The 112,963-nt window shown below is 35.3% G+C and overlaps 1 protein-coding gene across 1 annotated transcript; it reads right to left on the bottom strand.

Moving 5' to 3' along the window:
- Positions 1-13,307: 13,307 nt before the first annotated feature.
- SESTD1 (SEC14 and spectrin domain containing 1) lies at positions 13,308-110,642 on the bottom strand. Its single transcript, XM_045842967.1, has 18 exons — positions 110,373-110,642; positions 78,027-78,102; positions 75,195-75,303; positions 70,518-70,608; positions 66,872-66,985; positions 56,117-56,230; positions 54,895-54,989; positions 52,335-52,390; positions 49,729-49,940; positions 41,351-41,473; positions 34,859-35,053; positions 34,231-34,345; positions 32,703-32,862; positions 28,906-28,987; positions 28,070-28,192; positions 27,142-27,333; positions 24,776-24,897; positions 13,308-20,573 (listed from the first exon to the last, which is right to left on the bottom strand). The coding sequence occupies exons 2-18, from the start codon at positions 78,079-78,081 to the stop codon at positions 20,444-20,446; spliced, it is 2,088 nt and encodes a 695-aa protein (XP_045698923.1). The 5' UTR covers positions 78,082-78,102; positions 110,373-110,642; the 3' UTR covers positions 13,308-20,443.
- Positions 110,643-112,963: the final 2,321 nt, after the last annotated feature.

The following is a 112,963-nucleotide window of genomic DNA, read 5'->3' as shown; positions in this document are numbered from 1 at the left end:
CAAAATTGCTTGAAATATATTTTTAGATTAATCTACTTTTCTAAAACTTATTGCCTTTTGTCAAATAGAGTTTTTATGTAATAATCACATTTTCTCAGAGCCTCAGATTTCTTAGGGACATTTAAAAAATATTTCAACAAGCATTTACGAGCAGAAACCCACCATTTCAGAATTTCTTCCTGACTACTGTACTCCACTGAATAGCATTTTTGAACTCAGTTATCACAAATACAAAGAAGTAACACGCTTTGCTGTTACCTTTTAACGGCAGCAAGAATAACTTTTTGTTTAATTAAAGTTGAACACTACGCATATTTTTCTATAATGCAATAAAAGATAACATGGTACTTCAGATTTGGGTTTTATTCTCCCATTGCCTGTGCAGGGAAATTATAGACAGCTTTGAATGAGAGCCCAAGACGGGCATATTAATTCTGTTGCTAGAAACTCAGTGTGTCCCAAGTTGTCTGTGGTATTAAACGGCAGCTGTTGGATCCCTGTCAAGAACAGCTGAAAATAACACTGATGTGTGGGTTAGAGGTCAGATGCAAACACATCAGAGGTACTGACTCCGATGCTGCCGGAGCCATCAGAAGTTTCTGGGACAAAGCCAGAATGGAGGAGATAGCTAGAAAAGTTAAATGAGTCCGCTCACTGTTAAACCTTTAGCCCAATTGAAAAGCACATTCAGGTTCAGGGCCAATGTTCAGAAGACTGAGTCGGCACCACTGCTTTGTTTTGCTAAGGTTCATGATAACATTCTTGAGTCAAGGTGGGGGGAAGTGCGTTTACATATATTTCGGTATTCAGTGATTATTTTTGTTTTCCAGAGCATGTCATGGCAGCTCTGCAATTATGTAGCCAGCCCTGTCCGAGGGTCTGCTCTCAGCATCTGCCTGCTGCTCCAACAAGAGGAAACCAGTCCTGGACTCTATAAACTTTACCTGATGCCATGAAGGGAGCATTGGGAGCAAGCTCAGGAGACCAGATGCCTAGAGACCATGACCTGGAAAATATTGTAAATGGTATCACTTTATGGGAGGGATGGAGAACTTGCAGAGAACTAACCAAACCTGAGCTCTTTGTTGAGGTTGCCTCAACGTTGCTGGCAGCCTCCTTCTGCTTCAGCAAATCGTTGGTCCAAATAAACCAAAACAAACGGAATGAAACTAGTTTTTAGCTAATTGCTCTCAAGAAAAAACAAGAGTTGACAACTGTGTCACACCCAAAACTAAAATACTCAAAGAAACATTGCTTAAGTCATTGTGTACATTGCCAATCAGAAAAGCAAACAGCACCCCACACCCAAAACACACAGTGCACTTTCACCCAAAGTTAATCCTATTGTTAAAAACTCAGTAGGTATCACAAATTGCATTAAGGCCCTCAGGAAGCAAAGGGGAACTTTTGGCAGCAAGATGCAAAGACTATGCATGGCTACGAAAAGAGTGGTTACGTCCACAAAGCCCCACTTAAGATGCATGATTGTGTGAAGGGTGTGGAGGGCAGCATGGAATGTGTGGAATTGCAGGTCCGCACCAAGGAAAAAGGAGAAGAGAAATGAAGAGGAGAGAGAACATGGCTGAAAGTCTGATTAGTCCCAGTTAGTGGTGGAGAGGGCGAAGGTTAGCAGGTGGAGGGACTGAGCAAAAAGGAGAAAGGACTCACGGACATGGACAACAGTGTGGCAGTTGCTGGGGGGAGGGGCTATAAGGGGTCTAAATGGTAATGGAGAAAATATAATAAAGGTTTAAAAAAATTTAAAAAGAGCAATAAGAATTAAACATATTTAAGACTTTGTTAAAAAATTAATCCAGTTATTCACTAGGATAGTGTGTTTTTATGTTGATGACTTACCTTTCTGTCAACTAGATGAAGCATAAATTTAAGTGGTGACCAATTTTTTTAAAATTCAAGTTCTTGGCGTTAAAATCTTCAAAACATTTGAGTCACTTTTTGCCCTCCCCTTTCCTTGCTTTCTATTTTTTTTCCTCTTCAACTTTTTAGCCCTTCCCCTACAGGAGCCCTGCTGTTCAGACCTCTCCATCCACATCTAACCTTGGCCTGTGATCTTCGTCTGGCATAATATTTAATTATAAGCTGCATAATTGACTCTGGCAAGCAGTTTAGACAATAGTATAAAGTCTATTATACTAAAGAAATCAGTACACTGCAATTAAATGGCTTTTTTAAAAAGCTTTTTAAGTTAGTTTGTTTATATTCTGCCTCCCCCATCAACAACCAAAAAAAAAAAAAGTCCCAGAAAACAAAACAGAATACCTTATAGGCATTCTCATATCCTTTGAAGTTTATAGAGGATCTTGCAGAGGATATTAGGCCTTCTATGTTTATACCTCTGGGAAATGCCTGTTTTTATACCAGCTGAATTTTAGTGAAATGTCCTCCATGGGGAATCAAAAAGCTGTACATGGATTCTGTTGAGTTGCAAATAATACTTTTTCCCCCTCATTTTTGTTTATTGTGGTAAAATACACATAACAAAAAATTTACCATCTTAACTATTTTTAAGTGTATGATTCGGCAGTGTTAAATACATTCATAATGTTGTGCCATCATCACCATTCACCTCCATAACTCTTTCAATCTCGTAACACCAAAATTCTACACCTGCTAAAGCACTCTCCACCCCCTCCCGTGCCAAACCTCTGTCAGCCACCATTTCACTTTACATCTCTGTGATTTTGACTAGTCTAAGCATTTCATATAAGTGGAATCGTGAAGCATTTTGGTTTTGCAACTGGCTTATTTCACTTACTATAATGTCCTCAAGGTTCATTATATATATACAGTATGATATAATGTTGTAGCATACGAAGGGATAATTTTCTTCTGGAGGGCAGGTCCCTTACAGTGGGCTTCCCCCACTAGGTAAATATTCTAGGAACTCCCTGTATCATTGTACCGGCTGGCATGGTTGTGAGAGGCTGTGTTTGGCTTTAGTGAATTTTTTTAAAGACTTTCAGCATAACCACCCATTTCACGAAGGGTGATTTACAAGTGCACCTATGCACACAGAGTGCTCAGAAGTGTTTTGACTAAAAACAGCATAACCCCCATGCCCCATCCGCCCTATTCACCCGATCTCGCCCCATACAACTTTTTTCCTTTTGTTTCCCGGGATGAAAACAGTCCTCAAAGGGAAACATTTGCAGATGTGTAGGAGGTAAAACAAAAAAAGGCAGAAGCACTAAAAGGCATCAAAATTGATGAGTTCAAAACTGTTTTGAGCAGTGGGAAAAAAATGTCTCAATAGGTGTAGTGCATCAAATGGAGAGCACTTTGAAGGTGACTAAAGTTTAAACATGTAAGAATAAATACACAATATTTAACAAATAAATTCCAGATTTTGTGATCTTCCCTCATATGTCCAAATTTCCTTCTTTTTTAAGGCTGAATAACATTTCATTGTATATGAATGTAAGTGTGTATATATGTACATATATGTGTCTGTATATACTTTATCTTTGCAGATCATCTCACAGGGTTATTGTCGAAATTGAAAGAGTTGATTCACATGAAGTGCTTAGAAGAGGACCTGACATTTACCAACTGCTATATATGAAGTACAGTACTAGGTGCAAAATTTGTGCTTATAAATATTGGCTGACTTATTGAATCACATTAGTCATACAGCAAAGAAGATGGTTTTAATACAACTCATTCATTCAGTATTTGTTAATGTAATCAATAGCTATTGAGCATTTGCTACATACCAGGCACTTACACAATAGGAGTATACAGTGAGGGAAAGAGATGTCCCAACTCTTGAAAAGGTGACAATTTAAGTGAGAAAAGACACTATAAACAATAAAATAACTATCAAAATAAAAATCTACTGTGATAAAAACTAAGGAGAAAAATAGCTTTGTAGTTTAAGTGGATGGAAATACAAAAGGTTACATTTAGAATTTGCCAGAGAAATCAGGAAGCACTTTCAAGGTATTTCTATTGAAATACAGAGACTAACAGCAACGATAAACTGACAATGATTATAAACAACAACAAATAAATCACACAATATGGCAAAGGCAATGCATTAGGGGCTCTGAAGGCAGACTGCCTTAACCTCTTTGTGCCTCAGTTTCCTCATTTAAATTGTAGATAATGAGAATACCAGCATCATATAGGGTTGCTGGGAGGATTAAGTAAGATAATATTTGTAAAATACTTATAATAATAATGACTGACATATAAGTGGTATTGTGATAGTTAAATATTATTATTTCTAAGACGACAATACCTGTTAAGGGATTCCTAAGTCTAATAATAACTGCCACAAAACTTGAAATGAGTTTTAAAAATTAAGTTGAATGAAAACATGGGTGTGGCTTAGTGGACTGAGTACCAGCCTGCGAACCAAAGGGTTGCTGGTTTGATTCCCAGTCAGGGCACATGCCTGGGCTGCTGGCCGGGTCCCCAGTAGGGGGCACGCTAGAGGCAACCACACATTTAGGTTTCTCCCCATCTCTTTCTCCCTCCCTTCCCCTCTCTCTAAAAATAAATAAAAACTTTAAAAAAAAAAGGTAGGCTACCTGAATGAATGAAATATATTAGAAAGACATAAAATATGCATTACCAGAGAGGAAATAACCTCATTATAGTCAGATGGTAAAAACATTTCAGTGAGTCATCCTTTAATTCTAGAATATCATCTTTACCATTCACGTTAGCCCAGTCTTCCCTAACTCATTCTTTATATCATGTAATACTCCTCCTGGCACGCACCTCTTTGATATTAGTGAAGACATTCATTTGCTTTGAGGATTATTACCCTTGCAGATTACAAGCATTCTCACTTAATTGCCATCCATAAGTAAACTGAAGCTGCTAAAACAGCCCATTCTAGCCAACAACTAATTTCCATTCCAGGTATTTATTTGTTTATTCATCAAGTATGGTTAAATATCTACTAAGTGTCAGGCACAGTTCTAGATGCCAGGCACACATCAATAAACAAAACAAAGTTTATCTACTGATGAAGCTTGCTTTCTGGTAGGGGGGACATAATTGATCAGGAAATAAAAAGTACAAAAATAACTATGTCAGGATGGAGTGAGTGTTACCAAGAAGGCAGGTCAACAGAGAACATAACCAAGGGAAGGAGTCAGGACAGGTCTTCAGAACAGATGAGATTTGAGGAAAGATCAGGATTAAGGTGGAGAGCAAGACGTGCAGGGAAGAACATTCCAAGCGGCTGGGCACGCTTGTTATATTTTAGAAGCACTCAGGAGGTCGATGTGGCTGGAGCTCAGTGAGGATTGGGAGAAGAGGATACTGACAGAACAGGAGTCTCTGAGGTGGTGGTGGCTAGTTCATGTAGGGCCTTCTAGGGGCCCAATGCCCTGATTTGCTGGGACAACCATAGTTTATACCAGTTGTCCTGGCATAATTACTCTTAAGGCCCCTTTCACTCTCAAAATAGTCCCATTTGAATGGCAAATTAGGTGCTAACCCTGCACTTAAGCCAAGGTAAGGACTTTGGATTTTATTTTGAGTGAGATAGGTCACTATTGCAGGGTTGTCATCCAAGGAATGATATCATTTGACTTAACATCATAGGAAAAACTCTGTGGAGAGAGACTGTAGGAGTCAAGAGCGAAAGCAGGAGGTTGGATGAATTCCATAGCACACAAGCCATAAATGCCAACATAATGCTCTACTGGGATGTTTCTTTATGGCCACTTACATTTTATTTCAGAAGAGTAACGTATCCAAAATATCATGACTCCTTTTAACAGTTAATCTCATATATTTCCTTATAATTAAACATGTTTAATGACATGTAAATCCTTAGCCTCTCCATAAGACCTGGGGGCAGAATTAAAAAACAACTTTTATATCCAGCAAATTTCCCTTCTGTAAGTGGTAAGGAAAACAAAACAAAACAAAATTTGGGCAATTTCAAAGAATACTTGGTCAAAGGTCAAAGGTGGCAGTATTTATTATAATTTCAAGTAATGGTTTACCAAGAATAATGTGTTAAATGATATATTTGTTCAATTATTATCTATATTTTTTCTTGAAAATTCTCTATTTAGAGCAATGTACGATCTGGAAAACTGTCAAATGTATGTATAGATAAGTTAAAATAAATGGCAAACATGTGGCAATTACTGATTTGGGAAAAGTCCTTTCTGAATGGTACACACACACACACACACACACACACACACACTTCAAGCTGAAAAATGCTTTTTAAACAATCACTGGAAAGCTTTCATGTACAAAGTTTATTTTTAAATCTTTAACTCACAAGACCTCCTACCTGTGTTCAGCTATGTGCTTTTGCTCCAACGTTGTCGGCTTCTCCTGCTGATATAACTCCTCTTCATAGAACAAAGTGTCCTGAGAGTTACCCTCTAGAAGGTAAGGCCTTTAGATAAGATGACAGGAATCTTAGTCAACTTGACTTTGGAAAATTACATTTTCGTTGTCTTCCCTTAGTGTTGCTCAGCTCCAGCTGAGGCTGAGAACTTCCATCCCAGAGTAATCCCTGGGGAGGCCTCAGAGCAGCAGCAGTTCCAGCTGCTTGGAAGCCAGCAGTGACATTGACAGTGGGTTGTCACTTCTCCAAGCAGCTATAATTTTTGTCAAGGAAGAAAAATAATATAAAACTGAAGGACATAAAAATCAGATACCCGAGTTCGACAACATGGTATTATCCATGAATTTTAAGTTAAAAAAAGTTTGTTTAATGAGGTTTTATTAAGAAGCACAGAGACATAAATTACTCATGTGTATATATGTTTGTATAACATACAATGTGTGTAGATATATGTTACATACACATAACAACACTCCTTTAGGTCGGGTTATAATGGGCTTTCTCAGTTGCTTGGGGGGTAATGTTTCCTGACTTACAGTTTATTGGCATCGGTTCAGTGACAAAGCCATGTTTTAACAGAATTTGACTACAATTATATTTTTAAAAACTTAACTGAGTTCCCCCAAATTTACTGTATAGATGTTGATATCCACACCATCATTACAGGTGAGAACTCCTCTTCTGTGTTCACGCAGAAGCCCCCGGCTTTGGGAATCTTCGTTTTTGTTAATATTGTACATCACTCACCCAAGTCACAGAACCCACATGAAAGACAATGATTGCTGAGAATGTCCGGAAGGATAAAAGAAGTTACTAACACCTGCAGGAAAAAAGATATTCATATACTCAGGCTTTCGGAAAAACAGGAAACTAGATGAGAGAAACTCAGAAACCTGGAAATCAAACATGGAAACAAAAGTAGCAGATCATTTGCGCCCCACCCTACACAACTCACAGCACTGTAAGCAAATTGGTTTCCCAACACAAATACACTCTCATAGAGGACGAACTTCAAAAGCAAAATCTATTTATTTTATGTTTAGGTTCTGCTCTGGTATGTACCCTGCAATAAGCTACCATAGTCAGGATGAGCTGATAGCCTCGCCCCAATGTATGCTGAACACCTACTGTGCATAAGTCCTAATTTTCTTTGTCAGCACCATCCTCATCAAATCCCTTTCGAGTCATAAAATTTGTAACCACTTTACCTGGTAGGGCTCTCAACAACTTTGTACTCTAGTCAGGGGAGGACTATTATTTCTGTCATATGAGTTGGGCAATTGAGGCCGGAAAAATTAAGTGGTTCAAGTTCATGCAGTGAGTCATGAACCTGGCCACTTCCATATTGATCTCTTGCTCCAGTGCCTCAGGGAATAAGTTCTATCCTAATGTTAGATCAACATTTTTACAGATGTCTATACAATCTGTCACTCACTCAATTCACAGGGTTGGGCACTTCCTGGACAGAGTTCTCTGAATCAGAACCCCTAAAAGGTACCCGCACAATACAAAGCTCCATTGCTGTTCTCAGTTTTTCCCATGAGTAAACTAAGGGTAAAATACATATGAAGCACTTTAGCAAGGAGGTTTATAACAAAGGAAATATATCAAGCTTAAACATCCTGGAAATGAGAACCCTCTTGAAGAACTTCCAAATCAATGTGAGCAGTCATAATACAGAAGTTTTATACATGGATATAAATTAACATAATAAAACTGCTTTGGGTTTGTGTCATAATTCTTCCTATTTCTTGTTTTGGTTAAAATAAAATCACACTCACAAGGATTTATCATGTAAAAGAATGGAATTCAGTTCTGGTAACATTCACTGAGTGTCCAATCTTTTGGCATCTCTGGGCCACATTGGAAGAATCGTCTTGGACCTCACATTAAATACACAAACACTAACAAAAACTGATGAGCAAAAAAAGTTTTAAGTACATTTACAATTTTGCATTCAGCCACATTCATAGCCATCCCCGGTCACATGCAGCCTGCAAGTTGCAGGCTGGACACCGCTACATAGGATTGTTTAGTGATTTGTATAGCCATTTGTATGAATTATGCATTGACATTTATTTTTCCTATACTTTATACACAAAATGAAAGGATCTACTGTTCAAATAACTGTTAAAAATCTATTTTATGTACTTTTAACTTCTCAGGTTTCTAATTCTATTTTCCTAATTTCCCTATCCTTTACACAGGTAAATTTAAATATAAATAATTAAAATAAGATACACCATTCCCTTGGATTTTCACTTTCCACATGGCTCACTGGTATTTTTTTTTAATCTATGGGAAAAATAGCTATATTTAGCATTCATTTTGAAATTTAGCAGTGTATTGAATTTTCAATCTACCTTTACTTTCCATTTCATTGGATTGCCAATGGCATATCATGGACTAAACTGTGTTGTAATAATAGGTTTATAGTAACAGGCTGTATGAAATACATTTTTAAAGATGTTTTGGAAAAATATTTAAATTTCTATGGAGAATTTTGAGGATATTTTGAAATATCAAACTTTGGACTTAAAATATTAATACTCCCCTTGTTTTCAGCCTTATTGAGATACAATTGACATTGGCATACTGTGTAAATTTGAGGTGTATGTGTTGATTTGATACACATAAATCGTAAAATGATTACCAGTAGCATTAGCTAGCACCTCCATCACATCACACAATTATCATTTCTTTTCTGCAGTGAGAATATTTAAAATTTATACATAGAAACTTTCAAATGTATAATACAGAATTATTAACTATGTTACCATGCTGTGCATTAGATGCCCTCTAACAGGGTATTTGTACTCTTTGAGCAACATCTCCCCATTGCCCCAGTCTCCCAGCCCTGGTCACCACCATTGTATTGTTTCTGTAAGTTTGGCTCTTTTCAGATTCCACATAAAAGTGACATCATACAATACTTGTCTTTCTCTATCTATTTCACTTAGCAATAAACATGGGAGTTCAGGCATGTCTTGGAGATCCTTCTTTCTTTTCTTCTGAATATATACCTAGAACGTGAATGCCAGATCATTTGGTAGTTCTATTTTTAACTTATTTTTAAGGAAACTCCATATTGTTTTCCATAGTGGCTACAATTTATATTTGCACCAACAATGCATAAAAAGATTCTCTTTTCTCCATATCCTTACCAACTTACCTTTTGTCTTTCTGATAATAGCCAATCTGAGATGGTATCTCATTGTGGTTTTGATTTGCATTGCCCTCATGATTAGTGATGTTGAGCATCTTTTCATGTCCCTGTTAACTATTTGTATGTCTTCTTTGGAAAAAATGTTTATTCCGTTCCTCTATTTTTAATTGGATTATTTTTGTTATTGATATTTTTGTTGTCAGATATAATCTTTGAAAATATTTTCTCATTCTACAGGTTGCCTTTTTATTTTGTTTTTCCTTCTGATATACAGAAGCATTTTAGTTTGATGTAGTCTTACTTACTGATTTTTGCTTTTATTTCTTGTTCTTTTCGTGCTATATTCAAAAATTGTTGCCAAGACCATTTCAAGGAGCTTTCCCCCAAGTTTCTTCTAGGTTTTACAGTTTTAGGTTCTCTGCTTAAGTCTGTAGTCCATGGTGAGTTAATTTTTGTGAGTGGTGTAAAATAGGGATCCAATTTCACTTTTCTGCCTGTGGTCATCCAGTTTTCCCTAAATGCCATTTATTAAAGAGACTTCCCTTTCCCCACCAAGTCTTCTTAGCTTCCCTGCCATGTTTGGTTGACCATATATTTAGCTAGTTATATGTTCTCAACTATGTTCCATTGGTCTATGTGTATGACAGTACCATACTGTTTTGCTTACTATAGCTTTGTAGTACAGTTTGGTATCAGGAAGTGTTATGCCTCTGGCTTTGTCCTTTCTTAGGATTGTTTTGGCTCTTTAGGGTCTTTTGGCATCATACAAATTTTAGAATTTTTAAAACATTTTTGTAAAAAATGCCATTGGGATTTTGATAACACTGAATGTACAAATGGCTTTGGGTTGTATGACCATTTTAACAGTATTAATTCTTCCAATCTATGAACAGAAGACATCTTTCCATTTTTATGTCTTCAATTTCTTTCATCAGTCTTAGTCTTCACTGTACTGATCTTTTACCTCCTTGGTTAAACTTATTCCTGTTTTTATTGTTTTTAATGTTGTGAAATTGTTTTCCTTTTCAGGTATTCTGTTGGTTTTTAAAAACAACTCATTTTATAACTTCCAACTTTACTAAATTTGTTAATTAGTTTTAACAGTTTTGAGATCCTTAGGGTTTTCTACATATAAGATCATACAATCTACAAAGACAGACAATTTTACGTTTCTTTCTGATGTGGATACTTTTAATTCTTTATTTTAAAAGGATGAAGAAAATGATTGCTCTGGCTAGGGCTTCCAGTATGATGCTGAGTAAGACTGGTGAGAGTGGGCACTCTTGTCTTGTTCCTGACTTTAGAGGAAGAGCTTTCAATCATCGCTGAGTTTATGCTGAGGTATGTTCCTTCTACACCAAATTTGTTGCTTTTTTACCATTAAGAGAAGTTGTATTTTGTCAAATAATTTTTCTGCATATATAGATGGTATGATTTTACATATCATTTTATCAATATGGTGTACCCCATTTATTAGTTTGTGTAGGTTGGACTATCCTTGCATCCCAGAGGTAAATCCTGCTTGCTCATGATGTGATCCTCTCGCTGTTCTGTTGAAGTTGGTTTGGAAGGTGGATTTGGTCTTGGAAGGTTCTATCTCCGGGAGTTAATCTATTTCTTCTAGATTATCCACTTTGTTGGCAATAATTGTTTACAGTCATCTCTACAATCCTTTCTACTTTTGTGGTATGAGTTGTAGTGTATCCTTTTTCCTTTCTGATTTTTTTTCTTGGTCTAGCTAAAGGTTTGTCTCTTTTATCTTAAAAAAAAAGTTTAGTTTTGTTGACCGTTTCTATTGTCTTTCTGGTCTCTATTTCATTTATTTCTGCTCTGATCTTTGCTACTTCCTCCCTTAATTTGGGGCTTAGTTTTCCTTTTTCTAGTACCTTGAGGAAAATTAGGTAGTTTGAGATTTTTTCTTGGAGGCATTTATCACTATAAAGTTCCCTCTTAAAACTGCTTTTGCAGCATCCCATAGATTTTGGTGTGTTGTGTTTTCATTTTCATTATTTTTATGATGCTTTTTGATTTCCCTTTGATTTCTTTTTTGACTCATTGGTTGTTCAGGACATTCTTCTTCCTAAAGAAGAATCACTTTCTCAGTTGGTAGGTACATGGACAGAATGGGAGGGTAATTTGGCTGTGTCATCAATTACCCATAGATTATAGACAGATTTGGCTAAGTGGGGTCAAAGAGGCCAGGTCAAACAGGTGGTAGAACATGTAAATAAATTGCATGGGTAAATAGGAAATTTGAGTTATTATTGCAATGTGATACACCCTCGTCAATGGCATCCACAGACTGACTGGGCTTGAGTAAGTAACATGGTTAAAGCAGAGGGACATTTCAATCAAACCCAAGGATGGAATCAAACTCACTTCTTTAAAAACAAAACCTTAGGATCAAGGAACTGCAAGGAAGCTCTTTGGTTCAGAATGTACACTCAGGATATGAATAGTATTTTATTTAAAACCATTCCTCAGAATTCCGTCTCCTGACTACTTTTGGATTTGCAAATTTTGTAGATTAAAACAAACAGACCAGCTCATGGAGAATTGCAAGGCAGAGGTTTCTTTGAGCTCGCACACTCTGTTCTCTCCTGGTTTACTCTGCCAGAATATACACTACCTATCATGGGCCCCTTGCCTCAATACCATCCACTTCTTCACTTACCTGGTTGTTATGCAGTCCCCACATGGGGGCTGTGTCTTAATCTGTTAGGTGACACTGAATATTGCCCCTTCTAGATGAAGATGCGTTTAGAGTCTTGACATGAAGAGATGGGAGTGTTTACATTTAGAGTGTGAACTCTCAAAAAAAAAACTTGTGGTCTTGTTTACTCTCTCCTCTCTTACCATCATGCTTGCGTCACTTAAGGAAAAGCCCTCTAAATGGATGACAGGTAAAAGGCTTGCCAATTTCCAAATTCTGGAAGTTCTCAATTCCTTGTAGCCATTCTGAAGCTGCTATTAATAGCATAATATGATTAATTAGGTTGTTTTAAATATAGTCTAATATGCTTCCTACAACTCAAACTACACATTCACTTTCTAGGTCTTAAAAAAATAAAACTTCTTGGTAAGAACAAAAGAAATTCAACCACTGCCTACTAATTGAGAACCTAATAATTTCTGATAAAAGACAGAAAACTGTACTTGAACAATTAAAATAAAATAATATAAAATAAAAATTTTTTTTCTGATAATGTAGTTCTTAGTGAAAGCCCTGAAACTTGTATGCCAAGCCTGTGAGAAGGTGGGATAGAGGCTGTTGGAGAGGAAAGGAGAAGCCCAAGAGACAGAGTATTTAACCTGTTTTCTAGACTCCAGATTATTTCAGGATAATGAAGTTACATTTTAGCCCTGGCCGGTGTGGCTCAATGGATTGAATGACAGCCTTCAAACCAAAGTATCGTCCATTCGATTCCCAGTCAGAGCACATGTCTGGGTTGTGCGCTAAGTCCCCAGTAGGGGGTGCTCGAGAGGCAACCACACATTGATGTTTCTCTCCTTATCTCCCTTCCTTCCCCTCTCTCTAAAAGTAATAAAATCTTTTTTTTTGTTACATTTCACTTTTAATAAAAGATTTTAGAAAATTTTTGTTGGCACAAATTTAAAAAGTAATGTGACTAGATGCAGAATTCATCTGATTGTTATAGAGACTAGTATGACTTAATTCTCCCTAGGCTTCATGACTAATCTTTATTAACAGAAACTAAACTTAGTATCCAAAGTGATAACATATCAAATAAATACATATCAAAATCTGCTGCTATTAATTATAGTTTTAAACATTTTATTGCATTTACAATGTATAGAACATTATAAGGATTTACAGTAGAAGCCAAATATCCCAGCCCTTAGAAGTTGAATAAGAAAGACTGGATGAACCATACATAAATATCTTTGAACATGAGCATTGGAAACATAAACATTATTATAACTTTATAGGTTTATACAGGTTAACTGTTACATGTAATAGAACAGGCGAGAAGGGTAAAACAGTAAATAAGAAGTCATTAGGGTGTGAAATAACTATAGCTGGATGGTGCTCGATAAAAAGACAACAGTGAAAATATGATTTGTAAATCCTAAAATGCCCTACAAAAACATAGCTATCCTCTATGCACAACTGTGAGGTAGAATTCTTCCCAGCCAGTTTTCTGGTTTCTTTAACACCATTTGGGGGAATCCCCTGTCCAGATGGTTCTCACACTGCTGTACCTGGGACTGACTAGTAGTACACGTTTTTCATTACCTCTTCTGCCCCCATTAAACAGACAAAATCTTTTCTGTTAGATTATCAATCTTATTTTAACTACCGAAAATGGGTGGCAAAAGTTAGTAGCAGAAACAAATCAATGTGGTTTCTTCTAGCAAACATATCACCATGCTTGGGTAAGTGCTTTAATCCCTCAAAAAGGGAAACGAATGCTAAAATTTAAGGTATAGGAACCCCTTGAGGGCTGTTTTGGGCAGACAGGTATTTGCTTCCCTCAAATAATACCAACTGCCAACTGTGAACAATATTGATTCTATCCCAACCCCATTTCTAGTATTTCAAATATGGATCATAAAAAAAGTTTACCCCTTTCGACACATCCAAAAATATAGTGATAATCCAACACACATTACAACCACATTGGAAAAAGGTATGGTAGTTTCTTTTAAAACTACCCTATGACACAGAAATTCTAATCCTAGGTATTCACCCAAGAGGAACGAAGTCCTATGTTCACATTAGACTTAGGTTAACAATAATCATAGCAGCTTTATTTATAATTGCCAATACTGGAAACAGCCCAGGTATTCATAAATAAGAAAATGGATAAACTGCACTATAGTCATACAATAGAATACTGCACATCAACAAAAAGGAATGAACTACTAATACACCCAACAACCTGGATAAATCTCCAAAATGTACTAATTCCAGAATACTACATGCTGTGTGACTCTATTTACACAAAGATCTAGAACAGACAAATCTGATTTATGAATAGAAAAAAGAACAGTGGTTGCCTTTGGGGGTTGAGTGGGGACAAGGGCTGACTAGAAAGGGCCATGTGTGAATTTTCTGATAACATTTATTTTGATAGCACTGTATGCATTTGCCAAAACTCAGTGGATGCATACTTAAGATTTCTGCATTTCACTGTATGCTAACTTTATACAAAAAAAGCACAAGCAGGTATTGAACTCTAGTTAATGATGTGATATGCTTAAGTATTTAGTATGAAGTGTAGGATGTCTGCAATTTAAAATACATCAAAAAGTGATCTGAATTGATGAGTTGGATGAACAGATATGTGACAATGTAAGCACAGTTATTGGTAACTAGCACTGGATGGTGATTTTGAAAAAATGTTTATAATAAATAAATAAATTGTTGGTGGGAAAAATCTAGGGTGCAAGCTTACCAAATAATGTTGAGAATTTTATTATTGATCCTATGGCAATATAATCATCAAATTCATCTAATCTGTGTCAATTAAAAAACTTAAGAGCTTGTGAAAGGACATCACTGAGCGTGAAGTGAGTAGTTTTCAAATCTATGCTGGTTCAAAATCGTCAGTGATATTTCGATCCCTCACACCTTTACAAAATACAATACTGATCATACATTTTAAGCCCATCTGTTGGCTGTGTAGACTAACATAAGAGCTAAGTTGAAGATATAGTCTAAGGAGAAAAATCAAGCTTAGAAACTGTTTTTCCCATGATTTCTAAACTGCAAAAGAACAAGGGTGATTATCAGAAAAGATGTGTAGGTCCAAAACATGAGGTGAGGCTTGATCTTAGTGAACAGGCCCCTGTGTTCTGAATGAAAGGACATCTGAATCATCCTCCTGTCTCTGAGGGATACATTTGGGGACTCTATGGAGATGACATTTTACTTGTAAATACTTCTAACGTGACTCCGGGATTCACTAAGAATGGATTTAGACTTCAACAGACCTTTGTCAGAAACAGTTTTCCACAGGCTTGACTAAAAATCCCTTAACACTGCTCTTACCTCTTAGTTGGTAACTATTTTTAGCTATCTGCTAAGAATTTCTCTATCATTATCCATAAGCATTATATGTACTGCCCCAGAAGAGTTCTTTTAACAAAACTAATCTTGATTATTTAAAAAATTTACTCACTGCTCTCAAAACATTTAGTCATAGTTCTGACTTTGCTTTGATCTCCAAATCCTTCATGTTCTAGTATAGCCTTTGCCTTTTCTTGAAGCACACAGACTAGGCTTGTCAAGTTTCCAAGTTTGAATTAAAACATTAGCCATGCTATTCACCATCAGAGCTGTGAACTTTTTTCATTCTTAAACATGCTAATACCTTTATGCTACCTAATGGAGTAGCCCTAGTTCTATCCATCTCAATTACAGCATCAGTCTTTTTTGTTATGGTCACTGCTAAAGTTTATCAAGATTTCTGTTCTCTAACAGTTCTTCTCTATGGTTTCTCTTCATAACACTAAGGGTGGTCTCAAGTCATGTTTTTACCTAGTTGGATACTTTGTAAGTATCTTAACAGTTTTGTGTTCTTGTTGCTACAGATTGGTGCTGACTCACTAAGAACCACTACAAGCATGACCTCCTTTTACTTACTAATGAAATTGTGCCATGTCCTGCCAATCTCAAAGCAGGTGATACTCCTCACTTGTCTTCTATCTTGCTGCTCTATTATCCTGCCATAAAAAGAGTTAATCTGTCAGATTTAAAAGTCTTGTCATTTACTGGTGAGCTCACCAATTATACCCTTAGAATTTTCAGTACAGGATTCTGAACATAGGGGAGATGGAGCTTAGGGAGGTGAGCATTAACAATGTGCCATTCTCCCATCACCCCATGACTGTTGTCTGAGACAAGAACAAAATTAAGGAACACCTTGTTTGCTATTCTGAAAAGATAATTATAGTAATACCTTCCATTTTTGGATAACACCTTAGTTTTCAATACATTTTTAAATGATTGCATTTCATTCATGCTTGATATTTGATATGATGTCTCTAATTTACAGATCCAGAGAAACTGTTTAGTGGTTTTTACCAAGGTCAGTAAATGGCAAAGCCAAATACTGAAGTCAAGTAGTTAAACTCCAAACTCTTCCCATTCACTATAGTTGTTTTAGCTTTTATAATCTGTACTATTCTTGCTATCATTTATGCTTCTTAGCAAAATCTATACTTTTCAGTAGCATATACTAACATCAAATATCAGATGCTAACCCTGCACTTCATTTTGCCTTATCAGTGTATGCCTTATCTGTATTTTGCCTCAACAGAAGCTTTTTATTTTTAGAACTGATAAGTGGTTAAGTTTGCTAATTATGCTAACTGTGTGCAGCTATGTTGCAGCCTACCTTTTTAATCCTAGAGACATTTTCCTTTGAGGGTGTAAGCAAAGATACCTCAATCATGGAAATACTATCATTGATGATATTTACTGATGTTAGCCTCCTGCACCATTTTTAATAGGCTCATGATGTGGAGGATTTTAGCAACCATACTATGTTTAGTTTTTATTAATTTTTCTTTTACTATGGTCTTATGATGCAAAAGTACATAGTAATACTCACTGTGGCAAGGAACTTAGAATGTAGTAGAGAACTCTGAATTCTTTCTCCAAAAGTCGACTGACAGTACAGTGAGATAGGTTCAGCTAATCTCACAATCACACCACTGGTCACAATGGGTTTAAATCATATAAGTATGGTTTGCTCGGCACTATCAGAACATTGATTGTCATGTTCCTATCAAGCAGTATGCCACCAACTATAATAATAAACCAAATAGCACATTTGTCAACTGATGGGGCAATGAAACAAACAACAAACACATTAATACTAGGTAACACTGGGAAGTACTGGCCAATTTAAATGCCTATAAAGTAAGAGAAGTATCCAATCTTCCTCATAGCAAGGAATCTTAGGCCTGAAATCAACATCCTAGCTGGCGGGCCCAGCAGTTTCCTTATCACAAATGTCCCCCTAGCAGAGTAAGGTCATCAACCATGAGGACTGGGAATAAAGCCAATTTTATCTGAGATGAAGTTATCATCTTAACATTTTAATGCTGCTGGGTTAGACATGTGTCAATAAATGCCCAAACTGCAGATACTGAATTTACATAAGAGCAAATAAATACATAAGGAAAAAAAAGTCCCCCAAACCAAACAAAGAAACCACAACAAAACTAGCCCAATTAACACTTCAATAATTCCCTGAGATGGGCTAAAGTAATGTGGAAAGTTGTGGCATATATTAATTAGAAATGATGGTTCTTTCTCCAGTTTCCAGTCAATGTTTTTATTATGCACAAAAAACTTGTAATATCAAACAGATTGCAGTTACCTCCTTCATATGTGCTCTAACTGAACTATGAAAAAAATCACATTAGGGAATTGCTGGGTTTTCATTCATAACTGTATGTGTATATACAGATTTACATACAGAAAGTAGCAGCAAATTTACAAATGAAGAGGAACAATATTTACGTTAAAAGCATATTTTAGCTTCATCTGAAATACTCAAATTACAAATAACATTTCTAGATGTTGTCTTATTTTCTTTTGCTGTAAGCAGGATAGCTTAAGGCATATAAAAATTAACTAATTTGATAAGCAGGTGAGTTGATGATAGAACTAAGAGTCTCATTACTTATAACCAATCTTTTATTAGCAAAATCTTAATAAAAGCATTTTAACTACTGTGAAATTCAGTAGAAGAAATAGTTATTGAGTACAACTGAGTAAATTAGCTAATATCGAAGTATCTAAAATACCAAATGACTTCTTTCTGAGCAGATTCACTTGTAACTCAGTCCTAACTTTAGAAAATATGCTCAAACCACACACCAGACTACAATACGAGGGATTATTATTAATGCCTATAAAGACCATTCGCATATGGGGGAATTGAGCAACTACTATGCATGAGCAAAAGTCTAGGAACACAAGTCCCACAGGATTACTTCCTTCAAAAGAGCTTATGATGTAGCAGGTGAACACAAACAACTGTAGCATGTGGTTAGCACCATCAGGAAGACTAAAGTGAAGAATCATAAAAGTTTACACTCACAGAAGTTAAGCCCTAAAAGACTGAGGATTATCAAATATAGAAAGAACTTCCTGGCTGTTCTCAGAAGCAGTGGTAGCACAAGACAAGAAGGAGCATTTGAAATGTTGCCCCCAGATTTTCTGGCATATCTGACTAGAAAAAAAGGCTGCACCTATAACCAAAATTGCTCCAAGAAAGGAAGATAAAAATATAAATAACTTCATCTAGGTTGAAAGGACACTGAGATAAAACAGAAACCCTACAGATGGTATTACGAAGACAGAATCTGAGAGAGCGCATTTGTAGATATATGTTAAATAGTGATGTGACTGTACTCACAGTTATGGCAGAGGATAGTGTCTTCAAGGGAGGAGACATTGTCTGGGAAAGGTTGCTCAATGGTGTAAATGTTGCAGAGACAGAGGAGGATAAGAATGCAGACAGAACAGTCATTCAGTGCACTAACTGGGAGCCCATTTAGAGCAGCTTCAGTACAATGCTGTGTAGAACCAGACTGCAAGTTGCTGAGCAGTGAGCAATGAGGATGCAGAGGCAACGGATATGGATTTCTCCACGAAATCTGGCAGTGTGAAGAAGGCTAGAGGAACCAGCAGGTTCAGAGGGAGCTTTTTTCATTGGAGGATACACGAGCATTTTTGAAGAAGAAAAGGAACTAGCATACAATTCTTTGCATAATTTTATACTGATCACAGACTAAAAAATCATTTTTAATCTTTTTCAAAAACATCTTCTGAAATAAAAATTTACACAAAATTATATACATTTACCATTTAAACTTTATATAAACTTAAAAGCACTAGCATTTTATAAATTTTATTACTAAAAGTTGCAGTTTTTGTATTAGACTACTTCAGAATTTTGCTTCTAGTCTATCATGAGAAAGTTAACAATTGCTACTTTAGTTTCAGAAAGATAACTGTGATTTAAAGGATCACACGTAAGTAATTATGCGACTTCTTCCCCAGCCCTCCTCCTCCAAAGTATCTGGAGGGTAGTTAATAATTTGGATAATATTTTTCAAGTAGAGAAAAATTTGAAATAATATTCCATTATTTGTAAGTTTTTAAAGATCTAAATTGTTCTTCACAATTCGTTTTTTTCATGACAAAACATGCTTATTATATATACATGCTTACATACAAACTTTCTGGCTAAAACACATGCAACCAACTTGAAAAAACAAATATTAAACCATCCTCACAATCCTAAGAATGCCCTTTTTAATAAGGTACTCATGTTTGGAAATAGGATATAACCACCAAATTAAATAAGATGCTTAAAAGAAGCCTTTTATTAAGCACAAACAACTTTTAATACATTATCAGTACAAATAGAAAAATGTCTTTTAATGAGTATGATTATGTCAAAGAGCCGAAGGTTTTCTTCATACTGACATGATAAAAATAATCAATTTTGAAGAATAATTACAAAGTAAAATTTTGAGGACACCACTGTTTACTTATAATCATTTATAGCCTAAATTTGCTGTATCACCTGGGGAGGAAGGGCAACCATTTTTATATAGAGAATTCCCAAACTCTTATTAGCACCATTTAAAGCTTATTATCAGTTAACAAACTGACAGGTCAGGTAAAGCTTTAAAGGAAGTTTTCAGTGCAATGTTTACAGTTCCTTCTTTTAAGATACTTGGAGTCTACAGTCTCGAAGCATGTTAAATAATTATGCCTTGGTAGTTGCAAGGTGTTAACATGTGGAGAGAAATGTGTAATGAAAAGAAAAGAGGCTTATCTTGACTGTGAAATGTATCTTAATGTATTGTGGCTAATGCTATAGTATGCTGACGACATGCGGGATTATTATGAACGCAGATCTCTGGGAAGCTGGTAGCTATTAGCTCTCTGTGGCCATCATTTCAGGATGTCTCAGCTGCTGCCTTTTGAGACCAACAAGTTTCATCCTGTCTCTGATATGTTCTGCAGTAGAAGCCATGTCACTTGGACTCCCAAAATATTGTTCAGTTCTAAAAAGTCAAAACAGAAAAACCCCATTCAGATTAACACAAATCCACTGACCACATCAAATGCAAATTAAGAAGCAAAAATTACTATAAAAATTATATCTGTGATATAGCAATAGTTCTTTTGTAGACCATACTGTTTATCTTTGAGTAGTAATGCAGTACAAGATACATTTTTTAAAATGGTATAAATTATTGTAAGATCTTGGGAAAAACATATTAGTGACATAGATGTCATATCATGCGTAGTCAGAATAATCTCAATAAACCAACAATACAACCAAGCTATGCAACAATAAACAAAACAACGCAACATTGGAGATATTTTGTTTTTCTATTTTGGGTCCATAGCATACACAAAGTCTGTATGTCTACTTCTGTGCTAAGAGCTATCTACACTAATTGTCTAATACAGTTTGGCAAGTAAAATATCTATTTAATGGTAAGGCATCATTTGGAACATTAATAGATAAAATAATTTAATTTTATCCTACTTACAGAGATACTGTATTCAGACTCACAAAATCTTTTAGAGGTAGAAGAGTTCCCAAAAATTACCTGGTCATGCTCTTCATTTTTTAGACCAGAAAGCTAAGGTATAGAAAATTAAGTAACTTAACTAAGATGACACAGTGGAAAAACTGAGATTTGAATCTGGATCTTCAAGTAGTGAATCCAGAAAGACCATCCATTTTAAAAATACTTTTCTAGGAGAATAGTACTGAAGATAAATCTGAATAATTTTACTATCAAACTTTATGTGACACAGATTATCATACAAAATGGAATAACAATTCCAAAGGTTAAAGGTGGTGGTTGTGAAATTTGAATATATAATATTAACTTTTTTTAATCTTAAAAGGATGAGGAAATGACACACACACTATTGGTAGAACACAGGAGGGCAAGCTCAAGCAAAAACACCAGGGAAAGATACTCCCAGGCTGACCTGAGCAGGAAGGGAGACGGACAACTGTCTGGGAAACATGGAAATTAGGGGTTTGGGGGGTGGTGGTTTGCAATGCAACAACCAGAAGCAGCATATTAATATTGTTACTAGCTACATTTATACATTTTAAGATTTATTCTCTTGTATACATTGCAGATGTGTAACATGACTTCAGGTCATGTATTTCTGATTGTTCAAGTTTAGGTATGACTAGAGATTATCTACATATTAGACTATAAATAACACCAATATTCTTTCAAAGGGGGAACAGTGTACCTTTTCTTTTTAAAATATATTTTATTGATTATACTATTACAGATGTCCCATTTTCCCCCTTTAATTCCCCTCTATCTTGCACCCCACCCCTGCATTTACCCCCCACCCTTAGTTCATGTCCATGGGTTGTACATATTAAGTACTTTGGCTTCTACATTTCCTATACTATTCTTAACCTCCCTCTATTTTCTACCTACCATTTATCCTACTTATTCCCTGTACCTTTTCCCCCATTCCCCCAACCTACTCCCTGATGATAAACCCCCAAGTGATCTCCATTTCTCTGATTCTGTTCCTGTATTAGTTGTTGGCTTAGTTTGTTTTTGTTTTTTTAGATTCAGTTGTTGATAGTTGTGAGTTTGTTGTCATTTCACTGTCCATATTTTGATCTTTTTCTTAGATAAGTCCTTTTAACATTTCATATAATAAGGGCTTGGTGATGATGAACTCCTCCAACTTGACCTTATCTGGGTAGCACTTTATCTACCCTTCCATTCTAAATGATAGCTTTGCTGGATGGAGTCATCTTGGGTGTTGGTCCTTGCCTTTCATGACTTGGAATACTTCTTTCCAGTCCTTTCTTGCCTGTAAGGTTTCTTTTGAGAAATTAGCTCATAGTCTAATGGGAACTCCTTTGTAAGTAACTGTCTCCTTTTCTCTTTCTGCTTTTAAGATTCTCTCCTTATCTTTAATCTTAGGTAATGTAATTATGATGTGTGCTTCCTTGGGTCCAACTTCTTTGGGACTCTCTGAGCTTCCTGGACTTCCTGGAAGTCTATTTCCTTTGCAAGATTAGGAAAGTTTTCCTTCATTATTTCAAATAAATTTTCAATTTGTTCTTCTCCTTCTGGCACCCCTATGATTCATTCAGATGTTGGAACCTTCAAAGTTGTCCTAGAGGTTCCTAAGCCTCTCCTCATTTGTTTTTGAATTGTTTCTTCATTCTGTTCTAGTTGAGTGTTTATTTTTCCTTCTGTTCCAAATTGTTGATCCTGGTTTCCTTCCTGTCACTGTTGGTTCCTTGTACCTTTTCCTTTATTTTACTTTTCTGATTTTTACTTTTTCCTCTATTTTGCAACCATACTCAACCATTTCTGTAAGCAACCTAATTACCAGGGTTTTAAAGTCTGCATCTGATAGGCTGGCTATCTCTTTATCACTTAGTTGTATTTTTTCTGGAGCTTTGATCTGATCTTTCATTTGGGCCATATTTTTTGTCTTGGTGTGCCTGTTACATAGTAAGGGGAGGGACCTTAGGTATTCACGGGAGGCAGGGGGCAACCCATGTTGCTGCATTGTGGAGCCGTACGTGGGGGAGGGGTCCAAGAGGGAACAGCGCTGCTTGCTCAGCTCTTGGTCAGCTTTTGGTCACTTCCTCCACTACCCACAAGCAAATGTGGCCCTTCTGATGCTGATTCCCAGTGGGTGGGTTAGTGTATGGTCTAGGACCCTGTGGGTCTCTCCAGTGAACTCTCCTGTGAGGCTGGAAGTTTCTCTCACCACTGCAACACCCACAGGTTTTTTCAGTCAGAGGTTTGAGGCTTTAAATCCCAGTGCTAGAACCCTGGGTTGTGCAGTCTGTCTTGCTCCCTTGTTGTTCCTCCTGGTTTATCCAAATGCAAATGTGGGACCACCTGCTCTGCCAGCTGCCAGCTTGCCCAACCTGGTCCTCCAGCTGCTGCCTTGCCATGTGTCCTTTCCACTCTGGCTTCCCATCGCTGCCCCTCCTACCAGTCTCCATGAATGCTTCTTCTTTAACTCCTTGGTTGTTGGACTTCCATACAGTTCGATTTTCTGTCAGTTCTGGTTGTTTTTTGTTTTTAAATATGTTGTCCTTCTTCTGGTTGTGTGAGGAGGCAAAGTGTATCTACCTACGCCTCTATCTTGGTTGCAAGTCCTACCTTCTCAATTTCAATTCCAAACAATCATTCAATGTTCACGACATAGCAGTAGTTGCACTATGTGTCATATTTATTTTAAGTAGTTTATATCGATTTACCTCACATAATTACCCTGATCCTATAACCTGAGGAGGTATGAATCTTATTTTTAGATGAGAAAATTGAGGCACAGGAAAGGTTAAGTGGTTCCACATAAGTGGTTTATCTGTAGCGGTGCCGAGATTTTAACCCAAGACATCCGGTTAGAAGCCACAATTCTAATTGTTACACTATACTAAAATATAAGGATAGATATATTCAATAGTTTGTTTTCCCTATTGTGTGAATTAAATAGCCTCTGAATTACCTCTAAATCTCTTTCACTAAGAAGGTCTAGACCTTGGGGATAAAGCTCCTTCTGACTCATTTACTGGCCCATTTATTATTTGCATGAGTTTCATATTTTTATCATTGACTATCTGAAATAAAAAGAAACATGGGAATCAGAATCCCATCATTTTACAAATGGAGAAACTGGGACTCCACACAGCACAGTGAAAGCAGATGGGTTTGGAGCCGGAAAGACCTGACATTGTATCCTAATTCCACTTAGAGGCTGTGAAATCCTGGGCACCTTATTTAATATTTCTGAGCCTTAGTTTCTCCATCTGTAAATAAGAAATAATCATACTGGCCTCATACTATTTGGCCAAAAGTAATAAAGGTGATGTTATCTTGGTGCTAGAAACATACTGAGCTCACTACACATGAGTCCCCACACCTTCCTTGAATGATGCCCGAAGTCACTCTACTCCCTATCATCATTTAGCCAAGGCTAGAGCCCCAGATGTCAACCTAGTCAATGATCTTTCTTCTACAACAAGCTCTCAAGAAGCAACACAGTTGCAAGTTGAGAGCAAGTATCATGTGCTACTGCTGCTAAGAGCTGAGTTTGGGTTTCTTTTCATTTTAAACCAGTTCATTGTAAGAACTGAACATGTGGACCAAAGCTAACTGACTTGGCTTTTTAAACAAACAGATTTTCCTCTCTTCATGATTTCACCGGTAAAAAAACATAATTATAAGACCATGCACCATACCCATCAGGATAAACTACAGGAACAGTTAATCTATCCAAAAGTGATTTCCCAACTGCTTCAATTTCATCAAATTGCTCCTCGTCATTAATAGCTTCAGGTTCTTCTGGACAGTCTTGCAAAATCTGCAACAAAACAGCACCATCAAGAGACAGAGAAAGGAAATAAAGCTCATGTAAATTTAGGAGATTGAAGGTGCTTATATTTTGTTTCATTTTAGCATTTTCATGTGCACTATTGTACCTGATTGATTTATTATCGGCAAAACTGGCTCAAGAAAGTCTGACAAAATGAAATATATAATCCCTACTAATATATAGTTGGAATATAAAAAGGTCTATAGTGATTTCCAAGAAAAAAAAAAACTAGATAATTATTTGGAAAGAAAGCTCATACTGTACTTAAGAAATATTGTTTTACTCATCAAGTAACTATTTATTGAACACTTATATATGTTTATTTAGTGCTAAGGATATAAATGAGGTATAGATTTTGACCTCCAGGTATTTATATAAATACAAAACAACATATACTCCAAGTATAAGCACATAGCTGATATGATGATCTAGTTACACACTTCATATTTATTTTAAAAATTCATCTGCTGACTTAAGTGATATAAACTGATATGATTATAATTAAAATATAGGGAAGTTCTACAGCCCTTGATATTATTTTCTTTTCCCTTAACTATTACCATTTAAATTAAACTACCAAAACAACAACAACAACAAACAAACAAACCCTTGCAAAATTTGGAGAAGGGGAAAAAAAAGTACTTATTTTTGCAACTTCTTTTTTACAATATACTTTACTGAATCCAATCATTTATTTCAGTATTACTCACTGAGAACATTTTTATGTTCTAAAATTCTAGATTCAATTTAAATATTTTCCCAATCATACTATACATTTGTTTATAGTTGTTATATTCACCCTTACTGGTATAAAACCAAACACAGTCAAGAAGAAAATAAAATCTGATAGTAGAAGGTTTTATTATAGGTTCGCACAGCAAAATAACCTTAAGTTTACTGTAAGCATGATAAAGGCCATTGAGTAGAAAGAATAGAAATGTTAATCTATTAAAAAACTACCGACCATGTATATTCTTGCATGACTTCTTAAAGCAGTCTAGATTTTAAGATGTCCTTGCTGACACCTTTAAAAAGCAGTATCCTAAAAAGTTTTCAGTAATATGAGAAATAGGGCCAGTGGTCACCGTTGGACAGGAGGGACAAGCAGCAGAAGCAGTGTGTCGAAAGGGACTGGGGGCGCCTCTGCAATGCCTGTAATGTTCTGTGGTTTGAATAGTGCACTAATTACAAACATGGGTTCATGTTGTTAAAAGTAATTGAGCAAAACATTTATGATCTCTACACTATATTAATATTATACACGTCAATAAAAAGTTTTCATTAGAATAATCAGTAGATGAACAAGTTCACCCATTTTGCATATTTTTATTTATTATCATTAAGCCCATTTTAAACTAAAACACTGACCTGTGGAGTTCAGTGACCACCTCAGAAAGAGTTTCTTACAAACACTGCCCAGCAAATGTAGTTCATAAAACAAACATAAACTGCTTAATTCCTGAGGATTCTGACATCTTTTCTGTTCTACAGATGAGGCTATCACATTTAAAACTGAGGTTTCTCATATCTTAAGTTATACTAAATAGGTCTTACATATAAACTTTTATTTTAAGAGAGAGAGCAAAACAAAGTTAACTACATAAAAAGCTCCTTTTCAGAATGGAAATGTAAAGCTCAGGTGCTATAAATTTTCACTGTGCTGAGTTAAAAAAAAAGTTCTATTGAAAATTGCCCAGGAACACTGCATATTCATTTCTGGTTTTTGAGAATAAATAATTCATTAAATAATAAATTTTAGAATTACTCTTTAAATGATAACATATGAGAAAAGGTTTTAATTCTGATTCTTATCCTCGTTTCAGTTACACAGACTATTTTAAACAGTAAAAAATTTAAAAGTGTCCTTTTAAATAACGTATGACAATTCATAGCAGTTATCACAGCAGAGTTTCCTTCCCTGGAATAATGACTAATATGGGAGTCATGACATCCTAAAGAATGAACAGCACATTCTGGGCAGTAGGTCTGGTGAGGAGAGAAGCACTGTAGACAGGGGACTACTGAATAGTTTTGAATTTCTCCAACCGTGGTACTCCACCACTGGTATCAATTACTAAGAGAATTTTATTTGAACCCTCTAAGACAATATGCCTAAACACACTTTAAACAACATAAAATAAATTTCTTTTAAAAAATCACATAATTGTTAAAATTAACATATTTTAAACATACACAATACTATAGTGACCACATTTTTTTAAAAAAGCAAACCTTTTCGGCATTTGAATGAAATGCAACAGCCATTTCCAGTCTATGTACTCTCTCTTCAGATGCTATTGTAAATTGTTTCCATACTCTGTTCAGTCGAGGAAGTGTGTCCCCAGATGATCGAGAAGTGCAGCGCAGAGACTGGCACAACACAACTGTGGCCTGTAGCAACTGTCTTCCATAGTCATAAGTACTCTAAAAAAATAAACAAACATGAAATTGTAATAAAAGAATTCTGAAAAGAGGGATGGCAAATTGTGCAGGAGGACTCTGGCTGGAATTAAGTGACACTACTGGATATCAATACCCAATGACTCTACTGGCACTTATTACCTCAAATTGTCAGCATGCACAAATAATGAAGGGGAAGCAATAGTTTAGTTAGTTTCCAGTAAGTTTCTTTCTTATTCTGTTTTCCCCATCCCAGTCTGCTCAATTCCATGGGTCAAAAGGAGTGTCTGTTCTGTCATTAATTGAGACAAGTGGGTGAAAACAGGCACTTTATATTCCATATAGGAAACCACAACAACTGTTACACTGTGAACTCAGTTATTATGGAAATTAAGATACTTTCCACAACAACAAAAAAACCTGTGTTGTTATGTTAATGCTGATGAGATGCAGAAACTAGGGTTTCTGATTTACTAATATTAACATATTTTATGTTAACTTTCAATAGTGGTTATAGTGCCTAAAAACAATGCTGTAAATATGTAATATAAATCATACAGAACCTGTGTTCAGGAAAAATAAACCCTCTCAAGTTTATGCAGGCTAGTTTTGATGCACCAGCTGACATTCTTAGTTCCGTGATATTTCTGGAATAACATAACTAACCTTCTTGGACTTGGAGGGTTAAGTTACATTATAATCATGCAGAAAGCTATTCAAATACTGAGCTTGTAGAAAAGGAAGGTAATCAGTTCTGCACCTGTGCAACATCAACAAATTTTCTATGCTTTTCCAGTAAAACTTTCGTTTCCTGAGCATCATCGCCCAATCTGATGTGGGTCTTAAGCAGAGCATCCAAAAGTTCACTTAGCCATTCTACTGCCTAAATGAAAAGAAACAACAGTGAACCTGGAGTCATAAGTCTCTACTTATTATATCAAAACATCATATTTATTAAAAAAGCACACCATGTGATTAATCTATTAGTTATAACTTAAGTTTTCTAATAGCTTATTTCAATCAATGACAAGCTATAGGAATTAATGATCTTACCTCCTCAATATTTTTAAAAATCTAAAGATAAGACCTATTAAAGAGAAGTACTCTTTTAAAATTATTATCACATGATTTACTTTAATAGATCATATGCTTATGTAATCTAGATCTTACTGAATCTCATTACAGATTTATGCTACCATTTAAAGTCATAAATTTCCTCTATATCAACCTGAAATGATGGCCTCTTATGCTAATTTCAAAAAGACTCAAATTGTTCACCTAGTTGAAAAACACCCTTGAGGGTTTAAAAAGCAATGTACTATCTGGCCCTTATCCTGGGATATAACTGATAACAAGTCAACAGTAATAAACAGTAAATAACCCCAATTTCTAGCTCATTAGAGGATTTCATGAAGGAGGTAAATCTAATGAGACCAGTAAGATAACCGGGAATACAGAACTTTTATTATTTCAACAGTATAAACTAGAATCTGACTTAATGTTACTTTCTTAGGACCATGAAACATATACTTTATTTATAGTTAGGTGAAATCAATCTTCTAATAAAATCAACTATATAACACTCTGGGTCCTTACCTGGGCAGCATCTTCTTCACATTTGAACAACTGCACCATCTGAAGCATCTTTAACCTTCGTACATCTACCATGTCTTCACATCTAAGAAACACAAACATAAATTTAGAACAGCATTTCAGATTTGTAACATCATTATCTGGCACACACATTCTATAGTATATTGAAATATTTAGTCCAACACTATGGAGACTAACTATTTTGTATTGATTTGTAATAATTTTAAGGATATCTATATCTATGTCACATCAAAACTTTAAAATACCTGAATGGTGCTGAATCCCAAACCCTTTTGAGAACAACATGGATCCTGCAAAGTACTGAAGCAAAGCATAAACGCAAGTAGTACACTAAAACCCAAAGATCTGCCTTGTCAGTTACTATTAAACCAGCTTCAAAGATAAAAGCATGAAGCTTCTCAAATACTAATTTAGAAGATGATGTTCAAGGAAATAAAAAAATTAGCACTTTCATTACATTGCATTACTAAGAATATTTAACTTTGAATAAAAGAAACACAAAAACTCCACCTATGTCCATAAGAAGGAAAAAACTATTGCTCTCTGTGTGTACAGAAATACAATATAGAGTATTTTTAAATTTACTATGGTCCGTCTGAATAACATGCAGACTAAACTTTAAAGGTGACTCAACTTAGCTCTGATTCATTCCCTTCATTCCCATGCAATTCTATTATGCACTTTAGGTGGGAAGTAGAAATCTCACTGCAATTCCCAATACAAACAACAACTTAACCAGAAGGCACTGGGCTCCACTATAACTGATGTTCTTAAAACTTAACAATACAGACATCATTGTCACAAGGCTATTTTTATAAGGATGTCCTCAATAAAATCCCATAGCATATTGTTAAAATGAAACTTGGTTAAAGTAATTCTACAAAGGACTGAAGGCTGGTGATGATAAAAATTATTTCTAAAATATGAAGCTAAAAAACAATGTAAGGCAGTTTAATGATAAAGATGATATCCATGTATTCAACTTGTCATGTATTGAGCAATGTGCTTGGAAAAAAACGACACGGTCTCTAAGATGGTCCCATTTTGGGAGATGGAGGTTTAAATAAACAATGTGATGTTAATGTAGAGCTGTATAAAGGATTTATGGGAGTAGGGAGGAACAAGTGACTAACTTGTCTTAGAAATCTAAAAAGGCTTCCAAGGATAAGTATCCTGGAGTCTTGAAGAAAAGAAGAAACCCACTAGGCAGAAAATGAGGAAGGAAGCAGTCTAAGTCATGAATGCATCAAACAGCATGATGCATTCAGAAAAATGAAAACAATTATATGGTTTTGGGGTAAGTTAAGGAGATGGGGCCACAGGATTGGATTACAGTTTCCTACACTATTTCAAGGAGACAGAACTTCATCTGAGAAAACAGGAAGTCACTGAGAAAGGTTCTATACAAAGAAACTGTGTAATTAGATATACTCTTGTGTATAACAGAATAGAGAGGAGCAAGATGAGATACAGAAATACTGAACAAAGAAATGTTCAGGATAACAAAAGAGCAAAACTTTTGACATTTGAGATACTTGTAGAGATGAGAAGAGTAAAGGTTTTAGGATAAATCCCAAGTTGGGTAGCTGCTGGTAACTTTCCTGGACAGAAAATTAGAGGAGAAGAGCAAGTTTTGGGGGAGAATGATTCCAATCTGGACATACTGATTTGATGAGTGTCTGGGGCATCCAGATGGAGATACTCAGTAGGCAAGTGGAATTATGGGCCTAAGCACAGGAGAGGGGTTTGTGTCAGAGCCATAATTACTCAATTGTGATCATATTAAAGAAAGTCATTAAAGCAGTGAGACTGTCTAGGGAGAATACATAAACTGAGAAGAAAATCTGGCTTCAGAACAAACCATAGCAGCAGTGACATCAGCTAGAGGACAAAGAAACAGTAGAAACTGAGAAGAAACAGAGCACCAGAAGGAGTGCCATGAGGGTGTTTTTGAAGAAGACATGATTGTCAAGGAGTTTCGAGAAGGAGAAAATTCAGTTGTGTCTAAGACGATTCAGAGTGGTCAAACAAAGTCAGGACTAAAAGTACCCCTGGATTTTGAGCAATCAAGTGCTTATTATATGTGGCAATTACAAAGTCATTGGAGACATCAGCAAGAGCAAATTCAGTGAAATGGTGAGTATAGAAGTCAGATTGAGGAGCGTAGGAAAGTAAATAGAAGTGAGGAAGTAGTATGAGTGTAGGTAAGACCTTCAAAAGTCTTAACTGTCAAGAATGAAAGCCCTAGGGCTAGAAGAAAAAGAGAATTGAAGGGGAACATATGTGCATGTGTGTAATTGTTTATTTTTTTTTTAAATAGGATTTTAGCATTTAAATGAGAGACAGGGATCAGAGTAGAGAATGAGAATTAATGGAATGAGGAGACATGAAGGTATATGAAAGGACTGACTGTGATAAGAGCAGAGCTACATCACCTTTTGTGATGAGAATGAATAGTGAAAGGGATACATTTGCAGATATGAGGGTAGAAGGAATTTCTGCTTATTTTCTCTGTGATGTAGGGGGAAAGTTTCTGTAGGTTTTATAAATGACTTTAAAATTTCTAAGTGTACAAAAAACCTCATACAAGTATGCTAGATTGTGTATACATGCATAGATTAATCCATCACTTCACAATACAGCCAGCCCTCTGTATCTGTGGGTTCCACATCCACAGATTCAACCAACTGTAGATTGAAACTGTTTGGAAAAAAGTTATGTAGTTCCTGATGTGTACCTGTAGTAAATATTATAGTTATTTATTAGGAATGAAGAAACTATTTCAGTGTCCTCACTCAGTGGTTTTCATGGAGTCTTCTTAAATAGAAAAGCATTTATCATTTTTTGACAGATTCAGAAAAAAACAGAGAATGAGTGTAGAGTTTAACAATGAAAATATTCACAAAAATATTTTACGTTGTTGCTGATGCATACTATGTAGTTAGGCCTGTGGCAGATGCACCTGTACTGAACATGTACAGACTTTTTTTTCTTATTATTTGCCAGTAATAGAGTATAACAACTATTTACATAGCATTTACATTGTATTAGGTATTACAGGTAACCTAGAGATCATTTAAAGTATATAGGAGAAGATACATAGGTTATACGCAAATATAATACCATTTTATATAAGGGATCTGAGAATCTGTGAATTTTCATATCTGCGGGGTCCTGGAACCAATCCTCACTGGATGCAGAGGGACAGCCATAGTTTGCAGTTGCTATTGCAAATTGAGTTTTCAAAGAATCCTTCAAATTCCTAGTTCTTCAATCAAATGAAACCAAACATCATTTTATCCTTACCCATCTTTTCCATCATCTTACTCTAATAAACATCAGTCTCTACTCTAATCCTTCTACAGCAAATATGAGAACAATGGATGTCTGACAATTTGTTAGTAAGAAGTTTCGATGAAGGAACAGATCAATGTAGGTGACAGATAGCACCAACTAAACCAAATGAAAATTGAAAAACAAAGTTCTCCAGAGGGTTTTCTTAAAGGACAAAAGAATCACACTGGGGATAGGAACGCAAAGTACTTGAGTGTAACTGAAATTCTCACTATTGAGTAAAAGGGAAAAGGTACCCATTCTCTAACTGAACTGTCATAATTTGTTAGTACAATTATACACAGTAATTATTACATTCACCAAAAACTTACTACATGTCTACTATATAACAGGTAAAAACTTTTAGTTTGAATAAAAAAATATAGATTATATCATTTTTCAATATTATTGTCTTAGCAAAAATAGAATTAACAGTCAAACTTTGCCTTTGTTTCCTAAGCTGCATATCTTCCATCACTCCTTGAATGTGATCCACATTTTCTTTATTTTCAATGGTTACATCCTTTCCATAGGCCCAGGATGCCTGATTGGAGATCTGATCCAGCAGACCTTGACCTTTTTCACGCAAACCTTGCAATCCTACATCTAAAACAAAAGTTATTACATTTAATCTCTTAAACAACAGAAGTGTTTTCCCTCTAACTAAGCCTGTTAGCAGATAACTGTACTTGGATTCTATTAAACTATCTTGGAATGGAGTCCTCTAAACATTTTGAGTAACAAAACCTCTTCAAATGTGACTCAAACCAGTGTTCCTCCTTCCAATGCCAAATTCTCCTTAAAGAGAATTTCAAAGGGGTAAATTTCCACAGATAATAATAGTTTTTAAAACTGAGGGCAGGAGAAAAGTGTGAGAATTTTTATTTTAACGAGTAAGAGTTTTCCATTTTTTCTCTTATGCTTTTATAAAGTCCAATTTTTAGGAGAACAAGGTAAATATTTAGTTCCAAGAAAGATATAAGTTACAAGACTTCACATCACTCAAGCAACATTAAAGGATGCTGAATATTTTGAGTATAAGCAATATCAAACTTATATCCAATGAGAAGCAACACTTAGAATATATTAGCAATACTGCAAGTTAGAGAAATAAACAGGAATTTGTTTTCTTTTCCCAAGAAAAATTGTGGCTCAAGAAAACTTCTGACATTTTCAAATACACTTCACTTGGCATATTAAATACTAAATATGTATATCAAGCATGTCATCTGCTAAAATAACAAAAACTCTAAGCACAGAAAACACCAATATAAACATGATTTTTCAAAACCTTTTCAATAATTAATTAATCTAGTCCAAACACATATTACCGCTTTCTATTAAACCTCTGCCTTAGGTTTCTGCTGCTTCTCCTGTATTTGCCTTTGCCCTTCTCTTCCACTCAATCCACCCCTACTTCCCACTTTTAACATCCACTGTCTACCTCTCCAGGAATGACCTAGGGAAAGTCACTGTATTTACCACTCTACTAAATGTTAAAGGCCTTGATGTCAAGTGAGAGAATTGGACCATTCTCCCCTTAGAGAGTAGGTAATCTTGGCAATATTTCCAGTTTGGAGAAACAAATGAACAGAACCAAACCAACTACTTTTTCACAAGGTTAGGATATAGCAACAAAAATCATTGCATAAAACACAGTTTTGGGCATACAGTGTTTACCACAAAACACTTCACAGCTAATCACAGTTTATGCATGCACTACAAATAACTGTTCCTACTATATGCAAGACATAGCACCTGTAGACATAGCTGGGTAAATAAGAAAGGCTAAAGGTCCAATGAATGAAGAGGGACTAACCAATTATGCCCTTCAAGGGAAAAAAACTTTTTTATACTAATTTTTCCTGTGTTTCCTGTAAATAATGATGAGTTCAATATACATGACTTGTCTAACCATGGTTAATATTTTTTTAAAAGAACCTCTATGTTTCAGCATTTTTAAAATCTGCTTACCAACACTTTTCAGCTTCTCTTCAAGCAGTTTTAAAGTTTGCTGAATCGATGCTCCATCAGCTGGTGCTACATCTACGCACAACATCCCTAATAAGCCATCCAACTGCTGAGACAACTAAAGCAGAGGGACACCAAAGAGATAACCCTGATGTAATCAGCATCTAAAATGTTTAATGATTAATGAGGTTTATCTCTAATGAGGTTATCACAATTATACTTGAAAAAGACTATGCTGTTAAAAGACAAGAACGGATAATTAGAATACATGTTATCTGAAAGACAGAGCACAAAGATGCATGCACCAGAAAGGCAAAGAAATACATTCAGGTCAGTAGTATAAAAGTTATGAAACTTCCATTTTATTCTGTTATAAAGCATAAACACTGAGAAACCATCAAAATAAAATATCTACTAGTTGGGACACTACGTAGACAAAAAAGGGTTAGTTGCATGCAGATTGACTTAAGATTTTTTTGAAAAATCAAAGATTTTATTTCATTTCCCCCTCTGGTACATTATTTTATTGTTCCAAAAAATAATTAGGAGACATGCAAATCTGCAAAAATTATGTGCAGATAAGTGTTCAGATAATTTCAAGAAAAGAAAAGCAATCAGAGAAGACACTTACATCTTGGGCAACCCCATGAAATTCAAGAGCTGCTTGTAAGAGGTTTTGCCTAAATTCTAGCTGACTGGCCTGTCGATAACAAACATCACTAAGTTGTTGCTGCAGGGATTTCAGTTCCACAAGATCTTCCTCATCCCCAGCATTTAAGAGTGCTGCAATTTGCTGATTAAGCTCCACATACACTGCAAACCATTCCTATAATAGAGACATCACAATGAAGTAAATTAAAAATAAAATTATCTTTATTATTTGCTGGAGAACTACATTATATTTCCTAATTTCTCCATATACACTAAGTAACATACAAAAGAATTTTCTTAGGCAAAATTATTTAATTGAGATGAACAGTCTCTAACCCCCAACCCCTTCCATTGCAATCCTTGGAACTCATTCCTGCCAAGAGCAAAATCTCCTATAGCCTCATCCTGGCCTCTAAATGTTCCCTTCTCTTGCTTTATGTTGAACCTGTCCACTTTTAGAGAAAGCAGTTAGTCCTGTGCTGTTTTTGTTTTCATAGCTGGCATACCCCAAGCCTTCAGATAAGGGGATGGCTGCCTCAGTTCATGTAACTATTTCCCAGATCATTTCTCCAAAAAACACATCTCACTTAAGTGCATGCAGTCAGATTACGGTACACCTTCCCCACCTTTCCTGTTCCATGCTATCATCCAGGGAGTTGAGCAAGGTCATTCATTGCCTTCCTCTCAGCATCAGCCTTCTTACTGACTTCCACCATGTAGACACCTACTCAACACTGAACTCTCAGTTCCTTGATTCCTTCCCCTGTCTCCAACTATCCTGTCCTCATCTGACCTCAGCTACTCATGGAGCCTACCAATTCATTCACCTCAGCATCTTTTACTGCCCAGCACTCAGAAGCCCTCTGTGCTCAATTCTATCTTTGATCAGAGGGCTCTCCTCCCTTCCAACAAATTTACCTGTCAAACCTCAGTTCTATTTTTTTTGCCTACTATCTCTATACAAATAGGTAAATATGGCTACTCATGGTTATCCTCTAAAAATTACTACTAGCCCTGACCATCATGGCTCAGTTGGTTGAGAATCAATTCACAAACCAAAAGGTCACCGGTTTGATTCCTAGGCAGGGCTCATGCCTGGGTTGCAGGCCCAGTCCCTGGTTGGAGTACGTAAGGCATTGACGTTTCTCTCTCACATCAATGTTTCTCTCCCTCTCCTTATCCTTCCCTTCCCTTCTCTCTAAAAATAAATAAAATCATTTTTAAAAGTTACCATTAAATAGGCCTTTAGCAATCCTATTATGTTTCTCTAGTCAATTCACTTTTCCATTCTCATTATTTTTTTTAACTCCTTAAATCTCCAACTTTCTTTTCACCTCGTTACTCTCAAACAGAAATCTAACTTCTTAACTCACTAGGAATCAATCAGATGAGTCTCTCATCTCACCAACAAATCTATAACCTTCCCTGCTTCTGTAACCTTATGCTTTGCCCTCCCTACTGTAATAACAAATGAACGGTCCCAGCTTCTAAGGGCCAACCACTTTGCTTGTGTGTTATATGCTATCCTCTGTTGCCTATACAAAGGCTTTGCTCTTGCTATTCTCTTCTCTCTCTTTCCCATCAAGTCTCCTTTTTCAATTACATTATTTCCATTAGCATACAAATATAAGTATCTTATATTAAAATAAAACATACCCTTAAGATATGTGTTTTACTGTACATAAATTAAACCTCCATAGAAACCCCTACAAATTTCCATTAAAGGAGTTCTCTATACTCATTCTTTCATTTCCTATTTTCTAACTGTGCTTCCCACTCTTGTGAAATCACTTTTGTTGAATTCTGAGACTTATCTGACTGGACTCCTCAGCTGCATTTGACAAACATGACCAATGCCTCCTCCTTAAAATGCCTTTTTCTCTTGTTTCCTCAGACACACAGGTCCTTTTGGCCTCCCTGCTGGCTCTCCTTCCTTTTCTTGCTCTCTAAATTTAGGAGTGACCCACAGTTCAGGTTTCCAAGGCTTTCTGTGACATTTAAGTCCCAATACTCTTTGGGATTGGATGATTTCATCTAGCCCCATGCCATTAAATAACATATATAGGCTTATAATTCCCAAATTAATATCCTCAATCTAGACACTGATTACCCAACTGGCTACTAGTCATCTTCATTCAGATAACTCTCAGATATCTAAAATTTAACCTGTCCCCAAAGATACTGATTTTCAAGCCCCCCAACCTGCTCTCCCAGGTTTCACCACCTTAATAATAGTTGCTAAGGCCAAACCTCTGGTTATTCTTAAAAGAGCAAGTCTTGCTGGCTTAACCCATGAATCCGACAACTTCTCATGACTTCAACTGCCTTCATTCTATTAGTCTCCTTTCTTCCTATTTTGTTGTTAGTCCCTACTCCCTATTCTGCACATGATAGCCAGTGATATTTTAAAAAACATTAATCAATTCTCGGCTAATACATTTATTTTTAGTTTCATTTAATTATGCTTTTAGAAAGAATCTAAAACTTAGTACTTGGCTGTTTTTAATACAAAATGGTATGTTAAAAGTTTCTCTAAATTCTACTCCTATTAACCAATCAATATGCTAGAAATTTGTTGTCATAATTTCATAAAACCTGAACAATTCCAATACATGTTTTAAAGTGTTGACTTCTGTTTACAAAGAAAAAAGAAAGCTTTTAATAAAATATTAGAATATCTTAAACAGCATAAATTAATATACTTATCCTACATCAACCTATTCTCAAGGTGACAATATAGTGCCATCTATTGGTTAAAATAGTGCAATTTTCTTTTTGTAAACCTTTTAGAATAAAAAATTTCTAATCTGTTCAAAAGTGGAAAGAACAGCACAGTTGACCCTTCAACAACATAGGTTTGAAGTGCATGGGTCCATTTACACATGCATTTTTTTTCAATAAGTACTGTAAATGTATTTTCTCTTATTATTTTCTTTTCTCTGGCTTATTTTATTGTAATACAGTACATACTACACATACAAAAGGTATGCTAATCAACCGTTTATGTTATTGGTAAGGCTTCCAGTCAACAATCAGCTACTGGTACATTTTAGGGGAGTCAAAGTTATATGTGGATTTTTGACAGTGAGGAATGGGAGGAGGGTTTTGTGCCCCCAATTCCCTCATTTTTCATGGGTGAACTGTACAATGAAACCCCTTGCACCATCCATCTTCAGTAATCATCAATTCAGGGCCAATCCTGTTTCATCAGTGCCATCCAATCTGTGCCACCTCCTAATTCTGAAACAAATTCCAGGTATTATCTCATTTAAAGAAATGAGATCCATAATAAACTATCATTGCTTCTTTTCTTTGGCACCATGTCTATGAATGCAGATGTCAAGGTATGCAAATATGTCCTCAAGTACTAAGGGTAGAAGAACAGAAAAAATGCTGCATCTTAAGCAAGACCATGAAATACAGGTTTCTCTGAGAGAGGAGGAGGCATGGAGGAAGGGATAGAGATGGCAAGGGGAGAGGGATATCTCACCTAATATCAAGAGACTGGTGTTTCAACCTTAGTCTAACTACCCACCATCAAAAAACGAACTCTCCCAATTTCTTCATGTATAAAATAAGGTGGTTGGTATTAGAATAATGTATAAGATTCTTTTCAATTCAAAAGTTCTGAAATTTATTATTGATTTACATTAGCAGTAAATGTAAGCACATGGAGAGGGTCACCCGTAATTTGTTTCCTTAAATTGATTTTAAAACCTTATAAATATAATAAAAAATAAAAAAACAAGCACCTACAGAGGAATCTGTATACCATTTGCACTTTCATTCAATTATATGCAATGTAAAAATGTACTCTTCAATATATATTTTTTGTGTATATAATTCTACTTCTTTTGTGAACTTCTTTATAATATAATCTAATTTGTAACTGCATTTATTCCTCTGGCAGCTTTTAAAAATATAAAATACAGATAAATCCTGTCTTTAGGATCCTCATGTGTCATATTTCTGTATTTAAAGAACTTCTGGATAATTTCATAACTTTAGCTCCTAGATGAAGTCTAGAATGTACTACAGCAAATAATATTTTCAAGAACTAAAAAGGGTCTGGCTGGCGTAGCTCAGTGGCCTGAGCGCGGGCTGCGAACCAAAGTGTCACAGGTTCGATTCCCAGTCAGGGCACATGCCTGGGTTGCAGGCCATGGCCCCCAGCAATCGCACATTGATGTTTCTCTCTCTCTCTTTCTCCCTCCCTCCCCTCTCTAAAAATAAATAAATAAAATCTTAAAAAAATGTAGACTTGCTTAAAAAATAAAAAAGAACTAAAAAGGAGGACAAACCATAGAATATATTTAATGCTGCAGTAACATGTTCCAGAACAATCCACAGGGCTCAAATAAATCACAATCTATGTCAAAAATATCAACAGAATTAAGTTATTTAAAATGTACCAAGAGAATTAAAAGACTGTAACCTCAGGAACAGAAGTTATAAATTAAATACAAATTTTTCAATATTTTCTAAGCATAAAAGAAAAAAACCATTATACTAGAACCTATGAAATATGGAAAATATGTAGATTTTTCAATCACAGAACTTCATTTTTAAATCTCTTACAAGGACTAATTAGGGAAAATGCAAAAACAATATATTTAGTAAATATACAGTAAAGACTTTAATAAATATGTATTTACTGAATTATTTAGTAAATATATATATTTGCTCTGCATATACATATATATGTATACATATACATATATATACATGCATGTGTGTATATAGAGAGAGCAAATATATAGTAAATATTTAGTAAATACTATCCAAATCTTGTGATACCACCTACTTACATATTCCCTCAGCTACATTATAATTCCTGTAGGGTACAGTTTGTATTTTATCTGCAAGATAGCTAATCATTAAAGTTGATTTGGGAAATACTATAAAGAAAATAATATAAGGAAACCAAACACAGTGCTATATATTTAAAAGGAAAATAATTAGATCAGATATTGTTAACATGCATCTCTAATAAAGAGCAAATGATTCTTGGTCAACAATTCAAATTTATTCTTGAGAAAAGCATAGTCAATATTTATTTTTTAATCTCATTTAGTTAAATATACATTTACTAATACCATCCCCATCTTTTTATTACCACTTCAACTAGGAAAGTTGAAGGGGAAAGAATTAGAGAAATACAATGTTCAGATGACCCTTAAATCTTATCTGGGCCCAGAGTTTAACATTACTATTGATAAATTATTTATACTGTTCTCCATTGTTGTGCATTTAGATCCTGAGGATCAAGATGCCTATTACATTCACCCTTGAACATGTCCTCCTCCCCCTCAGTTAATACATAAATCCAATCAGTGTATATTCTGATCACTTAGAGTTGCATCTGAAGGTGGACTGACTTCTTTTACTACCTATTTGTGAAGAAAGGTTTTATTCCTCATATTATATGTAAGGCTGAATACTGTAAGGGTATGTCTGTAAATTAATAGATATTTTAAGACAGGTAATCTAAGAGAAAGAAATGAATTTGAGTTTTATTTTTCCAATTTTCTAGTCAAGCTATTTAAAATTACCATAAAAATATGACTTGGAAGAGAAAAGGAGGTAACTGATTTGCAAATTGGATAATCACTTTCTCAATAATGAAGAGTTAACTCTAACACAGCATAAACTTAGCATGTATCAGTTTCCTCCATGTCACAAGATGTTAAATTTCTTTGTATTGTTGTTCAAGTACAGTTAGATGTTAAATTTTAAACCCTCTTGAACAATTATTATCTATAATCTGCCTATGGAATAATTTATTTCTTAATTTCATAACTGTGATTTCATATCTCCCCCACAGTTACTAATGTAAACCCTCAAATACATAAAGTAAAAACACATATGCTGCATCCTATGTACTCACTCTCCATCAGTTATGATTAATGTAACAATTCTACAATTAACTGTTAGGCATTTAATTGTACTATATACCCCCCAAAAGTAGCGACAGGTTTCCCTCTGATGACTTAAGAATCACAGTTTCTGTCTCAAGGACTACACATGAAAGTTCTATTTTTGTACTATCACTCTTTCTTCTATCACTACAGTTTTTAATATTTCATATGAATTGTATATATACATATATGTTATTTAACTGTATTGGAGATGAAATCAAAGCCAAATTTCAATGAATATGTACCTAGTGGTCAAAATGTACTGTATTTTGCCATATATAATGCATGCTTTTTTGCCCAAATTTTTGAGGGAAAAATAAGGATGAGCATTATAGATGGGCAGTGCTAATTCCCATGTGAAATGTGAATTACTACTAAAATGTAGGTACAGATTATACACAGCAAAACACAGGTACTTTATGGCCTCTCAACGTTAAACATACTATATGCTTATGTGCTTATACCAAAGTTTATAGCAACTTAGCATTACACACGCTATTAATTATGCACATTAAGAATAGCATTATAACTTGCAGAGGAAAAAAAGCCCTCACACTGTGCTGGCTCTCGATCTCTTCGTGCTTCTGCTGTAGGGCCTGGGAAGCCCGAATAGAATCTCCAATCCCCCACTGGGCTCTTAGCTGTTCTGACCCAGGTCCTTCGAGCCAGTTCACAACCTATAAGTAGAAGTTGAGATGAAATTTTAAAATAAGCAAAGCTTTTCAAACTTACATTCTAATCGGTTTTCCCTCCCAAAGGTCAAGTATTTTTCACTTAAATTTTTAAAATTCCATTGCATAGGCAGTAAATAGTTATTTTAGAACTATACAGCTATAACAGGACAACTTATCCAAAACCTAAATTTGAAGGAATGTATGCTCCAAAACCTCGGGCTTTCAGCTATCTGATCATCTGCCACAAAAAAAGGGGATTAAAAGTTAACTTATGATAAGATAAAAAAACTATATGATTTAGAGTTAGAACTGACATCTGTCAAATTTCTTATCTAACCCTTAGGAAACCTCTGAATTTTTAGAAAGATTAAGTGATGTGCCCAAGGTAACATAATCCATTATTGAAAAACCAGGCCTGAAAGTCATGTGTCTGTCCTGTCAATACTCTTCCCAAGGCACTGATAAAAGTGAATGAATTAACTAACATAAAATTAGAATACTATTTTTCTTACTTTGAAAAGAAAATTAAAAACCAGCTAGTAGTAGAATTATGCTACTAGTAGTATTTTACTAGTAGTGGAATTATACTACTGCAATACACTCTAGGCATCTTAAGATCAACAAAACATTCAGACCCACAAGGTTATTTGAAGTCCCAATGACACCAATCTACTCAGAAGGATATAGGGTGAGGACTAGTTTCCCAGAACAGCAGCACTGGGTAATTCTCTTCTGCTGAGCCGCTGAAGCAGTCCAACAGTTCAGGTGTAAGGAGATGAGATCCATAAGTACAGGTATGGGATCAAAACCTCCTATCCCCCACCACAGTGGTCATGCTTGTTATAAAGTCAATGAATCTGCCCAAAGTTAAGCCTTTCATCAAGTATTAATAGTTTTCCCAATCCAGATCCAGAATATTTTTTACTATAAACAGTGTTGCCTAGTAACATAACTGACATTCCAAATTTTTATCAGGTTTTCAGGAGAACCAAGCTAGATACTTAAGCAAAGATCAAATTTCCATGAAGAAGGAAAAAAGGTCTTTATTAACTCTTTATCCACAAACATGTATTCTCTGAATCCAATAGATACAATGAAGTACTTTTAACAGAAAAAATAATTTTATTAAGATATACCTGTTACTAAATTAGAATAAGGAATTCAACAACTGATGTATGGTTATGCTCCCAAGAAGTGAATGAGGGTGTCTCTGAAGCATAATATTATATAACCAGGTGATAAATAGGCTTAGCTTAGAGGTTTATAACAGAATATCACAGACCCATAATGCATTTCTGTTACTACCAGGTTAAAGTACATTGATTTTGAAATCTAACAGCTCATGTAATTTTTTAAATAATTATATAAGTGATACACTATAGAAAAAATCATATATATATCTCTTTCCATTAATTTTTATATGCATAATGTTTTCATATGTTGCTCCAGATCTGAATGCCACAGCCAATTCTCATAGAATACAAGTAATTTCTAGCCTGTGTTTTTCACTTAACACTGAACTATACTATAATGATTTTCCATGTGGCTACAATATAATTCTCAATGCTTACAAATCTTTTTTAAGAAGGCTTAGTTCTTTGCCTCCTGCTTGCCTGCCTGCCTGCTTTTTTCCTTTCCTCCCTCCCTCCCTCCCTCCTTCCTTCACATCTGTCCAACCAAGCAACCTATCTACCCTTATTAAGAGCTAAGTAATATACTACCTCAAATAACGAGTATACCTGATTTCAAGACTCTAATTCTCTATTGTTGAGCATGTAGAATGTTCCCAATTTCCACCAATTCTAAGTAATTCCATATGAATATAATATATAACATTTTATATTTAGCATTATATATAGTATTTTATAGTTATATATAGTATTTCTTCTAATTCTATATTGTTCTCATTACTATGTAATACAAATATGAATCCAGAATCAGATGTAAAATGCCTTTTAATTATTTTCAACAATATAATCAATTATTTCACTAAAACTGTCTAAAGTCTAAAAATAAGAGCGGGATAAAAATATCTCAAAAATATTTAACTTTAACAATGTATTATACATTTTTTTAATTGAAGACATTATTTACACACTTAAACTTTGCTTTTAGAATATGATACAAATAAAAGCAGGTACCATAAGTTATGATAACTGGGGAAAAACAATTCATTGACATGTAATTTTCAAGGAGCCATAAATAAAGTAAAGGCTTCTTGGTGCAAAAATTCCAGTTCCATAGTCAAGTGCACATATAGCTTTAATGTATGCTAAAAGTCATTTCCCTTAGGATGCAACATCAGTAAATGTATGCAATAATAAAAATGTATCTAATAAAAATGTATCTAATAAAAATGATGCAAATTGAGATTGATGCCCTAGTAAACAAATTTATTTAAATGCATTAATGATAATGGTATACCAAACCAGGTTATACAACTTAATTTCAATCAGGACATCTTGCTCAGTCAATCTTAATATTAACTTACTGCAAAAGCAGTTCCATGCTTAATCTGTATTAGTGTAACTTCTCAAATGGTTACATTTATATGCAAAGTATAACCCTGAAGATGTGTTCTTAAAATCTACCATGATAAATTATCTGCAAAGGCCAAAAATGCATGTGACTATCCACCATTCTTTCGTGACCAGGTAATTTCTAAAGAATGCGAGAGTATTTGGAAGTATATGAAGTCACATCAACCAGAAGGGCATGTCAAACATCTGACCCAGTGAAAGAGTATGAGGAAATGGGCACATAACCTCCAGCTGTATACTTATGCAACTCCTATTTTGCCTCTGTGTTTCCTTTCTACAAACAAGAAAAAGCACATGAATGATTCCAGAAATAACATTTGCAATGCTGGCAATAATTACTGCCACAATAAATAAGAAGAATCACCAGAGCATTTTTCAGGGAAGTAGCATTATCTCCTACCCAGAAGTATGTGAAGTCTAATTTTTAAATGTAGCAGCAGCAGCCCTGGCCACATAGCTCAGTTGGTTGGGGCAACGTCTCAATATGCTAAGCTTGTGGGTTCAATCCCCAGCCAGGGTAATACAAGAATCAACCAATGAATGCATAAATAAGTGAACAACAAATCGATGTTTCTCTCTCTCCCACCACTTTCCCCTCTCTGTTTCTAAAATTAATAAATAAAATGAATGAATGAATGAAAGAATGAAGTAAGCAGCAACAGCATGGAGAATGGAGAACCCCTGCACACCACACGAAGTCTGATGCTACCATTTGAACTGTGGGAAATAAGTGACTGATAACTATAATGGATATTACTTATCATATAGTTTGCTTATTTGAGATATTGATTTCTCTTTACATTTTCAGGGATAAGTCAGTGAAAAAAGAAATTTAGAAAAATTCAATTTTTGCTAATTTAACCTAAGCAGAGACAGTCAACTTTATGATTATTTTCATATAACCAAAAAACTTTATTCCATTTTCCTCAAATCTACAAGACTGAAGACATTACAGTTTATGCTCTCTGTGTACTGACATGATCAATATATGTTATCACATAGCTAAATTTAAGTAATCATTTGGCAAGGAAAATAGATCTTTCTCTAAAATGTGAGAGAGTATAGGACCATTAGAGGATAAATATTAATGTTCTAACCAATTTGCAAGTAATGCTCATAAAGAAAACTAAATAGTAATGAAGTTTGTTTTTAACAATAATCTCGTTACCATCATCACCACCATTATAAATATTCTTATCATCTCCCTTCTCTATTTCTTCTTTATCCACTTGAGCTGGCCCATCATTTCAGTAACACATTTGGCAATACATTAATTAACTCCTTTGTCCCTTTGTCTTTTTATCATACCCACTGATCCCAGGTAGCAAAACACAAATGCTGGATGAATATCATCTTTGTGCTGCATCTCAACAGCCAGCCACAAATTGGTAGGGTTGTATGACAAGCCAGAAGGGTTCCACCATAAATTCAGAATCAATCTACTTAAAACTACAACTATATTTCTGTGCTAATTTCACTCTTCCAATCTCCACAAAGAAAATCTAGAATCATCTCCACCTCATCTACACCTCTACTCCTCTCTTCAGTAACACCCTACTACCCTGCCTCTAAACCGACACCACCAAGCAGATGACCTTTGTTTCTTACTTTGCAAAAAAAAGAACACATCACACAAGAACTCCATCTTCCTGATGTTTGACTTACACACAGAAGAAGCACCTCTGTATTCATCCTACCCACCTTTCCTTCTGTTACAAAAGCAGAGTTCTCCCTCTTTCATTCTAAAGCTAATCTCTTCAACTGTGCTTTGAAGTCCATCCACTTCCACCTTGTCAGGAACTTGATAGTATTAATTACTCTTTCTCTTTTGTATATTGAACCCCTCCCTCCAAATAGATACATCCCACTAAGCTTTAAAGCTCTTCAAGTCTTTCTTATTGTTGTTATTATTATTACTATTAAAAAACAAAAACACTACACTTGACACCTTTTGTGGGATGAATTGTGCCCCCCCACCTGCCCCACCAATTCTAATCCTCAGTACTTCAGAATGTAATCATATTTATTTGAAGATAGGGTCTTGAAAGAGGCAATTCAATTAAAATGAGGTTGTTAGAGTGGCCCTATTCAAATGGTCAGTGTCCTTAAAAGGAGAGGCAATTTGGATACAGGTAGAAAGGGAAGGTGATGTGAAGACCCAGGAAGAAGATGTGCACAGAAAAGACAAGATCCTTCCCTCACTGTCCTCAGAAGGAATCACCCCTGCCAACACCTAGATCTTTGACTTTTAGCCTCCAGGCTGAGAGAAAATATTTCTGTTGTCTAAGGCCCTAGCACTTTGTTACAGCAGCCCTAGTAAACTAATACAACCCCTCTTCTACCACTTCTAGGCACTAGTCAATTGCTCATCTTTCCTTCAAAGACAAAATTCTCAGAGTCAACTGTACTCAGCATCTCCTTCATCACAACTTGCTCATTCCTGATTCCTGAATTCATGCCTATGTGCTTCTGGCCCTGCCTCTCATGTTTTGGGTTCACCAATGATCTCAATCTTGTATATTCTAATGGACTTGCTGAGTCTTACTCAATCTTTCAGCAGCATATGACAAGGTTCTCAACTCCTTTCCTGAAATGCTTTCTTCTTTTGGCTTCCTGGACGCAGAACTTTGTGTTTTTCTCCATCTCTGGCCAGTCCTTCATTGCCTGCTTTTCAAGAATATGCTCTTCTACTTTACCATTACATGGAAGAGTTTCTGAAAGTTCAGTTAACAGGCTCACTCTCACCTACTCTCAGCTCTTTCCTTGGGCAATTCTCATCCTTTCAAAGCCTTTGATTTCCATTCATATACAAATGACAATGTCACCAGCCCGGACTTCCCTGATTTCTGGACTTGTTTAGGACTACCCTTCTACATCTTAACTTAGATGTCTCCAAGTCACCTCAAATTCAACATATCTAAACCTAAATTCTTGATTCTCCACACTCTTTTCCACTTACACTTAAACCCAAACACCATTTAGTGTTTTATAATTGTATACCACCACCATCCATCAAATCTCGCAAGCCATAAAAATGACTCACCTCTGATATCTTCTTTCTCACCCTTAGTCCCAGCAGTCTCCCTTCTGGGAACTTGAGTGGTTACAATTTTACAACAGTTTAATCATGCACCATAAAGGTGGGAACTTTGTCTATTTTACTCACCATTATATTCCACCTAGCACAATGTCACAACTGACATACACATTCATATTTGAATGAGTGAGCAAATAATAGATATTAATAGAAAAGTCACTATGTGCCAAACACTAACCACTTTATAAAAATTATCTTCTTTAATCCTTGTGAAAGCCCTATTAAGTAGGTATTATTATTGCTGTTATTGTTATCCTCAGTTTACTGAGAAGGAAGCTATGGCATCAAGATGTTACAGTTCATTCCCCAGGTCAAACAATTTGAAAATGATAGGAAAGGGTGAACCCAGATTATCTGGGTGACTTGACACCACTATGCTATTCCATCATTATGGTTTTCAAAGATACCCCCTTAATCTGCTGCTTTACTTATCCATGGTCATCAGTGGTTGAACAATTAAAATGAAAAATTCCAGAAATAAGCAATTCGTAAGTTTAAATTGCATGTTGTTTTGGGTAGTGTGATAAAATCTTCCATTGCCCCTCCCAGGATGTGAATCATCCCTCTGTCCAATATATCCACATTATATGTGCTATCTGCCCATTAGTCACTTAGCCTTCTCAGTTATCAGACTGTCATGGTACTGCAGTGCTGCGTCCAAGTACAGCAATGCTTATCTTACTTAATAGTGGCCACAAAGTGTGAGAGTAGTGATGCTGGCTATTAGGATAGGCTAAAAAGAAGCCATAAAGTGTTTCCTCTAAGTGAAAAGTTATGTAAATATGTAAAAAAAAACAGTATATTTAGGTCTTTGTACTATTCATGATTTCAGGCATTTGGGGGGGTCTTGAAACATATCCTTTACAGAAAAGGGGGACTATTGTACTCTTCAACTACTTGGCTAAGCTTATCTGGATTTAATACAGGCTGTCTTTAACTTGTGAATACACTGTATTTAAAAAGTTACATATAATTAATGCTCAGAAATCTTTAGTTTGGTTACCATGAGATAAAACTTAAATCCCTTTGCCTGGAAATCAAGATCTTCCATAATCTAGCTCCTGCTTCATTTCAAGCCTTTGTCCTTGTGACATCCTGATGATCTGGTCAGGCATCAGCAAACTAGAGGCCAAAAATGGCCTACCACTGGTTTTGTAAACAAAATTTTATTGGAGCACAGCCACACATATTCATTTACAGAATGTCTGTGCACTACCATGGCAGATTAAATAGCCATAACTTCAAGAAAAACTGTATGATTCACAAATCCTAAACATTTACTATTTGGTCTTTTACAGAAAAAGTATGCCAACAACAGAAGCAGACTTGTTGACTAGATCTAGTTCAACTGAAGTAAATACAATTGTTGCCATTAATCAAGTCCTGGGTTCTTTCAACAAACCTTTCAAAAGTGGACTTATGATCCCTGTTTTACTAATAATAAAAGGAAGGGAGGGAAAAAAGGAGAGGAAGGGGAAACAAGGAAGTTAGATGGAGGTTCAGGTGGCTAAATAATGTAACCATTACGACAGAGCAAATATATGGAAGAATTAGGATTCAGAACATGTTTTTGGTCTATGATGCTCTATGACGCAAAGGCCAACAATTTCCCATGGTGCCTTACTGATTCCTTTTTTTTCAATAGAGTCTGGGATTTCATGTTGCTATTATTTATTCATGCTGTTCCTTATCCTCCACAAAATGCTAATTCTTTTAAATCGAAAAAAGGTGCCTGGTGAAATCACATATGCTTGGAGTACAAGCTCAAGTACTACCTCTTCCAGTAGATTTCCCTAGATTACCTGCAACCAGGGGAATAAGTGCTCCTATAAATGCCCATAGAACTTCAGGCATAACCTCCCGATACTTAAGGTTCTCCCTTCCTTAAATTTAATGATAGCAAAAGCCAAGTCTACCTTTATATCCTCTATAATACCTAGCACACTGTCTTCTACATAATAAGCACTTAATAATTATCTAATGAATAAATAAATCTAATAAAAACATATCTAATCTGGATTTTAAGTAAAATATATTAAGGTTTATCTCTTAATAATGTAGCACAAAAATTCAGAACATAGTCTAAATAAGAAAAATGTCTTGGCACTGATTTTTAGTATAAAGGTAGCTAAAAATTTATAAATATTAAGCACATTGAAAGCCTTCTATCAGTTTCATATAATAAAATTTAATATTATAATTACTTATATTACAGTTTATCACTTTGCTAGGATAGAAAAACTCAATGTTCAAATTAACAAAAAAATAACAAATTATTAGAAATAAATGATCAACAATAAAATGTTATTTATTGCAAGAATACAGAGATCACAGATGTTTCCAACAACTAGGTTTTTTCTGAAGTTCATTCTAATAGCGTGAGTTGAATGCTCAATGTCATTATTCTAGAAAGAACATAACCTTCATGCAAATACTATTTGTAAAACTACACATAATTAAAAATAGTTTAGAGTCTAGTTTGATATATCTAAGGTTCTCTATAAATAAGGTTTACATAAATAAGGCTTGGCATAAAATCAGTCACAGAGTAAAAGTTATTTTTTAAAAAACCCAACATTTATAATTGAAAAGAGTTAAATATATTCAAATCAGATACCTACCTGCATCACCTTCTGTTGAATTTCTTCTAACTGTGTACGCTTACTACGTTGCCTACAAACTTCCTGGTAACGGGTATATTGCTCTCGCAGTGAATCTAATAATTTCATAACCTGTGGTTGTGCAAGTAGTTCATCATCCATAGGAGACCATGACACCCCTCCATCTGAGCCATTAAATCGACGCTGCTGTAATTCGGATAATAATTCATGCCCTTTAAGAATAAAAGATACTCATAATCAGTATCCATAAACAAATACAATTCTTCTCTATTCCAGTTTCTTATTTTTAGACCCTACCTACCTGTATGTCTACCTACCTACTAAGTACTGAAATATAGTTTTAAAACTTATATAAAAATAAGGAGAAAACTGCATATATGCATATATATATATGTACACATATACAATATGGTATACTTATGTGTTATTTAATATATCATAAATACATACACTAAATATGCTATACTATATAGTAAATGTATATGGTACATATACATTTTATCTATATCTATCACATTCTTCTTATTGGTGGATTCACTGCTCAGGAAAATGTGCCAACCAGTCCTCTTCCCTGCAGAGCACAATTACACTCTGGAATTTGTCTGATAGTAAAAATCAATCTTAGTAATATGTTATATGATTTCAGTATTAATTCATAGTTTTAATTATAGCTCCTTAAAAAAAGATGGTGTAGCAAATGTTTGATTAAAGGTAGAAAGTCTTTATTACTGGTACAAAATAAATAATCTCTACAACATATTACTTTGAATCAAGAGAGGCCAAAGAACTGCATCCAATGTTATTCCATTACAGCAAACTAATAATAGAATATCCACCCATTCCTGAGAAATTAGAATTGCAGAATGTGTAACATCTAAAGCTGTAAGTACATTAACAATTTTAAAAATAAACTAATTAACAAATTTTTTTCAATTATTATTCAGGTATCAAAAATACAGATACCTAAATTCTTTTGTCTTCATCTTTATTCAAGAAAATGTCCTAAATTTAAATGGCTCGTAATACAGGGAGGGGCAAAGGAAAGTTTACAGTTGTTCATATGGAAAATACAATAAGTAATAATACAAGAATAACTTTGTGTTTCATGGATTCACAACTGTAAACCTACTTCTGCCCCACCCTGTATTTTCACTCATAGCCGTCTACTGTACCTTCTAAACACTCAAGAGATTACAATTACTTCTTTGTTCTCTAAAAGAAATTAAGACATATTGTACTAAAAAAGCTTAGGATGACTGAATCAATTCAACAAAATACTCAGAATTTGTCTTTTCATTACATTTTATAATGGGAAGAACAACTATTTTAAAGACTTATGCAGGTCTAGTCTATTTATGTATGTAAACACATAGTTATATACCTATATTCCAGCCCAAATATCTCTAGTAGTGGTTTCACAGATTCTAGCAGAAAACAATAAAATTTTGTAAAGTAACAATACCTTAATTTAACTTATAATGCACTTTCTAATAATAGCTCATAATTCTAATTTTGCTGGTACCAGGCACTGTTCTAAATACTTTACATATGTTAATTCATTTATATTTAGCTCAACCCAGTAAGTGTAGATAGTTATCATCCCAATTTTAAGATGGGAAACTGAGACTTGAGAAAGTTAAGTGACTCATTATGCAGGTAATACAAGTACAATAATACTAGAGTTGGGACTTCAGCAGTCTGCTTTCAAAGTATAGCCTCTGAAATCATTATGTATTGCTAATTCTCTAATGGAAACAGAATCCAAAAGGAAAACATTAAGGGTAAGTTGTCCAAAGAGAAAAATAAATGTACTCTTATCTTAATGGGTTTTATGAATTCAGACATATACTACACGCCATGCAGCAGCGAAGACACACTATGTGCAAGGCGCTAAGTATTTTTACAAAGGCGACTATAAAACAGTACAGCCAGTGGCTTTGGATTTAGGCCTGTTTTTAGTGCTATGTGAGAAGTTTAATAGTTACTTGATCTTGACTAAGTATTTTAATATCTCTAAGCCTTGGCTTCCTCAAGTACAAAATAAAGAAAATAATTCTAATAATCTCAAGGGGTGTTAGGAGAATATAAAAATACCAAAAAAAAAAACCATCCCAATGTTGGAATGTAGTAAGTATTCAATAATCTTCTTAGCAATCCAACAGAATAAAAATTTTTATCACTATTTTACAGATAAGAAAATAAATCCAAATATTTCAAGGAAGGGCTAATTTAGCAATTTATCACTATTAATATGTTTAATGTTGTAAATTGACATTTGATTAAACCAAAAAGCAGTTTGAAATTTTTTTCTTTGAGTTTCTACCACATAATACAGAGTAATTCATCACTAAGCACTGTCAATAGGCTCTCCAACATTAAGCAAGAGGAGATATAACAAGACCAGTGTTACCACAGGCTAATTGATATAAACACAATTTAAGTTCTTACAGCATCTCATGATGCTGTAACAAAATGACTGAACAAACTGATGTTACTCAAGGACCTACTGTACATGCTCAACCAATATTTATTTCATGAACTGATCAATACAGGGTTGGTTTACTGGATTGCGATTATTACTAATCAGTACGTTTTTCTCATCTTACCTGTCTGAAGAACTGTTTCAGGATCAACTGATGGAAGGAAGTTTAAATCCACAGACCTGGCAAGCACCAAAACAGTAATTTTTAAAAGCTATTATTTCTATCCATATAACTTAAGAAAATCCTTTATATATACACATTAAAACAGGTACATGCAAGTATGAAAATCTGAGGTATACTGTTCTATCATGTGAATTTAATTTTTTAAATTATATATTATATTATTTATTTATTTATATTGTTGTTCGAGTACAGTTGCCTCCATTTCCCTGCCACCACTTTCCCCTGCCCCACCCACCCTAAAATCCTACCCTCAATCCCTCCCCCCTGCCTTTGGCTTTGCCCATGGGTCCTTTATACATGTTCCTTGACTACCCTTTCCCCTCTTTCACCTGTTACTCCCCCTCCCTGACCTCTGGTTACTGTCAGTTTGCTCTTTATTTTAATTTCTCTGGTTATATTTTGCTTGCGTGTTTGTTTTGTTGATTATGTTCCATCTATAGGTGAGATCACATGACATTTGTCTTTCACTGAATTTCTCTCTTAAACATTAGGAAGCCCATTAGAAATAATTAAATACTTGTACCCCTCAAAAAATACCTATGTGATAAATCACAAAATATACTACTTGGAAAAACACAGTTTATTATTATTAATTATAATATTATTTCAAATACATAAAAAAAATCCATTTTAGTAGCTTGTATTGGATATTTGTTTCAAAATAAAGTTTGTAACTTTATAACCCAGAAATGTTAACATTAAAAATGTACGCAGTCACCAGCTAATCAAAAGTTTGTCTACAGCAACCTTTGAGAGCTATAAATAGTCATATTTATGTGTCCCGAGCAACTGTACTCTCTTCCTCCCTGTACTAATTATGCTTCATGTGTGTTAGACTTTGACTTACCATCTACCCTTCTTTCCTTCATCTCTATTCTCTAAATCTGTTTAATAAAGACCGTAGTCCAAGACCTTGCTGCTGTAATTGAGAAGTCTTGCTCTAAACCTTTCACTTTCATCTATTGATCTAGGCCTTCAGGTCTTATATAGGCTAGATCCTTCCTCATGGCTGCCATAAAGATGATGAAAATTTGCAACAACAGGGACTTTACCATCTGATGGTTTAGAGACTAAGAAACAACACTTGAGTTCCTTTAGGAGGGTCTGACGAATATAATACTTTACTTAATACTTCAAATAGTCATGGGAACCAACATATACCAAAAGAATTTCCAAAACACTGAACAAGATATTATTAGATAGAAAAAAAGGGGTGCCACTGGAATGTAAACACAAGAAATTCTAAGAAAGCAATTAAACAGGTTTCTTTACTGCACTCCTTTCTCAGCATTAAACCCTAAGACCATAAGCTCATTTTCTCTAGGCACCCTTTTAATACGTCTTTCTTGAGGAACAGGACTTTCAGGAACATCAAACTTCCTCTGCTGGGCTACTCAAGAAAGCAAGAAGTTCAGCTAATTTTTATCAAGTAATTTGTGTAAGATTTTCACTTCCTAAGCCACATCATGTAAGTGTATGCAATCTCTATACACACACACTCACATATTTACATAATTGTAAAGTTTTTACATTTCACATTTTTATAATGCATCTACAGGATAATAATGTTCCTAAGTGTTTAACTTTAATGAGATTTACATTCAAACCATTTGTTTCTGTATATTTACTTTCTTTTAATCAAGATTTGATGTTATACAATGACCTTCTTATACCCGTCTTATTTTCTCAGTTGATTGGTACATGGAGTAAAAAGATAAATTTTATCAAAGTTCCATTGCATTTGTAAGGCCAGATTCAAAAGAGACAGACAAGGATGAATACTGATTCTTTAAGATTTCCTATTAAAAAATTACTGTTCTAGTGACCATTTTGTTATTGAGAGACCAGAAAGAGTTAATTTGTGTCCTAAAGTGCTTTTTACCTGGGGAGAGGGACTTGGCCTACCAACAGGAAAATAGAAACTGTTAAGGTTATAAAGTTCAACAGAAACTTGTTAAAGTGATTTACCTAGGTAGCTACATTTAGATAACACAATTGAACGATTACTTCATCTAGTGTCATAAAACACTGAATCCCCCAAGCTAAACTCAAGAATATATTTCACAAGAACAGGGGAGTTCTACAAGCCAGGCATTTAGGTGCTAAGGTATTTAAGTAAGGTTATATGAATTTTACTTGAAGCTGCAACTTATCCCATATTCTTTTCAAGCAAAGTAATACTATTAAAAGGTAGAAAATGGTTTCATTTTTAAAACATGTCCTTTCAGATGAATATTTTACACAGTGTCAGAAAAAGATAAAGTTATTACTAATCATCAAATTAAGTCTCTTGTAAAAAAAACTTTGCTTCAAATGAGTAAATTTTATATGTAAAGCAAATTCTCAAAATTAAAAAATATAATTCAAATTTTGTATATATCTATTTTTACTGGAGACTTATTTACCTTAGTTCTTTTAGCTTGCATTAACAATAGAGGTATCTTTTATCAGATTAATTACAGCTTTGCAAGGGTATAACTGCATGACTCCGGCCACCTACCTTTCTTTCTCTTGATTTCCTTTATCACTTCCATTGTTAATCAAAGCAAGTTCATCTAATAATGATGTAGATTCCTTTGTAAACTTCTCAAAAACCTACAATATGAAATTTTATCAACATATTAAGAATAATCTTAAAAGTTAATATGTACAAAAGGATTTTCAGTTAAGAGCAACAGAGTTAACGAAGCAGGATTCCCTTTCCCTCTCTGGATGTCACTTGGCACCATTCAACCATCAGAGCGCAACAGTGTAGAGGAGACACTCAACCACTTCCTAAAACAAGTAGTTTCAATGGATAAGAAATTTTTAGAATTTACATATATTATGAAATTATTTTTATTCCTCAATCAACAAGTTTATTTTTATTCCTGTGTTTCCTTAAAAAACACCTGCACCAAAAACAGTTTTAACTACATAAATAGTATCTAGAAAAGTTTTAACCCTCACTTTCAGTTATAGAACATTTCTTTATGTCATTTATTTTATTCTATTACCAATCCATATGGTTACATGTAATGGTTAAATAATTTTAAATACAAGCATATAGCATAAAAATAAATTAGTTGTGATTTTAATGGGAGTTGTCAGAATGTTTCCAAAAAGGGATTTGGGCAAGTCTGGTTAAAATAAAGTAGACATTCATTTGTCTGATGACATTGCTCAAATATGGTGGAAACAGAATTGGTTTCCCATTCTGAAATATCTAAAAGTTCATTATTCTTCAATAAAACTAGCATATAATCCAAACTGAGTTAATATGAAATTTGTTTTTTTTTAGTCCCCAGCAGTTTCCTTAAATAATGCTGTCTTACACAGATTTCAGAAGACTGACAAAGACACATTTTCAGAAATGTAAACCATAACCTGCCAAACTGCTCTCCAATTCAAATTGATGTTTCAATATTTTCTCTGAGAATACTGTATCAACTAGATTACCTTCCAGGAAATTATGCTACTCTCTTATTCTACTTAAAAGATTTATAACTTTGACTAATACTGCTACTAATGACAACATAACAGCTAACACTTATAATCTGACTCCAGAGTATTTGCCTTCAAGCACTATACTAGTATGTGGTATATACTGTATTTCTTCATTTTTATAAAGAGGAAAACAATCTATGTTTTAGTTAATTACATTTTAGTCGATTAAAAAGATAAAGGCCAAAATATATCTTATTTACATGTAATAACATTTTATCTCACTGTAATATACCAACCAGCCTCTTATTTAACCAGTCCATGTGATCATAGGTAAGACTTCCACCAAAATCTTCTGTTAACTGACAAGGTTCTATATAACGAGTCAATTTATTGGCAGACACTAAAATAACCTATAAAAGTAAAAAGAAAAACAAGAAAAGAAACATTTAGTAAGCCACTTTTTATGTCTATAAAAGTGATGAGAAGGTAAAATTATGTTGAATTATGTATCGTTTCCACCATGATATATAATTTATTTAATTAATACATTTAATATCAATTCAATAAATTGTGGTTACTGCTAATAATATGCTATCATTAACTGTTTATAATAAATACCACATTAAAAAAACACAAACACTAAATAGTAGCTCGGTTGAGGCATTCTCACAGTTTCATCAACATTAATAATTTCTTGGTAATAAAATTCCTTTAATAAAGAACAAACTGACAGTGACCAGAGGGGATGGGGGAGGAGGATAATGGGGAAAAGAAGGGGAAAGGGCAAGAAACATGAATACAGAACTCAAGGGCACAGACAATGGGGAAGGACTGACTGTGGGAGTGGCAGGGGGTGGGAGGCAGGGGAGAGCAATGGGGAAAAAGGCAGGACAACTATAACTGAATAACAATAATAAAATAAAAGAATCATAAAGCATTTACTCTTAAAATCTGAATACTTTTACTAACATATTTTATGATGCATCTATGTTATTGTACTTACTGCTTTTTTATTGATAATTAATCAATATGTCATTGTAAGAATAAAGCATAATTTGTTTTAAAAATTCCTTTAATATATTTAGCAAAGAATTTCAATATGGCCTAAAAATTAGCCACTAAAATGATAAGCACAAATGAATAAATCTGGCAATCAAAAAAAATTTGCAGTTTATTGTGCTTTTGCATTACACTCTGTAATAAGGAAGTAACAAGTCTATCATTTTATTGTAATTTGTGAAAAGCTCCTAAGAAAGAGAAGTCAAGTCAAGGAACTTGTATAAAGGACCCATGGGCAAAGACAACCTGGGGTGGGTGGGGAGGGGAGGACTGAACGTGGAAGGTGGGGTTTGGTAGGGCAGGGGAAGGTAATGGGGGAAAAATGGGCAAAACTGTAATTGAACAACAATAAAAAAATAAAATAAATTATATAAAGTTTCTCTAACATTCCTTTGATTATATATTAACAAAATATGTCCTGTAATAATAGAACAAAACTTGGGATATACTAATAATTTAATTTGATAATCAGAACTAAAAAGTAGGGAGGTCAAAGAATTCATAATTTTGAAACTTCCATATTAAAATGATAATCTTTTTACTCTAAACTTTAAAAGATTTCAAATATAAATTATAGAACCACCTAAGAGACCACTGTAGAGTTAAATAAATTTTCAATGAAGATATATATAAGGCTAGGGAGTTAATTTATAATATTGTTTACTTTTTTATGTTCTTAATTTTTATAATAAAAATATTTAAAATAAATAACTATAAATCTTTTTAAAAAATCTTCCCAGAAAGAAAATACCAGGCCCAAACAGTTTGCGAGTTTTAAAAACCAAAGAAGAAATTTTAAGTATCTGAAGTCTTTTATTAACTAATTATATTGTAAGAGTTTGTATATATATAATGGGGCGAGATACTCTAGACCTCAAATCAGTTTCAATTCTGGCTCTGCTCCTTACTAGCCCTGAGCTCTCTAGAAAGTCCTGTAAAAGCCTTGGAGCCTCAGTTACCTGCTCTAGTAAAATCAGCACATTTGTCCTAATGATCTATACACTACTGTGCTTAGCTTCATGGTCTAAGAAGCTTCATTAAAAAAAATTGAGTAACATCATTTCAATCTTTAATACATGTTTTCAGATATAAAGGGCACACCCTCAACTCATTTTGAGACTAAAATAACAGATATCCAAGGACAATTCGAGAAAACACTAGGATTTACAAATACTTTTGTTAGTTTACATCAAGTGTTAGCAAGACTGTAGTGTAGCAGAAACTTTTTTTTCATCCTCACTCAAGGACATGTTTTCATTTTAAAGAGAGAGGAAATGGGGAAGGAAGGAAAGGGGAGGGAGACAGAATTGAGAGCGTGCGCATGAGAGGGGAGGGGGGAGAATAGAAGATACTTGAGAGAGAGACATTGATCAGTTGCCTTCTGTTCTATCCCAACCAGGGACTGAACCCACAACCTACATGTGTGCCCTGACTGGAAATCGAACCCACAACCTTTGGTGTATACTCCAATCAACTGAGCCACCCAACCAGGGCCCAGCACAAATTCTTATACACCTCGAGTGGATATATAAATTAAAATGCCTTTTAAAAAACAATTTGGCCTTATCTTGAAATTTGAAACATTTGTATGACCTACGCCAGGACAATCTGCAAACAAAATCTTAATACATGTTTATCAGGAGACATACACAAGAGATGTTTCTAAAGCATCATTTATAATATTGAAAGAATGGAAACAACCCAAATATCCATCAATAGAGTAAGTATATTGTTTTTAGTCACACAATGGATTAACATTTAGCAGTGAGAATGAATCAACTGCAAGAATATTCATGAGTCTTAAATAATAACGAGTGAGAAAAAGCAAGTCAGTGAAGACTAAAATTATACCATTTTTATAAAACTAAAAAAATAATAAAACTAAGTATATTATTTTAGAATACTATTCCTAAGTAATAACTCTATAGATATAGATATAAAAGAATAAAAGATAAACACCCTCTATTTCCTTTTAAAGATTTTGTCTTTCACATTTAAGTTTCTAATACACAATCAGAGAGACTACATAAACAGAGGATGAGTAAATACAAATAATTTAGGTGGTAAGGGATGCGGGACAGGTGAATGGGATCAGAGAGGGACACGCAAGATTACTTCAAGTTATAGATATTTGGGTTCTTAGGTTAGGTGGTGGGTATTCAAGTGTATTATTATTATTATTATTATTATTATTATTATTATTATTATTAAGCTTCTTACACATTTTTTAAAGAATATGTACCAAGTACCAAACTAAAAAACTAAAAACAGAAAAGAATCAGGAGAAGAATGAAATAACATATAGGAGAAACACACTGAGACCTCAAGCTCAGAGTGAGGAAAGGGTTCCTCTTCTGAGGCAGCAAGCATGGAGGTCAGAGGGAGAACAAAGGGAAATCTGGAGGCGGTAAGGACAGGGAAGCAGAGAGTTCATATGATTCTTTTTTTTTCCTATTTGAAAAATAAAAGAAGTAAGATACAGAACATCAGATTACATTTTTGGTTAGTCTAATAACAGCAAACTGTATAAGCCGGTCTATACTAGATGACAATTTAATGTTATCTCTAGACAGGAGTGTCAAACTCATTTTCACCAGGGGCCACATCAGCCTCACGGTTGCCTTCAAAGGGCCAAATGTAATTTTAGGACTGTATAAATGTAACTACTCCTTAACTAGGGGCAAGGAGCTCGGCGCTGCCACTGGGTAGAAACAAGGTGCCAGGTGGAATAAAACAAGGTGGAGGGCAGGTTTCAGTGGAAGGCCTTGTGTTTGCCACCTGGGCTCTAGTATGAAGACTTCAGTATATTTTACTGTTTTCCTGTTTAAATAATAGTGAGAGCTAATTTAAAATAACCATTAGAACAAAAGAATACAGAAAATGGTTTTCTTAGTGAAAAACTTGTCACAGACAGCTTTATTTTATCCTCTAGCTCCAATGCAGCTTCTTGAGTTCTTAAAGACAGACATGATGTTAAACATTAAACAGTAAGTAGAATTAAGCCACAGAGCCATTTAAGCTGCCACCAATTCCTTTTGGGATCAAGGCAGATACTTCTACATTAAAAGATTAAACACAATCAGATCCTAGAGAGGGGCTTTTCCTTTCTCTAAAAATGTCTAGCAATCTATCAACTAGATATACTATCAAAGAAAGTAAGAGACACGTATTTATTCTATGAGGAAATAAACCACTTGCTGAATTGACCATCAATTCACATCTCAAAAGATAACATTTTCAAAGCACTCTCTCCCGAAAAAAATGACTGAATAGAAAACACAATGAATGTACAACATAGTAAGTGGTCTTTCTGCTCTTGAATTGTACCTTATTTGGCACAATATTCTAATTAAAATGCTGTAATAATATCTCTTGAAAAATCCCTCTATTATGTCCCTCATATTATAACTTAAGTTTTAATAATGTGCTATTAATTTGTTCGATAATCATTTACTGGAAGTTATGTGTTCTAATGCTGGGAATATAAAAATAAATAAGGTTCTTCAAAGGAAATAAGCTTTCTATTTCTGCAATAATCCAGAGACAGCTGCCTACTGCTTTCATTAAAAGTAGATTGAAGTTTTCTGGTTTGTTTCTAGAGTCTTTGTTGAAAATACTCTAACTGAATGTACATATTGTTGCCCCTTTGGTCATAATAGCTCAGAGGGCCAAAGGCTTTGCTAGAATACTCCCAACTGTTTCCAAATTCCTTTTCTGGGTTAAACACCATTATATTATAATGAAAGGATTCCAAGTTTATGCCCCAGCTCTGCCGCAAATTCACTGACCTTAACAGAAGTCAACCTAAAGGAATTCACTCCTGGCTTATTTACCCAATCTGCCAAAGAGAGTAGCTACCCTAAATTATCAATGATGTCTTTTAAAGCTCTGAGAGGACATAATTCTGATGAGCTGCCATTCCGTACATTTAATCTGGGCCATTCTCTCTAATATATGACCTGTCTTGCCCAGTGAAGAACACTTGTCATTTTCCACCCAGTCTGGTTAATCTTATTAAACACACACCCCTTTCTAAATTTTGTAGTTCCTAAATACATAAAATCATTGGTAACAGATTTCAAGTTTAATAAATCAAAGGGAAAATCTGCATACTCAGTTATATGTGGCAAAAGTTTATTTGAATCTCTCTTATAAGCTTTTTCCTAAAATTAAATCATATGTAAATAGTACAGATTCACTTTTATGACATAAAATATATTTGAGAATATAATAGAAAAGAAAAAAAAAGATCACTTTGTCAAGTCCTTTCAAAGGAACAAATACCATGAAACTATTTTAAGAGTAAGCCCTACACAAATATTAGTTTTTCCTTTATTTTATTTATATTAGAGAGGTTAAGGCAAGACAAAGAGCACATACCATTTTTCAACAAGTTTGAAAAGAAAGATGATATTATATTGTATTTAATCAAAACATCTGTGAAGGTTTTCTTTCATCTGAAATCAGACTTACAGAAAAGGCTGACTTGTCTCTCCCATGTGTCACTGGAACACGTGTCTTTTCCTAATGACATATTCCCAAAGAACTGCACTTTTACTCTCCAGGCACTCAGATGTTCTACTTTTTAATTTTACTTATGCTAAGACTGTGTGTGCAAGATTTGGAATAAAAATGAGTCTGAGTGCCTGGTACATATTCATGTGTGTGTATATCTGTTTGTTTGCTTGTTTCTGTTTGTTGGAGAATGTTTTTCTAAGGGAAAATAACTTTCTGCAAAAACTGGAAAGAACAGACAGAGGAACGTTAGGGCAGTCTTGGTCCTGGCTCTAACATTAGAATGGCCTCAGAAAAAGAACAGGATCAGATGCAGTAATAAAAAGAGGTAAGAGAACAAAACCATTCAGAATGGTGGCTGGTTATCATTACCAGTAAATAATACTTTTGCTCTCATGAATGACAATAAAGAATGAGAAGGTGGAGATCCTTTCGATTATGAGTCTCCCAATCTGAGGAAAAGACTACTGCCAGGACTGCTTCAAATGTATCATCTTATCAGACTATAGAGACTATTACCTACCCAGCAAAATCTATCAAAACCACAAGGTAAAATGCTGAATAACAGAAAGTACCTGAATATCTGAGTTGCTGAAAAGGAAACTAAATAGGTAGGCAGCTATTTTGGAGGCAGGAAGGACACCTGAAAAAATATTCAGATAAGCAATGACAGAATAATATTTAATGGCTAATGAAAAACATTAGAGAAATTAATAGAAGTTCATCAAGAAGAAAAAAGTTTAGGAAGGGTGATGGGCAAGAAAATCATGTGGGAAGAGGCCAATAAATTAATGAGTGGGTGTTTATCTGATGAACATGTGGACAGTTGGTAATAAATCTTTGTTATGGATTAATTCTTTAAGGTAAAACATACTTGTTGATTAGAGGAACACCAGTACTCATAACAAAGTTATACTTTCAAGATCCCAAACAATCCCAAACAACAAGGAAAATAACTTTAAACAAGCATCTATGTTGAATTTAATTTTACATATAACTCTAAGTATCATTTAATGGCTGGTGCTAAACTGTCCCTTGAAGTTGAATGTGTTTGGTAGTATATTAACCAGCATTTGAAATTACTCTCATTTCATTAAAACATTTGGCTTTTAATTAGTGCCTAGTGCTTATTTACTTGGGAAAATATTATCGCTGAATCTCTTCGATGCTCAACAGAAAGTATGTTGACAAAAGAAGGTTTAACACTTGAGTTTTAAGACATCAATCTATAACAATAAATCAAGACAAGTAGGAATTCTATTCTATTTTACCCTTAAAGAGTCAAGGTATTACATCCAATTAATTCATAAAGCATGAGACCCAACTGGGCATTTCTGAGCAGATGCCTGTGCTTAAGCAGGACGTGACGGGCTCCTCACAAAAGGGATCTTCTCCCTTACTCAGTGTTCTGAGCCACTTCTTCCTGTTCACTTTGCATTCTCCTGGAGCAACATTTCCTGCCTGGCCCTGGCAAGAACAGCTGTCCTCCCTGTCTGAAGTACTCACCATGGCAACATTCAGACCTCCAGCTTTCAGCTTTTACTTTCTTCCCTCACTATACTTCTGTTTCTCTTCCTTGGGATGTGTTTCCCATTCAATTATCAGAATAAAAACTTTCTTCATGTAATCCAGCAGCCCGGCTGCCTTCCCTTACATGCTGGCATATACCCTTCTACTATGTCTACATTGGAGTCAACGATGACAAAAGCTGCAACAACAAAGTGAAAAACCTGGCTTCTGCTTAGCAAGTAAAAAGGTGGAAAGAGCATTGCTCCAACCCTTATAACAACAACAAAATAGAGCACAATAATTGAAAAATCACACATTTCCTTGGATCCATTAGAGAGTTAAGTTCACAGGAAAACCAATTAACCTGAAATCTAAGGGAAGACCTGTGCCTTCAAGGACAGATGGAGCTGGAGCACTTTTTTACCTGGGGAAAGTGCCAGACATGATACAAGCCTGGAAAGAATTCAGCTAAAATTTTTAATGACTTGCTGAAGGCCAAATGCGGACTAATGTCAAAGTTACAGACATCCTGAGGGGTACAGACACAACAAGAACTCAAACTCACTTGCAGGCTCTTCTCCACAGACTTCCCAGGGACTCAAGAGAAAGAGTATAGGCCTTCTTTCTCTTGGAAAGAAGGAAGGAAAAAGCAGCTACTAGAGGAAAGGCATGAAGTTGATGCACAGCCTAGATTCTTCAGCTCTTATCTCTCCAAAAGAACAAAAACCTTCAGGAGTGAGGTAAAGATGGTAACCTGCAATGACCTGAAGGCACAAGGAAAGCCCCACTGCAGCTGGAGGAAGGAAAAAGAAGCCTCTATCCTAATGCGGGCAGGAATACACGTATACCATGAGCCCAGATTACGGTAGGCCTCCTGAAGTTGGAGAAAAGGCAACATCACTTAGAGGGCCCTGCCCCCTGGACTCACCATCACGGAGCCTGTCTAAGACTGAGGCTTAATCAGAACAACAGAGGATGTCTCTCTAGTGTCAGCAGTGCAAGGAGGGACCTTCTCTGAGGCACATGGGTGGAAAGGAAAAACCAAGAGCTGAGGGTAGAACACTAAGAGTGGGCAAAAGTAGTTTCACAGTTGTTAGTATGGCAAACAATACAATAATTAATAAATAATATAAGAATAAACTCTGTTTCATGGACTCACAACTGTAAACCTATGTTTACTCTACCCTGTCTTATAAAAACAAACCCCTCTAGCAAACCAGCCCACATCTTCAACACAAAGTAGCCAGAGGGACTTGAAGCCTATGATGCACTGAGAAAAATAATAGCAACAATAAAAGCCAAAGCCAACTCAACTCCTGACTAAACTAATCCACCCACCAGCCATTCCCCTGCCCCACTAAAAGGCCTTGTGTGAATGACAAGAGGTACCCATGTGCAGCACAAATACAGCTGACCTCAGTCTCTACTGTCCTAACCAAGATGTCCAACATACAACAAAAAATAACAAGGCACACAAAAAGCAAGAAAGGAAACAACCCACTTTCAAGAAACAAAGCAAACAACATAACCAGAATAAAACAGACACAGATATCAGAAATATCAGGTAGGCAGTTTAAGATTATTATAATATATGCTAAAGGTTCTCATGGAAAAACTGCAGAACAAATGGGGAATTTCAGCAGAGATAGAAACTACAAGAAAGAATCAAATAGAAATTTTAGAAAACAAAAACATGGTAACAGAAATGAAATGAGTTTATGCTTCAACAAACTCAACACAGCCGAGGAAACAGTGAACTACAAAATGGATTAATAGAAAATATCCCAAATAAAACATACACACGCACAGAAAACATCAAACAGAACACCAATCTGAACAACATCTTTGTAGTTATAGATCACTCCACCCACAACAGCAAAATGCACATTCCTGTCACATGCATGAGGAAATCAGGACAGACCATACACTGAATCAAAAAACAAACTTAAAAAATTAACAATAACCGAAGTCATGAAATATATGTTATCAGATAAAATCTTTCCATAACTATTACCTCAGATGTATCATAGATCTAAATGTAAAACCTAAAAATGTAAGAGAAATCTTTGTGATCTCAGGTTCAGCAAAACATTCTCAGCTATGACATAAAAAGCCTTATTCATAAAAAAATTTTTTTTAAAAGCTGGACTTCATCAAAGTTAAGATACTAAAAGGCAAACAACAGACTGAGATAGAATATTTGCAAATTACGCATCTTATGACAGACCTCTATCCAAATACATAAAGAACTCTCAAATTTTAATAACAAAAAAACAAAGACCTTACTTATTTTTTAAAAATGGGCAAAAAGTTGAAGAGACGCCACCAACAAAGGTACATGGATGGCAAATAAACACTTGAAAATATACTTACATCATTAGTTGTTAAAGAAATGCAAGTTAAAACCAAAATGATACACCTCTACACCCTCACTAGAATAACCATCATTTCAACAAACAAATAAAAAAAATGACTATCAACAAGAATGGGAATTTCATACTTTGCTGGTGGGAATGCAAAATTATACAGCTGGTTTGAAATTCCACTTTGGAAGTGTTTTATAAAGTTAAACATACTAATCATATGGTCCAGCAATCCCATTCCTAGATATTTTACCAATCAAAATAAAAACTTCACACAAAAGCCTATACACAAATGTTTATAGTGACTTTATTTGTGATCACTAAGAACTGAACACAACTCAGAATATCCCTCACCTGGGAATGGATAAACAAATTGTCACAGCACACAAAGGAATACTGTAACTCAATAATAAGAAAGAACTACCAATGCAAGCAACAACTGGATGAATCTCAAATACAAATGCATATGTAAAAAAAGTCAGATTTAAAATGCTACATACTATTATCATTCCACTTATATGACATTCTAGAAAAGGTAAAACTATAGCGACAGAAAACAGATCAGTGGTTGTATTATAAGGAACTGGAGATGGAAGAACTGACTACAAAGGAGCATAATGGAATTTTTAGAGTGATATTTCCTGATTCCTTGATTGTGATGGTGATTATGCACCTGTTGGTGCTTGTCAGACCTCGCAGAACTGTACAATAAAATGGATGAACTTTACTGCATGTAACTTATAACTTAAAGAAAAAAAATTACTCATTTTAACACAGTTCAAGCTATCTCACTTAAGAATTAACTAAGCTTTCTTAAATCTTTCCAAGACACCTTAGTGACCTTTCCTCCAGACCAAAAACACATTGACATTGACTTTATTGAAAATAAAAATGACATAGTATAGCAAGGTCCAATATGAGTCTTAATTGTCTGAGTCTTCTACACATTCCAAGCCTTTATATTCTATAGGGTAATGGTTTGGTGCCCTGCAATACTTCCACATTTTATTTAACCAATGTATAATTTAGTATGCATCAACTCTCCGACTAGGAAGTTGGGATTAACAGGCTGTGGAAGGGAAATATGAAGATTTGTTTGAATTTGTATTCCACCTTAGGACTTTTTTCCTGATCTATAATAAGATATACTTTCAAGCAAGGAAAGTGAGAGGGAGAGAGAAATGTCAGTAGGAAAGAACAGACAATGGTGTGCATGTACCCAAACCAAATACTAAAAAATAATTCACATATCATATAAAATCTCCTGACTTTAATCCCAAATGTCTAGGGTTTCCCAGTATTACTTAAATGTCCTTGTGGTAATGCAATAAATTTTTTTAATACAGTTTCTACTTATTCAAAGTAGTTAACAGAAAGCAATATAAATGAAAACAAGAAAGCATCTGTGGTCTCTGACAAAGAACCATACATAATTCACTCAAGTATCTGGATGCTGACTATATACTTACTAATCATTGCTTAGGCACTGATTAAGCATTACTTAAGCACTGCTTAGAATACAAAGCTGAATAAACAATACAATCCCAGCAAAATGCTAATTTTAAAGTATAACACACTTCTGTTTTTTTAATAGACTATATTTACCTCAAAGCCAAGTCTATCCTTTTCTTTCCAAAAACAAAAATGTGTTACTTTTTTATCCCAGAATTCATCTGGTTTCACCACACAAACAAGGGACACCTCAGCTGGAACAACATTCTATAAAAATATAGAAAAATAATTATAAGTTACACATGTAAAATGAATAGTTTATTAAAGTTATAAATTATTAGAAACTCATGATTAAGCTCACTATTTAAGAGGACTTTGGAGAAGAATTAAAATAATAAAATAGGAGAAATGCTCTAAACCTCAACATATATGACAATAAAGAAATACTTGAAAGACAAGCTGATTTAGAAAGGATTACAAGTAAACAGTAATATACACAGTACATGTGAATTACTTTTGTGTTTTACTGAATCTCTTGAACAGGAATATATACAGATTAAAGTGCAAGACAACTTTTAGTTAAAAAATTATTAAATCTATGACACGAAAATTTTTTTCTAACTCAATTATCTTTGAAAAATTCTTCAAACAACATAAAATCAGTTTTTTCACAAGATAAGTTTCTTATAGGCCATTATACAAAGAAGCCAAAATTGTGTATGATTATTAACTTGAGGAAGAGGACAAAGCTAATCCTTGACAATTTCACATTTACTAGATATGGCTATTCATTATTACCTAAAAATGGAAATTAACATTTATTGAGTTAATAAGTATTCCATGTATATTTTACCAGCAAGCCCCTTAGAATCTACCTTTAAAATACATCTGAAATTTGCCCATTTCTAATATCTCAAACTAGTCAGCCTTTGAAATATCCTGTAGCAGGCATCCCTGCTTTATGTTTCCTCATGCTCAGAAAAAAACCCAAACCCCTTACCAAGGCCTAGAAGGCTCTACAAGCTCAGGGCTGCACTGACTCTCAGATCTCACCTCACACCTTTCCCCTCTGGCCTCACTCCTCTACCACAGTGATGCTGACCTTCCTGCTCCTGGAATGTAATAAGTTTGTTTCCACCTTAGGACTCTTTCCTTGATGTTTCTTCTGTCTGGAATGTTCTTTGCCCTGCAGTAGGAATCCTCCTTCAGCTCATCTGAAGATTCTACTCAAATATTCCCTCTTCAGAGACTTTCCCTGACCACCCTATCTAAAGTAGCACCATCTGACTCAGTCTCTTTTTTACCACTGTATTTTTCTTCCTAGTATTTACCACTATCTGATGCTTCATTCTCTAGTAATTTGCCCAACTGCTCACTGTCTAACTCCTCTAGTAGAACACAAGTTTCTTAATGGCAGGTAATGTATCTATCATGGCACTCGTATGTGCCTGCCATATTCGAGACAATACAGACTTATTAATAAATGAATTCACATTAACAAATGGATATCATCCTCCCAATTGTACGGAAGAAAATTTGCGCTTCAGAGAACTGACGTAACTTATCTAAAATAAGAGTTAAGTGATGGCGCTGTAATGGTAACTAGGCCTGTCTGACTTAAAGTTCCATCACACCATTTCAAATGTTCTAGACCAGGATCAGTAAGTTCTTTCTGAAGATCCAGATAAAAAGTGTTTTAGGCTTCACAGGCTATACAATCTCTGTTACAACTATTTCTATTCTGCCCTCATAGTGTAAAACAAGCCATAAGCAATAATGTAAACAAATGGTGTGGCTGAATTCCAATAAAACTTTATTTACAAACTCTAGGGACGAATTGCTGTTCTAGACTATAAATGGCATAACTTAATAACAATGCCTAATTATATAATTACAATAATAATATTTTTATCAATTAGTGAAAAACAGAAGACCTTTTTATTTAAATATGTCATTGGACACATCACAAATCTAGTGTCCCCCTGCAATGTCTGGGCTGTGAATAGGTAAAAGAAATTCAGAATGAAATCAAAACTTTTATTAAAGGGAATGGAAAGTTTAGGGTAGATTAAGGCTTATTCATATACTGACTTGTAAAAGATTATTACTTCAAAATCATTAAATATTAAAGCTGCGAGAAAGAAGGGAAACCAAGCCACCCATCTGAGAGAATATTAGTTATGGGCAGAGCCAGTACTAAGTTGTGGGCATCTAAACACCAGTACCTTCTGCAATGAAAGCAATCACTTTGTATGCAGAAACTGTCTGACTAGGAGTAAACGGCAAACCACTGCAATTTCTCAAAATGTTAACTATTAATAAATCCAAAAGTTGTTAAAATACCTATCAGGAAAGGAATAACAAGAGGGGACTAAATCATCCATTGACTATTTTCCAAAACTGCCAATGATCAAAGTTCAATTCAAATTCAAGCAGCAAGTCCCAGCTCATCTGTGACACAGCTGAATGGCAGGAGGAAAGGAAGAACACAGGTCATAATTAATGGATTTCGCACTCACTAGTTATTTTAACAACTTTTACAGAAAAGAGTTAATCTTCTGGGTTTGGAATATAAAAGTTCTAGGATCATATTTGATGGAATTAAGTTATTATGGGACACTAATCTGTGCTCCATTAAAAACTGATCCTCACTGGGGAGGCTATGTCCTCTTCACCCCAAGAAGTGATTCTCAAACATGAAGGTTCAGGCCAAACAGTTAAGGTCATGGGGACCACCTCAGATACATCACCTGGTACATATAAACTCTGTAAAGGATAAAGCTAAGACCACACTAAGTTGCCACCATGGCTCTTTCCCATTTTCACTACAAGAACCTCACTGAGTTATTTAAAATCCTTGAGCCTCAGTTTGCTTTTGGGGATAATAGAACCTGCTTTCCCAAGGTTGTAAGGATAAAATAAAATAAGATAATTCATATAGCAAGTTTAGTACAATATTTGAACCCTATTAAGCTATCACTTAATTTCTAATTCATTTAAAATTCTTGATCTTTCTTTCAGAATCAGTGATATTTACCTAACTGAATGTTCATTATCCCATGTAATTGCCAACTTTTATTTCCCCGTAACTGGTCTGCCATCAACTCCCTTCAGTGTTTAGCTTCATTTTTGAGCTATCACTAAGTCAGTGTCCCTGCCAGGAATGCTCTTTTCACTTTCGTTCATTTAAACTATACCAGCTCTTTTGTTTCACTCATTTAATCTTTACTTTAATTGTAGCTGTTTATTAAATGCTAATTGGTGAGCTTTCTAGAATCCCTGAAGACACAGCTGTTACATAAATTTCCTCTGGATTAGAAATAAGTAAGACCACCTTGAATCCTGGTGCTTTGTGGAGGAAAGGGAATGACTCAAAACCACCCAGGAAGCTTTTCCAGAATAGACTTACCCAGCAAACTCCCTACCTGTACTATCAGAATGGGGTCAAGTGGGTTTAATGCAGATAGTACAGCCTGGAAAAAGCTCCCAGGTGAGTCTGATAACATCTGCCCTCATACTTTTAGCCCCACTGGCCTACTTGCTTAAATAACTTAAAAATCATGTCATTTTTGATTCTTTATAAACCTTTTAGAACAGGGCTGAAATTTATTTTAGTACTCAAAGTGAAACCTACAAGATTGAATTTAATATATCAACCCAATAGTTAGCTGAGCATTTCAGAGTTTAGTCACTGCTGAGAAGCTTAGGCACAGTCCTATAAATGAAATGCATTTGCTATTATCACCTTATTTGTAGTTGTAAAATAAAACCATTTCCTGATAGTCAAAAATGAAATTACCTGTAGCATTAAGACTACTGTTTTCACCACATTCCATTGTGATTTTCTGCCATCCACAATCACGGTAAATCCTCTAGCCTTACACTTTTCACTGAAATGAAACAGAACTACAAAATATTAAAATAAGCTTCATGTTATTCTTCATAATCCTAAATGAAGTTCACATTTTAATTGTATATGGGACAGATTTAATCTCACTTGGTTTGGTTTACACTGGCAATACAGACTATCCTTTTGAGTTTTCTCAAGCAATTTATTTTTCTCATTTCAGGATATATTGACAATTTACAAGCTAATTTGGCAAGAAAAGTACTTTAAAAGCAAGGAAAGTCACTTTCTTAAAAAGAGAATGTATCAATGGAACATCCAGATGGTCTCACTGCTCTCTCAATTTCTTCATCTATAAAATGGGATCACAGTGAGGTAGGTAACTAATGAATGCCAAGCACACATGTACTTCCTGTCTCTTCTTCCTGCCAGAAGTATAAGGTTTGCAAAGTGATAGTGTAAAACAGGTAGAAAATAAAGTAAGCTGTAACTAAACCATTGGAAATGGACTTTTTTGTGTTCTTTTGGAGAAAGGTTTTACTCACCTTTCATCCACCTCTGCTCTCACTTTTGCACTCTCAGTCACTTGACCAGCAAAATATTATCTTGTGTGTTGGATAATGTGTTACTGCTATATATTATATTCAATTATTCAAGTATTTACTAACAATTCCCAGAAAACTACCCTAATAAAATGCAACTATATGAAAAAACTCCATCATAAAACCAAAACCACATAGCTTTATTATTATTGTTGTTTTACTTGTAAAAACAACTTGATGCAGGGATCTCAACTGCTCTCCTTCCAATACAGTGGGAGAACTATAGCTCTACTTCACAGAGCAAGGATTTGTTAATGAAAACTCTCAAAGTTCTCCCAGTCGTGTACATTGTAGGTAAGGTAAACAGCAGACCCTTTCCTGAGATTTAAATCCCACAGTCTAGGGGATTTTACTAATCCTTCCTTACCTCCTCAAAGAATTCACACTAGCCTCAAGAGGATTCTTGGAGAAGTGACATTCAATTCTATCAAGAAACAATAAGATCACAAGAATGAGGATGATAATGCTAAAGATTTGTAAGAACAGGTGTGCCTATAGGCAAGGAAAGAAACGCGTTCAAAAAAAATGAAAGAAGTGTTCAAGAGGTGAGACAAATTGAATCATGTCTATAGAAAAGTCTTGCACACTAGTGTTCACAGCAGCATAATTCAAAACAGCCAAAACCAGAAACAACCCAAATGTCCATCAACCGATAAATAGAAAACAAAATGTGGTAATCCATACAATACAATATTATTCAACCACGGTATGAAAGAAATGAAGTGCTGATACATACTATAACATACATAAACCTTGAAAATATTGTGCTAAGTGAAAACCCAGACACAAAAGCCCACATATGATGTGTCCATTTAAATGAAATGTCCAGAATGGGCAAATCCATAGAGACAGAAAGCAGAATAGTGGCTGCCAAATGCTGGAAGGAGGGAGAAAAGTAGAGTGACTGCTAATGGGTATGGGGTTTCTTTTTAGGCTGATGAAAATATCTGGAATTAAACAGTGATGGTCACACAACTTTGTGAATATACTGGAAACCGTTTAATTGCACACTTTTAAAGGGTATGCAAATTTTATGGTATCCAAATTATAGTTCAATAATTATATATCTCAGGTATTAAAATGTTCTATTTTTGGATTTTGCACTACAAAATACAGGACCCATTAAGCATTGTTGGGTGGGGGAGGAACTGTGGCAATATAATGATCACTTTTGGATTAGCAACAATACATAAAAGACTTGCTGGGGGAAGAAAATCTGACATCTAATGGCTGGCTGTGGGATCGGTTAAGGAGAAAACTCCAGGAGTGCCCCACCAACAAGACGTTTCGGGAGACCACTAAGGCTAGGGAGGACAAAAGCCCAAGACAGACCAGCTAGATAGGGTAGGTGGCTGTTGAGTGGTCTTCAAAGAAGTGGAGGCAAGTCAGGGACTTCCACTGCATTGTGGGAATTTGTTAAGAGGGAGACAAGACACAGAGCCCCCCAGTGGAGGGCATTCCCTAGTTGGGACTAGGGCTAAGAAAAGTGTGTCACTCCCATAATTTGGTATTTTCTTGTCACTGGCATGGGTATGTCTCAGATACAGGTTATATAACCATTCTATTACAGAAGTTTTACACAATGCATATATTTCAAAGCACACTGCAAATTAATCTGTACATTAAGACAAAGAAAGTAATGAAGCTTGCAAATACTGAATACTATCTGCAATGATCCTAAGGGTATGAAATTCTCCAAATTTATCTTTCAGAGCACATAAGAATACCCTTAATCATAATTTTCTTACATTTTACTAAAATGATGAAAATACACACAATCCAAAGACACTATCTGAAAATTGCAAGACCAAGTGATCTTTCAACTACTTGAAAGGGATAGTTGTTGTGTTTTTTTTAACTTCATTCCTTTAAGTCGATGACAGTTTAAACTATTTTTAACAACATACTTAACTTAGAAGTATGTTATGTCCTTTATAAAGGGCATGTTCAAGGAGCTAAAGTGCTATAATAAAAAATTCCTATATTACCATTAACATGTTTATAGTAGTATTTTAAGAACAATAACCAAAAAATCTATTAAAACCCTGCCTCCCTGTTCCTACCCTGGTAAGAGCCTTTCAAAGGTTAGGGGACTGAGTTAAACAGATAGTAAGAGAGAGGAGTCTCCTTAACAAGCTCACTAACTTTGACTAGTTGCCAATGGATCTCCTGGGTTCAGTATTCTATAGCTCTTCATTAATTTCTCTGATGAAAACAAAAGGCTCTTCTCCTCCACTCATAAAGCTCTGCTTACACTTACATAGTGCCATTAATTTCACTTATGCTTTCATTATAATTATCACATTTACAATTTATCTTCATTAGATAACATGCTCTCAAAAAGCAAGAATATTATCTTATTGATATTTTGGCAGCTTCTAGCACAGTGCTTTAAATACAGAGGGCCTTTAAAAATGTTAAATGATTCAATCAAATCATTCCTCAGGCAGAAAGCAACACCTTTCCTTCTCATTCAAAAATGAAGTCCCTGCTATGGCCTACAAGGTCCTCTACAATCTGACTCCAACCTCTCTCTCTACTTGCTCTCCCAGAACTCTGTCCTTCTCTCAAACTGCTCCAGCCACACCAGTTTCCTTACTGATCCCACAACACAGTGAGCCTTCTCCCATCTCAGGGCCTTTGCACTTACTGTTCCCTTTGTCTTAAATGCTGTTCCTTAATGCTCTTTTTCCAAGATTTTATTTATTTTTTAAAGAGAAGGCAAGGGAGGGAGAAGGAAACATCAATGTGAAAGAAAAATCAGGCTTTCGTATGTATCCCAACAGGGGACTGGGTCAGCAACCCAGGATTGTGCCCTAACCAGGAATCAAAATGGTGACCTTTTGCTTTGAGGAACAACAACTGAGACACACCAGTTAGGGCTCTTAATGCTCTTTCATCAGACATCTGTAGGGCCTTTTTCTGACTTCAATCACATCTGGTAAAATATTATCATTTTGTAAAATACTGACTCACACACATCCCTCTCTTAACTCTTGTTTTCATAATATTTGTGAACATCCAATATATTCTGTATTTATTTGTAATATTCGTTTGACCATTAAGAAATAAGGCTGGGTCTGCTTTATTCACCCATTTCCTCAGCACCTAGAACAATAAGGATCTCATTCTAAGATCTCATGTATTTACTGACTAACTATAAAGACTATGACCTAAATGTCTGTGTAATTTTTGGCAAGTCATTAAATCTCTGTGTTCTTATGTTTCTTCTGTAACACAAAATGAGTTTTTCTATAACTATGAAGAACCAATTTAAAATCCAAATCTGATTTTTTTTTAATTTTAATTTAAAACTTGAGAAAAATGGAAAGGTAACTTCTGTACATGTCAGATCTCTACAGAATTAAGAATAATCTGGAGACATTTTCAAAATTCTGATGCCTGGGAGTCCATCTCCAGACATTCTGATCCAATTGTTTTGGGGAGGCCTCACCAGACTTCAGCCCCCAAATATTACAACATGGGAGAGGAAGTTAGGGAGGAAACTTTTTGTTTTTGTTGAAGTGAGAGACAGACTCGAGCAAATAGGTAAGTTTAAGTTTTGTCAAGAAATATAAAAATTAAAAATCCAAGGATCTTTGGATTAAAATTTTTTGCATTTTTTAAACTAAAAATGTTTTAAACTTCTAATAGCCTTCACTCAATATATTAACACCTACAGATTCAGATCTGTATAGTGAAATAGCTAACTAAATAAAAGATGCTTTCTATTCAACACATTTCTCTAAATTTTCTCAAGTTGTATGATAAATACTCAATCTTCATGTTCCTTAAAAGTTGACAATACATACATTTTGGAAATCTGGATATTATTCAGTGCATCAAGAGCATAAAATGAGTATTTTAATCTGCTGCGGTATCATAAATTATTGATTCTAGTATTTTTAATTATAACTTCACTGTTAATAAAAGCAAATAAGATAGCAAAGTATGCTTCAACAAGAGCAGGGATCACAAGTAGGTAAATGACATATTGAGATGTAAGACAAGACACCTTTAGAGTCACCTTGGAATGCTGAGTAGATAGTCTAAGGTGACACTCAGCTCATCCATGTTTGTTTGTTCCAAGCATAACGGAATTGTCAGAATGAGGCCGCTCCGTCTGTCCTTTCCTCCTATCAAAGAAAAAAAAGTAAATTGAACATGTAATAGATTTTAAAGCACTAATCAAATAATATATGTTGGGATCCAATGTTACTAAAACAATTACAAGTTTAGACACAAGTAAAAATGATCTAATGGCTATTTCTTTTATCTACTGTAAATGTTTAGAGTATTTTAACAAAATTATATAAAATTTAGAAAAAATAAAAAGGTAAAATTCACCCATGAAATCTCCACTTAAACATAGCAATTATCATTTTGTTTATTTTTCTTCTATTTAGTCTGCTTAGTAATATAATCAACATATCAAGCATCTACTGTGTGCCTAGCACCATAAGCATTTACAAGTAAAATTAATTTCCAATCAACCTAAAAAAACCTTTAAGCCATAAGAAATAACAATATGAAATATGACAGTTTATTTGGTAGGCTGTGTTGTAGAAAATATATATATAATATTATAAAAATGATTGAGAAAATTAAGTTGTGATAAATGCAGAATATTTCCTACAAAATTTAAGACTTAAAAATATAATTAGAATTTACAAACCAAGTCAAAAGAGCACTCTGTAACAAGGAATGACAAGAGTTAACTTTCAAAGGTCAGTGAGGAATTCTTTGTTCATGAGGCAATAAAAGGAAAGAAAGCCCTGCCCAGCTGAGAAGGGTATAAAGGACCTGGACATAGAAGCCCAGAAAGCCAGGCAGTGGAACTTACATTTCATGTACATTCAATTCCTCTTCAATTTTCCAGAAGCATTAAAATGTAACCAATACTTTTATACACACATAGCTTGTTTGAAAGTACCTACATGGCTGACTTTTCACACTGAAGCCCATCTTCTGACCCAGCTTACACCTGTGGCAATTTTAGAAGCCTAAAAACCAGGAGACACTAAAGGAAACAATTCTATACAATCTAAAAGGTGTGAGGTGAAAAAATGACTCCTATGAGTCATATGAACATAATTCATGATGTACCAGCCACACATGATCTCCTTTTATTAGGTTAAGTATATAAATTACTGATATTCAACAACTTTATTCAACCTCAATAAATGGCAATTTCAAATGGTGCAACTTAATAATGAAGTGACTTTCAACTGCATATGATTTGTTTAGAATGTTTTTTTTAAAATAAATTGTTCCCATAGTTTTTGAATTCCCTGAATGATTTTGTTGGCCTGAAAAGTTTTCTCTATTATTAAAAAAGTTTGAAAATTAAGTATTAATTTAATGGTTAAAATAATTAACGGCCAACAGAAAAGGTCAAGAGGAGGTGAGCTAAGAGATGTTTCATTTGCTCCTCAAAAAATGCTGAGTTCTATCCCTGCATTAAACCAAATCCAAAAAAAAAAAGTTATCCTATCTGGAATGTAGCTTTCTGACCCACTATGAATTGTCTTCAGAGGGCAAGTATAACACTAAGAGCTCCATTTGACTTCATGCCCTCAGCTTTCATTAACAGACAGTGAAATAATCACTGGTATAAACATAAAATAGGACAGAAGCCAAGAGGAAAAAGACTTTCAAAATAGGTAATGTCAACAGAATCAAATGCTGCCCAGAGACAAGTGTCACAAGGAAACAAAAATGTCAGTGATAAAGATTATGAAAGAATAATAATAACCACTTTTGGCAACAGTGTGAGCAAACAGGTATTTTGAAACAATGTTGTTAGAGGGCAATCTGACAAAACCTTACACAAATTTAAATGTAAATTTTCCTTAACACATCTGCTTATAGAAATACATACTACTGAACCTGTACAAAATGCACAAACTATGAATAAAAATGTCTCTTACAACACCATTCATATCAGAAAAGAATGGAGAAAATATAAGTGTCAATTAGTAAAGGAAGGAGTTTCTTTATACCAAGAAAATACATGTTAAATAAGGAAACAGCAATACTAGTGGACACTATCTTATTTGTCCTACATACTACACTAGAAAAACATGCCAATTTACAGAGAGATATGACATGCTTTGAAAAAAATCAGCAGCCTTAATATTAAGAAAATTCTGATAGGATCTAAAGAGACTAAGAAAGGAAAAATGAGGTAATATCCAAATAACGATAAACAGGTGCGCCACTGTACCTATTTTAATCTAAAGCATGTACTATTTACTTGGTGATCCAAAATTCCAGAAAATCACAACACTCAACGTACCACACCACTGCTCTCACACTGATAAAATATCTCACAGCTCCTCTCTAACCCTTCTTAGCTGATAGAGACTCTGGGGTAATATATGAAGGTAAAATCAAGCCTGCAACACAGTGAAAACCATGTAACTGATATTTCATAACTCTTCTGGCACACTGAAACTTTCTCACAGGAAGATGGAAGACAAAAGATAGGATGCAGGGTACCATAAAAACGAATTACTCTATATTTCAGAAACAATTATTTAGATGTTGTTCAGTCAATTATTCTTAAACTGTATCGATTATTTCATTTTCATGTAAGAAGTCAGACATCATAACATCTCCCTTGTAGAGGTCATTTTAACCAAATTACAGGACAGAATAAAAACTGGCCAGCCAAGAAACAACAGTGACAAGCTGGCTCACACAGCTCCATTCTCATTAAAAGATGTCTCAGAAATACCTTTGAAACAAAACCTTCATAGAAAAATGAAGTGCATTTCTGTCAAACTTATTCCAAAAAAGAAGAGAGTTTAAACAAGTTTATACAACAAACACTTGCAATTTTAAGAAGAAAACATACCTGAAAGGAAGGCTAGTTTTTTCTTCAGAATGGGTAATATTACTGAAGCCTCCATTTTCCTCCAGTGGACTCGCTTCTGAAAACACAAAAAGTTAAATGTCAACCACAAGATGATAACTGCTCCATGAAATACATACTTATGATATCTTATACCAGAACTTCCAAATCTCAGCATTACATGTATTTTGAGTTGGATTATTTACTCTTTTTTATAAGGAGCTGTCCTGTGCATTGTATAACACTTAGCAGCACTCAGTGAGCTCTATTCACTAAAATACCATGAGTAATCCCCATTCCCAGTCAGTACAACCAAAATGTCTCCAGAATTGTCAAGCATCCTCTGGCAGGCAAAGTCACAGCCAGCTGATAATCACTGGCTTCACTGTTTTTCAGAGCAATACTCTTGGCCAGAACAGTGCCTGGGTACATCTCAGGAACTCAATAGACTAAACTGTGGATAAAACAAAATGGATCAATTAAACAGGCAATCATCTCTCTACTGGTCTCCTTATTAACTGTACAGCTTAATTCCAAAAACCTGATTCAGTTCCACCAAAAATGGCTTTCTTGGATTTCTTGTTTTTATATCTCCAAATTATATTGTACTACATCTTTTCCTCATTTTAACCTCAAGATATTTCTTAATGCACTATTTCAATTTTTGCCCCCACTGTTGACTATATCCACCATCCCTCCACATTTTCTATCTTTTAATTCTCCAGGGGAAAATATGATTAGCCCACTTGATCTTTTTGTACCACACCATAATTCAAAATTCTTGGTTTGGTTTTCTGGTGTCCACTTGGCCACAGCCAGGAGTAATGTCTAATACAAAGTGGGACTATCCAAACAGCAAGGGTTGAGGGACAAGACAATTTCCCTTAAAAGGGAGCTTTCACATGGCAGGCATCTGAAGGCTTGGCCAGCCCTATACACTAACAAAAAAAGGATTTCAAGGAGAACAGAACCTTTAAAACAAAACAAGAAAATCAAATGTTCAATTATATTATCCACCTATATTTAGTTTCATGTCTGAGAGAGTAATCTGCCTCATATTTCATCCCTCCTTCCTCTGTTACACCTCACACCCATCCACCATCATAATGTATAGTAATAGTTCCTTGGAGTACACCATGAAATTATACTATATTTAATGAAACCATACTCTTTTTAAAACAGCCTGTTTTTTAAGTTGAGATATAACTGACATATAATATTACATTAACATCTGTATATAATGAGAAGTGATCACTACAGTAAGTCTACCTAACATCTGTCACCATATGTAGCCACAAAAGTTTATTTTCTTGCGAGAAGACACTTTAGGCTTACTCTCTTAGCAACTTTCAAATATGCAACAGAGTATTATTAACTATAGTCACCAGAAAGCCTACTCTCTTGAAAATAATTTTCTAGGAGAGTAGAAAATATGACTCTTCTATATGAAAGCATATTACTTATTTGGCAAATCCTTACCATGAACCTACTCCCATTTTAGGCACTGTGCTATTGAGCACTGAGCGAGAGCTAAAACCTAAAGTCACAGCCCTGCCCTGGGTTGGCTGAGGGAGGGGTAGAAGGGGGGAAGTAGTCTTTAAGAAAATCCCACATATTAAGAAAAAAAATGTAGCCAATATTTTTCAGATAATAAGCAAGACTACTTAAACACATACATTATTTTATAGCTTTTGTGTACATAATCTTTTGTAAAATGACCACCATTTGCACCTGTATACAAAGAACACACTGTCAAACTAAATCCAATATATTCTTAGTTTTATCCTTAAATATTTGTTTGCAATTTATTCATTCATTTTTGTTCTACAGCAGCACAAGCTAACATAAAATTAGTAGGAAGTATAAGAGAAAAGCTCATATTTTACGTTAATCTAAAAGCAGTAACACTTCATGTTTCCAGATCAGTATCTTGATATGAGGAGTCTGAAATTCAGCTCTACAAGAGCCAGACAGCTCTATTTCCTAACTATGGTCCATTCTCCTGTGATTTGAAAGATTTAAAATGATGGTAATAATGATTATGAAAATTAACATTTACTATGCGTTTTACAAGGTATGCATTATGCTAAGTGATTTATTTGTATTAATTTATTAAACCTTACAACATTTCTATAAGGTAAGTATTATTATTATCCCCATTTTACAGAGGAGTTAACTGGACTTAGAAAGGCTAAACATTGCCTAACATCTCACAGCTAGTAAATGGGGAAGTTAGGATTTACATCCAAGCCATCTGGTTCCAGTAACAATGTTCTCACATCGCACTATCAGCTTCCCAAAAGAACAGCTCAGAAAATATTCAGTGACATTTGAGTAACTGAGCAAGATGGAGCTCTAGACTATATGCAAAATTAAAATATCTAGAAAATACATATACGTATGTGCCACTGCTTTGATTCATGCTAAGGCACCAGCACCTCTGCCCACCATTTCTTTTGTATCATCAATGCAAAAGTCAACACAGTGAAAGGGGCAAATAATGCCAAAGAATTACCATTAAACTAGTTTGACCTCACAGACCAGTGAAAACTAGAAACAGGCGAACTGCTGATCCAGGCTGTCAGTGAGATACTCACTGACAAAGGAATTTCAACCTTGAGGCCGTAATGTAGATAGATACAGGAACAACTTAGTTATAGGAATAGAACTGGCTTCCTAACAAGAGTTTTCCTATGGTATGAACACAGACAAATTTTCAACTGCCTTTGATTCCTTCTTATTTTCTGAGCCTATTTCTCCATCTGTCTCATCAGTCCTGTGAATTATACAACATCTTTCCAATAAATCCCCCTTCTCTGCTTAAGTTAACAAGAGTCCAGTTCTCTCATAGAGAAACTTGATTGGTATAGGAAACAAAACTGTAATTTATAGTTTAGTAGATCACATCTGCAGTTATTTTAATGCTTCTTTTTAAAAAATAATTAGTTGCCATTTATTCTGAATAAAATGTTCATCAACACACTGAAATTTTAAGATGACCACTATTTGCACCTGTATATAAAGAACACACTGTCAAACTAACCCAATTAACACATAAAACCCAATTAACCAGCACCTAAGAAAAAAGAACAATTCCTAAGATTCCACAAAGCATAAGAAATGGCAACTGTGCCCTGATCAGTGTGGTTCAGTTGGTTGGGTGTCATTCTGCAAAGCTAAAGGCCACAGGTTAGATTCCTAGTCAGGGCACATGCTTGGGTTCAGTCCCCAGTCAGTCAGCGTGCGTTTGGGAGGCAACCAATAGATGTTTCTCTCTCACATCCATGTTTCTTTCCCTCGCTTTCTCTCTCCTTTCCCCTATTATCTAACAATAAATAAATAAAATCTTAAAAAAAAAGACAGCTGCAGAGTTCTGTGTTATCCAAGCTTTACAAAGTCAGGTTATTGATTTTTTTGTCAGGAAGTGCCACATTTTTTCACTATTGTGATCACCATACACTCAGAGCAAAAGAAAAAAAAAAGATGTTTTCAGTCTTCAGAAAAAAACCAGCAAATTATGATATCCAGAAAATGTTTTACATTATATCTCTGTCTCCTGAGAAAGAGACACTTTATCCAAACTCTTCACTACTTTACAGAACTACCTCAGGATGGCAAAATACTAAATTTTAAAAAATTCAACAGCTTTTTAAAGGACATCCTGAAAGTAATGACAAACTAACTTAAAATAATGAGGAATAATAGGTGTTTGAGTATGGAAGCCAAGATCAAATGAACTGATGGATAAATTATGAACAGTCAAGAGATGGAAGCTATACTGTTTATTCTTTATACCTCCCCTAGCTTCTTGAGTCTCTTTTCTATCAATCTCTTTCACTGTTATTATAAAATAGTTGGTAATGAACCACAGTGATTACTGTACCACTAGTTCTAATTAAATTTAGTTTTTCAAAAGTTATTTGCTTTAGATTGTTTGGCACAGTCATAAAAAAAAACAAAAAATAAATTTGCCTATCTTTGGTTATCTTATCACATTGTATGCAGGAAACGTATTTATACGTTTTACGTTGACTGGTAGTAGAGCGCGAGACAAAAACTACCCGCAAACAATGCGTTATGTAATGTACAAAACACACACACACACACACACACAATCAAAAATCTTGCAAACTATTAACTACCCACTACCATCACCACAATAAAATGTTAACATGCTCTTCTCCAATGGAATAGGTACAGGTCATTATTTCTCACAAGAAGTTGTTTATTCAATCTTAAATACATTTGAGTGGCATATATTCACAAACAAGAAATGAAGCCAATGACATTTATCTGATATGAATTAATGAACAGTGGCAAGGAAAACCTATTTTTTAAAAAATTGCCAAGTAAAGCAGGCTAAGAAATTGGAAAATTAAAAAATTCACAACATGCTTAACAAAAACATGTCTTATTTCATATATGGTAATTTAAAATGACTTAAGTCACAATTTATTGACTATAAAAGACAGAAAGCCAGAGTTTGTAGTAGATGAGGTACCTTGGAGACTGGTGAATATAAAGAAAAATGTGCAATTATACTGCATGTTACCTTCAACAAAAACAAAACACATCAAAGTAAATTAATATCATTTCTAGGTGAAAAATAAACCCTATGCAAAACAGCCCTTTTACAGTTAGTGATAATGAATTCGGAGAACTAGAAATACAAGACAAAGTTTTAACCGATATCTGTATTCCTCTTCTTCGAACATCCTTCCAAGATTTTGCAGAGTTAAAAAGAGGAAAACTGGGGCAACCAAGTAGTTAAATGGTATCTGTCTCCCCAAGAGCAGAGACCAAACCTTATTTATTTTTGTATTTATTCACTCATTCACTCACTTGTTTAACAAACTGAGTTATATTGAGTAGGTACATTTATTAAGTACCTACTAGACTAAGGCAAGGTTAGGTACAGACATACCTGGTACTGAAAAAATATCTGATAAATGGATAAATGAATGAACAAATAAACAAACATATGAAACAAAAAGCAAAACACCCTAGGAATCCTAACACTATCATAACTACCTGGATGTCATTGCCTTATGACTCAATCATTGCATCACATACGATTTTCCTTAAAAGTAGCTCCTGGCTTCTTTCTACTGGGACAGCCTCTCACAAGACTCAGCAGCTACATAAACTGTCAGATGCTTGAGAAAAGCAAGCCCTTGCATGGATGGTGAGAAGACGGACATCAATGGGTACTACCAATAAGCAGCCAGTAGAGGGCAACAGAGAATATGATGAGCAGCAGAGAATGTGTTGAGCAGCAGGAAAACAGGATTGCAAGCCTTTTAATCAAGATTGGGCAAATTACAATTCATAAGAGACTGTAACTGATAATATGAGTGGGTGCACTGGAACTCCTCTCTCAGCAAGTATAAATCAACCAGTTTATTTGGAAAATTTAGTTAGGTTCTTCAAAGAGCATTTTAACAACCAGTGAAAACCCATTAGGATAGCCTAAGGCTAACTACATCATCTCTATTAAGTGTATATCTTGTAAACTCATAATGGCAATGAACAAAATCAGAATGTGGGCTCCTCAGCCTTGCATTTCCAGAAAAAAACATTGTCCTTAGATTCACATTAGAAATACTCTCAACTGTTTTTATGAAGAGCAACCTTAGAGATTAAAATAAATGAACACACACTCAATACAGCATTTGGTAGTACCTAAGTGGGTTCATTACTCCACATGTTCATATATATACAATTATACCAAAAAATAAAACATTCTTCAACTTCAGGATAATACATCTATAAAGCAGATTAACAGTTAAAAATTTATGTGAGTTGTTATTGCTGGTTTTACAATATTGACAGTTCTAAATGAAAGATCAACAATTCTTTTGGACAGATTTTAAATGAAAATGATGAAACAAGGTTAACTTTCACCACAGTACAGGAATATCCAACACTAATTCCTCCAAATAAAATTCAACGCTAAAATATTACTGTATTAATACAAATTTTATGAATGGATCAGGACTTAGTTTATTCAATGAGAATGGATGAGAGGGAAGAAGGCAATTGAAAGAGACTTTTAGCTTTCTATGAAACTATCAAGGATTTACCTTGAAAGAAAATTCTACATTAAGAAGTCCAATAGAACATTAAGTCTTATACTGTATTTAAACTTCGAAAATTCCAAAGTCTTATGGTAATGACAAACCACCACTTAAAAACCCTTTTCAAAAACTACATATACTGTGGTTTTTCTTCAGATCGTATAAATCTTTCCCCTTTTACAAAAACTACAAAATAAGCATCTATTCCTATACCACTCTGCTTGCCCTGGCTCTTGTCAACAGGAGCCACTGAACACTGCTGTTTACAAAGTCAGAAGGTGGGGGAAGTCAGTTTCTTTTAAGAACTTCCTCACTCCTCTGGCTATTCTACCAGACCCTTGGGGATACAAACCTCCATTTTTGAAGATCCAGCTTCAAAAATTCCTTAATTGTATATTTCAAACCTTTGGCTCTTGTTATGTGTATTTATTGATAAATCCTCAGAAATTTGGCTGCTTCACCAAAATTGGGGCAGCAAAAGGAAAAAGGAATACTGCTTTAGAGAAGGGAATCAAGCTTGTGGAATTCCAGGAAGGTAAAGATACTTGTAATATCCTCAGCTGTAGAGGATGGCTAGAACTTCATTTGCTGCTAGAGCTCTCTGCAATGAGCTTTCTACCCATAGGGCTTCTTCACCTGAGTCTTGCACTGAGTTCCAAGAAGCCTGGACCACTTCCTTCTCAAGGGCAATGGTTGTGTCCACTGAGATAAACTGGTTGGGTAAGTCTCCTTTCATCAACAGAGGAGGAAGCAAATCCAGCCACAGTAACTTCATAAGCCCATGATTTCCAGATCTCAACCCCTCTTAACCTGCTGTAGGTGTGTCCTACCCTCCTCTTCATCTCAAAATTTCTCTGGGACATCACCAAACTTTCCTCTCCTGACCTTTATCCTGGGAAAACAAAAGTATTCTTCCTCTATCCTTAGCAAAGACATATATGCCTTTTATTGAGATGATCTCAGACTAAGCCCAATATTCCAGACATATAATATAGTCTAATGGATCTGAATATAGGTTCAGATGTATTATGGAGTTCCTAATATTGGGCTGGCCAAAAAGTTCGTTTAGTTTTTCCCATACAACAGCTCTAGTAGTGCTTAGTTGTCTTTAACTTCAAAACAATTTTGTTAGATTGTATTGTAACAGCTGTCATACCAGCATGCATTAAAAAAAAAAACTTAACAAAACTGGTGAATTTTTGTGCAGCCATTTTAATATTGAAGATGGAAGAAAATAAGCTATATTGTCGGTGTATTATACTTTATTATGTCAAGAAAGGTAAAAACACAACTGAAACATAAAAAAAAGATTTGTGCAGTGTATGGAGAAGGTGCTATGACTGATCAAATGTTTTCAAAAGTGGCTTGTGAAGCTTCTTGGTACTACTGACATTTTGGCCAAATAATGGGGATCTCTTATGCATTAGATGATGTTTAGTAGTACCCCTTTAATAGAGGCCACTTGTGGCCTCTACCCACAAGAAGCCAATAGCGGGAGACAACTAACGTACTCAAAATATCCAACTCAACGAAGTTACTGGTGAAAATAAAAAATGCGTCTTTTATTTTATGGAAAAAACTAAACAGACTTTTTGGCCAGCCCAATACAAATAATTGGCACACAAACTGATTTTTGGTATCTAATTGTTTATATGTTGTATATCACACATATACAAAAGAGCTCTTTTATTCAAATAAAATAAAATACATGTAACATGAATTGAAATTTTGGCACTAGTAAGTTTTTTAGTATATATGATGTAAATATTTGGTATACAGTGAAGACTACACTAGGGGAAGAAAAAAAAAGTACCACAAGTTTTTTTTAATATTTAACTAAAAAGATGAAAAATTGTTCAAGAAGTAGAAATTATATTATTTGCCAGGCAGAAAGAAGCCAGTGGAACATGTGAATTATTTTCCATCAGACTAAAAGTCCTATTAAAAAATGTATATTGTACATTTTTTACATAAAACTACAAAAATACTGAACATATTGTAAACCTTTTCATTTATTTAGTAACTTAAATGTCATTTCACTATTGCATGGAACAAAGTAATACAAGATACATATGGAAACTATTTATAGAATGATCACCTCTTTTTTAGTTGTTTTTTTAGAAAGAGAAGGGGGAAGGCAAGGAGAAAGAGAGGGAGCAAAACATCAACTGGTTGCCTTCTGTATACTCCCCAACTGGGGACCAGACCAAACTGGGAATCAACCAGCGACCTTTCACTCTGCAGGACAAAGCCCAAACAACTGAGCCAAGGCATGATAACCTCTTTTTTTAATCCCTCATAAGAACTGTTAACAATACTAGCTATGTTTCACAAGCAAAGACTTCCCCCACTGAAAACCCCTATAGGATTCTGTTCCAAAGAGTTGTCCCCCTGAAAGGCAGTTTAGTGCAGTGGTAAACATAATGGCCTCCAAGCCAGGGTATGCCCCGAAGCAGGACATTACTGGCAAGGTGGTTTGGGCAATTCATTTCATTTTGGGGGGGAATGACCACTGAACTTAATTTGGAGGACTAAAGATTAGGTGAGCTAATGTATAGTGTTTAATATACTCCAGGATAGTAAGCACTAGATAAGTGGTACCTATTATTACTAGCTAAATGTTTCTTCCACCACTAATTACTGGTTTAATACCAATATTCTCCACTGAGGCCACAACCAAAGCGTTCCCAATAAGGCCTTCTTGGTCTAAAACACTAAAATGGTTACAGCTTTATTAGTAGTAATTTAACATATCCTGGCATATTTTTATGTTCCAAGAATGTAATTTTATCCTCAGAACATACGATTCTATTAATCCCTATTTTTTCCTGATGATAAAACTGAGGTACAGAGAAGTTAATTAAGCAATTTGTCCAAGGCCATACACAAAACAACAGATTTATAAGTCACAGACTTAAAACCTAGAGAGCATCTACTCAAACTTTTTCATTTTATTGATAAGGAAACTGTCTTAGTCCATTTGGGCTGCTATAACAAAAATACCTTTGAATGGGTGGCTTATAAGTAAAATAAATTTATTTCTCACATTTCTGGGGGCTGGGAAGTCCAAGAACAAGATTCAATGTCTAGCGATTCAATGTCTGAGCTGAGAGCCCACTTCCTGATCCACAGAAGGCCATCTTTTCCCTCACATGGCATAAGGGGCAAAGGAGCATTCTGGGGTCTCTTTCATTACAGCACTAATCAACTCCCAAGGCCCCGCCTCCAAATACCATCACATTGGGGAACAGTTTTCAACACAAACATTCAATCTAAAACAGAAACTGAAATCTAGAGATACGGACTTATACTCCTAAGTAAAAGGGTAACAACCTGAAACCTGGGCTCCTGAACCTCTTCACAATGCTTCTCTTCACTATATTACCATATTTTGCCATGTACAATGTGTACTTTTTTGTCCAAATTTTTTAGGGAAAAATAAGTATGTGCATTACACATGGGTATAACGATTACATACCTTGGGCATAATAATCCCATTTACAGTGCCCACAAAACGTGGGTGCGCATTATACAGTGACACACGGTATGCTGTGACACAATAAAGTCAAAATTAAAAACATATGAATAAAAAAACATATGAATAGCAGAGAACCATTATTTTATACATTAATAATTTTTTAAATGGAAAATTATACCCACAAAAACGAATACAAAAATGTTCATTGCAGTGTTATTCACAACATTAACTTAAGACATGGATACAACCCTGTCAATGTCTGTCAATTCTGAATGGATAAACCAATTTGGTACATTAATATAATGGAATACTATTTGGCAAGTAAAAAAAGGAATGATAATGGTACAAATGTGGATGAACCTTAAAACATTAGGCTAAGTGAAATAAGCCAGATACCAAAGGTCACATGTTATATGATTCCATTTACATGAAATATCCAAAATAGGCAAATCCACAGAGAGAGAAAGTAAATTAGTGATCGCTTAGGACTGAGGGTGGGTATGGGGATTGACTGGTAATGGACACAAGAATTCTTTTCAGAGGTGATGGAAATGTAAAATAAAATTGTGATCTTCTGTAAATCTACTAAAAATCACTGCATTGTACACTTCAAATGGGTGAATCTTATCGCCTGTAAATTTTACCTCAGTAAAGCTGTCAAAAATAATTTTAAAAATAAACAGAACTTCCCATTTTGTAAATCAAAAAATCTGGATAAAATGGTGTGTACTTTAAGTATTAAAAACTAAAAACTAAAAATATGAAAGCAGTATGTTCCAGAAAATCTTTAAAATGAATTGCATATGCTGATTAATTTATCCCCCAATTTCCACTATAATTAAAGCACATCACTATAAGAGAACTTCAGCTGCAAAGACAAATTTCTTTCACTCTGGATGAGGTAAAACAATAAAGGATTAAATTGATTAAATATAATAGGGAAGAAAGGAGAATATAAGCAACATTGTTGATAGCGTTTTTTTTTTGTTCACAGATGCCCAAACTCTCTATTATTCTAAATAAATTGGTACTAGAAAGGCAACTTAGATTTGCTTTTTGTTTTTAACCTATAGGGAGGTTTATAAACAAATCTTTTAGGGTATCTCCAAGTTTTTACTCCAACACATAAAGACATCCAAAATTTTATTAAAGGTATTGCTTTTCAGCAATATTATGTTTTAAAACAAATCAAATTTGCTTCTGAGAAAAGTATAAAATGTGCCTTTGAATTTAAAAAAATACTAAGACTGTTCTACATTCCCTAAAAACCAGAGCTTAGAGAATCACTGTATGTAAATCACTTTGGAAACATCACATATACTATAGTAAAAGTGGAATCTCAAATTAGTTATGTTTATTTCTTTAAACCACCAAATAAAAACAACAATGACTAACATGACTGAGAATGTTCTGTGCACAAAGCAGTATCCTATTCCTTTATGTGCATTGTTTCATTTATAACTCACAACAATCCCATGAGGTTAAAATTATTGTTGGCATTTAACAGCTGAGGAAACAGGCTTAGTGAGATGAAGAGAGGTTAACCTGCTCAAGGTCAAGCAGCTCCTGAGTAGCAAAGCTGGCATATAAACCTAAGGCTGAGTCCAAGACTTTAATTATATTACTCCTCATGCTCCTGTTTGATGGAGTAACCTTTATTATAATGAGTAATCAAGGTCTTTAAAATCTCTCGAATAGAACTGTTCACTTTTTAGATATAACATCATTAGGTTATGCTTGTTAAAGAGTATGTTATATTTTAGTGACATATACTTTTACATTCACAAATGAAATACATCTGGTATTGTCACTGAAGAGGACAGGGAATATACATCCAATAGTATTGGCCATGTGTTGATACCTGTTGAAAGTTTATGACATGTAAACAGTGGTTTGCTTTAGTGTTCTCTCTGTTTTTGTGTTTGAAAATATCCATGATAAAATTAAGATTATTAGATCTTTAAACAGAACAATACTGTAAAAGAAGAGGCTATAATCCTTTTTTTGTACCTAGCAATATTTTTTATTTCAAAATCAAGAGAGAATAGACCATACATAACTTTAAAATATTCACATACTCACTATCATATTCTAAAGTTCTTTATAAAGAGAGATCTGGGTATTTAGTCCCTATGTAAGCCCGCAGAGGAGGGAAAGCTAAAAAGAGGTAGGCATGTAGGCAGAATCCCTGTCCTTGCTGTGTGCTGGCACTGGAGACTTTTGTTTCCTCTTCAGGACTTTCTCACTTTGTGAACAGACTCATTTTCTCAGCAGTCACCTTCGCATTCTCTAACACTATCACCATCCTCTACTCTTTAAGTACTAAATAACCAAGGCAAGCAAAAGTTTATGCCCACAATTATGCGTTCACTGTGATGTGTGGCTGGTAAGAAGACCAGGCATCCCTTAAATGAAGAATCAATTAAGTATATTGTTTGACCCAGAAAAGAGAACAAAGGCCCAAATGTTTTGCATGTAACACACATTAACACTTAAGAGAATGTTCCAAATTTAAAGACAATTTCTTTTACCTATATAGCCAACAGATCCAAAAAAAAGTTATTTCTGAAATTAATGTAGGTATTGGCTCAGTCCTTTAAACTTGTCTGTTTCGCTAGAACAATGCCTGGCACATGACCAATGCACAGTAAATATTCGTTGAATAAACTTTCTTATGATCCTGTCAACTTTTTAATTTAGGTGCCACTGGGCAAAATGATTAGGAGGCAGTAGAAAAAGGGAAAAACAAACTTAGATAATTTTAAACTTGACAAAGCACTATGAATACAGCATGCATTACTCTGAACAGAATATTAAATTACATAGTTCAAGGACCTTTACTGTAACATCTTGGGACCTGGCCCATCAGGATCATGAATGAAGAGAGGCACTTCATAAAGCCTTCTTTATACTGAGCCAACTCCAACTTTTGCCTTTTAGAATGGTTTATTTAAATTTACTATATTTATAGTCTAAATGAGTTTGCATTATCTATTATTTCAACACGAAAAAAGTCACTACTTAGCATGATCATTTTTCCATTTTCTGAAACTTCAACCTCATTTTTATTACAGTACTCACCATCACCCTCTCCTCCACCTCACTTTTTCACTTTAATATCTATAAACAGTTCCTAATTATTTTTTCAGTATTTAGATACCTCCTGACTCTAGCACTCATATCTTACTTGTCAGATTATCCTATTCTATAGAACCCACAAAAGAACCACAGAGGACACTCTAGGATTCCCCTCAACAGTCAAAAATAAGTTATCGCAGCAAGTATTTCTAATAATTGAGACAATATCATTTCTGTCACCAACTAATACTATATTCTAGAAGTAAGACTTGTCAACAGAAATTAGAAAAATTATTTTTGTAGTAACATGCAACATACAAAGTCAATTTTTTAATAAAAAACTATAGTGCTTATTTACACAAAAATAATTTAAGTTTAAAAGGACTTTATCTAGCAGTGCTGCCTCAGGAACACAGGTGGCAAACACAAGGCCCTCCACTTTGTTTTATCCGCTGAGCTCTTGCTTAACAGTTAAGGAGTAGTTACATTTATACAGTCCTAGAATTACATTCAGCCCTCTGAAGGCAACTGTGAGGCTGATGTGAGGCTGATGTGCGGGTCCTTGCCCCCCGCCCCGTGAAAATGAGGTTGACACCCCTGCTCTAGAACAAAACATACCAGTTAGGTAGGAGGACCAAAGTAACACTTCCTGTTTTTAATGACTTCTGTTTGTGGAGCCCCTGAAAACCTTAAGCAGGTTGCTTTGCCTCTCACCCTAGTTTCAATGCCTTAAGAGGGCCCTGGTGCCATTCTGTGTAGGGAAATATGCCAGAATTCTTACATTAAATCCCCCTTTTAGTTAAGCCCATTACATTGGCCTCAATGCTTAAAATTAAAGGAACCAGACTTAAGACAATCACTCTTCCTGAACCCCTTCCTTATTATAATCCCTCCATCTCCCAGGAATCTATGTTGGTATCTATCAACCACTGAGGCAAACTGAGAGGCACACAACCCTTTCTCCCTCCCCCTCAAGAGGAAATAAAGCCGTCCAACAGCCCTGGCTGGCGTAGCTCAGTGGATTGAGCATGGGCTGGGAACCAAAGTGTCCCAGGTTCGATTCCCAGCCAGCGTACATCCCTGGGTTGCAGGCCATAACCCCCAGCAACTGCACATTGATGTTCCTCTCTTCCTCTCTCCCTCTCCCTCCCTCCCTCCCTCCCTCCCTCCCTCCCTCCCTCCCTCTCTCTCTCTCTCTCTCTCTCTCTCTCTCTCCCCCTCCCTTCCCTCTCTAAAAAGAAATAAATAAAATCTTAAAAAAAAAAAAAGACGTCCAACAATCAATACTACAGGGGCAGAGGAGGGGACTCTTAAATCAGTATTCTCTTAAGACCTCTTAAAATATCAGCCCTGCTCACAAAAATGCAGAAGCATGAGCAATCTGCATCTATGTAAAATTATAAAAAATGAAGTCAGAACAAAAAAAAGAAAGCCAAAATCGTTAATGTAAGATTACAAACTGAATTTTATCTCTTTAAGTAGGCATTTGGGATATTAAGAAAAAACAACATTCTGGAACAGAAATTTAAAACCTAAATACAGAACGGATCAAAGCAAAGAGAAATAAATGAAAGAAGAGGTGAATGAACTCAGGTAAAAAATAGAAGAAAAAGACAAAATCATATCAGAATTGAAAACTAAATTACAATGTGAACAATAAATTCAAATAAAAAAGTAAGAGATATTTAAAGAAAGAGTAAAGGAAGAGTCCCCAACCCCAGGCCCATGGCCTGTTAAGAACTGGGCTACAAGTGAAGCTCACCTGAGCTCTACCTCCATGCCCAACCCCATCCCACCCACCCACCCACCCGTGCCAAAAAGATTGGGGGCTGCTGCAGTAAAAGAACAAAGAGAATGGAAATGAGATAGTAAAGTAAAAATAGAAAAGTTTTATAAAGTAAAGATAAACAAAGAAAATATATGCATAACCGGAATCCCTGAAAACGAAAAACAAAACACTAATAAAATAGCATTTAAAACTATAATCAAAAGAAACAAAAGATCCAGTTCTATATATTAAAAGGATCCATTACACAGCAGGGAAAATTGACCTGCTACAATAAACTCTAAGTAAAATGATTAGACTTTAGAAATAAAAGGGAAAAATTAAAAATTCCAAGCAAAAGGATCAAATAACTTACAAAGGCAAGAAAATTAACACAGGCATCAGACTTCTCAAAAACAATATATAAAGCAAAGCCAACACTGTAAACAAGGGGAAAAAGTGTAAACCATACCCACATGAGCTAATTTCTTGTGATATTTAACTATCGATCGATCAATTGATCACCTATTAGTTCTACTACTCTAGAGAACAACCCTGACTAATAAAAGGGCCTAAGTTCAAAGACCCCTCAGTAACGATGAGCATACGTGACTAGATCTAGATTTCTAAACACTATTCCCACTAAAAAGGATCAGGGTTGCTTGAAAAAAATGGTATTACAAGTTGGGTAGGGAAAGTACGACAGATGACTCTTGACCATCTTTTGCCAGAATATAATGAAGTGCTCAAAGGTTTTTAAGCACATGTCAAAAAACACAGGATGATGTAAGAATTATTATCATACGTGAAAACTAGTGGATAAAAATTTTTGTGAAAAGTAGGATATTAAAAGAGTCTCAAAATATATCCTCAAATAATACTTATTAATTACAAAGGAAAAAAGGGTAATTTTACAGTAGGGAAACCTGGAAGACAGCACCATAACCAAGTGATAAGAATTTATATCACTAGTGTTACAACAATAGCATGAACGTACAGATATGGTTCACTGATACACTGCTGTAGTATTCCAGCCAAAAATGCATAATCTGAATCTAATCAGGAGGAAACACCAGATAAACCCAAATGGTGCAATACTTCTATAAAAATAATTGACCTGTATTATTCAAAAATGTTGTATCATGAAACACAAAGACAAAGGATGTGATGCAGATTAAAGAATAAAGTATGACAAATAAAAGTAACACATGATCTCCTAGACTAAATACCATATCAGGAGGAAAAGTTTCTCATTTTTTTAAAAGGACTTTAGGAAACTTAGCAAAATTTGAATAAAGGCAATATAGTATTGTATCAATGTTAATTTCCTAAATTTTGTTATTATACTGTAGTTATATAAGAAAATATGCTTATTTTTAAGAAATGCACACTGGCCCTGGCTGGCATAGCTCAGTGGATTGAGTGCAGGCTGCGAACCAAAGTGTTGCAGGTTCGATTCCCAGTCAGGGCACATGCCTGGGTTGCAGACCACGGCCCCCAGCAGGCCCCCAGCAAGGCACATTGATGTTTCTCTCTCTCTCTCTCTCTTTCTCCCTCCCTTCCCTCTCTAAAAATAAATAAATAAAATCTTTAAAAAAATGCACACTGAAGTACTTAGGGACAAAGGGACATAATGCCTATAAATTACCCTCAAATGGTCCAGAAATAAAATAATATTATTACTTTATGAAAAGTAAATATGATAAAAATTAACATTTGGCTAATCTGGAGTGAGAATACATGAGAATTCTTTGAATTATTTTTATGACTTCTTTGTTAAGTATGAAATTTTTTCAAAATTTTAAAATTTGGTAAAATTATAGTAGTATTTGATAAACTTTCCTACATTATTCCCCAATATCTGCATGCATCCACACACAATATTTAAAAAGCCAAAACCCTAAGAGAGACTTTTAAGTTATTCTTTTCCTATACCCTCTATATATTGTACGATAAATGCCACAGAATTGGCTGTCTCTATCCTCTTCTCTTTCATAGCACCTCCATTATTGTATAATCTCTGAAAGATTTCCCACTTCCCAAATCACCTTTTCACATACTTGCAAAATTAACCACCTCACTACTCTAAAATCTTGAATGTTTCTCCATGACCAAGTCTTCTGAAAAACTGGTCTTTTCCAGATCATGCCCATGCCTCTCTCCCTACTTCTTGTCCTTTTCATTAGCAAAAAACCAAGTGCAGTCCTCTGAACCTACATTGCTGGTTCATTGTGATCTGGTTTGTGTTGTCATCTCTACTTATCTATCTAGTCAAAAGAAATTCCTTGCTCTTTGAACTTTAGCTTACCTTCACCAGTCTGTGAAACCTTCCCTGATGTGAGGATGAGTAATCATTCTCTCACTGTTAGTGCTCTGTTTTATCTCACACTATCTCTATTACACTTATCATATAGTATAACTATCTCCCTCTCTAAGCTGAGTGGGGATTCACTGACAGAACCAAGTCATATTTATTTGTTTTATAAGTTTTTAATTATTTTTTTTAATTATAGTTCACTTTTAGTATTACTTTGTATTGGTTTCTGGTGTACAGCATGTGGTTGGACAATCATATAGTTTACCAAGTGTTCCCCTTGATATTTCCAATACCCATCTGGCACCATACATAGTTATCTCAGTATTTATTGACTCTATTCCCTGTGCTGTACTTTACACCCCCGTGACAATCTTGTAACAACCAATTTGTACTTTTTAATCCCTTCACCTCTTCTACGCAGTCTCCCAAGCCTTTCCCCTCTGGTAACCACCAGTTTGCTCTCTCTGAGTCTATTTCAGTTTTGTTTGTTCATCTGTTCTTTAAGATTCCACATATAAGTGAAATCATATTTCACACCACGGCTTTTCTATCCACTCATCTATTGATGGACACTTGGGTTGCTTCTATACCTTGGCTATTGTAAATAAAGCTGCAATGAACATAGAGGTGCATATATTCTTTCCAATTAGTGGCTTGGGTTTCTTCAGATAAATACCCAGAAGTGGACTTACTTGGTCATAAGACAATTCCTTTTTAATTTTTTGAGAAACCTCTATACTGTTTTCCATAGTGACTGCACCAATTTGCATCCCCACCAAAAGTATGCAAGGGTTCCCTTTTCTCCAGTCTCACTAACTCTTGATTTTTTGTGGATATATTGATGATAGACATTCCAACAAGTGTGGGATTATATCTCATTGTGGTTTTAATTTGCATTTCTGTGACAATTAGTGATGTTGAGCTTCTTTTCACATGTCTATTGGCCATCTGTATGTCCTCTTTGGAGAACTGTCTATTCAGGTCCTCTGCCCATTTTTTACCTGGGTTGTTTGGTTTTTCTGGTGTTGAATAGTATGAGTTCATTATAAATTTTGGATATAAATCCTTTATCAGATATATCATTGGCAAATATCTTCTCCCATTCATTCAGTAGGTTGTCTTTTCATTTTGTTGGTTTCCTTTGTTTTGCAAAAGTTTTAGTTTGATGTAGTCCTATTTGTTTATTTTGCTTCTTGTTTCTCTTGCTCAAGGAGATAAACAATATCAGAAAAAATACTGCTAAGAGAAATGCTAGAGATTTTACTGCCTGTTTTCTTCTAGGAGTTTCATGGTTTCAAGTCTTTAAGTCTTTAATCCATTTTGAGCTTATTCTTGTATAGATTGTAAGAAGGTGGTCTAGTTTATTTTTTCCTTTTTTTTTTTTGCATGTATCTGTCCCAGGACAATTTATTAAATAGACTGTCTTTAACCCTGTTGTAAGTTCTTGACTCCTTTGTCAAATATTAATTGACTATAAGGCATTGGTTTATTTCTGGGCTCTCTATTTTATTCCATTGATCTATATCTCTGTTTTTATGCCAGTACCATACTGTTTTGATTATTATAGCCTTATAATATAATTTGGTATCAGGCAGCATGATACCTCCAACTTTATTCTTCTTTTTCAAGATTGCTGAGGCTACTGAGGGTCTTTTTTGGTTCCATATAAACTTTTTGATTATTTGTTCTAATTCTGTGAAATACATTGGTGGTATTTTGATAACAATTGCACTGAATCTATAGATTACTTTAGGTAGTATGAACATTTTATTAATTTAAATTCTTCCATCTATAAACATGGTATATATGCTTCCATTTATTTGTGTATTCTTCAATTTCTTTCTTCAGTATCTTATAATTTTCCTAGTACAGGTCTTTACCTCCTTGGTTAAATTTATTCCTAGGTTTGTTTGTTTTTGTTCCTGATGAAATTGTAAATGGGATTATTTTCTTAGTTTCCCATTCTGATCAGTGTATAAAAATGCAACCAATTTTTTAATATTAATTATGTATCTTGCTACTTTACTGAACTCATTTATCAGTTCTAGTAGTTTTTGGTAGAATCTTTATCATCTGCAATTAATGAGAGTTTTACTTCTTCCTTTCCAATTTAGATATCTTTTATTTCTTCTTGTCTGAATGCATATTTATTTCTTGAATTACTTAGACTAGGTCCTTAAACACTGTTTATTAACACAAATAATTATACACACATGAGTATATAAGAGAGGGTACAAAAATGTTAATAAAGCCTCAATCTATGTGTTGAAAAGTAAAAGCTAAGAACATTAAAAAATAATTTTAAATCTAATAAAAGTTTCTTTGCTTGTTATTTAATGTAACTTAGAACAAGCTCTGGACTTCTTTTTTTTTCCTACTCATCTTTGGGAAACAAATAATCCTATATAGTTTTTAATTTTTATTTTCTACAATTTGAATATTAAGGATACTTTGTTATTTGCAAGCTTTAAAAATCATGAGCTGAGACTAAAATTTATGTAAATGAAATAATACAACATCAAAAGTAGCTTTACTTTATAATACGTAAGCACAAGAACATTATTTTGGCCAAACCACTTTAAAAGCAGTAATTCCTAATTTATACTCAATTCTGTATAATTAAATCATTGCTTTGTCTTTCTTGATCTAAAACTAGGCCAATTATATAATCTTCTATAAGAAAAACGTTTAAAGGAAAATATTACAAGTGTCAGACTTGCCCTTTTTTCCAATATATACAATACAGGGATAAATGAAATTACTTTTCTAATCTTAAGAAAAAGATCCTTAAATTAGTAACAACATCATAGTCCATGTGAAGGCTTCCATGAAAGAAATATGATCACATAAAATATATAAAATCATAATTAGAAATTAGCACTGTTGTGCTATCTACTATTGTAGATATCTTTGATACCTCCCCCTTCTGGTTTTTCTTATGGTTTTCTGATGATCACTTTGTCTTAAAGACTTTTGGGGGGAACACAGTATGATCTGATCCTTGCTTACCTGGCTCTTCCCACATGCTTCTGACATAGCCTATATTTCCAAGCATAAAGCTTAGCATCTATTAAAAGCACATGCTCTGGAAGGCCAGGAACTGAGTCAATTTTACTTTCTATTGTTATGTCTGTCTCTTTCCTGCAAGTACCAAGTACAACTAAGTTAGTTTGGAGATATTTTAAGTGGTAAATTTCATTTTTCTTTAGGAATAAAGAAAGTGATTATTTTCCAGAATAAGCACCGGTAATCACACATGTGCAAAATATGGCTATATGCCTACTTCCAGTAGCATAAAAGGGGAATTTCAAAATCCCTCAATATCTAGGGGTACAGAGACGACCCCTACCCCTGCTCACTAGAGACAAGAATCCATGGAAGTTGAAACCTTTAATCTCCTGCCAGGAGGACAGAGATACAAGCATGGCATACAAGTATTAAAATGATTCTATAAATAAAATGATATTTATAAACCTGTATAACAGTATTGACATAATAAAAATGTCAATAATCTCCCCTTAAAATTGCTGTAATCATTAATTAAATTCCTTCAAAATTCTTAGGACCCACGAAAATATTAAAGCCCTATACTTACAGCATACACTACATGTAGAAAAAAATCTGACAAGTAATTTGACAATATTCCAATAATTCTCACCATCATTCATTCAAATTAACTTAACATAAAGTTATCTATCAGCTTGTTTGAAGTAGTCCTCCCAGTCATGCCAATTTCTATATGAAACTAGAAACTTATCACTTAGTAAATGACTAACTGTAGGAAAAAGTCTGTCATTTTATAATCCCTTGTGTATTTTGCTTATAGAGGTCACATATAACAAACCAAACTGAGTAAGTGTTCCTAAAATAAAGAAGGAACTAGAGCACCTTATTTCTTCTTCCTCAGAGGAAAGACTTTGTTCTCACAAAAGTTAATTGAATTCTTGTCTTTAATCCTTTTTTCTTTATGTTCTCTGTTAACTCATCTCTTTTTTCTTTCTTCTTCTTCTAACTTGCCTTTCTTTCCTTTGCCCTAACAACTTTCATTATTGAAACTAAGAGTCCTATAAAGCTCTTAAGTTAAATATACTACCGAGATGCCAAGTGTCAATGAATTTTATCGTAAAACATTCAAGAGCACCGTATTTACTAATCATTACTACTGTCTGACTTCTCTGCTCTAGTAGCAAAACACTTTCTTACAAGTAGTTAATATACTGTGTTCTTACTATGTATCTCAGTGCTTGACAAAATATAAATGCTCAGTGTCAGGTTAATACTATTAATTTCATAAAACTCTGGTTTCAAGATCTGTATAAGAAAATGCCATTATTATCTGCATTGTTCCTGCAACCATCTTGTATTAAGAAAAAATCAATAGATAATTAAAATAAATCCTTGAAAGGACATAGTAATATTAAGTTGTCTAAGAAATGCCATTTTCATAAAATGCTGTGTTCTCTTTGCAAAACAGACTTAATTTTTAAATGTCACCTCAAGTTAACCACTGGGTCCAGAAGGATCCTGCACAAAAGATGTGAATTATAAAATTACCTCTCCTCTTCTATCAACATTCTTAACTGCCTTAGTATCTGATCTCAGTCAAGTATTAAGGAGAAAATCAATAATTATCTACTTAAATGATTCAGTATAAATAACTGATAGGCTTAAATATTTTCACAATGTACAAAAGCAACTTAACACAAATGGCATTTTATCAGAAATTATATGTTTAAGATAGAATTGTACTACAGTCCAAGTGTTGTTACCAGTTTAATTTGGACACTTTAATGCTCCCACTCCCCTTTCTAACCTTGGAGTTCTTTGGTATTTTGGAAGTAAACTGAACATAAACCCTAAATTACAAGGTAGTAGTAGTAGTAGCTTGCCTCTCACCTCATGACATCTGATTAGCTGCCCATCCTGTAAGGGAAGAAATATTTGGAATAGAGCTTTTATTTGCCTGTGAGTAAAGACAGTTCAGGATCTGGTAATAATTGTAAAAGTCCATGCTTGTCTTTTCAGCTACCTCTAAGCTTCCCTTCCCTTTCTCCTGCCTTCTAAGTTCTCTACTTAGAATACACCCAAAGTGTATTCTTCACACCTCCCATCCCCAAGAGGCCACTGTCTTCCAGTTTCCCTTACCAAAACAGAAAAGGACTTAAAGATTGCACTCAGTAGTTTAAGGCAGCTAAGAGAAATGTTCACCTTTTGAGTTGACTTGGTTTGAGGGTATAGGAGCTTTGTTTTTTATTTTGCTGAGTCCACCAGGAAAATACTTTAGTCCTGATAATAAGCCTGGGGGAGCTGCGTAAAGAGTCAACTAATGTTACTTAAGTTCTCCTTTGCCTTCTCCACTCTTTTACTTTATTATTTGGAAGCTAAGAATCTCAAATTCCAAGGATCCAGATTCCATTTTCATGGCGTCCACTTCCTTCTCCTGATTTGATATCCCTTTCCTTCTTTCAGAATGGTGGTCATTTTGTAACTAACTCCTCTCTCCCTCCAACCTCCTGCAATGGGTCTCTTGCCCAGACTTCTTGTAGCCTCTGGCAGGTGAGTAAAGGAGCCATGAATGTCTAGGGAAAAGGGTGCATAAAATTCATGAATGGCTAAGCTGAGCTTATGGACTCACCCAAACATGAAATTCAAACAAAAGACCATCACCGCTACTACCACCCCCTTACAGCTGATGTCAAAGATTCATCATTTGTATTTTTCACAGTGTGCTTGGGAAAGGGGGTTGGAAGTGGTTAGTTTAATGATAACAGACATTAATCAGTACACAATACATGATATCAGGAAAAAAATACCGGCTGGCAATCATTATACATACTAGAGAAAGCAATGGGAAAGAAAAACTTGAAAAACTGTATGTTAGAGTTAATTACAATTATATATGTAACTGCTTTTAATTTCTGCCTAATATTATACAACATAATAAACATGTATATCATAAAGGATAGATAAGATAAAGATAGAAAAGATAAAAGAAACACTTTCAGTGTTTCTTTTTTTTAATCTTTGCTGAGGATACTTTTTTAATTGATTTTTTTTAAAGAGGAAGAGTTGAGAGGAGAGAGAGAGAGAGAAATATTGATGAGAGAGAAACATCTATTGGTTGCCTCTCTACTGGGGACTGAACCCACAACCTAGGTATGTGCTCTGACTGGAAATTGAACCCACAAACTTTTTGTTGTATAGGACAACACTCCAAACAACTGAGCACCTGGCCAGGGCTCGGATTTTATTTTAATGCAACTGCAACCTTCCCTCCCAACGTCTACCCCTGCAGCTTCATTCAGGGGTGTAAGGACAATAAACACCTACTTATTATCCCCATTGTACATATGGAGAAACTAAGAGGCCAAGTAAGCTTAGGCCAAGATCAAATAACTAGTGTGGAACCAGGATTTGAACCTAGGTACTGTTATTTATTTATTTATTTATTTATTTATTTATTTATTTATTTATTTATTTATTTATGAAAGTGGAAGGAGAAACATCAATCTGTTGCTCCATTAACTATCAGGATATACTAAACCATCTAAATATATGTCAATAGGGAAACAGTTGAATAAAATATGTTACACCCATCTAAAGGAATACTACATTTTAAAAAAGAAAGTTCCTTTCATTCCCCTTCCTACTTTGAGGATGGGGTGAACTTATTGAATCACTTGCAAAAATAAAGTATGGAAAAAGAAAAATAGTAACCTTACAGAGGAAAAACCTGGAAAACAATACCTTAACCAAGTGATTTAAGTTAACATCCCAGTAATGTCATGCAAATACCAGACATTCCCTTCCATGACATGATGAGAAGGGCAACTCAACTTTGTATATTATTTCCAAAAATCCACAGCCCCATTCTAATCATGAGGAAAACATCAGACAAAGCCAAATGAGAGATGTTCTATAGAGTATCTGGCCAGGACTCCTCAAAATTAATCAGAAAAGACAAGAAACTGTCAGAGGAGACTAAGAAGACATGAGAACTAAATGCAATGTGTATTCTGGATAGGATCATGGAAGAAGGGTTTCCACACCCTCTTCTTCACTTTCTCCACCAACTTTATTTCTGCTAAATGCACTGCACACATTTTATTCTAGCCAAACTAATCTGACCACCAATCCCTCAAAATAACCAGCTTGTTTCCCAAATCCACATCTCACCTGGCAAAACCTACCTCTAAACTTAAAAAGCCACTCACCCACTGGTACTACCAAGCATCCTGTATATTTTGTCTATAACAGGAATAGCAAATATAGGCCATCGATACTCCTACATTCATGACAACATTGCTCAATGATCACAGTAGCCTTTCCCACTAAATCCACATGATGCCTCCAAATACTTCTTAATGTCATGTTCCACACAACCATTATCATGTCTGTTCCATGCAGCCACCATTATCAATCAAAGCTAACCAAGAAATAAACCCATTTGCCATATATAGTCTCTACTACATTAATCTGTTTGCCTTGGATTTCATGTATATTTATTTATACACACCCCTATTTTGATCTGAAAAGAACTTATAAGACTTATGAGAATACAAGAACCATGAAAAGCTAATACTTTAAACAACAAAGCAAAAGAATCAAGAAAACACCAAAAATGGTGCCAAGAAAAAGGCTAAAAAAATGTACAGCATAAACCCTATATGCCCACTTGGGTGTGCCACAAATCTAACTTTGGCTTTCTAGTAGTCATCACAAAAAGAAAAACCCAGTCCATAGTCCAGGAGCTAAATAGCAAAGTACTAAAAAGCAGAACTATTCTTGGTACTTAAGTAATTGTTGTAAAGCAAAGAGAACACTAGGATATACTAGATATACAAAACACACAACTGCTAGTTTTCAAAGGGTTGGACTGTTTCTGACAGTATCCATAAGGAAAGACCTATGGCATCTTACCAAAGACCAATGCAGCTAAAGGTATGTTACAAAGAACAAACACAAGCTCAAAAAATCCACTGTGTCCTTTTACTTGGTTTCCTCCTTCATTGCCTCCCTAAGTAAAAATAAACTCTTTGAAGACAGGAACCATGTTTTTTATCTCTTACATTGAGCCCACCACACTATGTATTCTGCAAAAAAAAATAACCTTCAATACCAGTGAGAATGTCCATAGCACAATTCATGCTACCGATAAAAATGCCCAAACTAAACACAGGAATCCCCACTCCTACTCAACAGACTAAAAATGATAACTGAAGTCTCAATAGGATTTCTAAAACTTCTATACAGTTACTGAATCATAATTTAATTTGCAATGCCCCAATGGCATTTTTTCTTGTTTTGTGTACCCCTAGCACAAGGCTTCCAAAAATGTCATTAATATCACCAAATCTGATCAAATAAAATGAAACCCACAGCTAAAGCATTGGCAATCCCTATCAAAGGAAAGATAATGTCACTATCTTTCAAGAATATAATCAATAGCTCTTTATAAACTAGCTGACAAAACACAGGTTCATTTTTTAAGTGACTCTGCAAGTCTGCTAGTAGATAATGAATTATAATGCAGATTTTCCCTATTTCTCTCCAAGAGTCTGTAGTTTCAGTAAATGCTGAACTACTAGAGAGAATAGTACTTCTTAATGTACACACATATCATCAAACAAGCTTATATATCCCTTAATGACAACTACTTACACCCCTCTGCTTTACCTGGTCAAATCGGAAATGCAATAAAGACTAATAAATTATTTAAGTAAAGCGGTTATAAGCAACTTAAGTATTTACAAACTTAAATTATTACTCTTAAGCATAGGCATTAAGACACATTAACAATCCTCTATTTGTATTTTATTAATGGAAATCATTAATAAATAAGCAGTCTAATCCTACAATGGTTTAGTGTTTTTTTTTTCCTTTTTCCACACAGTCAGTATTTCAGTTTGCAGTGTTCTCCCCATTCAATATCCCGTGTATGAAGAGGCACACTCTATCATCCCCAGGAGAAGGTAGCTGTAATAGAAAAAGAACAAAGACAGGACTGGGGAGCAGTGCAGGGAGAAAATCCAATTCCTTTATATTTACCTTTATTTCTTCATTTATTAAAATGGGATATGACAATTATCTCTACTTGATGGGATTACTGGGAGGATTAAATGAGATAGCATTTGTAAACTGCCTAATAAAGGCATATAAAATAGATCCTCAATAAGTATTAGCTCTCTTGCCCTTTTTTTATAGGTAGGAAATGGAAGAAGCTGAGCAGGTGACTTTTCCAAGGTCAATGCCTAGTAAGTGTAATACACAGGTTAAAACTCTGACTTAGGGCCTAATGTTCTTTCCATTATACCATGCACCCTTAAAATAGCAGAACCCAAGACTTCATGATCATAAATGTTAGGCACTCATTATATGCAAAGGAAAAAATTAACAATTTGAATACCTATTAAATGGCCAGGTATTACACTAACATCTTTCCACCTAACTAGCCTAAAAAGTAAGTGTAGTACTTTATTATCCCATTTTACAGAGACAAGGCTAGTAAGTTTTAATGCAAGCTTAATTCAGGTCTGTTTACTCCAGTATTTTCCCCTTACTATCCTACCTCAAAAGCATGTATTTAAAAATCACTGTCTACCAAAATTAAATTTTAAATGGCCTGGAAATGTTCTCAGATTTTTCCAATTTACTAGCAGAAATCATCCCTATAGTTCCATCATCCTTTTTCCTTAAATTTGTTCTTGGCAGGCCAAAACAATTTATAATAATTATGGTAATAAATATATATTTATATGGCATGTTACAGTTTAGTATTACATATTTCTTCATTTTTATTAGATGTAACTACTGAGGTTTTTCACATGTTGTCTCACATTTCATTTAATATTTTCAAGTTTTCTGTGAGGTAGGGATTATTACCATTTTATAAATAAGACAACAGAAGTTTGAAAAGGGAAACTTGCCTAAGGTTATACAACTAGTAAGTACAGGACTTTGCTGGGGATCTCTCTAAGAGAAAAGCTCATATACTCCTACATCCACTAATTCATTTAATCATTTGCTTTTGTCAACTTATCAGAGCTGAGAGAAGATAAGTGTGAGTGGAAGGAAACCTTCACCAAAAATGTAATACAAAATAAAATCATAAACTTGATAGAACAATAAAAACAGGAAATATGAGAAAGGTTGTCTAGGATCTCTTCTTTCCCTAAAGGTTGTCAGGTGATTTCTAAAAGATGTTTAAAAAATAGACACTTTAAACTATTCCAGAAGACAGGGAAAATAAGGAGAATTCCCCAATTCATTCTTAACAGCTGGCTTAATCTTGATACCAAAACCAGGCAAGAATGGCAAACTAATAAGGAAACAAATATTATACTTATCTTTTCTGACTATAGACACAAAAGCCTTAATATATTTAAGTGAAAAACAAAGGATTTGTATAGAATGATTCCATCTGTAAAAGAAAAACATTGTGTATAAATATGTATGTATGTGAGTACAGTTGGATCTCTAATATATATTTGCACATATGTACACAAAAATACAAAGATATATGTTTGCAAATATAAACCCTGAGCTGTTAACAATGATTATCTGGGAGAAGAGTGGTCTTGGAGTAAAAGAAGGAAAGAGGACAAGAAGTAAATGAGAGATTTTCAGCTTTAACTCTATATATCCACGTATTATTTGAATTTTATAATTAACACACGAGGTCTATCCAGAAAAAGTCCAGCCACTGTTAATATACGGAGAGAAGTTTATGCAACATAGATGTAACCTGGCAGCCCAGGAGAGTAGACATGTATGTGCACACCTGAACAATGAGGACTTCACTGTACCAGTCAGTGGGGATGGTGGATGCTGCTGAATGAGCATGTTTACTGTATGGCCTTCGCATTCAAAATAATTCAGCAAGAACAGTAATGAATAGGCATTAAATTTTGTGTTAAGCTTGAACATTCCTCTGCAGAAAGTATCTGCATGATTCAGAAGGCTGCAGCTATGGATAACTGGTGATTGGCAGCTTTATCACGAAATATGCCAGCTCATGCAACACATGTCATGACATTTTTTGGCAAAACATCAAATCACCCAGGTGACTCAGCCCCACTGCAGCCTAGATCTGGTGCCCTATGGTTTCTTGCTTTTCACAAAACAAAATCACCTTTGAAAGGAAAGAGATTTCAGACTATCAGTGAGATTTTAGAATACAACAGGGTTAGGTGATGGTGAATCCAAAAAAAGATTTTGCCGAGTGTTTTGAACAGTGGAAGAGACAATGGGAGAACTCAGTGAGGTACCAAGCTGCCTACCTTGAAAGGAACTGAGGCACCATTGTCCTGTGTACAATGTTTCTTGTATCTTCTTCAATGAATGTCTCTATTTTTCATAGCGTGTGGCTGGATACTTTCTGGACAGGCCTTGGTATATCACGTTTAACAATTAAAAAATATAAATGAATAATACAGCCTAAACATCAATTTGCTATTATCTCCTCTACTTGGTATAGGAAAAACTAATTCTTTTATCTGCTCATTGGGCATTCATTCATTCAACAAACCTCAGGATATAATGCCTATGTTTGGGCACTGAGTGTATAAGCACTTGCACCAGCAGGTACTTAGAACCTATTTTCCAAAACCCAAGATGGAACAATAGTCACTTCTGTAAGAAACAATGTTGAGTTTTAATTCATTCTAATTTTTATGATTTATTACCTTTTAGGTTACATGAGAGGAGTAAAAAATATTTTTTTCTGCCCTAGCTGGTGTAGCTCAGTGGACTGAGTGCAGGCCTGTGAACCAAAGGGTCCTGGTTCGATTCCCAGTCTAGGGCACATGTCTGGGTTTCAGGCCAGGTCCCCGGAGGGGGTATGCAAGAGGCAACCACAAATTGATGTTTCTCTCTCTTTCTCCCTCCCTTCCCTGTTCTCTAAAATTAAATAAATAAAGTGTTAAAAATATTTTTTTCTGAAATTTACACTATCATTCTAAAAAAGAGTAACAGATAATTTGTATTGGTGTCTCTTTTTTTGCAATTAAAAAAGTGTATTTGTATTCATTCATTAAACAAAGGTTAGAGTTCCTGCTATGTGCCGGGCACTATGCTGGACAATGGACATACAAAGATTAATATGTAACACATGGACTCTACTTACCCTCTAAGGAGTTGAGAATTTTGCATATACATGGTGCAGGCTAATACATAAAAACTGAAATATATATCCTAGTAATCCTTCAATTCAAAGTGAAACTGGAAGACTAGTTCAAAAATCAAAGTTAATTTCAGCTTAACCTAGAAAATCTTAAAATTATTAAAAATGTAAAATTGTCCAATTACTTTAAAATTAAAAGGAATAAATTAACAAGAAAACAGAGAATATGGAAGCTGTGGAGGAAGAGAAAGCACAAGGTCTCAGTGAATAGTGGGTTCTAGGATTAGCTATGCCACTAAGATGTTATTAGCTTTAATTGCTCTGTTTCCCCACAGGATGTATGGAAATCACATCTACCTTATTAGGGTAAGAAAAAAAAGAATTTATTTAAGAAAGCATAACAAAATGTGGTGAATATGAGGCAATGTGGCCACAACACCTGCTTTTTGTTGTTTGATGTTTTATTTATTATGCCCTCACCTTGGCAATGATTAGCCAAGACAATCTGCAAACACAAGTCAACTTCTGCATGCCTCATGAAGTGAAAAGAATGTAGGAAGCAGAGTCAGAAGACCTAAGTTCACAGTCAGACTTTTACTCTTATTAACGACATAAGGTTAAAAAGAAGCAAATTAACCTCTTTGCACCTTCCCTAGCAGTAAAATAAAAATAAATGTATTTATAGTATTCTTTCAAAGACTAAATAAGAGAATACATGTGAAAATATAAACCTAGAAATGATCATAAATCAAAGACATGTTTCCAAAGAAGATACACAAATGGCCAATAAGAATATTAAAAGATGTTCAACATCATTAGGGCATTAGCACAAAGCAAATGAAAATCACAATGAGATACCACTTCACACCCACTAGAATGACTATCGTCAATATAGACAACATTTTAACAAGTGTTGGAAAAAATAGAACCCTCATACTTTTTTGGTGGGAATATAAAATGGTGCAGCAGCTATGGAAAAGTTTGATAGTTCCTCAAGAAGTTAAACACTTACCACATGACCAAGTAATACCACTTCTAACCCAAGAGAACTGAAAACATCATGTTCACAGCAGCAGTACTCATAATAGTCAAAAAAAGTAGAAATGTAGCATATCCATACAATGGAATATTATTCAGCATAACAAGGAATGAAATACTGATACATATGCAATACAATATGGAGGAATCCTGAAAATACTTTGTTAAGTGAAAGACACAAAGGGACACATATTGTATGATCCTGTTTTCATGAAATGTCCAGAAAATGAAAATCTACAGAGACTGAAAACAGATTAGTGATTGCTAAATACAGGGGAAGAGGAATGGGAATGACAGTTAAAGGGTAGAGGAGTGTCTTTTCAGGATGATGAAAATGTTCTTGAATTAGGATACATGTTTGCCCAACTTTGTGAATATGCTAACACCACTGCATTGTCACTTTAAAAGAGTGGAATCTACTGCACATGAGTTATATCACAATAAAAGAAAATAATTTCAGAAATTTTAAGTTTCTGCTACTTTTTGTTAGTAAATATGCTACTTTTCTCAAGAGGTTGTTCCTGTTACTTGTAACAGCTATGAAAGCTCTTTGAAATTAGATGTTACACAGATAAATGGTATTTTTAGTGAACTCAAACTACTAATTATGCCAGAAAAACTTTCTACAGATCATATTAATTTGGTATAATTTTATTTCTTCAAAAGGAAAATTTTTATTAATGTTAAGTGTGTTTTCAGGAAGTAAAAAGAGCTTCAAGGAGTCTTTAAGCACATAAAAAAGGTCAAAATGTAATACTGTCTGCTTTTTAAATTAGTAAACATTTAGCTTTTAGATAAGCCTGTCAAACAAAAACACAAGTAGATGAATTTTGCATCCTCTTCTCTACCACTTCACATGTTCTGGAGTCTGCTGTCAGCCTTCTAGGTCCATCCATCCATCATCAGCTCCTAATCTTATCCACCAATTAGTCCTTCCAATTATAATTTACAGGGGTTAAAATGCTTGGTAAACTCTTTAAACATCATCAATTTCATTCCTTAATGTGGGGGAATTTACAGAGTAGGCCCAATTTTTAAGGTTAAATTAAATCTAGATTGTTTGAATAAATATACAGAAAAATTATTCCTTGGATTTGGATGTACAATCTGTAAAGTTGTGTAATGCTTCTTAAATCCTTAGGGAATGTTTACATGTCTTTGGTCGTGGGGTAAAAAGAAAGTCACTAACCTCTGTCCACACAAAGTATTATGTATAAAAGCTTCCTGGTTCCCGAACAAAGAAGTATTTCATTGCTCAAAGCAAAAGGAAGATATTTTTTTTCTATTTAGTATTGTTATACTGAAATAGCACACCAATGAAACCAGCTAGGTAAGAGCATGACTCAAGGAATGTAAACGAAGATAAAACTCTTCTTTATTCTGTATTCTTCCTTGGGGGAAGAAAAAAGTTTCTCACGCCTAAGAAAATAGGGTTTGTTAAGCCGAGGGAAACCATGTGGATTAATATTTTCCAACACAGGTGTATTTTGAGTGGCAATTTTAATTTGAAGGTTTCCCACTCAATGCTAGGGTGCATGGCGGGTATACAGACAAAACGTGAAGAAAGAGGTGACCTGTCAAACAACTGCTATCAAGTTACCCCCTCAACAGGGCTTCAGACTTCTCAGTGAGGTCTGTGCAAGAGAGGAAGATGTCAAAGCACCATGAGAACCACGGAGGCTGTCACAGCAGCCCCCAATCCAAACCATGCATCCCAGGGTGAAGTCCCACCCGCACCCTCAAAAGCAGGCCAGACTGCGGCTCTTTTCCAGTATGAGTCTACCTACCATGCAAAAAATAAATACATAACCAGAGATCCTTGCCAACCCTCTCTCCCTTCCCTTTGTGGCTCCTCCAAAGGCTTAAAGGATGTTAACGTCCTGCAGGCCCGCGGAAGCCAAGCCTCACTCCAGCCAGGAAGACTTCCAGGAGGCTGGGCGCAGCCCGGGAGCCTCGGGCTGGCGTCTCCCATCCACCGGGCGGGCTGGTCTCCCGCCACACAAAGGAACCGCCGCGGGCGCTGGACCCGGGGACTCGCCCCGGAGGCGTGCGCCACAGCTGGTCCCGGCACGCCAGAAAATACGGATTAACACCTAAACCTGTTGCACGATTCGGGTCCCTTTCACCCAGTAATGAAGAAGGGCGCTCAGGAGGGGAGACGTGAGCGCCCCGGCTTTGCGGGCCGCAGCCGCAACCTGCAGGCGGCGGGGAGGCAGGGACTGCCTGCCTGGTTTCCCACCTCAGGCGCTTTGTCTGCGGCCGCGACGACAGCGGGGGCTGCGGCAGGGGCTACAAGGGCAACAGGGGAACAAGGGCGGTGGGGCAGGGTCGCCCCTCCCTCGGCCGCGCGGCCCGCCCGGGTGAAGAAAGCCGGCCGCCACCACCGCCTCCACGCGCCCGCTCCCGCCCCCGCCGCCCGGCCGCGGGGCCTGCGTGCTCCTCCCGCCCAGGCCGCCACACGGCGGCCACACTCACCTAGCTGACGCTGGCTACCGGTTGCTCCGAGGCGGTGGGGAGGCCAAGGGGACGCAAACGAGACTCGGGCGGAGGGCGAGGCGGGAGAAGGAGGGCCGGAGCGGGCCCGCGCGACTGCTGCGGCGGCGGACTCCAGTCACTCGCGGCAAATCGCGTCCGGCCCCTGCGTGCGTCAAGTGAGGGGCGGCGTCGCGGGCAGCAGGACGACCTCTGAGTACCCGCGGCCCGGCCCGAGCCGCGTCCGAACGACCCGCACGCGCCCGGGAGCGGCTGCGCAAAGACCCCGCCCAGCTTGGGGAAGGGGGCGGGGCTGGGAGTCCCTCAAGAGCTGGAGTGGGGGAGGGACTGGGAGGGGGCCTCTGAAGCTCCTCACGGACCCTGGGGTTCTTACCCAGCGCTCAGGTGGTAGCCTCCAAGCCAGCAGGCAGTGTGGGGTAGTGGAAGGGGCACTGTATCGAGGGTGAGGAAACCTAGGCTTAAGAAGAACCCGTCTACTTGACACCTTGGCATTTGTTTTTTGGTTTTTCTCTCACCGTGAAATTTGTATGTAGGTTCGAGACTGTGGTGTGTAATTTTCCAAAATTCTAACATTGCCATCCATTCTCGGTTTGTTGGGATTCAGGAAATGCCCAGAGATAATGGTCTCCCCTCCCCCCACCGCCCCCCCACCCACCCCAGTCCGTGATGTGGCTGAAGGATGAAGGCCTCTGGGAGAATTTAGCGGGGAATTTGTAGTGAGGAAGGGCTGAATTCATGGCATTTCTATTTCCTTGAAGATGTTGCCACTGCACAGTCCAAAATCGCCCTCTGACAATGGCTACTTCCCCATCTCCACCAGCCTTGGTTTTTCTTTCCAAATGTACTGGCTTTGGAGTCTTCATTCTTCTAATTTTATTGCGCAAATCATTTTTATGTCATTTCCTGATTTCGCTTCAAAAGAGTCATCAACTAATACAGACTCAGGGCAGCCACGTGTTCCCAATCCCAGGCGTTCCATATTACTCACTCTGCTACTCAGTTCACCATCACCTTATTTTATGGGTAAAATCTGGCCCTTCCAACAACTAGGCAGCTAAATTTATCTCTACTAAAGTTCTCTGATGTAAAATCCCATGGATGAAACCTTCTTAATTCTGTGACTAATAATCTGTCTCCACTACTTCAGCCTCTGCCACTCTTTAGGTCAAGCCTTTCTAATTTCATTTCTGCTTCTGTCTTACATGACTGCCAGAGGATGCTCCAAAAACACAGAGACTCCTTTAAAAATTTTCGGAGGCTCTCCACCTAGACAATCAGGATCAATTTAATTACAATAGTAAACAAGGCCTTTTATGATCTGAACCCTACACCTCCTCAGCTTCCACTCCAACTCCTACCACATGTCACACACAGATTCAACAGACTCTGTTTTTGTGCCTTGGTAATATTTTCCCTTGTCTGAAATCCTTCCCTCATTTAACCAGGTGAACCTCCTACTATCTTTCAAGACAATAAAGATAATACATCATTTTCACTTTGTAATCTTCCCTGACATACTGTCCCTTCACCACACCTACAACCTCACCCTACACATTTATGCTGAGTCAAATACTCTCTTTTCTGCTTTCATAGAAACTTTTGTCTATTCTCTACAATAATCATTAAAACTCTTTTTATCCATTGCTTTGCCCGGTGGTCTTTTCTTATTAGACTGTGAGTTCCTTAAAAGGATTGAGATTTCTGTTTACTTCATTTTTGGCTCCCAAATAGAGCACACTGCTCAGCACTGAGAAGGTTCTCTTTAAGTATTTTTCAAAGTGTTGATGCCATTATTCATTTCAACAAATACATGCTGAGCATATCCCCTCAACAAGAGGGAAACACGGTACAATCCATAGTCCCTGCCTTCCTTAGCCTTTCTCAGTATTCTGTTCTCCTTTACTAGGTAGCATTCTCTGCTTATCATTTTAAACCCCCTCCTACTACCACTCACATTCTTTGCTTGTTTTAATAAAGCAAAAGCATGCCAAATAATTCATATTAGGAATTCACAAAACATCCCTGCCCTTCCTCTTTCCATACCCTCTAATTCCACCCTCTATTACCCAGTTATTAGATAAGGGTAACTGCTGCAACAGAAAAAAAAAACATTAGATTGTAAATGCAGAGAACAAAGTTGGAGTGTTTCATCTTCTAATAACTACAGAATGCACATAGCTCAATCAACTTAAATTCACTAGACCACTTCTGGAGGTCCTTTGGCTTTATGATTAACATTCATTTTTAATATTTTTATTAATAAGGTATATACATAAATTGAGGGACTACCAGATCCTGGCAAAACAGTTGTTAAGCATATGATTGATTAATCTCCGAGTGATAGGGAAGCACTCACTACCTCACAACAGTATTCATCTATGAACAGTCCTGTTCATTGCTTCACCAACTGAAATGTGTCTTACTATAAATTGGGTAGGTAGCTATAGTATTGGTAGAAACACCACTGGATTTAAACACAAAGTGGTGTGGTTTATAACTTCCTAGCTGTGTGATCGTGGACAAGTGCAAAACATCTCCAAGTATGAGTTTGATCAACTCTAAAGGGGAAAAAT

Source organism: Phyllostomus hastatus, unplaced genomic scaffold, assembly GCF_019186645.2.
Source record: "Phyllostomus hastatus isolate PE091 unplaced genomic scaffold, TTU_PhHast_1.1 phas_contig_1, whole genome shotgun sequence".
NCBI classification, from domain to species: Eukaryota; Metazoa; Chordata; class Mammalia; order Chiroptera; family Phyllostomidae; genus Phyllostomus; species Phyllostomus hastatus.
This window is presented reverse-complemented; position numbering and strand designations above follow the sequence as displayed.

What these genes read in the sequence shown, in the direction of transcription:
- SESTD1 (XM_045842967.1), bottom strand. Translation starts at nt 78,081, where the DNA reads ATGGAGGCTTCAGTAATATTACCCATTCTGAAGAAAAAACTAGCCTTC. An exon ending in AGAGAAGCTGAAAAGTGTTG is followed by an intron (nt 32,863 to 34,230) that starts GTAAGCAGATTT and finishes CTTTTGTTTTAG; the next exon opens with ATGTAGGATTGCAAGGTTTG. An exon ending in TTCATTCAAATGCCGAAAAG is followed by an intron (nt 24,898 to 27,141) that starts GTTTGCTTTTTT and finishes GTTTTGTTGCAG; the next exon opens with ATTTTGCAAGACTGTCCAGA.